The sequence below is a fragment of the Monodon monoceros genome, unplaced genomic scaffold (genome assembly GCF_005190385.1).
Source record: "Monodon monoceros isolate NGI ecotype Baffin Bay Population unplaced genomic scaffold, NGI_Narwhal_1 Super_Scaffold_18, whole genome shotgun sequence".
Taxonomy (NCBI): Eukaryota; Metazoa; Chordata; class Mammalia; order Artiodactyla; family Monodontidae; genus Monodon; species Monodon monoceros.
In genome coordinates, this window is record NW_021703774.1 from 133470480 (window position 1) to 133588274 (window position 117795).

The 117795-nt window shown below is 39.8% G+C and overlaps 1 protein-coding gene across 1 annotated transcript; it reads left to right on the forward strand.

Moving 5' to 3' along the window:
• Positions 1–24495: 24495 nt before the first annotated feature.
• FYB2 (FYN binding protein 2) lies at positions 24496–111233 on the forward strand. Its single transcript, XM_029231088.1, is given in 19 exon segments — positions 24496–25246; positions 29309–29470; positions 31269–31302; positions 52785–52885; positions 61034–61068; positions 63333–63364; positions 67350–67452; positions 70470–70629; positions 79986–80097; positions 80194–80234; positions 89122–89182; positions 90264–90362; positions 94743–94771; positions 96541–96601; positions 104867–104953; positions 106659–106740; positions 109761–109917; positions 110017–110050; positions 110593–111233. Coding segments are annotated over 19 exon segments (2154 nt in total). The 3' UTR covers positions 110606–111233.
• Positions 111234–117795: the final 6562 nt, after the last annotated feature.

Genomic DNA, 117795 nt, shown 5'->3' on the forward strand with positions numbered 1-117795 from the left:
TTCATGGAGTAGGAAGCATTTGAGCTGTGTCTAGACAGATGAGTAGAATTTGGACAGCAGATGTCTGGCAAGGCCATTCCAGGTGGCAGGTGCATAGGCTGTGGTGGGATGCAGGAAAAGAAACCACACATTGGGAGAACCCCGAGAGTTGTACATGACTGTAACATAAAGAGGTGTAATGGTGGTTTGGGACCAGATCAAGGAAGCAAAGGAGTTGATACTTTAATTGCTAGATAATTATTAAACATTACTAATTTTTCAAAAAATGGAATGACATAACCAGAACTGTATTTTAGAGCCATTGGGTCACTGAAGAAATGTCTGAATGAGGCTAGATCACCTGTTAGAAAATGATTGAAAAAATCTTAGTGGAAGATGACCAGCTGAACAAGGGATAATTATAGTAACAGCTACCATTTACTATGCTTGGAGTTAAGATAATTGTTTTGCTTTATTCTTCTTCTTTAAGCCTTGAAAGAACCCTAGGAAATGAATAGGAACAAGTCCATGCTTTCTTACCCATAATTCCAAAATCCAATAAGCTCTAAAAACCACAAGCTTTTCATAAAAGGTAGGCTTTTTCAGAAGCCTACCTGAGCCAACATGAGCCATGTTATAGTCTTTATTTTTGCTACATTAGATGAACGTTAATATGTCTTACTACAGAAATAGTACCACATTTGATCACAGCATGCTGTCTTAGACCGCATATATAGAATTTGTAATCTGTAACCTTTCAAAAATTGAAAAATTTCTGAATTCCGAAGTACATCTGGCCCAAGGGTTTTGTAAAGGGATTATAGACGTAAATTAACATTGTTTTGTAAAGGCTGAAACTAAATCTTAGAGAACCCAAGTAATTTTCCAAGGAAAGAGGAGGAAATGGGGCCTGAGCTCCTATGAAGGGGGAGACATGGATGGAAGAGGCTTTACAGAGGTAGCGCTAACAGGATTTCACGTTGAATGCAAGGGAGGTGATTATGTATGTTGGTGTCAAAATACGATTGGGATTCTTGAATGAAAGTTCTAATGGCTCTGTAGTTAGAGATGGGTGGGCAGAAAGGCCCTCATGAAGAGAAGGGCGTAGGTACACGTAGATAAGAAAGTAGTAAAGTGATAGGATATTAAATCTTCCAAAAGGCTCTCTGCACCAAAACATCTTTTCTCTCTTATTGTCCATCAAAGGCAACTAAAATTTCTTATTACTTCTTTTTTAAAAAAATATTTCTTACTACTTAAAAAAAATCTTATTACTTCTTTTTTAATATAGTTGTGTAATTCCAGAAAGTTTCTCGTATATTTTTTTTTAAAAAATTTAATTTATTTATTTATCTTGGCTGCATTGGGTCTTTGCTGCTGCTCACGGGTTTTTCTCTAGTTGTGGTGAGCGGGGGCTACTCTTTGTTGAGGTGCCCGGGCTTCTCATCGCAGTGGCTTCTCTTGTGGAGCACGGGCTCTAGGTGCGCGGGCTTCAGTAGTTGCGGCACGCAGGCTCAGTAGTTGTGGTGAAGGGGCTTAGTTGCACCACAACATGTGGGATCTTCCCAGACCAGGGCTCGAACCCGTGTCCCCTGCATTGGCCAGCGCATTCTTAACCACTGCTCTACCAGGGAAGTTCTCTTATTACTTCTTTGAGTGAAAGCTTTGAAGGCCCTAAGTGAGAAGGGCTTCAGCGAAGAATAATGCCTTTCTCCTTCCACCTCACTCACTCTGTCTACTCGCCTGAAAATACAGTGGACCCGCATGCCTCCTGCCTTTGCCTATGCTGTTCCTTCAGCCTCGAATTCAGAGCCCCTGCCTCTCTCCAATGAAAACCCACTTATCCTTCAATCTTACCTCCTTTGGGAAAGACTCCTTGAATGCGCCAGGCCAAACTAATTTTTCACCTCACTGTATTTTCATGGATCCCATACACAGACTTTGTTAGGTAATTGTTTACCTAAGTGCCTTCACTAAACAGGGATCAAAAGTTTTGAATTGGTCTGTTTAGCTAGCCTAGCAGTCAACTGAAGTTACAGTGATGGAATGACAACGTCTTTGCCCTGGAAAAAGATCCCACAGGTCAGGAAACCATTATGATAAGCTGGAATGTGATAAGCCCTGAGACAGAAGTCAGCAGAGGGAGGCACTTGGCCTAGAACTGAGAGAGGACAGGAGGTTTGGGAAACAATGCCTTGAATGAGACTTGAGTGTGTAGGGGTTACCTACTGTGTCTCTTTCCTGCTTACAATCTTTGGAGGCTTTCCAGTACCTACAGAATAAAATCCTAAATCCTTAACTCAGACTCCAAGTTTCTGTATGCTCCTACTCTAATAGAAAATTCCAGCTTTTTATATACTGCAAGGTAGGAGCTACCCTGGGTACACTACAGGTACAGATAAAGAGTAGGGAGAGAGTTTAAACAGGGATAGAATTATAGGCACATTTTACGCCTTCATCTAGGCATAAGTAATGTGAAGTGGGAGGGAGGCAAGAGAATTGATATACATGAGAGTGATTTCAGTGCCCATCCATGGGATCTAATCTGGGTATACGGGGAAATGAAGACAGCAGGGGAGACTAGACAGGGAAGAAGTATTGGGGCCTGAGGATTAATGTGACGGGGCCAAAAAATTGCTGGAGGTGAGGTACCAGAATAGGCAGGCTGAAATAGGAGGTGGTGATGCAGGAGTAAGATACTTGAAATTGATGTGTTGGAGATGGTCCAGTCATTGGTAAAGACAAAGTCTAAGGTGTATCCATGGAAACCAGTGGCTGAGGTCGGGGTGAAGACAAGGTCATCAGAAATGAAGCCAGGGTGTTGGAAGGATTATCTATATGGATTCTGAATTTACTTGTTGTTAGGGGTGTCGTAGGGAAGGGAGAGGAATGAGCCAGGTGCTAAAATCGTCATTAAAGAAGAGGATTGGCCAGGGATGTTGTAGATGACTTCCATAGGGTGCAGTGGGTTTAGTTTGGTATCCTGTTAGTAGCAGTTGGTATCTCTAAGGAAGAAGAAGTGATTTGGAAGCAACAGTGAAGAGCTAAGAGAACACTTTACCCACCTCCTGGCCCAGGAGTAGAGGAACGTGGCCGAAAAAAAGCCACACTTGGGAGAGCATCAGGGGAAGCTATGTCTTCAGGGGAGACAGCAGTTTGAGTTACAGTAAAGAGGCAGAGGGCGTGTTCATAAACGAGACTGAAGATCTGAGGAATTTTCCTGACCACTGACTGTGATTTCCAGATTGCTCAGTGGAAGGGTTGGGGACGTGAGGGAAGGGTGAGAAATGGGATTCAACTGCAGATGTTGTAAAGGTCTGTGGGAGGTAAAGCCCTGTGCTGATGGGCTAGCTTGGCTTTCCAACAATGACCAGGGTAAACAGGGATATAAGGCATGATGGCCTGTTGTTTTAGGGGACGCTGAGTCATTGGCTAACTATTGCCCACTACAGCTTTCATGGTGACGCAGGGGATATTGTCGTGAGGGAGACACGGTAGTCTTATTAGGACCACGTGGGACTCTGTGGGCTGCTTTTAAAGGCAGCGGTGGGCAGTGTCATGGCTGGGGCAGGAGGGGTTTTACAAGTAGCATGGGGAGCTCTAGATGCCTCCTATTTAGCATGCAGCATATGTGGTTGCAACAACAGGAGGGGCAGTCTTACCAAGAGCGCTGGCCTGGGGCTGGACACTTACCAGGCTTTGTACCCATTTGACTGAAACCTTACAATAACTCCATGTCGCGGGCATTATTAGCCCCATTTTTTACATGCAGAGAATTTAGTAGCTTACTCAGGATCGCGCATCTGGCAGAGCTGGGCTTCTTGCCCATATCTAACGTGAAGGATGAAAAGTACTGAATTGACTTGATGGGTAATGGAGAGATGGTATGTGCAGTTATTGGTTCTTGCACGTTTATGATGAAAGCTTTTAACCTTTCTATCCTAGGTCTGTTCAGAGGGCAGGTGGGAGGATTTTAAACAGCACTTCTATGCTCTGTTGTTCCTACCCCTTCCTTGGGGGCTTTGGAATCAATCATTGGTACCAAGAACACAGACCACTTTTCCCTTGTTACAGCTCTTGTAGTATTGAGGATTGAATCAAAGCCCTTTTATTCATAAAGGCTGACACAGGTGCTAATATTAATCAACTTTTATTTCTTTACATCTTAGATAGGATTTGACAGCTCTTTTCTTGGGCTTGTAATTTCTTGACTTCTACTGCCTTCCCCAAGCCTTGGATTTTGAGTCTGCATTCTCCTTAAGGGTCTTGCATTTGCTTACCAGAAGAGTGTTCAACATTATAAACTATTGCCATTTGATGTTGGTCATTGTTTCTCCCTGTGGAAGGCACTATTCAGTGATTTGCAGAAATTCAGGAATGAGTTCACTTTTCTTTTTAAATCAGCATCAAAACAGTGTCTTCTCCTTTGGGAACTTATTTTATGTATATTTTGATGGCGACTTTCACTTCCCGAGTCACTGCGAATCCACTGAGCACCTGTAGTCCTCGTTCACTGTGCTGGGATATATGTCATTGTAGATATAAACTCAGGGAGCTGTGACGCAGGAGCGGGTTTCCAAGCAGCCTGCCACAGCAGGGCAAACTCCAGAGAAGGTGGAGCAGCTCCCTGTACCATATTTTATAAACCAGAAGTCAGGACATGTGATTTGACACAGAATTTATTCTCATTTGCAGGTCTATTTTGAAAGGTTATAACAACACTAACTTGTATTTTGTTATCTGGTTCTGCATTTTTTTATCACCTTTTAAATTACATTAAACCACTGCCTTCAAAATACAAGATACCTGGTCATGGTGTAATATAGTTAAGTGGTTTTATTTTTTAAATTTTATTGAAATATAGTTGATTTACAATGTTGTGTTAATTTCTCCTGTACAGCAAAGTGACTCAGATATATATATATATGTGTGTGTGTGTGTGTGTGTGTGTATATACATATATATTTTTTTTTCTTTTTCATATTCTTTTCCATTATGGTTGTCACAGGATATTGAATATAGTTCCCTGTGCTATATATACAGTAGGACTTTATTGTTTATCCATACTACATATAATAGTTTGCCTCTGCTAATCCCAATTCCCATTCCTTCCCTCCCCTACCCACCCTTCCCCTTGGCAACCACAAGTCTGCTCTCTATATCTGTGAGTCTGTTTTGTTTCATAGATATGTTGATTTGTATTGTATTTTAGATTCCACATATAAGTGATATCATATGGTATTTGTCTTTCTGACTTATTTCTCTTAGTATGATAATCTCTAAGTCCATCCATGTTGCTGCAAATGGCATTATTTCGTTATTTTTTATGGCTAATATTCCATTGTATAAATATACCACATCTTTTTTATCCATTCATCTGTTGATGGACATAGGTTGTTTCCATGTCTTGGCTATTGTGAATAGTGCTGCTATCAAAATAGGGGTGCATATATCTTTTGGAATTATAGTTTTGTCTTGGTATAGCCCCAGCAGTGGGATTGCTGGATCATATGTCAACTCGATTTTTAGTTTTTTGAGGAACCTCCGTATTGTTTTCCATAGTGGCTGTACCAGTTTACATTCCCACCAAAAGTGTATGAGGGTTCCCTTTTCTTCACACCCTCTCCAGTATTTGTTATTTGTAGACTTTTTAATGATGGCCATTGTGACTGGTGTGAGGTGATTACCTCATTGTAGTTTTGATTTGAATTTTTCTGATAATTAGTGATGTTGAGCATCTTTTCATGTGCCTATGGGCCATCTGTATGTCTTCTCTGGAGAAATGTCTATTTAAGTCTTCTGCCTATTTGTTGATTAGGTTGCTTTTTTGTTGTTTAGTTAAGTGTTTAAACAATGCCTGGCCCACAGTGATGTCATGTAAGGCATGTGTATGTCAAATAGGCATGTAATTCCTGTCTTGGTTATTATTATTATCATCGTCATGATCATTCCTTAGATTCCTGAAAAAGAAATACTGAATGAGAGACGTCTGTTTGATGGAGTCTTTTCCCCCTAATTTGACTATACATATTCATGTAGGTATAATAATACCACATTTAGAGAATGGGAGTTCAGACTTGTAACCTTCTCACACTGGTCTCCCTATTCTTCTAGAATAGCAATGTCTTTGTTTTTCTTGGCTGATTGCTACCTCTTTGGTTAATTTCCATATCAAAGAGATAAATCCCTTCTGTTAAGAGGACACCACTGTCTCTTATCTTAGGTTGTTCCTACGGTATCTGGAATTGTTTTGGTCTTTGCTTCCCTGATGGGGTATCTGAGTCTTGTTCCATCCAGATCAGAAGCATGTAGATAACTTGTTTCTATGTGCATCCTAAGCTGTCCGTGGGAAAGAAAAGTTTTAAATTCTGTACAGCTACAGTGCATGCATTATATGAGCCAGCTAATTTTTCTAAATGTTCATTCGCTCATTAATTCATTCAACAAACATTTGGTACTCCCCAGGGCTCTAGTACTGGGGGTACCAAAATAAATGAGACACTATCCTTGTCTTGAAAGGATGTTGAAAGACTTGTAAATCAAGAATTCATTCATTCACCTCATTTTTACTGAGCACCTGCTATGGGCCAAATATGCTTTTGGGCACTGGTGCTATAGCGGTGAACACATACTGACAATGTACCTGACCTCAAGGAGTTTACATTCTGATGGAGGGATATAGATGGTATATTGGGCATTGATAGATGCTATGAAGAAGTGTAAACTAAGATGTACTGGTCAGTGGGTTTTGTTGTAGACAACCAAATGTGTAGTTGCCAGTTTGAGCAGAAAGGATTTTTATAGGTTATGTTAGGGACCTCCAGAAAGGCTGGGGATGAGCTTGTATGCTACAACTAACGGAAATGTCCAATGTGGGACCATTCCAGTGGGAACTCATTGATGCTACTGCCCAGTGCACAGCATGGGAACATCTGTCACAGCTGCTCCACAGGGGATCCCCTCTCCCCCTGAGTGGCTACACCCTCATGTGCTCATTTCCCACACCCCACAGACACCTGTGCTTGGTAGAATTCTAGCTGAAAGACTGCCTGGGAAATATAATTCTGAGCTTTCCATGATCTGTGTTAGGGGAAGGCTCACTGGGAAGAAAAATTAATTTAAAACCTTTGGTGGATGTTGAATCCCCTTCTAATTACTCCCCTCTCCTTCCTTTGCCATGCCAGCTTCCTAAAAGAAAAGTTACAGTCATTTTTTTACTCCCTCACCTCCCATTGACTCTGAAAGCCACTACAGCTTTGCTTCTGCCATGACATTCTTTTGTAGTGTCCATGAAATGGTTTCCATCTTGACAGATTCCACCAGACGCTTTTCCATCTTTATTTTACAGAACTTCTTTGCTGCACTTGCCACTGTGGGCACTCGTTCCTCATTAATACTGCCCACTCCTCTTTCTCTCCTAACTTCATACCTCTCTGCTTCTTCTTAGACTTTCTTCTTGGCCTCTGCTATTGTCCTATAACTCTGATCTCACCACACATTCCCTTCCATGATCCCATCCAGTCTCAAGGCCTCAACAACCACTTCTAATAATAACAGCAAGTGTTAAAATTTAATGAGCACTTATTATGCCTTCTAAATGCTTTATGTGTACTTATTAATTTAATCCTCATAACAGATGTGTTAGTTTCCTAGTGTGGCCTTAACTAATTACCACCAGTTTAGTAGTTTACAATAGCATTAAAAAGTTATTATCTTACAGATGCCTAAAATCAAGGTGTTTGCCAATGTCATTCCTTCTGGAGGCTCTAGAGAAGAATCCCTCTCCTTACCTTTTCTAGCTTCTGGAGGCTACCTGCCTTCCCTGGCTCATGGACCCTTCCTCCATTTTTTTTTTTTTTTTTTCTTGCGGTACGCGGGCCTCTCACTGCTGTGGCTTCTCCCGTTGCGAAGCACAGGCTCCGGACGCGCAGGCTCAGCGGCCATGGCTCACGGGCCCAGCCGCTCCACGGCATGTGGGATCTTCCCGGACCGGGGCACGAACCCGTGTCCCCTGCATCGGCTCAACCACTGCGCCACCAGGGAAGCCCCCTTCCTCCATTTTTAAGGCCAGCACGTAGCATCTTCAGCCCCTACCTCCCTCATGTCTACTTGCATTGACACATCTCTTTTTCTGACTCTCCTGCTTCCCTCTTATAAGGACCCTTGTGATTACATTAGGCCTCTCCGGATAATAGAGGATACGCTTCCCATCTGAAGATCCTTACCTTAATCACATCTGCAAAGTCCTTTCTCCCGTGCAAGGTAGCATAGTCACAGGTTTCAGGGACTAGGATGTGGACATCTGTGAGGTGGCATTATCTTACTTATGACATCCACCCTTTGAGGAATGCAATTATTATCTCAGATAAGGCAACAAATACAGAATAGTTAAGTAATTTGCTCTGAATCGTAAAGCTAATAAATAGCAGAGCTGGCATTTAAACTTAGTTGGACTTCAGAGTCCATGCTCTTAAGCTCCATGCTAACCAGTAAACTAATACTGTAATGCCAAATCTAAATTTCTAACCCTTATAGGATTCACATGTATAACTACCTGTTAGATGGCTTCCCTAAACATGCAACCCATCACATTCCAAACTGGGCTCAACATCTTTCTCCAATATCTATATCTCCAGTCCTTAGTGTAAGTTTCAGGTACTAACATTCATCTCTCACCCGATTTAGAAACCTGGGCATTGTCCTGGAGTCCTTCCTCCCCTTTCCTTCAGAACCAGTAAATCTCCAGGTCCAGTCCATACCACTGTCTGCACATTTCTCTTATCTGTCCCCTTCTTCCATTCCCGCCAACATTGCCCAAGTCCAGCCTCTCATCATTTTTACTTGATCAGTGTAGTGGCCTCTTAATTGGTTTCTGGTCTCTAATCAGCATGAAATAGAAATCGAACCATGCCATATCCCCATGTAAAACTCATCAGTATCTCTCCATCCACTCTGAAAATTAAGCTCAGCTACTTTAAGGAGACTTGATCTGTACTTCCTTCTCCAGCCTTACACACTGAACACTGGGGCTCCAATAAGATGGAATTCCTATTCTTCCTATATGTGATCTGTTATTTCACATGCCATGCCTCCTTTGTTGATGCCCTTCTCTCATCTGAGCTGCCTTTCCTGCTGTTCTTTGCTTGACTGCCTGTTTTATCCGAGGAGTTATCTCTAGGAAGCCTTCTTTGTACCCTCCCCCCCGTTGGCATCATGATCTCTTCTGATCTCTATGTTCTCAGAACAGGCTTTGTGCTGTGTACCTGATAACTTTCTGTTTTATGCCAGAATGATCAATTTGCGTCTGCCTCCCTCATTCCACAAGCTTAGAAAGGTCAGGGACTGTTTTTCCTCTTTTTATTTTTTTATTGAAGTACAATTGACATAAAACATTATATTAGTTTTAGGTATATAACATAATGATCTGATAATTGTATACATTGAAAAATGATCACTACAATAAGTCTGCAAACATCCATCACCATACGCGTAGTTACAATTGTTTTCTTGGGATGAGAACTTTTAAGATTTGCTCTCCTATAGCAACTTTCAAACATGCAACACAGTGTTATGAACTACAGTCACCATGCTGTACATTACATCCTCATGACTTACTTATTCTATAACTGGATGTTTCTACCTTTTGACCCTCTTTACCCATTTCTTCTACCTCCCACCCCCCACCTCTGGCAACCACCAGTCTGTTCCCTGTATCTATGAGCTTGATGGGGTTTTTGTTTTGTTTTTTTAGATTACAAATATAAGTGAAATCATACAGTATTTTTCTTTCTTTGTCTGCCTTATTTTACTTAGCATAATGCCCTTAAGGTCCCTCCATATTGTCAAAAATGACAAGATTTCCTTCTTTTATGGCTGAATAATATTCCATTGTGTGTGTGTGTGTGTATCATTTTCTTTTATCCATTCATCTGTCAATGGACATTTAAGTTGTCTCCATATATTGGCTATTGTAAATAATGCTGCAGTGAATACAGGGGTGCTTATGTGTTTTTGAGGTACTGTTTTCCTTTTCTTTAGAAAAATAACCAGAAGTGAAATTGCTGGAGATCATATGGTAGTTCTATTTTTAATTTTTTGAGGGATCTCCTTACTGTTTTCCACCACTTTAAGTGGCTGCACCAATTTACATTCCCACCAACAGTGCACAAGAGTTTCCTTTTCTCTACATCCACGCTACCACTTCTTACTTCTTGTCTTTCTCATAATAGCTGTTCTAACAGCTGTGAGGTAATATATCATTGTGGTTTTGATTTGCATTTCCCTGCTTATTAATGTATTATGTTGAGAAACTTTCATGTACCTGTTGACCATCTGTATGTCTTCTTTGGAAAAAGATCTATTCAGATCTTCTGCCCATTTTAAAATTGGATTCTTTGTTTTATTACTATTGAGTTGTATGAGTTTTTAAATATACTTTAACCCCTTATCAAATATATGATTTGCAAATTTTTCTCCCATTCAGTACATTGCCTTTTCATGTTGTTGTTGGTTTCCTTTGTTGTGCAGAAGCTTTTTAGTTTGATGTAGCCCCACTTGTTTATTTTTACTTTTGTTGCCTTGGCTTTTGGAGTCAGGTCCAAAAAGTCATCACCAAGACTGATGTCAAGGAGCCTACTACCTATGTTTTCTTATAGGAGTTTTATGGTTTCAGGTCTTATGTTCAAGTCTTTAATCCATTTTGAGTTAATTTTGGTGTATGGTGTAAGATAGTGGTCTGATTTCATTCTTTTGCATGTGGCTGTCCAGTCTTCTGAACACCATTTATTGAAGAGACTGTTATCCCCATTGTATATTCTTGGCTCCTTTGTTGTAAAATAATTGACCATGTATGTGTGGATTTATTTCTGTGCTCTCTGTTCTATTCTGTTCATCTATGTGTATGTTCTCATACCAATACCATACTGCTTTGATTAATATAGCTTTGTAATAAAGTCTAAAATCAGGACATATGATACTCCAGCTTTGTTATTTCTCAAGATTGCTTTTGCTATTTGAGATCTTTTGTGGTTCCATAAAATTTTCAGAGTTGTTTGTTGGAATTTTGGAATTTAGATAGGGATTGCATTGAATTCGTAGATTTCTGTGGGATATCTTTCCATTTATTTGTATCTTCTTCAATTACTTTCATTAATGTCTTTTTTTCTAACTTGATTCTTTTTTAAAAAAACTTTATTGGAGTATAGTTGATTTACAATGTTGTTACTTTCTGCTGTGAATCAGTTATACATATATATATATATATATATATATATATATATACGCTTCTTAAGATTCCTTTCCCATATAGGTCATTACAGAGTATTCAGTAGAGTTCCCTGTGCTATAGAGTAGGTCCTTATTAGTTATGTGTATTATATATAGTAGTGTGTATATGTCAATCCCAAACTCCCAATTTATCCCAGCCCTCCCCCCCTTTTCCCTGCTGGCAACTATAAGATTTTTTTCTACATCTGTGACTCTATTTCTGTTTTGTAAATAAGTTCATTTGTACCATTTTTTTTAGATTCAACATAGAAGTGTTATCATACGATATTTGTCCTTCTCTGTCTGACTTACTTCACTCAGTATGACAATCTCTAGGTCCATCCATGTTGCTGTAAATGGCATTATTTCATTCTTTTTGATGGCTGAGTAATATTCCATTGTATATATGTGCCACATCTTTTTTTTTTTAACATCTTTATTGGAGTGTAATTGTTTTACAGTGGTGTGTTAGTTTCTGCATTATAACAAAGTGAATCAGTTATACATACACATATGTTCCCATATCTCTTCCCTCTTTCATCTCCCTCCCTCCCGCCCTCCCTATCCCACCCCTCTAGGTGGTCACAAAGCACAGAGCTGATCTCCCTGTGCTATGCGGCTGCTTCCCACTAGCTATCTATTTTACGTTTGGTAATGTATATATGTCCATGCCACTCTCTCACTTTGTCACAGCTTACCCTTCCCCCTCCCCATATCCTCAAGTCCATTCTCTAGTAGGTCTGTGTCTTTACTCCCGTCTTGCCCCTAGATTCTTCGTAACCATTTTTTTTTTTAGATTCCATATATATGTGTTAGCATACAGTATTTGTTTTTCTCTTTCTGACTTACTTCACTCTGTATGACAGACTCACTCACTACAAATAACTCAATTTCTTTTCTTTTTATGGCTAATATTCCACTGTATATATTCCATTGTATATATGTGCCACATCTTCTTTTTCCATTCCTCTGTCAGTGGACATTTATGTTGCTTCCATGTCCTGGCTATTGTAAATAGTGCTGCAGTGAACATTGGGGCGCATGTATCTTTTCAAATTATGCTTTTCTCTAGGTATATGCCCAGGAGTGGGATTGCTGGATCATATGGTAGTTCTATTTTTAGTTTTTTAAGGAACCTCTATACTGTTCTTCATAGTGGCTGTACCAATTTACATTTCCACCAACAGTGTGGAAGGGTTCCCTTTTCTCCACACCCTCTCCAGCATTTATTGTTTGTAGATTTTTTGATGATGGCCATTCTGACCAGTGTGAGGTGATACCTCATTATAGTTTTGATTTGCATTTCTCTAATAATTGGAGGAATGATGTTGAGCATGTTTTCATGTGCTTTTTTGCCATCTGTATGTCTTCTTTGGAGAAATGTCTATTTAGATCTTCTACCCATTTTTTGATTGGGTTGTTTGTTTTTTATTGAGCTGTATGTATATTTTGGAGATTAATCCTTTGTCCATTGCTTTGTTTGCAAATATTTTCTCCCATTCTGTGGGTTGTCTTTTCATTTTGTTTATGCTTTCCTTTGCTGTGCAAAAGTTTTTAAGTTTAATTAGGTTCCATTTATTTATATTTTCTTAATTTAATTACTTTAGGAGGTGGATCAAAAAAGATCTTGCTTTGATTTATGTCAGAGAGAGTCCTGCCTATGTTTTCCTCTAAGAGTTTTATAGTATATGGCCTTACATTTAGGTCTTTAATCCATTTTGAGTTTATTTTTGTGTATGGTGTTAGGAAGTGTACTAATTTCATTAGTTTACATGTAGCTGTCCAGTTTTCCCAGCACCACTTATTGAACAGGATGTCTTTTCTCCATTGTATATTCTTGCCTCCTCTGTCATAGATTGGTTGACCATAGGTGTGTGGGTTTATCTCTGGACTTTCTGTTCCGTTGATCTATATTTCTGTATTTGTGCCAGTACCATACTCTTTTGATTACTGTAGCTTTGTAGTATAGTCTGATGTCAGGGAGCCTGATTCTTCCAGTTCCATTTTTATTTCTTGAGATTGCTTTGGCCATTTGGGGTCTTTTGTGCCTCCATGCAAATTTTAAGATTTTTTTTCTAGTTCTGTAAAAACTGCCATTGGTAATTTGATAGGGATTGCATTGAATCTGTAGATTGCTTTGGGTAGTATAGTCATTTTGAAAATATTGATTCTTCCAATTCAAGAACATGGTATATCTCTCCATCTGTTTGTGTCACCTTTGATTTCTTTCATCAGTGTCTTATAGTTTTCTGGGTACAGGTCTTTTGTCTCCTTAGGTAGGTTTATTCCTACGTATTTTATTCTTTTAATGTGACAGTAAATGGGATTGTTTCCTTAATTTCTCTTTCTGATAATTTGTTGTTAGTGCATATGAATGCAAGAGATTTCTGTGTATTAATTTTGTATCCTGCAACTTTACCAGATTCATTGATGAGCTCTAGTAGTTTTCTGGTAGCATTTCTAGTATTTTCTATGTATAGTATCATGTCATCTGCAAACAGTGACAGTTTTACTTCTTCTTCTCCAATTTAGATTCCTTTTATTTCTTTTTCTTCTCTGATTGTCATGGCTAGGACTTCCAAAACTATGTTGAATAAAAGTGGCAAGAGTGGACATCCTGATCTTGTTCCTGATCTTAGAGGAAATGCTTTCAGTTTTCACCATTGAGAATGATGTTTGCTGGGGGCTTCTCGTATATGGCCTTTATTATATTGAGATAGGTTCCCTCTATGCCCACTTTCTGGAGATTTTTTTTATCATAAATGGGTGTTGAATTTTTTCAAAAGCTTTTTCTGCATCTATTGAGATGATCATATGGTTTTTATTCTTCAATTTGTTAATATGGTGTATCATATTGATTTGCGTATATTGAAGAATCCTTGCATCCCTGGGATAAATCCCACTTGATCATGGTGTATGATCCTTTTAATGTGTTGTTGGATTCAGTTTGCTAGAAATTTGTTGAGGACTTCTGCATTTATGTTCATCAGTGATATTGACCTGTAATTTTCTTTCTTTCTTTTTTTTTTTTTTGGTGGTATCTTTGTCTGCTTTTGGTATCAGGGTGATGGTGGCCTCATAAAATGAGCTTGGGAGTGGTCTTTCCTCTGCAATTTTTTGGAAGAGTTTGAGAAGGATGGGTGTTAGCTCTTCTCTAAATTTTTGATAGAATTTACCTGTGAAGCCACCTGGTCCTACAATTTTGTTTGTTGGAAGTTTTTTAATCACAGTTTCAATTTCATTACTTGTGATTTGTCTGTTCATAGTTTCTATTTCTTCCTGGTTCAGTCTTGGAAGGTTGTACCTTTCTAAGAATTTGTCCATTTCTTCTAGGTTGTCCATTTTATTGGCATATAGTTGCTTGTAGTAGGCTCTTTTGATCCTTTGTGTTTCTGTGGTGTCAGTTGTAACTTCTCTTTTTTCATTTCTAATTTTATTGATTTGAGCCCTCTCCCTTTTTTCTTGATGAGTCCAGCTAATGGTTTATCAATTTTGTTTGTCTTGTCAAGGAACCAGCTTTTTGTTTTATTGATCTTTTCTACTGTTTTCTTCATCTCTATTTCATTTATTTCTGCTCTGATTTTTATAGTTTCTTTCCTTCTACTGACTTTGGATTTTGTTTGTTCTTCTTTCTCTAGTTGCTTTAGTTGTAAGTTTAGGTTGTTTGTTTGAGATTTTTCTTATTTGCTGAGGTAAGATTGTATTGCTCTAAACTTTCCTCTTCGAACTGCTTTTGCTGCATGCCATAGGGGTTGGGTCATTGTGTTTTCATTGTCATTTGTCTCTAGGTGTTTTTTTATTTCCTCTTTGATTTCCTTGGTGATCTATTGGTTGTTTAGCAATATATTGTTTGGTCTCCACATGTTTGTGCTTTTTACATGTTTTTTTTTTCTTTTAGTTGATTTCTAATCTCATAGTGTTGTGGTTGGAAAAGATGCTTGATATGATTTCAATTTTCTTAAATTTACCAAGGCTTGATTTGTGGCCCAGTATGTGATCTATCCTGGAGAATGTTCCATGTGCACTTGAGAAGAAAGTGTATTCTTCTGCTTTTGGATGGAATGTTCTACAAATATCAGTTATGTCCATCAGTATCTAATGTGTCATTTAAGGCCTGTGTTTCCTAATTGGCTTTCAGTTTGGATGATCTGTCCATTGGTGTAAAGTGGGGTGTTAAAGTCCCCCACTGTTGTTGCACTACTGTTGATTTCCCCGTTTATGGCTATTAGCATTTGGCTCATATATTGAGGTGCTCCCATGGTGGGTGCATATATGTTTACAATTGTTTTATCTTCTCCTTGGATTGATCCCTTATCATTATGTAGTGTCCTTCCTTGTCTCTTGTAACAGTCTTTATTTTAAAGTCTATTTTGTCTGATATGAGTATTGCAACTTTTGGTTTCTTTTGGTTTCCATTTGCATGGAATATCTTTTTTTCAATCCCCTCACTTTCAGTCTGTATGTGTCCCTAGATCTGAAGTGCGTCTCTTATAGACAGCATATATATGGATTTTGGTTTTGTATCCATTCAGCCAGTCTGTGTCTTCTAGTTGGAGCATTTAAACCGTTTATATTTAAGGTAATTATATTGCCATTTTCTTAACTGTTCTGGATTTGTTTTCGTAGGTCCTCTTTCTTCCCTTCCTCTTTCATTCTCTTCTCTTGTGATCTGATGACTGTCTTTGGTATTGTGTTTGGGTTGCTTTTTCTTTTTTGTGTTTGTATCTATTGTAGTTTTTTGGTTTGCTGTTCCCATGAAGTTTTGATATAGCAGTCTATGTATGTAAAAGGTTGTTTTAAGTTGCTGCTCTCTTTCCCGCCTAAAGAAGTTCCTTTAGCATTTCTTGTAAGGCTGGTTTGGTGGTGCTGAATTCTCTTAGCTTTTGCTTGTCTGTAAAGCTTTTGATTTCTCCATCGAATCTGAATGAAAGCCTTGCTGGGTAGACTATTCTTGGTTGTAGGTTTTTCCCTTTCATCACTTTAAAGATATTGTGCCATTCCGCTCTGGCCTGCAGAGTTTCTGCTAAAAAAGCAGCTGCTAACCTTATGGGGATTCCTTTGTATGTTATTAGTTGCTTTTTCCTTGTTGCTTTTAATATTTTTTCTTTGTCTTTAATTTTCGTCAATTTGATTAATATGTGTCTTGCCGAGTTCCTCCTTGGGTTCATGCTATATGGGACTCTCTGCTCTTCCTGGACTTGAGTGTTTCCTTTCTCATATTAGGGAAGTTATCAGCTATAATATCTTCATATATTTTCTCAGGCCCTTTCTCTTTCTCTTCTCCTTCTGGGATCCCTATAATATAAATGTTGGTGCATTTAATGTTGTCCCAGGTGTCTCTGAGACTGTCCTCATTTCTTTTCTCTCTTTTTTCTTTATTCTGTTCTGTGGCAGTGATTTCCACCACTCTGTCTTCCAGCTCACTTATTTGTTCTTCTGCTTCCATTATTCTGCTGTTGATTCCTTCTAGTGTATTTTTCATTTCAGTTATTTTATTATTCATCTCTGTTTGTTTGTTCTTTAAATCTTCTAGCTTCTTGTTAAACATTTCTTGTATCTTCTTGATCCGTGCCTCCATTCTCTTCCTGAGTTTTTGGATCATCTTTACTATCACTACTCTGAATTCTTTTTTAGGTAGATTGCCTATCTCCTCTTCATTTAGTTGTTCTGGTCAGTTTTTATCATGTTCCTTTGTTTGCGGCATATTTCTTTTTCATCTCATTTTGTCTAACTTTCTGTGTTTGTGGTCTCAATTCCACAGGCTACAGGATTGTAGTTCCCCTTTCTTTTGGTTTCTGCCCCGTCGTGGATGAGGTTGGTCTAGGAGCTTGTGCAGGCTTCCTGGTGGGAGGGACTGGTGCCTGCCCTCTGATGGGTAGAGCTGGGTCTTGTCCCTCTGGTGGGCAGGGCTGTGTCAAGGAGCATGTTTTGAGGTAACTGTGAGCTCATTATGACTTAGGCAGCCTGTCTGCTGATGGGTGGGGCTGTGTTCCTACCTTTCTGGTTGTTTGGCCTGAGGAGTTCCAGCTTTGGAGACTGTAGGATCTTGGGTGGGGCCAGGTCTTGGTTCCCAATTGGGGACCTCTGGGAGAGCTCACACTGAACAATATTCTCTGGGGCCTCTGCCACCAGTATCCTTGCCCACACAGTGAACTAGAGCCAAGCCCTGCCTCCCCAGGAGACCCTCCCAGACCCCTAGTTAGATCTAACCCCAGTTCCTATGTAAGTATCGCTTTGTGCTGGGTCTCAGCACATGTGAGGTCTTGTGTGCACCCTCCAAGAGTGGAGTCTCTGTTTCTCCCAGCCCTCTGGAGCTCTTACATTAAGGCCCCACTGGCCTTCAAAGCCAAATGCACTGGGGGTTCTTCCTCCTGATGCCTGACCCTCAGACTGTCTTGGACGGCTATTTTTATGTGAGAACGTCCCTGTGTAGTCTGTGTGTGTTTAATATTTTTTGGTGCAAGCGCTGTTTTTAGTATGGATGACTGCCCCCTCTTTCCTCAGTGTATGCTGGCTATTAACCCCTTGATAGGCAGTGTGACTGATGTTGTGGTGAACTGAGCCTGCACTGGATATTCAGCAGGGCCTCCCCTCTGCTCTGTGGTTGTTACTGCACTGTCAGAGGCAGGGTCTGCTCCCTGGTTGCTGGAGTAGAGGCCCCCAGATCTGTTTCTGGGCTGTGTTTCTGATCTGCAGTGTGAGGTAGGTGGGATTGGAGCACTCCCACTGGGAGAGAAGCCACTGAGTTTTCCTTCTCTGGAACTGTTCACCTGTGAGTGTACTCTTTTGTGTCACTTTTCACCCATTGTGCTGGCTCACAAATTACACTATTGTTGGAAGTGCTCTCAGCCCCACCTTAACTGTGGGTATGCCAGCAATTGGCCCTAGTGTCTCTCAGGAGTTGTTTTCACCAGGCCACCAACATGGATCCACCAAAGTCAGGTCCCAAGACTGTAGTAATCATGTACCTGGATCTCCTGTGGGAGCTATGCAGACAGCTCAGATTCTGGCGTGGTCCAATCCCTGCATGTACGTGCCTACTAAAGCTAGACCAATCTCAGCTGCGGGATCACTCATCCATTCAGATGTTCCGCAGGTGCTGGGTTTACAAAGCCAGCAGCGGGAGTGTAAATCCACGGTTCCTGCAGCCGTGAGGAGAGAATTCAGCTCTTCTTTCTTAGCTGCATGGCCCCTGGGGCTCAGCTGTGGTTTCAGCCCCACCTCTGCGTGTGTTCCTCCCAACGGTGTCTGCTCCCCAGGCTGCCCAAGATCACATGCACCTGCCCAGGCAGGCAGGGATGGAGACAGAGACAGGCGGGGCACGCGAGCCCACTGGGGGCTGGCAGAGCTGGAGGAGGCATTGGTGGGAGAGTGAGCAAGACTGCTCAGGCGGGAGACCCTCCTAGTGCCCATGGAGGCAGGGGCTGGCACAAGGAAAAGGGCAGCCCAGCTCCTTGTGTGCCACTCAACAATGGCGCCCGGCTACTATGGTGGCCCAGGCTTCTTCCAAAAACGTTCCTGGTTGTGGAGCTTCTTACACCTGCCCCTTAGGCTGTCTCTTTGCAGCCAACAGCTGTCCTCTCCCTGGGTCTGCTCTCCAAACCCCATGTTGCAGCACCCAGCCCCACTCCGTGCCAGCAGACATGACTCAGGCTGGGCCATGCAGGGCTGCAGCATGGACCATCCATGTAGGTCTTACTCAGTCCTACCTGCCACAGACTGGTTACTGTGCTCTCCTCCAAGCTTCTGAAGCTCCCTCTCTGTCCCAGCTGATCTCCCCACCTGTTAGGGGGCTTCTCTGAGTGCAGAAACCTCTCCTCTCCTGCAGCTGCCCCTGCAGGGGTGCAGGTTCCATCCCGTTTCCTCTTTTCTCTTTTTTTCTTTCTTTTGTCCTACCTGGTTTGGAAAGGATTCTTCTTGTCCTTTTAGCATCCAAGGTCCTCTGCTAGTGTTCAGCAGGTGCTCTGTGAGAATTGTTCCATTTTTAAATGTATTCTTGATGTACTTGTGGGGAGAGGCAAACTCCACGTCTTCCTATTCCTCCGTCTTGACTCCTCATCTCATTAATGTCTTATAGTTTCAGTGTACAAGTCTTTCACCTCCTTGGTTAAATTTATTTCTAGGTATTTTATTCTTTTTGATGCAATTGGGGATGGTTTCTTAATTTCCCTTTCTGATAGTTCCTTATTAGTGCATAGAAATGTGACAGAATTTTGTGTATTGATTTTGTATCCTGCAACTTTACTGAATTTGTTTATTAGTTCTGTTGACAAAAATTTAATTACTATCAAGCTAAGAAGAAAGAAGGGAATTTTATTTGAGCCAAGCTGCAGATTATAACCCAGAAAGCAGATTCTCAGAAGACTCTGAAAACTGTTCCACCTTTTAGAAGTCAAAGGCTTAGTAATATACATATTTGAGATAAAGGATCATACATCAAAATGACATACTGATATTTTACAGAAAGGTCACCAAGGATACATAGTCCAGGTAAGCACGTACAAAGTAAGTAGCAAGTCACCATGACCCCTTACAGAGCTGGCTAAGAACACTGTTCTTTTAAGAAGTTACACTGCTTGCGTCAGAAGAAAGAAAAAATGATCTTTATGGTTGAGCAGACACTCCCATCTTTGAGGAGCTTTGGTTAATGTGTAATGCAGATGCACACTGCATATTAGGGAGGGAGAAGGCCCAAACAAACACACAGAGAGAATTTTATGTTTGATTTTTTTCTTATTCTGCCTTAAAATATAAATTTTATTTCATCAGTTTTTTGTGAAGTCTTTAGGGTTTTGTATATATAGTATCATGTCATCTGCAAATAGTGATAGTTTTACTTCTTCCTTGCCAATTTGGATCCCTTTTATTTCTTTTTCTTGCCTAATTGCTCTGGCTAGGACTTCTAGTTCTATGTTGTGTAAAAGTGGTGAGAGTGAGCATCCTTATCTTATTCCTGATCTCAGAGGAAAAGCTTTTAGTTTTTCATCATTCAGCTTGATGTTAACTGTGGGCTTATCATATATGACCTTTATTATGTTGAGGCATGTAACCTCTATACCTACTTTGTTGAGAGTTTTTTTCTTATCATAAATAGATGATGAATTTTGTCAAATGCTTTTCCTGCATCTATTGAGATAATATGTTTTGTTGTCTTCCTTTTGTTAATGTGGTGTATCACATTGATGGATTTGCCGATGTTTGACCATCCTTGCACCTCTGGAATAAATCCCACTTTGATGACGGTGTATGATACTTTTAATGGACTGTTAAAATTGGTTTGCTAATATTTTGTTGAGGATTTTTGCATCTATGTTCATCAGTATTGACCTGCAATTTTCTTTTCTTGTGCCATCCTTGTATGGCTTTGATATCAGGGTTCAGGAAATGTCTTATTCATCTTTGTAACCCTATTGTCTAGCACATAATAGGGAACCAATGAATATTTTGAGGTGTGACAAGTTGAATTTTGAACAAGTAGGAATTTGCTAATTCAAGAAATTGGGTGAAAGGTGGGCATTCCAGGCAGAGAAAATGGCATATTCAAAGGTATAGAGACATGAAAGAGCAAAATAAGTTTGGGAAAATGTAAGTAATTCAGTGAAGTCAGAAGGGAGAAAGCATATCAGGGAGGGGGCCAATGTGATGTCAGAAAGTTAACAGAGTTGGGATTTGGGGGTCCTTAGGTAGTAAGCAAGAGTTTAAGCTATATTGGAAAGCTTTGAAGAAGCCAAATTGAAGGATTTTAAACTGGGATGTACGTGATCAGATTCATGTTTTCAGTCAGATTTGTCTAACAGCTGGGTAAATGGTAGATTAGAGGGGCCTAGAGTGGAGGCAGGGGGACCAGAAAGAAGTCATTTTAAGCAAAAAGTAAGGAAGACTCAAAGGCAGTGGCAATGGCATGAAGAAGGGGCAGGCTCATGGGCTTTTAAGAATTAAGGTAAGCAGGATGTGATGACTGACTAGTTGTGGGCCCAGAAAAGTGGGGCATGCTTTTAACCAGAATGTCCCCTTGGCCACCTCCCAACCCATCCTCATTCAACTTGCTTCATACCCTCAACACTGACCTCCCACCAATGGATGATGTATGATAGATGACAGTATGTGTAACTTTTATTTCCCATAGCAAGAAAAATAAAATCCAAATGTTAGTGATAGAAGGGGCCTTGGAGATCACCCAGGCAATTCCTTGAGTAGATAAATGATTGAACTCAGAAGGGAATGACTTTCCTACGGTACCTCTGAAAATCAGTGATAGGCACCCGGTCACTCTTTATCGAATCATCTATTTAATTCCCCACATAGAACTTATCTCTAATATTTTCAGGTGTATTTGCTTATTTTTTGTCTCTCCCTGACATTAGAATGTGATATATAAAAGCAGAGCCCTTGACTGTTTAAAACAGTGTTTTGCCCATATAGTAAATACTTAATGAGCGTTTGCTGAAAGAGGGATGAGCTAGGTATAATCAGGTTTAGTTCCTCCTGAACCAGCGATCTTTACCCAGGACCTTGGTTTGAAGGTTATCAATCCTTAATTCTGTTTCCTGCTGGGGTTTTTCCTAATCATTCCTATGGAGACTAAAATCTATCACAGTAACATTGTAGTTCACGTGGCTTCATACAGTGAAGAGCTAAAAATTATCATTATTGTATTCCTTCAAAAATATTAACCACTGATTACCTTGCACCTATTAGGATGGTTACTATAAAAAAAAAACAACAAGAAAATAACAAGTATTGCAAAGATGTGGGAAAATTGGAACTCATGTGCCAATTAGGAATGTAAAATGGTGCAGCTACTGTGGAAAACAGTATGGTGATTCCTCAAAAAATTAAAAATAGCTTTACCATATGATCCAGCAACTACATTTCTGGGCATATAATCAAAAGAATTGAAAGCAGGGTTTCAAAGAGATATTTGGACACCTATGTTCATAGCAGCATTATTCACAGTAACTAAAAGGCAGAAGCAACCCAAATGTTCATTGATGAATGAATAGATAAACAAAATGTGTTATATACATGCAATAGAATATTATTTGACCTTATAAAGGAAGAAAATGTTGCAGTATGCTATAGCATGTGTGAACCTTAAGGACAATATGCTAAGTGAAATAAGTCAGTCACAACAAGACAAGTACCTATGATTCCATTTACATGAGGTACCTGGGGTAGTCAAGTTCGTAGATACAGAAAGTAGAATGATGGTTGCCAGGGTCTGGAGGGAGGGGGAATGGGTAGCTGTTGTTTAATGAATATAGTGCTTCAGTTTTGCAAGATGGAAGAGTCCTGGACATTCACAACAATGTGAGTGTACTTAACACTACTATACTGTACGCTTAAAAATGGCTATGGTGGCACATTTAAAGTTAGGTGTATTTTACCACAATTTAAAAAATATTAACCACTGAGGTATGTACATCTGTCATCTCATGTGACCCTTGCAATAACCCTGAACTGTTAGTAGCATCGTCCCATTTTACAGTGAGGAACATAAGGCTCAGAGAAGCAAAGTGAACTGTCCAAGACATGTGACTAGAAAATGGCAAAGCTGAGCCTCACACTTAGATCTCCAAGTTCCATGCCCAGTGCTGGCTTCTACCACATCAGGGGAAAGGAAGGTCAATGGAATCAACTTGACTGCTGGTTGAAATGTAAGAAATTAACCCTGGGCAATTTGTGAGGAAAGCTATAAATGTGTGTATGGTGTGTGTGTGTGTGTGTGTGTGTGTGTGTGTGTGTGTGTGTGTGTGTGTATGTGAGAGAGAGAGAGAGAGAGGAGGAAAGAGAGAAGAGCATGCACGCAAGCTCCCAGACACCTGCTTCATATTTCCTGTTCAACTTTTCTCCCTTCCTAAATCTTCAGAGGGCAGTGTGAGTCAACTAATCTACAGTGTGAGTCAACTGTAAGCACAGTGAGAAAACGTCACCCCACAGTCATTTCTTCAGCAGGCAAAATCAGAAGTCACTAGCATGGAGGTTGTCTGTATACATGAAATTAAGACCTTTAAGATGATCAAGAGAAGATGGTGGCTCTTACTTTGGAAATGGCTCTATTAGATGTCCTCCCGCGCTCTATCTCCTCCCCCTCCAACCTCCTCTGAAGATGGAAAATGACAAACGCACTTACAAAAGTAAATTAAATCTCGTGAGAGAAAGGGGGAAACTGGGAAGAGCACAGAGCAGGAGTCAAGCCTAATCCTACCTATGTAGTAGACCACCAACTCACTGTATAATCCCAGGCGTGTCCCTTCCTCTGCCCAAAGGGCTGCGCTTCTATTACTACCCCCATTTTCATATACTGAATTTGAGCTGAGTTTAGAAAGTGGAACACAGTCTCCCAAGGGGAGTCAAAAATACAAGAGCATCATCTCGTCTCTTATGAGTAGCTTTTATTTACTATGTGTCAGGCACTGTGATGGACACTTTACATATGGCACCCCTCATCCTTCTGCCACTTGCAAGTTATTTCTATGATGAGACTGCACTGATGATACCAAGTTTCCCAAAGTATTTTTCTAGATGATAAAAGAGCAGAGTCTGAATTTGAACACAGACCTGTCTAGTTCCAAAGATTGCTCTTTTTTCCACCCTATGGTGTTAAGTTCAACAGCCAAGTTATGAGGAGCTGTGGAAGCAATGTGGAGTCAGGGAGGAGTTAGCTCTATGTGTCAGCCACAGGGGGAATGTTGATGGAGAAGGTGGGCGTTACTGTTGGAAGAAAGCAGTTGACAAGTATACGGGGGATGCACTTGGGGGAAGCAAGAACACATGAGAGAAGTCAGGGTGGTGGGGAGTATAAAGTTACAGGAAAACTGTAAATTATCCTGTTTGGTTTAAGTGTGATTATGCTGACCTATGGCTGGAGATCATAATTCTGCCCTCTTTAAGATCAGAATTCCACAACTTTTGCCAATGTTCTTGAATGTCACGAGAGGGGTTTATTTGCATAGGCAGCAGAGAGCCACCAAAAGTTTATATCAAGGGATTTATCAGTAATTGTTGGTACTATCTCTTTTACAAGCGTTCTTTATATGTTGTGAAGAAATTAAACATACCCGAAGTGTTTCAGAGAGCACACAATTGTTTTCACTCTGCCTCACATAGACAATAGCATTACTGGCTGGTATGACTCAATAGATAAGTGATGGCATTACACCAGCACCTACAGCCTCTTAGCAGGCACAGTGAAGTCAGCTAATCATGCTGCTTTCTTCCTAGAGTAACAAGACATTACGGTTTTCTTTTATGCTCTAGGAAGTGTTAAGAAACTTCAAGGAAATTCGAGCCAAATTTCAAAAGCTTGATGCGCCATCTCTTCCAGGACCTGTTAAATTCCCAGAAGGTGTTTCTCAAAAGGGTGACACTGGAAGCAGACAGTCCCCAAAGACTTTGGCCAGTGGGAAACACCCCTCTTCCAACCACAATGAGCCCCTACCCAGTTGTGCCAGTGGTGACTCCCAGGCTCTTAAACCCCAGAAAGTGAAGTTGGCTCAGAAGAGCGAGACTCAGAAATGTTCTAATTCCCTGGAACCTCCTGGGAATTCTTCTGGTTCTTCAGTAAATTCACAGAAGGCTTCTCTGCTGTTAGATGTGAATCAGTCAAATGCTGAGATAACCAATAAGAAAAAAGTAATGGTGAACAACAGCTTCAGAAACAAGCTCTGGAACTGGGAGGTTTTATCTCAGAAAAGTAAGATGTCATCAGTCTTTATCCCTGCCAGTTGTGGAAGCAGGGCCTTTCATCTGGAAGAGCAGAAAAGCATGGGGCTTACTCCAGAGGAGCCCAGGAAAAAGATGGAAAGAAAAGGAGCCCAGACCCTTCCTTCCCAGAGGCGCTTGATGTCCCAAAGAAGATTGTGTGCCACCTCTGAAGATCCCACTGTTCGACTTTCTCAACATAGCAGGAGGAGCCCAGCAAACCCCAGTCCTGAGAAGAGCCCGGCAGGGAGCACCTGCCACCCTGTCTATGATGGTGAGCTCACCAGCCAGGCCCCAGGTGAGAAATCGAATCCCCACAGGCCTGGGGGGAAGGGGCACTGTGTTTCTAATTTAGAGCTTGCTGGCTTGGGATGGTCACATACGTGAGCTGGGCAATGTTTGCTTCAAACTCCAGCACAGGTATTCTAGGCCCATTTGCTAGGTTATAATTTCAGGTTTGGGTAAAGTGATTAATCTCCTGGAATTATACGGAGACACAGTTGGGGCAAACTTGGATTTGAATCTTAGCTCTACTTCTTACAAGATGCATGAAATTGGACAGTCTGCTTAACTTCATAAAGCCTGGTCTGCTCTCCTATCAATCGATCCATCACCAATCTTCCTTGTCTTGGTAAATAGCCTGGTTGCTCAGGCCAAAAATCTAGGAGTCATGCTCTATTCCTGTCTCCCCATCATTCTTTGCAACTAATCCATCAGCAAGCTCTTGGTTCTATCATCAAACTATGTTCTGAATCCCTCTACTTGCTTCCATTTCTGCCTTCTGCCCATGTCTACACCACCATGGACCATCTCTTGTCTGGACCTGCTTTCACACTCTTGCCCTCTTATATTGTACTCTCCTCCTCGCAGGCACAGTGATCCTCTAAAGCATAAATCCAATCATGTCACTCCCCAGCTCATTTCAACCACAGCCATATTACAGTGGCTCATATGATTTGCTCCTTGACTACCTCTCTTACCCTCTCCTCTCTCACCACATTGGCCTTCTTGCTATTCCTTAGATACACCAAACTATTTCTACCCCAGGACCTTTGCACCTGCAGATCCCTCTTCTGGAACATGTTTCCCCTAGGACTTTGATGTCTCACTCCCTCACTTCATCAACGTCTCAGCTCAATGTCACCTGCTGTGAGTGGACCTTGTAGATCGCTCTATCTAAAATAGCCACCCCACCGCCAGCATTCTTTATCTTCCTACATTGCTTTGGTTTCCACCGCCAGCATTCTTTATCTTCCTACATTGCTTTGGTTTTCTTCGTATCACTTATCCCTATCTGGTATATTATTATGTATTTGTTTGTTTATCTGAGTAAAATATAAGTTAAATGAGGATAAAAACTCTCTTCTTTACCACTGTATCCCCAGAACCTAGAAGAACAAGGCCAATTTCAGTGGCTCCTCAAGAGAGTATTTTCCGAATGATTGAATGCACGGATGGATGGATGGATGGATCTCCTGCTTATAATCTTAAATGGTTTCTCTTTGCACTCAGAATAGCATCTAAACTACTTACTGACTTCATAGCTCTGCTTCTTTTGGTCCCTGCTTATGTCTCTGACTTACCTCCTGCTCTCTTCCCTGGTTCACTAGCCCACAGATAGCACCCTGAATTTCTTGCTGTTCCTTAAACAGACTTTGTTATGACTCAGGACCTTTGCAATTGCTGTTCCCTCTTCCTAGACAACTCTTTTCTTTGATCTTTGTATAATTGCCTTTAGATCTAAGTTCAAATGACACTTTCCCAGATAAGCCCTCTCTAGCCAGAGATCTCCATCTAAAGACCACTACCTCACCACCAAGAGTTCACATTCTTTCATATCATCATTATTTCCTTTATAGCACTAATAGATTGCTATGATTTTCTTTTTTGGGTTGTTTTTATTGAAGTATAGTTGATTTACAATGTTGTATTAGTTTCAGGTGTACAGCAGAATGATTCAGTTATACATATATATGTGTTTCTATTCTTTTTTAGATTCTTTTCCCTTATAGCTTATTACAAAATATTGAGTAGAGTTCCCTGTGCTATACAGTAGGTCCTTGTTGGTTATCTATTTTGTGTATAGTGGTGTGTATATATGAATCCCAAACTCCTAGTTTGTCCCCCCCGCTTCCCACCGCCCGTCTGTGACTTTCTTATCTGTTTATTTGTTTACATGTTTATCGTCAGTCTCCTCCTATTAGAATGAAAATTCCTGAGGGCAGAACTCTATGTGTTCTTGCTCTTAACTCTAGCCGCAGCCCCTAAAACAATGCTTGGAATATAGTAAATAGTTATTGATGAAGGGATGGAAACGAAGAGAGGATGAGTGGGAGGAAGGAGAGATGGGAGGAAAGAGAGGGCTAGATAACCTACCTGATGGAGCTGTCGGGAGGATTAGGGGGAAGCTATGTAAACTGCTTGACGCAGTGCCTGGTAAAGATTAGGAGCTCAGCTAGTAAGTGATCATCCACTTTCACCGTCTTCTCCCTAAGTTGATAAAGACTAAAATCTCTGACATTGCGGCTTATAATTCAAGCCTTAGAAGGATGAAACTCTGGCCCTGACTACGTAACCCCTGCTGGTAGGGCTAGAAGGAAGCCCCGCTCCCGCCTGCAAAAGATAGCAGGGCTTTGAGGAGGTCGCACTGAGGTACTTGTGAAACACTAGCCAACTTCTCTAGTTTTTGCCATGTAGTCAACCACTGTATTATGTAAACCAAAAAAAAATCAAGGCACTTGAATGATATAAGATTTGGGGCTATTTTCAGTGTAAGAGGCAGATACAGTGTTTATATATAATGTTGAAATTTCTGTTGGTTGGCTTATCAGTGCAGAAAGACAAAATACGTGAACTTGGGACTGTCCTGGAAAATTCTAGGACACAAAATCCACAGGTGCCCAGGTACCACAAAGCCAGCCTTGAAGCCTGTTCTAGGCATTGAGCCCCGGCAATCATTGACGAATTGTTACTCCGCTTCATGGCTCCCGTGTTAGTTGCCCGTCATCAGTGCCTGAAGAATCCTTTCAGGGAATAATCATTGTCCATTTCCCCTGATGCAGGCCCTGTGCTTGGTGCTGGGGGGAGGTCACTGGGGCCTAGTCCCTGCCCTCGAGGAGCCTACATTCAGTGGGAAGATAGACCGGCTCTTTTAATATGCCACCACACTGATGGAGAAGTGGTAACAATGTGCTAGGGGATACAGAAAAAAGAGTGGTTGATTCTGAGTTTGTTTTCTGGTAGAAATCAAGAAAGACCTCCTAAAGGAGGTGTCATTGGAGCAGGGCCTTAAAGAATGAGTCAGAGTTCGCCAAGGGAGAAGTGAGGGAACAGCATTCCAGAACCAGGAGGAATGGCATGAACAAAATCTTGGATATATGAGAGCTATTTAAGGCTTCTAAAGTTAAATCTGGAATGCTGTTCCAGATATAGAGATATATATATATATATATGGCTCATTTTGCTGTACAAACACAACTTTGTAAATCAACTGTACTTCAATTTAAAAAGTAAATTAAAAAAAATAGACACTATAAAAAAAATCAAATCTGGAAAACGGAGAAGCCAGTGGTTGTGAGTGAAAGATGTTAGGACTTAAGGTTGGGGAAGGAGGGTGGTAAAGTGTGATAAGAAAAGAAATGTAGATTGAGGCTGTGTGGTGTTTAAATGCCAGAGTATGGAGTGAGTGGACGGCAGCTGAGGAAACTGGGCTTCATCCTCTGGGCAGCTGGATGGTGGCAAGATCGGGTTTGAACAGGGAACCCTATCTAAAAAAAAAAAAAAAAAAGTGACTATATGTGTATGTATAACTGATTCACTTTGCTGTACACTTGAAACTAACACAACATCGATTGTAAATCAACTATACTTCAAGAAAAATTATGTATTTATTTTCTTTATTTTGGGGGCTGTATCAGGTCTTCGTTGCGGCGTGAGGGCTTCTCCCTCGTTGTGGTGTGTGGGCTTCTGTCTAGTCGTGGTGCACAGGGTTTTTCTCTCTCTAGTTGTGGCGTGTGGGCTCTGTAGTTGGCGGCACGCTGGCTGTCTCGTTGGGGCGCGCAAGCTCAGTAGTTGTGACGCGTGGGCCTAGCTGCCACGCAGCGTGTGGGATCTTAGTTCCCCGACCAGGGATTGAACCTGCGTTCCCTGCATTGTAAGGCGGACTCTTCACCACTGGACCACCAGGGATGTCCCTTCAATAAAAATTTTAAAAACAAAAAACAAAAACAAAAAAAGATCAGGTTTGCATTTTGATCAGGACACTCTGTCTGCTGGGTGGAGAATAGATGGGAAGGGAGTGAGGCTGAGGCCAGCCATGAAATGGAAGTATTAACCTACATTTTGGACTGTTTATGCTCAGAGGACCAGCCAGATGTCAGTCATCCACAACTTCCCAACACCAAGCCACTGCCTTCCGTCAAGTCCCTGGGTCCTCCTCCCGCAAAGCCACCGAGGCCCCCGTTTGTGAACCTCCAGGCCTTCCAGAGGCAGGCAGCTGCTCTTCCCAAGACCCACAGGGAAGGTAAGGAAATGCGCAGGGCCTCGTGCACAGCCAGCCAACAGAAGTCATGGCTCCCGTGGCCAGATCCCCGTCACCTCCCCCTCTGCATTGACTCCCAGGGGACAGTGCCAGACTGCTTTTCTGTGGGGCTGGACATCCATCACTGCTTATTCTCACGTAGAGGCTGTGGCAGCTCGCCTGTGAAATGACAAATCTGTGGGAATTGGCCCCTTATCGCTCCTGGGCCAGCCTGCTTCCCCTGAGAGCACTGCATTTGATCACTGGGAATCTGTCCAAGAGGAAGAAAACAAAAAGTAGCTGAGGAGGGAGGCAGGGAGCCTTTGTTTTCCTACAAAGCCCATGTTGTCAACACAACCAAGTGCAGTAGGAGAGGGGGAGGAAGTGAAGAGAGGAAAGTCAGTGTGAACTTGACCTGGGATCATGCTGGGAGTCCCTTGGGCCTCTGTGATCTGCCTTCAGGAATGAATTGAAGGGCCCCTACCCCTGCCCCCATTTGTCCTTTCCGAGACCTGCAGCGTCCTTGGCAGCCATCCTTCTGTGCTCTTGTGTGTTTTCCTCTACTATGTAAAGGGAACCACCCTCTCACCCCTCTTTTCCCCCCACTGCAGCCTGATCCTGTTGACACTGGAAACACCTTCGCTTACATTTGCTCTAGTGAAACACAAGGTGAACATACACTTTGGGGTGATGCGTAGTGCTGTGCTAGCATTTGTCTTACTGTGGCCACGAGTGCCTGTGGATGGTACACTAAAAGAGCTAATTCTTCGTTCATTTATTCTTAGTTTGTTGTCTGTTCATTAGACTGCTTTGGGCAAACTTTGGGTGAAATTTCTTTAACTCAGTGATTCTCAAACTTCAGCATGCATCAGAGTTAGCTAGAGGACTTGTTAAAACACAGCTTACTGGGCCCAACCCCGGAGTTCTGATTCAGTTGGTCTTGGTTTGGGGCCTGAGAATTTACCTTTTGAACAAGTTCACGGCGAGATGCTGATGTTGCTGGTCCAGGGACCACACTCTGAGAACCACTGCTATAAGCCATCTGAAGTCTTATCCTAAAAGAAAATCCTATAGCGAGAAATCAAGCTCTGCTAAGTATACTTTGATAATATGGCCACCTCCATATCAAAGAAGGCTCAGTATGACTTTTATAAACATTAAATAATTCAGGCCTCAAACCGTCTCTCTGAAAGAGAAGAAGGTTGTCAGAGAACAGAGAACATAAGACTAAGATTTTGGGAATAAAATGGGCTTTGTCAATCCCAGCTCTCCCCTCGCTAGCTATGTAAGTCTGGGCACAGTACTCACTGAGCCTCATTGTCATTATCTATAAAATGGGGATGATAATAACACTCGATGATCGTGAGGAGAAATGAGATGAGGCCTGGGGAGACTTTGAACAGTGCTTGGCACACCAGTAATGCTCAATAAAGGCACTGTTATCATTAACTCAAACACACACTGAGCAGCTATACTCTCTTTGCCAGGCTCCATGATAGAAACAAGAGATTAAGAGGTAAACCCCACAGGGGCTTACCTGGAGGTAAGCCCCTCCAGGGCTCAATACAGGGGATTGCACTCATAAATAAACACCATAAAGTGTAGGTGAACACTGCATGCAGGACTGATGGTCCCTGGATGCCAGGGGGAGGGGCGGCTTGGGGCACAGGTAAGCTGCCCTTCTACATTTTGTCTCTGGGTGGGGGGAGGAGGTGGCGGGGTGTGGTCATTGCACAAACAATTCACTTAAACAGGCTGCCACTGAAACCCCTCTTTTTCACGCTGCCTCTTGCTCTTGCAGCAGCTGGGGAGGAAGGCGACCTGCCTCCAGAGAGGTGAGTACCTGTTTTTCAATTGTGTAGGAGCGTAGCCCATCAAGGAGGCTGCTTAGCCTGCCCAAAAGCAGGCAGTAAGCACACGCCAGGCGTCTGTATTTCTCAGAAGAGTTGCAGGAAGAGCAGATTTATAAGCACCAAACTGCAACTTTGGATTAAATGAGAGATTAAATAAACTGCATTTAAAAACCAGGCTGGCGTTAAGTTGCAAAGATGGTCATCTGAGGTCCTTTTACTTATGATACAGTTGGGTTCAGTAAATTGAAACATCAGCCTCTGTAGTAGTAAATCAGATTAGAGGCCACAGAGTGCTGTGGGCAGCCGGTGTGATGTTAGGAATCGGTAATGGGACAAAGGACCTTCTGGTTTTGGTGCACTCATTGTGAGACTTTGGCCATGAAGTGTCAGTGCATTAATCACTCAGCCATATACTATCTGTTGAGCCCTCTGCTGTGTCATGCATCAAGCTGGCTACTGTATACAGATGTTCTCACTTCCTCTTCTCAAGAATGCTGTGAAGTTGCTGCCCCTGTCCTCATTTTACAGCTAAAGATAGTTGGCCTCAGAGAGTTTGTCACTTGCAGAGGCATGATTCCAACCCAGGTGTGCCCAAACTGTTTTTTTAACTGAGATATAATTGATATATAACACTGTATAAGTTTGAGGTGCACAGTGTATTGGTTCAAGACACTTATATATTACAATATTGTTACTACGGTAGTATTAGCTAACACCTTTATCACCTTGCATAATTATTTCTTTTTTGTGCTGCAAGCAGTTAAAAATCTAGTCTCTCAACAGCTTTGAGTTTATAATATAGCATTATTTTTTTTACTATAATCCCTATGTTGTACATTGAATCTCCAGAACTTATTTATCTACAGGTTGCAAGTTTGTACTCTTAAACAACATCTCCAATTTCTCCATTCCCCAGCCCTTGGTAACCACCATTCTATTTTCTGCTTTTACAAGTTCTGTTTTTTTTTTAAGATTCCACATATAAGTGATATCATGTAGTATTTGTCTTTCTCTGTCTGACTTATCTTACTTAGCATAATGCCTTCAGGGCTCATCCATGTCTTTGCAGATGGCAAGATGGCCTTCTTTTTCAAGGTTGAATAATATTCCATATATAAATGTGTGCATATATATATATCTCTCACATTTATAATATTACATTCATATATCTATAACATTATCTATTGCATTTACACATTTATATATATAATACATAGATTATATATATATATATGTATATATCTCATATCTTCTCTACCTATTCATCTGTGGACACTTAGGTGTCCATCCATATCTTGGCTATTGTGACTAATGCCACAATGAACGTGGGAGCTCAGGTATTTCTTTGAGATCCTATTTTTGTTTCCTTCAGGTGTATACCAAGGTATAGGATTTCTGGATCATATGGCAGTTCAATTTTTAAGTTTTCAAGGAAGCACCATACTGTTTTCCATAGTGGCTGTACTAACCGGTATGCCCAAACTATTTTGACTATACAGACTCCTTCACAAAGATGCTCCTGTTCTCAAGAAGGTCAGTCTTAGAAGGAGAACTAAACATAAAAATAAATAATCATACTACTTATTCATTCATTAAATGTTTATAATAGTAGAATGTGTTGCATTTTGTAATAGAGAAAGGTATAAGTTTCAGAGGTTGCAAAAATGCAGAGGGATCATTTTTCCTTGGGAGGGTCAGGCAAGTCTTTATAGAAAACATATGAGTTGTCTATTGCTACAGTAATACTGCATAATACCAACAGAACATCAACAGTATACAAAGTGACTGTGGGTTCGGCTGATCTGGGCTGGGCTCAGCTGGTGTGGCTCACATGTTGAAGACTATCTAGACAGTTTTGCTGATACTGAGTCAGAGTGGAAGGGCATTGAAGCTTTACATGGCAGTGGGCAGGGATCCATGAAGGGGTGAAGAATAGGGGCATTAACTCAATCAACCTAACAGTAAAGAGGAAACATTTGAAATAAGTATTGAGGATAAACATCTGTTGGAAAACATGGGAAGGTACACTATAGGCAGAGGCAGGAAGTGTGGAGTAACAAGTCTTCTTTTGGAAACTAGAACTACTTGAGTTAGAGTATAGAAAGTATAGTAAGGAATGGAAAGAAATGGGAGGGAGACAGGAACCAAATCATGGAGGATCTTGTACACTAAGGACTTGATACGATGCTCTTGTTCAACAAGGAACAGACCGAATGATGCTAGAAAAGATTCATGTGCTCTAGGAACTCCTGGTTCAGTTGTCTGTTTGAAAGAGTTCAAGGATGGCATGAGGTAGGTCAGTGGAACCGCCTTCTATGTGCATTTATATGAAAGAGGGAAAAAAATTTAGAAGGCTTGGGAGATGATTTGCACTATTTACTCAATGAACATGGGCCTCAGTATCACAGTTTGAGGGGACAATGTAATTCTGCTGTGCTCTGAGTCAGTCTTAATTCCCTCTTGCCTCAGATACTGTGAGCACCTCAGTATGGTTATGAGTGTGATTTGGCACACTCGTAAGCTAGTGTTCAGCTAGATATGCATTTTCCCTACAGCTTGGCTCTAAACTAAGCTGACTCCTTCTCTGGCACTTTAATCATCCATTTCAACATGGGGGGCAAACTTGCTGTGATAGGCAAGTATTGGGAAACTGTAGTCAGCCTCTAACGTGACACCCTCTTCCTAAGGGATTTGCAAGGACAGTTTCGCTATTCTGTCCTTTCACACTGACTTTAGAACCCTAACCTCATCTAAAATGAGACTCACTATACTTCGGTTATGATATGGGCCATACTGCTATACGAGTGAAAGACAAGAGCTGAAGAGGCACCAGAATACTTAGGCGTGGCTTCGTAGAAGGAAAAACACCTTGAGATGTATCCTGTGTGCTAGGTCAGGATTAGGTAGGCTTACTTATTTGTTCCCTTTTGTGTGACTGTAAGATAGGTGAGGGCAGGGTTTTGTCCCCAGAAATAACCACATTCTTGACTGGTAGTTGGTAGGTGGATGGATGGATGGACAGATGGATGGACTAAAGGACAGAGCAATGGATGGTCAGTATAGAGCTAGAACATGATTGAAAGCAAGGTGGTAGTAATAAAAAAGAGGATATAAACAGACAAAAGAAGTATGCTGATGTGGAAAAGTAAGAGATGACATTAGATCCTGAAATACATTAAGTGCCATGCTAAGGATTTTGAATTTTATCTTGTCAATGATAAGAAATTAGTTTGAACAAGTAAATGCCATGATGCTAAGCAGCCTTAGGTACAACTTCTATGGAAATTGGCGCTTGTTTGGGAAGAACATCTTCCATGTTCATGGTATTAATTTTCAATAAAGATATTAGATTAGAAATAGAATATGTCAGATCTTATTACTGGAAGGAGACATGGCAATTATCTAATGCAGCCAGGCCATTACAGCATAATGTTAACAAAAATCTGGGCTTTTCATCTAAGCCTTACCATTTAACACCTATGTAGTACTGGACAAATGCCTTAACCTCTGTAAACCTCAGTTTCTACTTATGTAAAATGGGATATTGATAGATCCTAACTCATGCCATTGTGGTGTTGGTTAAATGAAGTAATGATTGTAAAGTGTTTAGCACATTACCTAGCATCTAGAGAGTGCTCAATACCGTTTACTTGGCTGTTATACAACCTCCCACCAAAGGCAAGAATTCATGCTCAGAACCTTAGTCTCTTCAAAAATCCTTTGATGGGGAGCTCATTGCCTGGAGAGTCCAGTGTTTTTCTTTGTTGGGCCAGATTTTATCCACTGAACATATATTTATTGAGCATCTACTATATGCCAAACCCTCTTATATACATTGAGAATACAGCAGTGTATAAAATATCTTACATGTACCCACACACACATTTGTTCGTTTGTTTATTCAAAAGTCCTTCAAGTTGGGCTGGAAAAAGAAATGACATCCTTACTCTAGATTCCCAACCATCCCTCCAAGATCTATTCATTGGTATAATAGATGTTGTCTTTACTTCTTCTTTACATGACAGTTTTTAAAACATCTAAGGACTACTTTCTTCTCTAATCTCAAACTCATTGTTTTCAACTATTATTCATAAAACGAGAGTCTTTGTGTTTTCACTGTATTTCTATGGATATATTTTGTAATCCTCTTGTTAGGAACTCAGTGCATTTAGAATAGCCATTTTTACTTCTGAGACTCTCTATATTGTGTATTAAATATAAACAGCATTGTGTAAAGGAGCAAGTACAGGTCTGGAGTCAGATTAGCATGGGTTCAACCACTCACTCTATTTTACACAAGTCATTCAACAGCTCAGAGTTTTGACATGCGCGTCTGTAAAGTGAACATAGTAATATTTACTTCATTGATGGTCACAAAGACTAAATGAGATAAATTATATAAAGCATGGAGTACACAGAAGATGATCAATGAGTCTTTGTTTCTTCAACTCTTGGCCTCTCCATTTCTTCTTATCTCTGGAATATTAATATTGCATTAATGAATTGACTCTGTGGAGTTTATCCTTTGTCATCACTCTTTCGTGCAAACCAAGCTGGTTGGCATGCCTCTTGAATAAGCAGCTCCTATTTGTGTTTGTGAGCAAACCAGGGTAGTCCCAGGGCAGCAAGCAGCCCTGGGTCTATGTCAGTACTTAGCAGAGTTGGCTAATATTTTATTCATTAGCTATCAATATGGGTTTTCTCCTATTAAGAAGAGTCAGAGGGTAGTCCTGAGTCAGGAAATCTCTGACTTAGACACTAAGGCAGGGAGAGGCTATTTATTTCAGGAGCAGAAAAGATTCAGACAGTACACTGTTTCTTGCGCGAGGGTCTGTGTGTGGATCTCAGGATTCCACCATATTCTCTTCTGGACTTTTAATTTTGTATTTTCATTTTGATGATCATCTTTAAAAGATAATATAAGCCTATTTTCAATCTTCTGGATGGCCTCCTTCAACCTAATACTTTGGGACATACTTTTGTGTTTGGTTTTTGATATTTCTTCCCCATGCAGAGTGGGAAACACAATCATCTTCTAGGGCTGAGCAGATTATGTGACTATGTCGAGGACCTGTATTAGACAACTGGGAAGAATAGAACCTGGGGAATAAATGCCTTTACTAAAGCATTCAAGTAAAATAATGATGATAACAGAGAAATGACATGGTGGCCAAATAAGATGAAGCTGTAGTCCTTATTTGAATAGTGGTAAGTGCTATAAAGAAAAAAAAAATTATACAAGTTTTAAAGGTTACACTCCACTTACAGTTGTTACAAAATATTGACTATATTCCCTTTTTTGTACAACACATTCTTGTAGCTTATCTTACACCCGATAGTTTGTACCTCCCACTTCCCCACCCATATGTTGCCCCCCCAAATGGTAACCACTAGTTTGTTTTCTATCTCTGTGAGTCTGCTTCTATAAAGAAAAAAATTTAAAGCATATTAGGATAATAACAGGGGGTTGGGAGTGAAATAAAGGAGGTGTAGGATGATCAAGAAAAGCCTACCTGAGGTAGTGACTTTTGGGCTGAGACCTGAATGATGAGGACCCAGTTATGGAAGGTCTAGAAGATGTTCCAGGAGAGGGAACAGCTGGGGCGAATTCTCAAGAACCGCCCTCTACACATTTCAAGAACCGGAACGGTAGGGAGCACAGCTAAAACACAGTGCTCTAGGGGAATGGCGGTGGTGGTTCTTGGGAGCCGTGGAACGAGTTTGGATTTTGCTCTAAATGCATTGGGAAGCCAGAGGAGAGTTTTTAAGCCAGGCAGTGACATGAGCTGACATTTATTTTGTAAAGATCAATCTGGATGCTGTCTAAATACTAAATTTAGTGGAGAAGCAGGTGGAAATAGGCAGACAGCCTAGGAAGCCATTGTGACAGTGAAACAATGACAATAACATTAAAAATAACAATCAACACTGATATGGTGTCTGTTCTAAGTATATAAATGATTCCATTTGTGACAATCTTTAAGAAGTAGATGAAGCTATTCTATATTTTGTAGATGAGAAAACTGAGTCACAGAGAGGTTAAATAACTTGACACAGACAAGGGGGTAGAAATGGAGATAAAGAAATGAATGGATTCAAGTTATGTTTTAAAGGAAAGCCAGCAATTGCTTGATCAGCTGTGGGGAGTGAGATGGGAGGGAAAGAGAGGAATCTAGAACCTGTAGGTGATGTGTTGTTTCCATCCCTGTTGATTTTTAACAATGTGCTTGGCACATCACCAGTGCTCAGCACAAGATGGAACTTTCCTAAAAGCTGTTGGGGATTGGCTTCTATTTAACAAAACAAGCATGTCTTTGTACTGTATGCATGTAACACTAGAACTTCTGAAGGCTACTTTTTAAATCGTTTGTAACTACAGGGCTGTTTCATGAATGGCTGCATTTTAGGTGGTTAATACTAGTATAGATCTGCTCCCAATGACCAACAGCAAAGTAGGCTCCTCATAATGATATCTGGAATGTGAAAGTTGGCCCCAAGATCCCAGTGTGTTAAACGGAGTCACTGTGGGGCAAAAATAAAGAGAAGGACTTTTTTTTTTTTTTAAGCCTGTGCCTTTATTAATTTTTAGATCCAGAACACTCAGGTGGCCTCAGCTCAAGCCACTTCAATAACTTCTTATTATCCCTTTTTAATTGGACTTTAGGGACATACCAAGGCCACTGTTCAGTCTGCCTTTCACAAGGGCAAGGGTGGTGGGAACAGTGGATTTATTTAGGCTCTCTCTCTTCTTTCATGTTTTTAAGTTTTCCTCCTTTTAAAAAAAATCACCTAAAGATTCTACTTATTCAGCACTTTTTATAGACAAAGCCTTGTGCCCTATGTTTATGTCCCACTTTCATTTTAAAACTCCCAACTGCTACCACCCCATGAAGTAAGTGGTTAGTGGACTCTCTAACCATAGAGTCAGGTTAAGGAATCCAGGAAGATGCAACTGGATCAGCAGTGCCGGGGTCTGACCTGGTCAGCCTGACTCCAGAGCACAGCCTCCCAGCCGCCTTACTGGATTCGCATGGGACTCTTACCTGTGACAAAAGGGGGCAAGGTTTAAGAGACTCCTGGCCTCCTTGTTTTCTGTTTGGTAATTGACAAATATTTACAGCATCTCATGTGTGGCATAGCTGTGGATTCACCCCTCACGCTGTCCTCATTGCCTATTGTCCAGTTCTTTCTAATTAAAAATGAGTTTGTGAATAAAATGGAAATAAAATTATATATAAAAGAAACAGACTTGTGGCCTTAAGATTTCACTTTCTCTTTGCAGAAAGATCTGTGTGAGGGAGGCTGGCTACAGTGGAAAGTGTTTAGAGTCAAGCGGTGCCTTCTCTCTTTGGTAGCATTCAGTTGATAAGGAAAAGGTCATGATTTAGGAAGAAATCAGACAATCACGGGTTGTAGACTTGGAGCCTTTTTTTGTACATAGGTATATTCAGAAAACTTGAGTGAAAACTAATCTTTGGGTTCTGGGCATTGCTCAGCCCTTTATGTATACCTGTTAGACTCATTTGAACCCCATAACCATTTTAAGAGGGCAAAACTAACATTCCCATCTTGTAGAGGAGAAACCATGGGCTCAGAGATATTTCATGACTTGACCTAAAGTATAAGATAATACAGAGCTTATCCAGGTTGTGAACTCAGAACTGTGTGTTTATAAATATTTTCAACCACAGTGTCCTGTGTCAAAAGTTTTTCAACTTGAGGGATTTTGGGACATTTCTGTTAGACTGTAAACTCAGTGAGGGAATGGATCATGTCTTTTTCACCTTTGTTTCCCCAGGAAGTAGACATGCAAGTAATAATTATGTACTAACTAAGTAGGTGATGGACCAATGGAGTGACAGATAAACAGACTGATGGGGAGAAGGATGGACAGATAGAATGAATTACCCTCTATGGACTTTGATATAACTAAACATTCCAAGAGTCTATCTGCATATTTTGCATTGATCGTACATGCAACATCATATCCTTCTAATTTAAACAAAGCCGAATGGTGAGGATGATCTGACCTCTTCATTTGCCCTTGTGTATCATGTAAGGGTTCCTGCCATATGAAGATGTGGATTTACATGAAATCCTCTCTTTTCTCTTCTCCTTTTTAGTCTAGCATCCAGCAAGTGACACTCCGCCAACAAGCTTGTCCTTATTATTTTAGCCCTCTCTCCTCTCTTCCCTCTCTTCTGCGGACCCATTACACTCTGAATTAACTATTGATATTTATTTAATCAAACTAATCATTGAGAACGTCACCTCCATTTTACATTTAGAATAAAATTTTAAAATCCCAAACTCTTTACAAGGGCCAAGAAGGTCCCGTCATTCTGGCTGCTCTATACTCCTCTCCTAACCTCCTCTTTCCTTTGTTCACTGTCTTCAGCCCACTGGCCTTTTGGCTTCTCTGCAGATACAACAAGCATGTTCTTCTCAGGCAGAAATATTTGCTTCTTCCTTTGTATAGAGTGGTTTTTTCCTAGATCTTCACCTGATGACTCCTTCTCATCATGCGGGATTTGTTCGATTGTTCATTCATTCAGTTAATCTTTTTTGCACCCTGAGTATGTGCCAGACATCAGTTAGATGCTGGTAATCCAACAGAAAACAAAAAAGTCTCTGCCCTCATGACACATACATTTTGGCTGGGAAGAAAAATAAATATGCAAATGATGGTATAACGTAGGGTAATGATAAATGCTGAAATGTCAGCCTCCCTGACTATAGCTCATGTTTCCTCTCCCAAGATACTATCTATTCCATATATAAGGCTGCTTTATTCTTCTGTTAGTATTTATTAATGCTTCCAATGATAATGTTTATTCTAGTTATTTATTTTCTGTGTTATTTGAGACCATGAGAGTCTTGAGTTCAAGGACCTTGTCTCTCATTTGCCTTTATACTCTAGAACAGTGCCTGGCACAGAGGAGCTCGATGAAAAAATTAATGATATGACATCGTCTACCTGTCCATCTAGTAGGAGTTCTCAGTATTTCTGTGAGCATCAGAGGAGGACCCAGATCACTGGAGCCTGTAGTGTTAGTCACTGGGGACCCAGCAGTGAGTGATGCAGTATAAGACCCCAGAGTAAAAGAGACAGAATTAAACTAATAAAAGTAATGAAATAAGTTAAAGATTTATGACAACTATTAAGAACGGTATAAACCGAAGAATTATGGTAGATGGAAACAGGTGGGGAAGAGGGCTCTTGGGAAAAGGTAGCAGGAGAAGGACTTTCTTGAAGGTGATGTCTGTCGACTGAAAAAAAAAATGCACAACCTAAAAGCTGAGGATTGTGTTTTATTTGGTGGAGTTGTTGAGGACTGAAGCCAGGGTGACAGCCTCTCAGATAGCTCTGACAGACTGTTCCAAAGAGGTAAGGGAAGAGCCAGGGTATAGAAGAGTTTTGCAAACATCAGGTAGTTGAACATCAAAATATTTCTACTAATTAAAGGAAAAACAAAAATCTCAAGTGAATGAATTTAGCACTTTTCTGTATGGGAAGGTGCAAGAGCCTGGGTTCATTGAAATCGTTCCTTTGATATGCACCTTAACTTACCTAAGCCCAGAATCCTGTTTTCTCCATCTTTAATCCCCTCAGGGTGCACAGTCAGGAAGTGGCGGGGGGGTGGGGGGTGGGGGTGGGGTGCAGTGTCCTGATGGCCGCAACATCCTTTTTTTACTGATACGGCAGGTGACTTTCTTCGTCCACACATCTAAGGTGAGACCATGTGGTTGAGAGGCAGCTGGCCATACAGGAGCATTCCAGGAAGCAGGGACAGTATTTGCAAAGTCCTTGAGGTAGGAGAGAGGATAGTGTCCTTGCAAAACAGAAAGGAGGCCAGTGTGCTTAGAGTGTAATGAGGGAGGGAGAGGGTGGCAGGACAGGGGTTTGGAGAGGTTACTAAGAATGAGATCGTAAAGGTGAAGCGTTTGATGGTTTTGTTGTTGTTGTTGTTTTCGTTACACGGGCCTCTCACCGTTGTGGCCTCTCCCGTTGCGGAGCACAGGCTCCGGACGCACAGGCTCAGCGGCCATGGCTCACGGGCCCAGCCGCTCCGCAGCATGTGGGATCCTCCCGGACCGGGGCACGAACCCGTGTCCCCTGCATCGGCAGGCGGACTCTCAACCACTGCGCCACCAGGGAAGCCCTGTTGTTGTTTTTAATTAAGAATCGCAAGCAGGATTGTGACAAGGTCTGTTATCTTTTAAAAAAAATTTTTTTAAACATCTTTATTGGAGTATAATTGCTTTACAATGGTGTGTTAGTTTATGTTTTATAAGAAAGTGAATCAGCCATACGTATACATACATCCCCATATCCCCTCCCTCTTGCGTCTCCCTCCCACCCTCCCTATCCCACCCCTCTAGGTGGTCACAAAGCACGCAGCTGATCTCCCTGTGCTATGTGGCTGCTTCCCACTAGCTATCTATTTTACATTTGGTAGTGTATATATGTTCATGCCACTCTCTCACTCCATCCCAGCTTACCCTTCCCCCTCCCCGTGTCCTCAAGTCCATTCTCTAGGTCTGTGTCTTTATTCCTGTCCTGCCCCTAGGTTCATCAGAACCATTTATTTTTTTTAGATTCCATATATATGTGTTAGCATATGGTATTTATTTTTCTCTTTCTGACTTACTTCACTCTGTATGACAGACTCTAGGTCCATCCACTACAGGTAACTCAATTTCGTTCCTTTTTATGGCTGTGTAATATTCCATTGTATATATTTGCCACATCTTCTTTATCCATTCATGTGTCGATGTAAGTTATCTTTTTAAAAGATCATCCTGGCTGCTGTGTGGAGAATAGACTGTAGAAGGACCAGAGAAAATAACACTTAGTGCTTTAAAGAACAAGTGGGAGTTTGTGAAAAGGACATTGGAGGTTAGGACATTACAAGCAGGGGAACCACACATACAAAAGCACAGAGGCAGGAAACCTCCTGGTGTGTCCAGGAATCACAGGTAATTTGACATAATTGGAATGTATAGTGGTAGCGTGTATACAAGGCAGTGTAGCATGTAATAACAGTTCAACAAATGCTGGCTGAATCATAGAATGGACTTAGATGGTTCTTAGCTTGCGACTCTATTATATTCAGTCTGTTTTTCGTTAGTTTCCGATCCTTGGGTGTAGTTCACCTCCCTGTCTAAATTATAAATTCTTTGAAAGCAGAGGGAGAATCAAATACTTCTTTCTTACCAACTACATAAGTGAAATTTGTTTAAATCAAATGACATAGCAATACTTGAAAACGAGAAGATCCAGGGATTGTGTTATAAGGGGTTAAGAGCATAGAATTTGGGGTCAGGTCAGATAGACTTGGGTTTATATTTTGAGCACCATAGTCTCTGTGTGATCTTAGGAGAGTTATTTAATATCTCTGGGCCTCCTATTTCTTCACATGGGAAAATGAAGAAATCAATAAATCCTACCTTTTAGGGTTGCTGTGAGGATTGAGATAAATATCTATAATTCTACAAAGTACCCAGCAATGTTGTAAACACTTGATAAATGGTAGCGATTTGTCGTGTGTTTCAAATAGCAGGGTTTGTCTGTAACAAGGTGTAGGGCTACAGGAAGCAGCTGGGAGTCAGGAGGCTGGTCTCCCAGGAAAGTCTGCCAGCGGCTCAGAGGGTGACCTTGCCTTCTCCTTCTTAAAACAAATGCTCTCAGATATGATGGCGCACTTCAAAGCAGACACCCTGAAATTTGAAATTCAGATATTTTAAAGCTTGAGCTTAACAATGAAAATGAGGGCTTGAGGTCATCTTTTGTTCATGCTGTGGAAGTTGCCGCTGGATTATTGAGAAATTGCTTTCATGGTTGCCTTAGTAGAAGTCAGGGTGCTTTTAAAGAGTCATTCCTAAGTTCAGCAGTGATTTCGTAGATTCTGCCTTAACCTCAAAATACAGGTTAAGTAATACTGTTCTATTATAGATGATAATGTCAGGCATAGGGAAGTATAGTAACTTCCCTCTCACATGTTCCCAATATAAGTGACTATTATATAGAGGAATTGATCTGTGAAACCATTGGATCAGCCTAATGATATTTTGAAAAATATCATCCCAAACTCACTTGTTAGCTCCTTTCACCATCAACCTGGGCTTCATCATTTTCATTGTAGTTTCTCCTTGGTTCTAGAGTGACGAGTAGTTTAGAGGAAAAGAGCATGGACTAGGAATTAGAAGGCCTGGTTTCTGGACCCACAATGGTGCTACCTTGGGCAAGTACTGAATATCTCCAAGCCTTAGTTTCCACATGTGTAAAATGCCTTATAGTGCTACCGAGAGGATTCAAGGAGAGAACATACATAACGTTAGCATGAATAGAGTTTGGTCAAAGGGGGAATGAGGGCGTGTGAGTTAATGAATGGAAATCTCAGATCTTCTGTACTTTCCCATCTTCAGCACATGTGATTGTTTCTCATCATGGCTTTGCTTCATAGTTTGTTTTGTCGTCTGGGGGCCTCTCTGCTGTGTGTGTGCCAATGACCTCCTCCTGTGATGACTTCCATTGCAGTGGAGCTGCTCATGCTCTGTTTGACTTCAGCTGGCACTTCCCTTTTTCCGAGACGGCCTCCAGCAGAGTGGTTAGGACCCCAGATTCTGGACTCAGATATCTGGCTTCTAATCTCTGCTCTGCCGTTTACTACTCTGTGACCATGGACTGTGCCTCGGTTTTCTCATCTGAACGTGGAAAGAATGACAGTATCTTCATAGGTGCAAATGAGAATCAAACAAATTGATACGTATACTTGAAACAGTGCCTGGCACTAGTAAGTGTGTAATAATTATTAGCTATCATTATTGTTGACACGCCCTCCTTTTGAATGAGTTTGACAAAGTAGCTTCAGAGTTAGTAATACTCCCGAAACTGGGATCACTTTAATAACATTTACTTGGTCATTGTATTAGTCAGGGTTCTCCAGAGAAATAGAACCAGTAGTAGCACATATATTTTATATACTTATATATTACATACTATATTGTATATATTACATATATAATATTTAATCATTAAGTATGAGGAATTAGGGACTTCTCTGGTGGTGCAGTGGTTAAGAATCTGCCTGCCAATGCAGGGGACACGGGTTCGAGCCCTGGTCCAGGAAGATCCCACATGCCACGGAGCAACTAAGCCCCGTGCGCCACAACTACTGAACCCGCGTGCCACAACTACTGAAGCCCACACGCCTAGAGCCTGTGCTCCGCAACAAGAGAAGCCACCACAATGAGAAGCCCGCGCACTGTGGCAAAGAGTAGCCCCCGCTCGCCGCAACTAGAGAAAGCCCATGTGCAGCAATGAAGACCCAATACAGCCAAGAAATAAATAAATAAGTTAAAAAAAAAAAAAAAAAAGAAGGATGAGGAAATGGCTTACACAGTTATTGAGGCTAAGAAGTCCCATGATCTGCCATCTGTAAGCAGGAAAGCCAGTGGTGTAATTCAAGTCCAACAGCCTGAGAACCAGGGGAGCCAATGGCGTAAATCCTAGTCCAAGGCAGGAGAAGATGAGTTGACATGTCCCAGCTCAATAAGTGAGGCAGGAAAAATTGAGCGAATTCTTTGCTTCTGCTTTTGTTCTATTCAGACCCTCAGTGGACTGCATGATGCCTGCTCACATTAGGGACTGAGCCCACTGATGCAAATGCTGACTTCCTCCAGAAACACCCTCCAGACACATCAGAAGTAATATTTATCAGGACACTCTGTGGCCACATAAAATTAACCATCCCAGTCATCATACTTTTATGGCCCTTTATAGAAAGAATTGGGTTATCCATTCATGAATCGGAAACAACGAAATACATACTTCCCAGGGCTGTATGACATTGGAGGCCTCGTATATGTTGTTTGTTGTTGCTGTTGGTTGTAGACGTCATAGTAGAATCCGTAAGGTTGTGAAACATGCAATAGTAGAATTAGGCCTGCATACAAACACATGTATACATGTGTATATGCATAAACATATATATGATTCATAAAATATAGGCATGATATACAAAGATGTGTATGCAGAGGTGTGTGTGTGTTCTGTAAAAATGGTAGAAGTGGGAGAACTGGTGGTAGAGGTGGTAGACGTTGAAGTCCAAGTGGTCGATGTGTGTAGAGGTGGAAGTGCTAGTAAACGTAGTAGTGCGAGTGGAAGTAGTGAAAAGAGGATTAAAGGAAGAAGTGACTCGGGTCCAATCACCAATCCAGGATCACAGCCAGGTAAAGCTGAGATTCAACCCCACACCTCTCTTTCCATAGCCTGTGTCTCCTTATAAGCATTCTGCTCAACGGCTTCGTCTTTAACAACTATCTTATATGTAGAAGACATAGGTTGGAATAGCTTATGAGAAAAAAAAAATCCTTTAAAATTTCTCGCGCATTTTTGTGAACCTGGCATGAATGCATTTTGAGATTGATTTTAGATAGAATGGATGCCATTTTTTAAAGTCTAATTATCAGTTATTTGATTCAAGAGTTAATTTTTTTGTGTGTGTGGTATGTGGGCCTCTCACTGTTGTGGCCTCTCCCGCTGCGGAGCACAGGCTCCCGTCGCGCAGGCTCAGCGGCCATGGCTCACGGGCCTAGTCACTCCGCGGCATGTGGGATCTTCCCGGACCGGGGCATGAACCCTTGTCCCCTGCATCGGCAGGCGGACTCTCAACCACTGCACCACCAGGGAAGCCCAAGAGTTAATTCTTTCATTCAAGAATTTCTTAAGTGAAAAGCCTATGGGGAGAGTAGTCTTACAAGAAGTATTTGTTGGAAACAGGAACTTTCCCAGTTTGGGACTTTGAGTAATTGAGAAATCGGATGGTCTCATCCTTCCTTGTCACCAGGAACCTGTGGAATATCACAGAGAACAGCTGCTGGCTAAGCTACAAGTGTTCTTCCTGTTTCCAGAACATGTGGGCCATTGACATAAGTGGAAGAAGCTGGATTTTTCAACTTAGGTCCGCACCCCTAATAAAACAAATGCAAAAGCCTCACTGGTTTTGCTGTTCAAGTCTCAATCGTTCTACTTTAATGCAAGCTCTTTAGATTTTCCAAAACTGTCGCGTTGAAACTTTTCGACTCACCCTCATGCAGTGTGGCACAGGAGAAGATGAGAAAGGAAACGTACCCATCAAGCATTTTCACATGTTAACTCAGTTATTCGCCCATCAAACTGCCAATGACCCTATGAAGAAATGAAGGCTCAGAGGAGCTAACTGTTCGAGGCCACACGACCAATGAGAGGTGGATGGGATGAATCTAGGTACAGTGCCCAACACGTGGTAAACCCTCAACAAACAGCACCTAATCCTGTCATGAACAATTTCTCTGTTTGACCAAATGAGCAGATGTTTGAATGAGCTGCGTGAGCTGCTTCCCTAGCATGTACAGTCTGATACAGAGGTTGACGAATTATTTTCTCCAAAGGAAGGCGGTAGCCCAGGGGTGGACATGGCAAGTGGAAACAACCACAAGGGGAGGTCACAAGTCTGTGTTTTAGCCAGAGAGACCCCTAGTTGTTCAAAAATCTATTTTGAAGATAGGTTTCCAAGCGTCCAAACACAATTAGAAAATACCTGCTTTTGTAAATCATCTGTAACATTTCCATTGCATTTATGGAGCTCTTGTTTCTCCAGGAACATGGATATTGTTGAAGATATCATTAAGAAACATTCGTGTTTTATTATGTAATATTTAAATTACTAGAGGTTTTCTATAAGAAAGTCAGAAAAGATAGAAACTGATGCTATGCCAGTAATAAAAGGAACTTTCCAAAATGCAAACCTCAACACTTCTTTTTTAAAATACTGTAATTTTTATAATATAATAAAATTACTAGCCCAATTTTGGTGAGATGCCTATATACAGAGGGCAAATATTTCATTCAATATCTATAATATACCTTTAAAGTAGATTTTATTATTACTGTTGTATAGAGTAGGAAACTGGGGATTTAAGGTATTTATTCAATACTTTAAAACTAGAAAATGGAAGAGATAGGACTCAAATTCATAAGTCTGACCCCAAGCTCCGAGTTTGTCCGTAATTCTGTGTTACCTCCCAATAACGTCTGAAGTCCTGGAGACGTGAATGTTTTAATAAATGTGGAAACAATGAAATTGAAGCATAGATGTATTTAAATTATAGAGTTATTTCTTCCCAGCAATCCAAGTTCATTATATTGACCCATGTTGTATTAAGTCAAGGTAGATCTCGGATCTGTTTTTGTTTTTTTTTTTTTTTGCGGTATGCGGGCCTCTCACTGTTGTGGCCTCTCCCATTGCGGAGCACAGGCTCCGGAGGCACATGCTCAGAGGCCATGGCTCACGGGCCTAGCCGCTCCACAGCATGTGGGATCCTCCCGGACCAGGGCACGAACCCATGTCCCCTGCATCGGCAGGCAGACTCTCAACCACTGCGCCACCAGGGAAGCCCCTCAGATCTGGTTTTAATGGACCAGGAAAAAGATAAAAGACATCCTCAGGTAACAAAAAGGGAAGTTTAAATACACGTACAATATCTTTTTTCCCTTTCAACATTAATCCTGGGACTGCGTCTCTACAAAGACAGTTGATCTGAAAGATGACTTTTTTTTTTACATTCTCTTGAAATTCTTTCAGATCATCTGAAGTCAGATATTTATTCATTTCTGACAAAAATAGTCCAAGAAATTGATTACACATCTTCTTTCAATATTTCCGCAAATTGTTTCTTATTAATAAAGTTAATTTACTGTAGACACATTGAGATTGTTAGGCCATTGGAGCATAAGGTATATGGCATAGTCTATAATTTAAGAACGTTTCTCTGGATTATTTCATGGCCGGGGAGGGGAACAAAATGATGAGGGGAGAAATTACTGGTGCATCAGAGTTCATATTTTTCCTCTTCAGCAAAATGAACTACTCATATACGTCTTTTAAAATATTACAGAGATTGTGAAAAAAAAAACCTGAAATATTCAAAGTGGTCAAACATAGATGGGAAAACAGTTGGTGGAATATGCTTATAAAATAAATAGGGGGAAAAAAGTAAAGCGAACTCCAACCTTTTCATTGTCTATAACAACTATAAGAATATGGGGAAAATCAGGAAGAATACCAAAATGCAAAGAGCTTACTAGTGTGAAGGTGGGAGAATTATGGGTGATTTTTTTTTTTCTCTCTCTCCTATCCACAGTTGGGGTGAAGAAGTGATTTTTCATTTGCTGTGGATACAGTTGAAGTCCCCTTTGTTTCATTCCCTAGTCCCATTTCTCATTCTTTCTTCCCAGTTGGAGGCAACTCCAACTGTGAATGTTGGAGTGAATCCATTTAGGGTATTTCTTATTCTTCAGCTACAAACTCAGATATCTGTTAAAGATACAGGATTTTATAGTTTTGTATAAACAGCATCTCATTTTATCCTTCTGAAACTTGAATTTTTTCAAAGCTGTTTTCATATTCTATGATGATGCATGTATGTCTAGTTTATTCATTATAATTGCATATTGTATATGTTTCATCATATGAATGTATCACAATTTGTGTATTTTCTTACTGAGGGACATTTAGATTGTTTTATATTTTCACCTTTTCCAATGATACTGCAATTCTCATGTATTTCCAGGTGAATATAAGCAAGTTTCACTAGGTTATTTACCTAAAGTAGAATTGCTAAACAATAGTAAATAAGGAACTTCAGTTGTACTAGATATTGAAAAATTGTCTCCCAAAATGGCTGTGTCAATTCATACTCTCAAACCCGTGTAAAGAGTTTCTGTTTCTCCATGTTCTTGCCAAATGTGATGTTATTTTCCAATTTGGGGATTCTTGCTGAATTGTTGGATATGAACCAAATTCTCATTGTCTTCACTCCATTTCCCTGTTGACTATAAGGTTGCATATTTACTTCTGTAAACTATTCCTTTTTTCTCTTCTGTGATGTCTATCATATCCTTTTGTCCAATTTTCTATGGATTTGTTTTTTTTCCTATTTCAGGAGTTCCCAACAGAGTTTACATATCAGCTGAAGTTTATTACACTTTGCCATTAAGTGTGCTATTTGTTAGTATTTAATCTAGTTAAGAGAGTTATCTATGTGAAATGCTTTTTTGCATCTATTAAAATAATTTGGGTTTTTCTCCTCTCTTACTGTTTCAATGTGATTAATTGCAATAATTTGCATCAGATAGATTTTCTGATGTTGAGCCATCATTGAAGTCTTGGAATAAATTTTAGTTATTCTTGAGTTAATTTTAATACTGACTAATTCATTTATTTAGTATTTAGTGAGTTTGGGCTAAAATTTCTTAAGTAAAATTGAGCTTTATTGTTTGGTCATTTTGTGGTTTTCATATCAAAATTACACTATCCTCTGAAAATGAGTAGGGTAGCTTTTCTGTTTTTCTATCCCCTGAAACTTTGCTAAAAGTTTCCCATAAAACTACTTAGCAGACGAAAAGGAGAGAGGTGACCCGAGTGTGGAGGTGGGTGTGTGTACTATTGATTCAAGCCCTTTGATGGTTTATTGGCCTATCTGTCTTTCTCGTTCTTCTTCAGTCACTGTGGTAATTTTATATTTCCCTATTAATTTGCCAAATTTCCCTAAATTTTCAAATTTATTGGCAGAGAGCTGATCTTAACATTTTCTTAGATTTCTGAAAATCTAAAACTAACTTTAGTTTTGTCCCCTTTCGTATCTGTGATTTACGTATGTGTGTGTGTATGCATGCACGTGTGTGTAACTTCTCTCATTTTCTTGATCAGTCATGCTAAAGTATGGTCTAATATTAATATACCTACTTAAGCTTTCTTTTGGATAGTTTGTTTTGCATCTCTTTCTCCATACATTGATATGGGAGCTTTGGTTTGCCTGGTGGTTTTGAGCTGCATTAGCAAAATTTTTACAACGTCCTGTCAGATACTCTCCATTTTTATTGGAGTAGACTAATCTATGTACATTTATTGTGATTCTTGATCGATTTGGACTTTTTCCCATTATATTTTATGTTTTAAATTTACTATGCAATTCCCTTACATGCATTTTTTTCCTTTTCTGCCTTCTTGTTTAATATTAAGCTTTCTCATTGAATATTTTCCTTCTACCAGTTGAGAAGTTAAATATTCTATTTCTGTTCCTTTTAGTAATTACAATTAAAGGCATCCATAATTAACCAGGTCTAATGATAATCAAAATCTCTATCCTGCTCCTAAATAATACCTGAGAATAACTCCCATAGCCCTCTTTCACAATCTTCCATATTATTATTTAGTATTTTAAGTCTATTTTATTCTTAAACTTCTACAAATTAGTTATTTTTTACAGTCAGTATTTATTTAGATTTACCAATAGCTTTATTAATTTCTTTGATCACCATTGTTTCTTATATGATATTTCATTACTAGTTCAGTTTCATTCGATGTTTTCAGCAAGGATCTGCGAGCAGTAAGTACACGTATCTGTACTCTGAAAATGTCTTTGTTTCTCTCTTGCCCTTGAATGATAGTATATCTGGAGAGGATTTTACATTGACAGCTATCTTAGCTCATTGCCTTAAGATATCCACAATCCCCAGCATCTGTTGTTGCTAATGAGAAGTCCATTGCCAGTCTGACTGCTATTCCTTTGTAGATAATGTCTTTTCTCTCACACAACTTTTACATTTTTTTTCTTTCACTTGTTCTGATTTATTAAAAACTGTATACCTGTGGATTTATTATTAAAGCTGCTTCAATAGATAGATTTATTTCCCTTTTCAATATTAATATCTTAGCTATTATCGTTTGAATATTGGCTCCCTTTCATCATCTTCTTTCTTTTTTGCTCTTAGAATCCCTTGTATATATAGATCAGACTTTCTCATTCTATCCTCCCTACTATGAGCTCTCTTTTAATACTTTCCATCTCTTAATCTCTCTGTGCTACATGCTAGGTGACTTCCTCAGGTCTAACTAATTCACCAGTTCTCTCTTCTGCTGTGTCTAGTCTACTTTTCAACTTCTACATTTTTATTTCAAAAACTATATTTAATGAAATATTGCTATTTGCAATAACATGGATGGACTTGGAGGGTATGATGCTAAGTGAAATAAGTTAGGCAGAGAAAGACAAATACTGTATGTAATCACTTAAATGTGGAATCTAAAAAATAAAACTAGTGAATATAACAAAAAAGAAGTAAATTCACAGATATAGAGAACAAAATAGTGGTCACCAGTGGAGAGAGAGAAGTGGAAAGGGGCAAGATAGGGGTAGGGGATTAAGAGATACAAACTACTGTGTATAAAATAAATAAGCTATGAGGATATATAGTACAACACAGGGAATATAGCCAATATTTTATCATAACTATAAATGGAATATAACCTTTAAAAATTGTGAATCACTGTGCTGTACACCTGAAACTTACATAATATTGTACATCAGTTATACCTCAATTTAAAAATTAATTTAAAAAAACTATATTTATGATTTCCATAACTCCTATCCTGCCCCCAAATCTATATTTTTTTCACACTCTATTGTTTTTCCTAATGGCTTTTATTCCTCATGTTATTTCTTTGAACACTTAAAACATGCTTATTTTAATGTCACTTTCATATCATTCTAATATTTAATTCTCCCATTTGTTACGTCTTCTGACTACCTATGGTGGTTCATCTCCTTGTGTGATTTGCACTTTTTCATTATACACTTGTTTTGAGTGGGAGTTGTTTCCTTTGGAAACCATAGGTGCCATGGGTGTGGGAGCATGTTTACAGAACGATTTCAGACTTCCTTTACAAGGCAGTTTGGGGGTGGATTTCAAGTAGCAGTTTTGGCTTTGTGTCTCAGAAATACACAGATTGTATGCATCTAGAACCCCTACTCGGTGCTGGGTTGTAGAGTTTCTGCCTTCTCGTGGGTGACTCTTTGAGCTCCAGTGGCCCTGGTCAGATAGCAAACTTCCCTGTTTGCTCCCCGGGAGAGTGCACAGTTATTTTTTAGAATTAATTTTAGAGATGGGATGGCATTTTGTGACCCTGGACCTTATTCTTTTAGCTCAGTTCCAGCTTCCCTTTCAGATGAGGCCTGTGGCTCACACTGAACTTAAATCCCCAGCCATCAAATCCCCAGCCACCCAATCAGTGAGATCTTTCTTTGATCCCAATTTCCCATGGAGTACCTTGGCTGCAATTCTCACTGATATCTTTAATTGTAAGTTTCCTCTTTATGTCTGGCACCTGGGGAATTTTACCTTATTGATTTCTAGGTTAGTTATGGGTTCTTGTTATAATTCTTTGCATCATTATACTTCATCCAGAATTCCTCTGTATTTAAAGTGGGGGTGGAATGCCTTCCATGTCTGTTTAGGTCACCATATGGACCAGACTTACTTATATTACTTCTCTAATGAGGAAAAAAATACCCAAAGTTTGAAAATATGTTTTAAAAATGTTTTGCTTTAAGTAACTTTTTTCCTCCACACTTCTCAGTGCTGAATTTGAAGAACCACATAATTCTGAGGCAACAATTTCCTGTCTGAGACACTCCAGCAACTCCATTAACCTGTGCACCACAAAAGAGATGGCTGATTGTAAGTCTGCTAAGCCAATTAATATTGTAACCCTGTATGGAATGAAAATGTGTCCAAAATGGTATTTTCCCCCCAGCTAGCTCTATGTTTAAAAATTCACAGCCATGTTGCTTTACTATCACATTTCCTTTTATTTTTTCCTTGTCTAGTCTCTTAAAAATATAAATAAACCCAGTTGGGCATCAAGGCTATCTCCCAGCCCTAGTGCTGCCTTCTCTCTATCCTCTTCTATTCTCTCCTTCACCAATCTGCTTAGATGCTTTGCCTTTTGTAGATACGTGGGAGGGAAGATCAAGATACGGCGATTCATTTTTCTTCCTTCTCCTCCCATGGAAACGTCATCTCTTTTCTCGTGGTGTCTGACTTGAAGTCCCCTGGTAACTCAGTGTGTGGAGAGGGAGATAAGAGACTGTGGGAATGAGGTCCTTTGGTTTAGCCTGAATAGAAGCAGAGGATTCGTTAAAAGGATCTGACCACTCGTTCAGAGTTAAGTCTTCCGACAAAGCTCAAAACTTTCAGTGAAAAAAGAGACCCCCTCAGCCAAGATGATGAAGAAGCAGGGACTCACAGCATTTCTACAGGTTTCTATGTCTTTGTTCTGCCTATAGGATCAGCCAATTTTCTACAAAAGGCATAAATATTAGTGCTGGAATAAACACTAGTATTTATGGAGCCTGTACTATGGGCCACAGTTCTGTGTCACGACCTCTGTGTACATCCCTTTTGATCTAGAGGTTGTATTAACCCACTTTTAGAGACAGAAAGCTGAAGATCAGAGAGATTGAGTTGCATAAGGTCACACAAGTAATACACGGTAGGGCTGTAATGTGCAACGGTTCAGACTGCCTCTAAGATCCATGCTCTTTCCACAATTTTATGCTGCTTCTCAGTCAAGAATGTTGACTTCCCTGAAAGGAGAGTTAGAGAGAGATCCTCTGCTACAACCTCTTTATTGTATAGACAAGAAGCCCAGGGCTCTGGGAGAGGAAGTCATTTGCCTGGGATCACACGCTTAGGAAGTTCACGGGTAACAGTTAGAACCCATTGAAATTTCCCTCCCCTCTCCTGGGAAATAAGGGGTTGAAGACCTCCTGGAAAAATTCTCTCCTAGACTGGGCAAACTCTAGGTTCTCCCATTTGGCTTGTAAAGTACTAGACATAAGAAGCAGGACTCCTTCTCCATCAACCCAGAAGGCAGTGCTGCTCCATACTTGGGGTGTCCAGGCCCTTGCCTTAAGGGCACGGCTTCTCAAATTATAATGTTTGCATGAATCACCTGGGGATCTTGTTAAAACATCAATTCTGGTTCAGTAGCTCTGGGTTGGGCCTGAGATTCTTCTTTTCTAACAAGTGCCCTAGTGATCCTGATGCTGCTGGTCCACAGACCACACTTTGAATAGAAGGGCTGTGGGCTCTGTTGGGACTACATTCCAAAGCTAAGAGCTCACAGGGCCAAGGGGGCTCTCCAGTCAGAGCCTGCACCTTCTCTCTGGATTACAGGAGACCCCCAGAATGCCCTCCCACAAGTGGCTTTCTAAGATCCTGCTTGGGCCTCTTCCCTAGGTCCTTCCTCCTCAGGACACATTGGGCTGCAGAGACATCTGTTCATGGAGGGCAGGAGAGGATGGGGTTGACATATGCAAGGCCCCTCATGTGTAGGGTGAAGCTGAGGATTGAAAAGAAGGAAGGAAGGAAGCTGGACCAGAGGCCTGCATTTGTTCTCTCCAGGCCACAGATGTCCAAGGTGGGCCTGTGGGGGACATCATTTGAGATACCCAAATAAGGAACCACTAACCCAGGCCTCTCTTCAGTCTTCAACTGAGGAATTCTTTGTGTCCCTCCATGCTGCTAAGGAAGCAAGCGTTTATGACTGAAAAGAGAAAGGGCTCAGAAAATAACCCACTGATGCAACTGAGAGGTAACCGAGCAGAGGGCAATAGGAAGGCGGTAGGGTGAGAGAAGGGTGAGGGTGGGGAGAGCTTCCCAGACCAGAATGGCATCTTGTGGGAGTTAGGAAGACGGCTGCCAGGGCTGAAGAAGCTGGGGAACTGCAGCCTGGGATCAAAAAGATTCTGTTATATCCCCCAGTCCTTTCTCTGTCCCTCTCTAAAGAGTCAAGATACAATTACCCTACAGGAGAAAAAGGGAAGGAAGTGGACCATTTGACCCCCACTTGTCCCTGTTCGTTTGACTGTTCCCATGTATTTCATCCTCTTTACACTTACTGGTTGAATGATATATGAACCTCAGTTTCTTCATCTACCAAATTGGTATAATGTCTCCTTTGTGTAATTGTTCTGTATGTTTGAGAAGGTAATACATTTAAAGTCAAGCGAACCCTGCTCTGAGATGATGGAGCAGATGTACTTTTCCCTGGTCCCCCTGCTAAGTACAACTAAAACCCCTGGATATTCTATATAAAAGTTTTATATATATATATAGTATATACATATATATACACTATATATACACACTATATATATATGTGTGTGTGTGTATATGTATATATATACATATATATATATGTATATATATATAGTATTTTTTATATTCAAACATAAGAAAACTAGAACACTCTGAAAAGGTAGAAAGAAGAAGGTAGACCAGCTAGGGACTTCTGGGCCCAACAAGGATAAGTGGTGAGATCCTTGGGTTTTCTTCTTGCTTCATATATCCCAGACTTGGAGCTGAAATAGCTGCCAACCCAGAAACACCAATGGGCACAGACAAAACAGCTCCAACAGAAGCCTGCTCTTTCTGACCAAAGGACCAGGAAAAGGGGAGCCTAGAAAGGCAGAAAGCCTCTAGACAACAACTGTTCTCCCCCAGCTGAATGTAACACAAAACAAAACAAAACTGGCCCCACCACCGCCAGCCAATGCTGAGTGGGGAGTCTGGACATCCACCCTCATCAAGCTACAATGATGCACCCCAGCCCCTCCACTGAGGTGTTTTCAGAGAAGGCCAAGTAGAGAGCTGGGACTTTCATCCCTGCCAGGGTAACAAAACTCCACTTACAGTGATAGCCAGTGAAGACCGTATGGGGAGCATGGACTCCAGCCCTCCACCCAGAAATAACAAGGCATCCCTTCCCCTCCCTGTTGGGTTGGTGTCAGAGCAGACCTCGTGGAGAGTCAGGACTTTCACAAACACCCAGTAGTAAAGGCAACCATCCTCTCCCTGTGGTATCAGCAAAGGCTGTGTTGGGAGCAATAACAAGACTTAGCAATCCTAAATGTATACACATGAAATTCCAGAGCTGCAAAATATGTGAAGCAAAAACTGAAAAAAGAAATAGACAAATAGACTATTATAGTTTGAGACTTTAATATTCCTCTCTCCACAATTGACAAAACACCTAGACAAATAATCAGTAAGAATACAGTAGAATTCAACAACACTATCAACTAGTAGGATCTAATTGACATCAATAGAACACACAAGAGCAGAATACACATACTTTTCAAGAGCCCATAAACATATTCCAAGTTAGACCATATTCTGGGCCATAAAACAAAGCTTAAAAAATTTAAAAGAATTGAAATTATGCAGAGTATGCTTTCAGACCACAATATAATCAAACTAGAAATCAAGAACTGAAAGGTAACAGAAAATTCTCCAAACACTCAGAAACAAAACAACACTTCTAAACGTGGATCAAAAAGTAAGTCTCAAGGGAAATCAAAACATACATTTGAACTAAATGAAAATGAAAATACAACATACCCAAAATTGTGGAACACAGCTAAAGCAATGCTGAGAGGGAAATTTTAGCCCTAAATTCTTATATGAAAAATAGGAAAAGCCTCAAATCTAAAATCCTACCTCAAGAACATAGTAAAAGAGGAGCAAAATAAATCCAAAGCAAGTATAAAGGAAGAAGCAATAAAGAAACTTAAATAAACTTGAAAACAGAAAAACAATAGAGAAAATCAATGAAATCAAAAGTGTGTTCTTTGGAAAGAGCAATACAATTAACAAACCTCTAGTAAGACTGACAAAGAAACAAAGAAGACACAAATTAACAATATTAAGAGCAAAACAGAGATATCATTACAAACCCTGCAGATGTCAAAAGGATAAGTGAATATTATGCACAACTGTATACATGTAAATTTTGACAACTTAGATAAATATTGAACAATTCCCCAAAAAACACAACTCACCCAATATAAATCATTTGAATAGCCCTGTAATTATTTAAAAAATTGAATGCATAATTTAAAAACATAAAAAAGTGATCTCCGTCTAGGTAATTTTGGTGGAGAATTCTACCAAATGTTTAAAGAAAAATTAATACCAATTCTACACAATCTCTTCTGAAAAATAGAAGTAGAAGCTAACATTAACCTGATACCAAACCCAGATATCAGTACAAAAGAAGAAAACTGCAGATCAATATCCTTCATGAGTATAGTCATAAAAATCCTTAACAAAATATTAGCAAATAGATTTCATCAAGATAGAAAAATAATTATATACCACGACTAAGTGTGGTTTATTCATTGTAAAGTTGGTTCAGTACTCAAAAATCAATCAATTAAATCTGCCATATTGACAAGCTAAAGAAGAAAAAAAATCACACAAACATATCAATCAATGCAGGAAAAGTGTTTGACAAATTCAACACCAATTCATGATAAAAAAAAACTCTCAGAAAAACAAGAATAGAGGGGAACTTCCTAAACTAGATAAGAACATTTACAAAAAGTCTGCATGATACTTAATGATACAACTCTGAATACTTTACCCCTAAGATTGGGAACCAGGCAAGGATGTCCACTTTCACCACTCCTATTCAATGTAGTGCTGGAAGTTCTAGTGAGTGCAATAAGGCAAGAAAAGGAAATAAAGGAATACAGATCAAAAAGAAAGAAACAGTCATTATTTGCAGATGACATGATTGTCTAAGTAGGGTATCTCAAGGAATTTACAAAAAAAAAAAAAGAAAACCTTCTAGAACTGATAAATGAGTTCAGCAAGGTCACAGTATACAAAATAAACATTAAAAAATCAATTGTGTTTCTATACACTACCAATGAACACTTGAACACTAAAAATGAAAAAAATGTAATACCATTTACAATCACTCAAAAAAGATAAATGCTTAGACTAAAATCTAACAAAACATGTATAAGAGTTAAATGTTAAAAACTACAAAATGCTGATGAAATCAAAGAAAATCTAAATAAATGGAGAAACATTTACACTACATTTATGGATTGGCAGACTGAATATAGTAAAAATATTAATTCTCCCCAAGTTGATATCCAGGTCTAATGCAATTTCTAGTAAAATCCCAGCAAGATTCTTTAATAGATATAGACAATATTATCCTAAAATGTGCATGGAAAGGCAAAGAAACTAGAATAGCTTAAAACAGTTTTGGAGAAGAAAAAGTGGGGGAGGTATCAGACTACCTAATTTTAAGAATTATAGCTTCTGTAACCAAAACTGTGTGGTATTGGCGGAGAGAAACACATAGAACCATAGAACAAAATTGAGAACCCAGAATTAAGACCTACACAAATATGCCCAACTGATTTTGTTTTTTTACAAAATTGTAAAGCAATTCAATGGAGGAAAGATAGCCTTTTATCAAATGGTGTTGGAGCAATTGGATATCCATAGGTAAAAAAATTAAATAAACCTCAATGTAAGTCTCACATCTTATAAAAAAAATTAGCTTAAAATGGGTTTCTTCCTTCCTCTGCCTGCAAATGGTGAGGAATCTAAATACTACCTTTCTGGGACAAAGAGAATGAGGGGGAAAGGAAGGGAAGGAGAAAGAGGCTTTGACATCACTTTTGGGTGAGTCTGTCCCTTAAACAATGCCCAGAAATCAGAAGGCCATCACCTCAGAGGTGCATGGCTCGGCATAGGTGCCTTTCTGAAGCTTCACCTTTTCGTACAGAACTTGGTGATGTGTAAGCAGGTTTTAGGCTTGTCTGGAAGCTCTGCAGAATTGTCCTCAGAGCTCATCTAGACCAGTGCCTTTCAGACTGTGCTTCCTAGGACCAAAGGCTGTCCTAAGGGGTCCTGGAGACCCTCGGGGATAACTTCCAGAGAAGTTCTGTTTATGCTCCTGTAATATTGCGTTTAAATGAATGATTCCATGGCTAGAAGAAAGTTTGAAAGCCATTTCCTATTGAGCGAAGCTGGGCAAGTTGCTTCCTTTCTCTGGTGTCTATTCCTCATTGGTAAATCAGAATCTTAGTAGTGATTTTTATAAAAATAGTTAGCTATTTTTTATTATTGTCTTTATAATATTAGTAATAATTGTCTCACCTCCTGGTATAAAACAGGTGAAGGGACTTTTCCAAAGTCACACAGGGAGTTAGTAAATGGAAAAAGAGCTGAGGCCTGGAGGACATGACCGTGATAGGATACTGCAGTTGGAGGTTTGCTGAGGACCATCTTCTGATATTTGTCCTTTTTCTCCCAGCTGGGACAAAGATATTCAGTGGAAAGAGTTATATAACTCCCTGTGGAAAGTAAGTGAGGGCTCTAACGCTTTGGGTTACATCCTCCTGTTATATTATAATTCCTAGTCCTTTCCTGACCCCCTGGGATGTGATATTTGTACTTTATATTCCTACGTTGGGAGCAGGTTTTGACGGCAATACTTACTATTGGGAGAACGTCCACTTTGCTAAAAAACAGTATCAAATTATGAATGCATTATTAATTGTGTGTGGATTATCTTTGTTTACTAGCCTTAGCAAGTATTGAACAAGTCCTCTCTGAGCCTTGGTTTTCCCATTTCTAGGACAGAATAGTATCTCCCTCCCCACCAGGTAGCAGGTAGAAGCAAAGAGATCATGATTTGTTAATTCTTTCAAAAACACAGAACAGTAAATAAGTAGGGGGAGGGAGAGAGAAGGAGATTATCATTTTTAAAATTGGAAAATAAATTTATGCTTGAAAAGGATGAGGCAGACTGCATTATAAACAGGTATTCTTAAATGTTTTTAAAGCACGTAATAGCAGAATAAAATGTGTTGATTCAGAAACTGGTGAGAATAAAGAGTGTACAGTTACCGAAGCTGAAGTACATGTTATTAATCCTCCACACAGAATTTTAGGTCCCTGTGTCAACAATTACATGCACATAGTCCCTAAAGAAAAACTGTGATTTCATTTACTTTATTAATGGATTTTATGTGTAGAATAATAATGGCTAAGAAATGCATGTTACTCTTTGGTCAGTTCTGTAAACTAAAGCTTTAGGACTCTAGCAGCAAGAAAGAAAAGGAACTAGGGAACTCCTGTTTATTATGCATGCATATTCATTAACAGTAGGGGGAAAACTTTTATAGATAAGTTATAAGCAAAGAAAAATTAAATTAGCAATTTTATCAAAAAACATGTCACTTTCTATACAACATCTGGTGTTCTGCTAGTTATACATGACCTACATCATTTCCTTTAATCTCCCCATGAACTCTGGGAGGCAGGTTCCAGTTGTCCCCATTTCACAGATGAGCAATCTGAGGTTCGAAGAAATGAAGTAATTTGTCTGCAGTTCCACAGGTAGGAAGTGGCAGGACTAGTCTGTGAACCCAAGTTCTTGCTACTACTTGTATTTGTTAATGGTTAAATTTGGCTTCGTCATTAAATAAAATCCACGAAACCTTTGAAAAAATCAAAAGGTATTCAAGCCTTAGTTGGTGGTCAGTCTCCTCTTTCCAAGCTGTACTAAGGAAACAAAACGCTCAGGGAGCCAAACATTTTTAGGCGTGCTGTGGAGTTTATCTTGTTGAAGTGGGATTTGGACTTTTGTTGGCCTTTTTCCTTTCCCTTTCCTTTCAAGTTTGCCTTCTGATTGCTACCACTAAATTGTAGTACTTTCTCTTCATCGTAGAGTATGAATCTGCTTAACAAAAAGGAAACTGAAAATTGTTTCAGATGTTTTTGAAACAAATTCACTGTACATTCCATCCTAGAAATCCCCCCAGACATGATACCGTGATCGATGACCTGAGAATTTCCCAAACCACGTGGACAAGTCTCCCATAGGCAGATTGTTCTGAAGGTTGAGAAAACTGAACTCTGCCACCTTCTATAATTGCTTTAATCCTGCATACTGTATAAGAAATGGGTACTATAAGGAACTGCCTTGAAATAATTTTTTCATGTTTATTTTAGCAACTTATGAAGTCAGAATTGAAGAACTCCAAAAGGTATTGTTTATTCTCTTCTTATCAGCTTCATAACTAAAGCAAGTGTGCAGAGTTGATTCTGAAGTAGTTTCTTTCATGAGGGAGGGATGGCCTTTGTTTTGGGTTTTCCCCTGATTTGGGGGGATTTTCCAGACTCTAGCTGCTAAGACTCTGAAGCCTGAGGCCCTATAAGATCAGAGACAGAAAATGTGTTAGGATGGGAGAAGGTGGTCCTAATCCGTTCCTGGCCCCTTATCTAGGGTGGCCAGCACCAACTGGCCTGTAATAACTGTCCCTTCAGAGAGAAGAGCTCCTGTGCTTTCACACAAATGACCAGACTCCTGAAGGCATATTTTCTGGGCTTCTGGTGGGCACAGTGCTAGCAACTTGATTTAGGGCCCAAGCAGAATCATGGGCTTTGATCCCTGCTCCTGTCTGTGTGACCCTGAACCTCCCTTTCCTCATGTGTAAAATAGTGGTCATAGAAGCATCTCCACCAGAAGTCATTGTAAGAATGAAAAGAGGTAAATTCAGATAAACAGTTTAATAGGAAGTGCTGGAATCTATCCCAGGCATTTTACCTCTCTGAGCTACAGCTGTCTTCTCTAAAACGGTGCGTTCGCCATGAGGGCAGGAAGCATATGCCTTGTAGTTACCTAATCTGCAGTAGTAGAGGCTCAATAAATGAGGGACCAATACTTGTTTCACTGAATTGCTGAGAGAACTAAGCCAGACAAAGTAGATGAGCACCTAGTACAGCACGTGGTACACAGTAGGCACTTACCTAATGTTTTAACTGGGACAGTTAAGGTACTACTCCTTGATCACTGGGTACATTTAGTTGAGGTCCTTCATCTTTCTGCTTCATGGTTCTAATGCTTACTGGAAAGGATTGTTCATTTGTGATACACTTTATAGATAGAAAACTATAAATGATTATTATTCCTATTAACGAAAGCAGAAACAGTTCATTAAGATGCTTCACTTAGCTGGCAGTATCAGCAAATAATAAACTTCTCTGCACAAGGGAACTTTCCAAATGACCAAATTTTATCTCATTCAAAATAAAAAGCATGAAAGTATTTTTTTTTAATCTTTCAGCCCTCAGATATGCATTACGTTCATCTCAGTGTTTTTGAGCTTGGTGGCTGGAATCTGATTTCTTTATGACTTGGAGTCCCCTGGAACATAAGGGGCTGAATGGGCACTGTTCATGCTTTTCTTATGAGATGCTCTTGGGCCCTCAGAGGTGTTCAGAGCCAGTTGTCCTCACACCAAACCTCCACGGTCTGTTTGCTGTAGTTGTTTTCTTATCTCTATCAATTATTATTTCCTTCTCCTGTCAGCCTCTTGTGTCCAGCAGTGAGTCTTTCATGTGGTCGAGCGCACACCAAGTCCCTGTTTGGGGACAGGCACTTGTGCCTGTGTGTGTGTGTCCCAGTCACCCTGTGAGCTGGTATCCCTGCTTGCATTTTACAGACGAGAACTCAAGGCTCAGAGAGGTTAAATAACCTATAAATAATATAGCAAAGATACAAAGCAAGGTCTGTCTGACTTGTCTTTCTACCAGTGCTGTCATCCAATCTGCTAGGATTATATGGAAAATGAGAGCCAGTCATCCCTGAATGAAAGCTGTGAGGCTCTCCTCAAAGGAGGGTATATGAGCTCTTGGGCCTGGACTTTGTGGCAGCATTTTGGATGCTTAGATATTTTCTGTTCTCTTCAGGTTCTTGGCTAGAATCCAGATAGGGAATGGCATCAGATATGTGACAACTGACTAAATGAGGAGCTATGTTATGGTCATTGGGACATAATTTTAATGGCACCAAGTCTAGATAACGTGAGAGCTGAATTATGATCAGGCGGTACGTGATCAGGAACGGGGAATTCCCAGCGTGGCTTGCACACTTGCCTGTACCAATTTTGCCCCCTGGAACATTGCTCAAATATCGCACATTCCTGTTTGCTCGTGAGATTTGAAAGTTCTTTGTTCTACAGGTGCATTCCTGGAAAGGTGTGCAGAGAACGGTTTATTTTTCTAAGTCAAATGACACGTTCCCGCTGGCACGCGCCGTAACTTCAGAAACGCCTGTTTTCTTTTCGATTGATCTTCAGTTACACTGGCAGTTCATGGAACGTTCTGTTGTCGGTGTCTACCTTTGCTCTGTACTGAGACCTCACTGGCCGGTCAGGTCTCTAATGATCTGTAACCAAACAATAGAGGCCTGGTTGGGGTTTGACTTGGGTAGGTTTCTGAAAATGACCGTTTTCCTCTTTACTTTCAGCCTTGGAAGAGTTTTCTCCATCAAGGACTTAGGTGAGTTTTATCATCCAAAGGAAAAGCATGCATCAGCTGCTGACACTCTGCACTGCACTGGTTTTCCTTAATGGGCCAGCTGTTTCCAGTGCCTGACCTGGTTCAACACCCCTAGCACCTTTCAAGGTGCCTGGTGCAGAAACGGTGCTCAGAGGTCCTGCCTGGCCTTTCAGGTTCATCTCGTTCCAGCACACTGCACTCACTCAGCAGAGGCTTGCTGAGTCCCCAACGTGCTGGCCATCTGCTAACCACTAGGGCTGGAGCAGTGACAGAGACCTAGCCACTACCCTCAGGGGTTCCCCGGTGGGAGAGACACAGTCAAACAGGCATATAGCAATCACATGGATCCCAAAGAATTTACAGTTTCCAAAATGCACCATGCTGCTTCAGGCCTCTTTGCCTTTGCTCATTTAATTCATTCACCCCAACTTAATGATCTGGCAGACTTCTACTAACCATCAAATGTCCCCTCCTGTAAGAAGCCTTCCTAATTCCCCTCCTCAGAGAGAAGTAGTCAGTCCCTTCCCTGCAGTACTGCTGTAAGGCACACACACGTTTGCACTAATGTCACGTATGTCGTTTGTTTGCTAAGATTCCAGTTCATCCTCACCCTCCCCTCCCCTTCTTGTCTGTGTGCTCCTTGTGGGCAGGGTCCATTTTTCTCATTCTTGGTCCAGATCAGGGCCTTGGCACATAACAGTGCTTTTACCTGACTCTTCAGAGTCCGCCTCTCTCTCTCTCTCTCTCTCTCCCTCTCTCTCTCTCTCCCTGGAGGTTTTTTTTTTTTAATTTTGTTTTAGCATTTTTATTGGAGTATAATTACTTTACAATGTTGTGTTAGTTTCTGCTGTATAACAAAGTGAATAAGTTATACATATACATATGTTTCCATATCCCCTCCCTCTTGTGTCTCCCTCCCACTCTCCCTATCCCACCCCTCTAGGTGGTCACAAAGCACCGAGCTGATCTCCCTGTGTGATGCAGCTGCTTCCCACTAGCTATCTGATTTACATTTGGTAGTGTATATATGTCCATGCTACTCTCTCACTTCGTCCCAGCCTCCCCTTCCCCCTCCCTGTGACCTCAAGTCCATTCTCTATGTCTGCATCTTTTTAATGCATTAAAATAAACATGGTCCATGAGCTCTGGAGGAGCAAGTATCAACATTTCCTGGCTGAGGCTAAAAACACACGAGCTGAATCATGGGGGAAAACCCTGCTTCATCTCTCTCCTTGGGTTCTTGCCTGACCCTAAATTCATGACCCCTGTGATTACCTTGTAGCACCTGGCATGGTGCTGGGCTCATAGGAGGCACGTGTCAGATGATTACCTATTTAGTTCAATATTTATTGAGCTTTTTCTCTGTTCAGACACTGCTAGACTCTGAGGTTCAAAAATGAATAGAATATATCTCTAATGCTTAGTGCAAGATGAGAGTGGAGACCAGAGTGGTTGGGATGAGGGGGTCCCTTGGAGGGAAGATGACCACGTAAGTAGGAAATTACAATATCATATAATCACTGCTAAGGCAGTTGTGAAAACACAGAGGTGAGGCACCAGGCATGCTTCCTTCAAGAGTGACAACTGAGCTGAATCGTGAAAACATGTAGGAACTGGCCAGGTGAAAATGGCAGAAGGCATGCCCCAGGCAAAGGACAAGTGGAAACAAAGACATAGTGTTGAACCGTGAGGCCAGTACAGGGATCCACAAAGAGCTGGATGATGCTTGAGCACAAAGTACGGTGTGGGAACGGCAGGAATGAGGCCGGGGTCATATGCAGAGCTGGATCCAGGAGGGCCTGGGCTCCCTAATTAAATTCAGAGCAACCCTGTCCAATAGAAATGTAATGCAAACCACATATGTCACTTAATTTTTTTCTAGTAGCCATCTTTAAAAAGCAAAAATAAAAAGTGAAATGAATTTTAATAATGTATTTTATTTATCCTGATAGATCCCAAACATTATCATTTCAACATGTAATCAACACAAAAGTTACTAATGAAATATTTTAGATCCTTTTTTTCATACCAAGTCTTCAGGATCCAGATATGTTTTATACTTACAGCTCAATTTTTTTTTAAATAAATTTATTTTTGGCTGCTTTGGGTCTTCGTTGCTGTGCACGGGCTTTCTGTAGCTGCGTTGATCGGGGGCTACTCTTTGTTGCAGTGCATGAGCTTCTCATTGCGGTGGCTTCTCTTGTTGCGGAGCACGGGATCTAGGTGCGCATGCTTCGGTAGTTGTGGTTTGTGGGCTCTAGAGCTCAGGCTCAGTAGTTGTGGCCCACAGGCTGAGTTGCTCCGCAGCATGTGGGATCTTCCCAGAGCAGGGCTCAAACCCGTGTCCCCTGCATTGGCAGGCAGATTCTTAACCACTGCGCTACCAGGGAAGTCCCGCTTACAGCTCAGTTTGGACCAGACACATTTCAAGTGTTCAATAGCCACATGTGGACAGTGGCCACTGTCTTGATGGCACAGATTTAGACCTTATCCTATAGGTCGGTGGAAACCACGAAAGAGTTTTAAAGCAGAAGTAATGTACTCCTCTCCCCTAGCATTCCTAGGAGTCACAATATTAAATGTAATTTGACAGTTTTATATATATATATATATATATATATATATCTCCATTCTGAAAAAATTTGATTTTTAGAAAAGTTCATCTTAGGCTTTTGGAAAGAGACAGAGTGGGGGCTGGAACCCAGCCCTGCCTACAAAGCCCCTGTTCTAATATATGTTCTAGAACTAGTGGCCTTAATGGTGGATAAGAGTCATCAGTCATTGGATGAATGGATGAGTGAAACTCCTTAAAACTCTTCCCGTTGTCTTTGGGAACAGCACTCTCTCCTGGTGTTTCTCCTTCCTTCACGACCACCTCTTCTGGTTTTCTTTTTTTTTTTTTTTTTTTTGCGGTACGCGGGCCTCTCACTGTTGTGGCCTCTCCCGTTGCGGAGCACAGGCTCCGGACGCTCAGGCTCAGCGGCCATGTCTCACGGGCCCAGCCGCTCCACGGCATGCGGGATCTTCCCGGACCGGGGCACGAACCCGTGTCCCCTGCATCGGCAGGCGGACTCTCAACCACTGCGCCACCAGGGAAGCCCTCTGGTTTTCTTTGCGGGCTCTTCTGTCTCTGCTTTCCATGTGAATGTGGTTGTAGGACTGTCTACTTCACTCTGATGCCAGAAACAGAAGGTCTCACGTGGAGGCTGATGCTCCTCAGTGTTCTGTCCCAGCTTCCAGCTTTTTCACTAAACTCTCCACCTCGACTCCCTCCTCTGCTCTTCCACTGTGGCTGGTGTCCATATTACTGGTGCATGGCAGTCATGCCTCTTATGAAGGAATACTGGCTGGGGATCACTTTGCTACCACAAGTTACACAGCATTAGTGCTGGGGATACAGATAAATAACAGAGCTCTGATTTTTAGTTAGTTGACAAGGGAAAGTGGAGGAACTGGAAACATATCCATAGACACTACAGTTTAATACAAGATAGAGGGACAGCGTGTTAGGGGAACAGATTAAAGGGTATGGCTGCTTGGGAGAATCAAGCAAAGCTTCTCAGAGGTAAGCTGATTTAGACAGATTGGAAAGGGTACTGTGTTTCTCAGCAGTGTAAAGTGTGGAAGGCATGACTGACAAGGGAAATAGCAAATACGAAGGGAGAGTTGCTCAAAATGGGGTGGAAGGATTGGGGAATTAGGAGAGTGTAGACTAGAATAAACGTGGATAGAAGGTGCAGACGGAGACGGGGTTGGAAAGAAAGGTGGGGGCTGATATTTTATCCATCAGGCAATGGAAGTTATTAAGAGATTTTAAGCAGGAATTCACTCTGGCATTGATTGGAGCAGGCAGAAACTCAGGGAAATGTTCTATGTTTGACTTGATTCTGGTCCCCTCATCTTTAAAAAAAAAAAGGGTTAGGGGCACGCTATCATCAAAATACTCTCGCCTTCACTTTTTCCCTGGTATCTCTTCACATTTCAGCCTGAAACATGAAGACGAAGATAAAAAAATGAAGGAAAAAGAACCATGCAAATTGGAACCACGAAAAACAGAAAAGGATCTATGTTCAGACTATGTTTCCAAGGTATCTGTGTTCTAGGGTTCCAGACCAAACAGTCCTCGTCAGCCATGTAATAGGATCAGTTCATGGGGTGACTTTTTAGAGGCTGAGCCATGTAACTCTCCAGAGAGACAGAGAGACAGTCCGAAGATGCAGTGGGTGTTGGGTGTTTTATCAAAGAAATCGACAGGACACTAACACTGAACTCTAGCCTTGGACTTATTAGCCAGGAAGCAGGCCTCATAAGCAGGGCTGAGATGGGTATGAATCCAGCAAGGTACCCAGAGGGCAAAATACAAAGAGACAGTCACTCAGGTGACCACCCTGCTCTTGCAGAACCTGGAGGGAGGGCTCCTTAAGTTCTGTGCTCTGAGGCCCTGCTGAGAACAGGAAGTTAGTCTCTGAGCTCAGGCATCTCATGTGTAAAGTGAGAATAAATAATCCACACCTGATTATACCATCCCCACGCCCATCCTGATTCTACCTCATTTGTGATGGGAAAATGAAATGAAATAATGTAGATGAAGGTGTTTTGTAAGCCACAAGCTACCATTAAAATGAAATATATTGTTGTTAATAAATTAATGGATTAATGAACATTGTTTGTTAATGGTAAGCACTGTATATGTGTGTATCCATATCCAATGGACACTATCCCCTTCAAAACCAGAGGCTTAAACAATAGATACCACTGGGGCTACTACCAGGGCTCAAAACATTCGAGATGCCTGTTTGAGATGTGCCTATCTCAACCTACCAAATTGTTCCAGTTCCACCCAGGGCTTGGGTAAATCAAGCACCTTGGTGGTGGTGTGGGCCTGAACTGGGGTGTAGGCCCAGAGGCTGGGCTGGACCAGGTTGGGTGTTTACAGAGGGTCACAAAACGGCATGATTCAAAGAAGTAAGTCATTAATAACAAAAGACAGGGACCAGAGCCAGTGCGGCAGCATGGTGTCTCAAGGTCAGAGGGCAGGAGCAAGGCCATAATGGGTGATGAGGCCAGAGATCAGGAAGGGGGTCATCAGGACCGTATGAGAAAGGCAGCAGAGGGACATGATTAAAGACACTGGCCGTGAGGGACTTCCCTGGTGGTCCAGTGGTTAAGACTTCACCTTCCAATGCAGGGGCTGCGGGTTCGATCCCTGGTTGGGGAGCTAAGATTCCACATGCCTCGCAGCCATAAAACCAAAACATAAAATATAACAGAAGCAATATTGTAACACATTCAATAAAGACTTTAAAAATGGTCCACATCCAAAAAAAAAAAAAAGAAAGAAAAAGGGATACTGACCATGAAAGGGCAAAAGCAGGGATGTGCCCTTTTTCAGTGCTGACCAAGTGCTGGCCAAGAACCAGAGATGGGGTCAGGTTACCACCAAAGGGACATAGTCCTACTTTCATGGAGTGGATTTGAGTTTGGGAAATTGTTAAGTTATTTGGAATGTGTTAGGTAAATGTGGTGGGTGGTCTAGCTGGGCAGTGCTCTTTGGGGTCAAATGTAGATGGTACATCAGTAGGAATACGATCCATTGTGATTCAAACTGACTCTGTAGGAACCATTCCCCAGGACAGCCCTCAGAGACTCCATGCACTGCTGCAGTAGGGGCTCTGCTGAAGGTCGGTGGTCACTATATTTGCGTGAAACACCATATTTGTGTCATTTGTGGAAGGATATCATTACTTTGCTGTCATTTTTCCCCATTTAAAAATTTCATTCTTGGCTGTGTGACTTAAAAGAATGCCCCTCCTCTTCTTTTCCTCTTCGTTTGCCCAGATCCCACCAAGAACTCAGGAAACTCCATGCCTTGTATCTATTCATGATTTTACCTTTTTGCAAATACTTTCAGATGATTGTCACAGTGAACCCTGTGTCCACTTGTAGTCGAAAGGACAGTAATCTCCTCTCCCATTGTCATCTCGTAATTATGAAATACTTGGATGGCCAGAACTGCCCCAATTCGCCTCTGCCTCCAGTGTCTCTTCCTGCCAATCTATCCAGATCTTTCTGAAATGCAAATCTGATCAGGTTTCTCCCCTGCCTAGCTCCCTAAGACTAGGAGATAAAGCCCACACTTTTTGCCTCGTGTGCAAGACCCTTCATAACTCAGCTCCATTCTAGCTGACATTTTCAGTCTCACCTCCAGTCTTCCGTCCTCTGTGCCCTTCACTGTTCCTTCATCAATAGCCTCTGTCCCACCCTTATGAGGACACTAACACTTCTGTCCCTTTGCCTGTGTTGATTTATCTACCAGGTATTCCTTATCGCTTCAACCAGTCTCTTACTTAAATTTTAAAATAGTTTCATAAAACCTGCTTCTGAAGTCTTCCCCACCCTGTCTCCTAGCCACAAGAACTGACCTGCCCCTCCTATTTCCACCTCAGTGAGCAATCCTGCTGTAAATGATATTCACCGCAATATACCTTAATTGTTTGCATGTATTGCTCCACGACCAGCGTGGAAGCCACTATGCCCATCGCATCTCTCTCTTTCTCCAGGGCTTAGCATGTTATTTCCTTCAGTAAGTGTGTGACAGATGCTGGAGGGAGGAAGTGTGGAAAGAAGCGGGGGAAAACAGAAGAATGGAGGGTGGGAAGATGAAATGTCAGGTAAAAGGAACACAGCATCCTTTGGTAGGCAAGAGCACAGGGCTTTGGGGTCCAGGCCTGCAGATGACTAGCTATGAGACCAGAAGTCAGTTATTTAACCTTTCTAAATTCTTTATCAAGAGGAATCATGATGTTTCCTCATGCAGAGTAAGTGAGATAAAATATATCAAGAGCCTATGCTGCGGTCAGAGCTCCATTATATCCTGACTGTGTCCTATGGGCCTGCCTCTGTGCCAGGCATTCACTGGCTGTTCAGAGGGCAACAAAAGACATTATATGTGCTCCTGTGAAACTTAGAGAGATAAGACTCTGTTAAATAAAGGACTAAACAGTGGCTACCTGGGAGGAATGAATGAATACAGAACAGCATGAGTAAGCAAAAACCAACAGATAAACCAAAGCCCCGCCAGACTGTCCCTGTTGCATGTGTTTAGGTGGGTACCTATGAAGACACACCTGGAAAAACCCAGATGGTGAAAGTCCACAGGGGTAGGAGGAGCACACTGGCCGGGAAGCAGGACGCTGAGATTGACGTCATCCAGACAGAGGCCTGCCCCAAGGACCCCAAGCTGGCCAGACACTCCGATGGCCACTGTGAGTTGTGTTTCTTTCTGGTTCTCTTCACCATTATCAAATTATTTTAAAGCTGTGTGTGACCAAAATTTTAATTTCTTTTATAAATATTTACTGAGCATCTATTATATACAAAGTCACTTGCCTGAGTGAGGCAGCTGTGCAAGAGTGAACAATCACTGGATTTAGAAGCAGAAGGCCTGCGTTCAAATCTAGGCTCTCATACTTATTAGCTATGTTACATAGTAACTCTATATTCCTTCATATTCCTCAGTTTCCTCATTTATAAAAAGGGATCATAAAAAAGGGGGATCATAATATAGATCAAACTGGGGTTTGGTGAGGACCAAATCTGACATATGTTACGTAATAGGTACTCAGCAAATGTTGCTGATTTCTTTTTATATGTACCGGCTCCTATTGTTCTTTGTAGACCCAAGACATTGACACACTGATGACATAGTATGATATTATTCTTTGACTTTATTCAAGTCGCATTTTACTTTCATGTGAGGCCAGACTCTTGATTGCAAGTAATCAAATCATAGTGTGTTAAGCAAAAGAGGAAAAGGAGGCTCACCTAGCAGAAGGTTTGGGCATGGCTGGACCCAGGGACACAAACAGTATCACAAGGACTCAGTATTACTTTTTCTACTCCTGGCTTTGCTCCCCTCCCTCTTGTCTCCATTTTCAAGCAGACTGTACCCTTGTGGAGGCAAGATGGCATCTAGCAGTGACAGGCTTACACACTATCTGTCCTCTTAGGAGCCCCAGAAGAAAGCTAGAAGTGGTTATCCTCTCAACAGTTTCAAGAAAAGGCCCAGATTTGAGTCTTGTTGGCTTGATTGTGTCACATGCCAACCCCTATCCAGTTATCATGAATGTGGGATAGGATGCTCTGATTGACCCCGCCAGTGTCATAAATTCACATCTGGAGCTGAAGGTAGAATTAGTTCTACCCAAACGGTATCATTTCAGATTGAAGGATTTCCCAAGGAAAATTAGAAAGCTGTTATCATGAAAAAACAGTAGACACTGGGTAGGCAAAACAGATGTCTACTCCAGCCCAATAAGCCATGGCAAACATTTCATAATGTGCTATAATCAGAGTGATGAGAATACATTGCAATCATAAGATGGACTCAGGCCCTATAAAGTCTGCCTCCAGGCTAGATGGCTGCATCCCTGCCACCCACCTCCTTCCCAATATACTCTTTATTCTAAGTTAACTGACTATGTCATATGCTTTAGTGCCCCTATAACTTCGCTTGACCTCTTTCCTCTGTCTGAGATGGTTTTATGCCCATTCTTTACCTGCTGATGTCCTAGTCATCTTTCAAGATCTATCTTAGAAGTCACTTCTTCTGAGGCCTTCCTTACCTCCATCCTCCTCTTTCCCACTCTCCAGAGACCATAATCGCTCACTCTTAACAGCAACCAAATGACCACTTTTCCATATTAGGTTTTAGAGTCAAGCATTTCTGGGACCCAGAATTACTATGCATTAATCCTACATCCTTGGGAAATTTACTTTTATGTACACATGGGGGTAGTACTATTTATTTCCCAGGGCTCTTTGTCAATGCGTATAAAGTACGTGGTTCATTGCTACATAACTGTCAGTTCTCTTTATTTCCTTTTTTTTAAAAAAAATTACAGTATGCCTTACATTATAATTCATGGTGTACATGTTTGTTTCCCACGGTACACAGTGAGCACCATGGGATCAGAGACCATTTGATATTTTTCTCTGTATCTCTGCAACCTGGCACAGTGGATATACCCAACAAAACTTTGTTAAAGGGAGGAATGAAAGAATAAATCAAACTTCAGTGAGAGAGTATGGTAGATTTGACAATCTGAATGATTCTCCTGACTAAAACAAGTAAAGAATAATTTTTTTTGGAAAATTCATAAAAGTATAACAGAACTGATTTAAAAGGAAGCATCCACATACCTGCAGTAACCAGGAACCCTGGGCAATGAGTGAGTGCCAAAGCTACTCTGGCCCTGAGGGTTTTCACTGAGCTCTGAATCCCTTGAGCTCCGGTTTTGACTGCATGGTGTACAGAGGACAGGAGCTATAACCCAGGGCTTGTCCAAAGTGAGTTTATAACAGGGACCTCAAAGAATTATGTCCACACAGAATGAATAGGACTGTGCCTATTCTTAACAGTACTATATGGTGTACTTATAAATTTATTATGAAAGTGGACCTCAAGTGTTCTTAACACAATAAAATTTAGAAAAAATAAAGAAATGGGACAAATAAAAATAGACATTTCTAATGAGATAAATGATACATGAAAAGCACAGAGGTAGTGTTGAATCTAAAACCACGCCTTAAGATGAGAAGTGGATAGACTAATTTGGAGTGTAGAAAAAAATGGAAGGAGGGAAAACAAGCTGAAGTGAATAAAAGAGTTAAAGGAGAGGCCTAAATAAGGGGCTGAAAACCATTTTCAAGCAATTAAGTACTGTCCATGAAGAGTCACTATAGATTTGGGAATTACACTATGTTGAGAACAGTCTGAAGAAGATTCTTCTAAGTAATCTGTACATACTGCTAAAGTACAAAGGGAGTTTGTGCTAAACCCATTTAATAGTTCTCTGCAATAGTTCCCCACTCTCTTGTGATGAGAAGCACAAAATGTTTAGTCAAGGAAAGTGGGTGTGAAAACAGAGAGGAAAGTTTTGAGGAAAAAAAATACAATTGAGTGTCTTTCTATACTCCTTCTATACAAATGGGCCTCTTTTGAAAAAAATAAAAATAATTACTTCCTTCCATTAAAAGAAAAGAAGAATTAATAAGACAAACCCCAGGGAGCAGAAGGAAATTTGCCCATTTTGCCCCTGGTGCTGGGTAAAGGGAAAAAAATCTGTTACCATAGCTGATCCTCATGCACACATTGGGAAAATTCACTGATCTATACTCTTATGATTTGTGCCCTTTCCTGTATGTTATACTGTAATTATAATTTTAACTTTACTAAGGTAACTGTCAAAAGATAGACACAGCATGTAAACTTTCCAAATAAATAAAAAAGAAAAACAGAATGAAGAAAAGAGAAGAAACCTCAGTCAATCAAGCACAAGGAAAATGAGGGAAAAATAGAACAAATAAAAAGTAGGTAATAAAATACTAGATATACATTTCAAAATATCAGCAAACCCTATAAACATGAAACTCTCTAATTAGAGGACATATGCATTCAAATCGTTCAATATTAAAAAATATTTGAGTAGCTTTTATGTCCCCAGCATTGTTCTAGGCGCTGGGGATATAGCAGTAAATAAACCAGACAAAAATTCCTGTCCTCATGGAGATTACATTCTGATCTGAGGAGACGGATGATAAAGTATACACAATAAAATATTCACTATGTGGAGCGGTAGTAAATACTATAGAAAAAAATAATAAAGCAAAGAAAGAGAATTAGGGGTCTTCCCTGGTGGTGCAGTGGTTAAGAATCCACCTGCCAATGCGGGAACACAGGTTCAAGCCCTGGTCCTGGAAGATCCCACATGCTGCAGAGAAACCAAGCCCATGCACCACAACCACTGAGCCTGCGCTCTAGAACCTGCGAGCCACAACTACTGAGCCTGAGTGCCGCAACTACTGAAGCCTAGAGCCCATGCTCTGCAACAAGAGAAACCACCACAGTGAGAAGCCCCCGCTCGCCACAACTAGAGAAAGCCTGCATGCAGCAACGAAGACCCAATGCAGCCAAAAACAAAATAAATACATTTTTAAAAAAAAAGAAAAAGAGAATTAGGGAGGCAGGTGGAGGAAGTGGAAGTTGCAATTTTAAAGTGCGCATAGATGACCTCAAAGATGTAAAGTAGGTGAGGAATAGAGCCATGGCTATCCAGAATGTTCTAGGGAGAGAGGAAAAGGAGTGCAAATATCCCAGGGCAGGAGTCTACTAGATGTGTTGGTAGAATAGCAAGGAGGCCAGTGTAGCTGGAGCAGGACTGAAGGAGACTGTAGGAGGAGATAAGGTCAGAGAGATAACAAGGGGCCAGATAATATAGGGGCTTCTGTAGACCATTGCAAGAACTTTGGCATTTATTATGATATATATATATATTTTTAATAACATTGAAAGGTTTTGAGCACAAGAATAGAATGATCTGACTTGTATTTTAAAGAATCATATCTCGGCTGCTGTCTTGAAAGAAGAATGTAGAGGAAGCTGGGACCTGTTAGGAGTTTGTTGCAGGAATTTAACTGAGAGACGATGGTAGCTTGGAGGAGGGTACTGCAGTCGAGTTGTTGAGATATGCTTGGATTCAGGATTTAGATCGAAAGTCAAGCTGACAGATGGCTGTGGATTGGAGGTGGGACATGAGAGAGAAAGGAGTCAAGGATGTCTTCAAGGTTTGGACCTGAGCAACTGAAAGGTTGGGGTTGCTACTCTTTGTTGATGTGGGGCAGACTTCAGGAAGAGCACATTCACAGAGAGAAAGCAAGAGTTTGGTTTGGAATGTAATGTGTTGAGACAACCAAATGGAAATGGTGTGAAGGTTGAATTCACGAGAGATGTCTAAGTTAGGGATGTAAATTGGGAGTTGTCTGTGTTTTTAAAATGAAGCCATAAACATTTTTCAATACATCTGCCTCAAAAAGGAAGGAGTAAGAAAGAAAAAAAGTGTCCTGAAGTAAGAATTAAGCAACTGTGTGTTCAGCATCTTTGCTCTGTGCTGGAGAAACATACCGATAACTCCGTAAGAAAAAGCAGGGCCTTTATGCCTCTGGGAGCTGACATTCATTGAGACGGTTTGGGGCCTATATGCTAACTGACTTCTTGTCAGAGGATAAAATCTTGTTGCTTGGTGCCTTTAATTAATAGACAAAAGTCAGGGCTTCCCTGGTGGTGCAGTGGTTGAGAGTCCACCTGCTGATGTAGGGGACGTCGGGTTTGTGCCCCGGTCCGGGAAGATCCCACATGCCGCGGAGTGGCTAGGCCCATGAGCCATGGCCGCTGAGCCTGTGCATCCAGAGCCTGTGCTCCATACCGGGAGAGGCCACAACAGTGAGAGGCCCGCGTACTGCAAAAAAAAAAATAGACAAAAGTCAGAGAGTCCCATACAGGATAAATCCAAGGAGAAACACGCCAAGACACATATTAATCAAACTATCAAAAATTAAATACAAAGAAAAAATATTAAAAGCAGTGAGGGAAAAACAACAAATAACATAACCTTAGGTTAACATAACATAAGGTTAACAGCTGATCTTTCAGCAGAAACTCTGAAAGCCAGAAGGGAGTGACAGGACATATTTAAGGTGATGAAAGGGAAAAACCTACAACCAAGATTACTCTACCCAGCAAGGATCTCATTCAGATTCAACGGAGAAACTGAAATCTTTACAGACAGGCAAAAGCTAAGAGAATTCAGCACTACCAAACCAGCTTTACAACAAATGTTAAAGGAACTTCTCTAGGCAGAAAACACAAGAAAAGGAAAAGACTTAACAATAACAAACCGAAAACAATTAAGAAAATGGTAATAGGAACATACGTGTTGATAATTACCTTAAATGTAAATGGATTAAATGCTCCAACCAAAAGACATAGACTGGCTGAATGGATACAAAAACAAGACCTGTATATATGCTGTATACAAGAGACGCACTTCAGGCCTAGGGACACATACAGACTGAAAGTGAGGGGATGGAAAAAGATATTCCATGCAAATGGAAATCAAAAGAAAGCTGGAGTAGCAATTTTCATAACAGACAAAATAGACTTTAAAATAAAGACAATTACAAGAGACAAAGAAGGACACTACATAATGATCAATTGTGAAGGGATCAATCCAAGAAGAAGATATAACAATTATAAATACTTATGTACCCAACATAGGAGCACCTCAATACATAAGGCAAATGCTAACAGCCATAAAAGGAGAAGTCAACAGAAACACAGTCATAGTAGGGGACTTGAACATCCCACTTTCACCAGTGGACAGATCATCCAAAGTGAAAACAAATAAGGAAGCACAAGCTTTAAATGATACATTAAACAACATGGACTTAATTGATATTTATAGGACATTCCATCCAAAAACAGCAGATTACAATTTCTTCTCAAGTGCTCTTGGAACATTCTCCAGGACAGATCATATCTTGGGTCACAAATCAAGCCTTGGTAAATTTAAGAAAATTGAAATCATATCAAATATCTTTTCCGACCACAACACTATGAGACTAGAAATCAATTACATGGAAAAATCTGTAAAAAATACAAACACGTGGAGGCTGAACAATAGACTACTAAATAACCAAGAGATCACTGAAGAAATCACAGAGGAAATCAAAAACTACCTAGAGACAAATGACAATGAAAACACGACAACCCAAAACCTATGGGATGCAGCAAAAGCAGTTTAAGAGGAAAGTTTATAGCAATACAATCCTACCTCAAGAAACAAGAAACATCTCAAACAAAAAACCTAACCTTACACCTAAAGCAATTAGAGAAAGAAGAACAAAAACCTCCAAAGTTAGTAGAAGGCAAGAAAGCATAAAGATCAGATCAGAAATAAATGAAAAAGAAATGAAGGAAACAATAGCAAAGATCAATAAAACTGAAAGCTGGTTCTTTGAGAAGATAAACAAAATTGATAAACCATTAGCCAGACTCATCAAGAAAAAAAGGAAGACTCAAATCAATAGAATTAGAAATGAAAAAGGAGAAGTAACAACTGACACTGCAGAAATACAAAGGATCATGAGAGATTACTACAGGAAACTATATGCCAATAAAATGGACAACCTGGAAGAAATGGACAAATTCTTAGAAAAGCACAACCTTCCGAGACTGAACCAGTAAGCAATAGAAAATATAAACAGACCAATCACAAGCACTTAAATTGAAACTGTGATCAAGACAGTATGGTACTGGCACAAAAACAGAAATATAGACCAATGGAACAGGATAGAAAGCCCAGAGATAAACCCACGCACCTATGGTAGTTGATTAGTTAATCTATGAATAAGGAAGCAAGGATATACAATGGAGAAAAACAATCTCTTCAATAAGTTGTGCTGGGAAAACTGGACAGCTACATGTAAAAGAATGAAATTAGAACACTCCCTAACACCATACACAAAAATAAACTCAAAATGGATTAAAGACCTAAATGTAAGGCCAGACACTATAAAACTCTTAGAGGAAAACATAGGCAGAACACTCTGACATAAATCACAGCAAGGTCCTTTTTGATCCACCTCCTAGAGAAATGGAAATAAAAACAAAAATAAACAAATAGGACCTAATGAAACTTTAAAACTTTTGCACAGCAAAGGAAACCATAAACGAGACAAAAAGACAACCCTCAGAATGGGAGAAAATATTTGCAAGTGAAGCAACTGACAAAGGATTAATCTGCAAAATATACAAGCAGCTCATGCAGCTCAATATCAAAAAAACAACCCCATACAAAAATGGGCAGAAGACCTAAATTGACATTTCTCCAAAGAAGATATACAGATTGCTAACAAACACATGAAAGGATGCTCAGCATCACTAATCGTTAGAGAAATGCAAATCAAAAGTACAATGAGGTATCACCTCACACCAGTCAGAATGGCCATCATCCAAAAATCTACAAACAGGGCTTCCCTGGTGGCGCAGTGGTTGAGAATCTGCCTGCCGATGCAGGGGACATGGGTTCGTGTCCTGGTCCGGGGAGATCCCACATGCTGCGGAGAGGCTGGGCCCGTGAGCCATGGCCGCTGAGCCTGTGTGTCCGGAGCCTGTGCTCCACAACGGGAGAGGCTACAACAGTGAGAGGCCCGTGTACCGCAAAAAAAAAAAAAAAAAAATCTACAAACAATAAATGCTGGAGAGGGTGTGGAGAAAAGGGAGCCCTCTTGCACTGTTGTTGGGAATGTAAATTGATACAAACACTATGGGAACAGTATGGAGGTTCCTCAGAAGTCTAAAATTAGAACTACCATACAACCTAGCAATATAACTACTGGGCATATACCCTGAGAAAACCATAATTCAAAAAGAGTCATGTATCACAATGTTCATTGCAGCTCTATTTACAATAGCCAGGACATGGAAGCAATCTAAGTGTTGATTGATAGATGAATGGATAAAGATGTGGCACATATGTACAGTGGAATATTACTCAGCCATAAAAAGAAACGAAATTGAGTTATTTGTAGTGAGGTGGATGGACCTAGAGACTGTCATACAGAGTGAAGTAAGTCAGAAAGATAAAAAACAAATACTGTATTCTAACACATATGCATGGAATCTAAAAAAAAAAAAAGGTTCTGAAGAACCTAGGGGCAGGACAGGAATAAAGACACAGACCTAGAGAATGGACTTGAGGACACGGGGAGGGGGAAGGGTAAGCTGGGATGGAGTGAGAGAGTGGCATGAACATATATACACTACCAAATGTAAAATAGATAGCTAGTGGGAAGCAGCCACATAGCACAGGGAGATCAGCTGCGTGCTTTGTGACCACCTAGAGGGGTGGGATAGGGAAGGAGGGAGGGAGACGCAAGAGGGAGGAGATATGGGGATATATGTATATGTATAGCTGATTCACTTTGTTATAAAGCAGACACTAACACACCATTGTAAAGCAATTATACTCCAATAAAGATGTAAAAAAAAAGATAAAAGTCAATGTGCTTATTGTTATTTCTCAGATATATTTCTTATTTCTGATTAATAGTTCATGTCTGCAAATGGTTCTGAATCACCCATACTGTAAATATTAACCTAGGCCAACTGATAAAAAGGTGACAGTTTTAGGGTTATGACAAGTTTACAGCTCTGTGAAATAAACCAGCTTCTGCATGTAACAGGCTAGCTACTTGTGCAAAGAATCCCTAGCCATTTTTTAACCTGGCACACTATCTGGCTGAATCCATTACTAATGCATAAAAATGTTGGCATGTGCTCAATCAACTTGTCTAAGAAATTTTACTTTAAGAAAAAATGCCACAAAGTGGATAAAGTCATCTAAATGTAGGGATTGAAGCCCCAGGGCTGCACCTTGGTAGACTTCAACATTTGAGGTCAGGGATTAGAGGAAGAAACATCCAAGAAGAGGGAGGAGTCACTGGTTTACTGGGTAATTAGCACCCTTCATAAATATGTATTAATCCTTGCCATCATCCAAGAGGGGTTACTATCATTATCCCAACTTGAGAGAATCATAACTGAGGCTTAGCCAGGTGAAGTGGTTTGCCAAAGGATCATACATGTCAAGGTTATAATCCAGTGTTACCTTATTTAATCTGCCTTTTCCTATTATTGTCTCCATTGCCAGTGACCTGTGTGAATGCATTTATGAGAGCAGTTGATGAGATGTTCTCAGGGTGTTCTCTGTTTTCCTTACAGGGGGGTATGTGAAGGCCTTGGAGATGACTAAAGAAACCCCAGGCCAAGGAGCCTTTAAGCCAAATTCCATTTCTGAGACGTATGATGATGTTGAGTACCCTGGGAGAGAGGGGTAAATACGTGCCAGCCCTTCCGTGAGATGAATGTGATGAGACTTTAAAAGTACAATACAACAGGTCAATGGTCTTTGTATCTTTTCTCCCCACAGAGCAAAGTCAGATTTCTCTAACTCATTTGTCTCAGATAATGGTAAGTTTGAGAAAACATTTGAAACTGTCAATAGGAATTGCTAAGAGTTTCTGTGGCAGATTACTAGTAAGGTATCTTTCATTTACATATTTTTATTAATGCCATTTGGGTGGGGTGATGATAAGCTAATAGAAGTGGTTCAAGGTATGTGTGAATAAATGCATTTAGAATCATGAAGGTGAAGATGCTGGTAATGGGTCTTTTGTGGCAAGAAAGCAACTTTGATGTGAAATTGCTTTCTTCCTGATCTCTTCACAATCCAAGTCTGAAGATAGGAATGTGTTTTACTTAAAACACTTGTATGGATTCTCAATACTTTTTCAAAATATTGAAGTATAGTTTACTTACACATTAGTTTCAGATGTACAACATAATGATTTTATATTTTTATAGATTATAGTCCACTTAAAGTTATTATAAAATATTGGTCATAGTCCCTGTGCTGTACATCATATCTTTGTATCTTATTTATTTTATAGCTAGTAGTCTTGTATCTCTTAATCCCCTTCCACATCTTGCCCATACCCTACCTTGCCCCTTCCTCCACCCTTCTTCCCACTGGTAACAATTGGTTCTCTATATCTGTGAGTCTGTTTTGTTATATTCATTTATATTTCTTTTTCTTTTTTAGATTCCACATGTAAGTGAAAACATACAGTTTTTGTCTTTCTATGTCTGGCTTATTTACTAAGCATAACACTCTCCAAGTTCATCCATGTTGTTGCAAATGGCAAAATTTCATTCTTTTTTATGGCTGAGTAGTATTCCTGTGTGTGTGTGTGTGTGTGTGTGTGTGTGTGTGTGTGTGTGTGTGTACACTACATCTTCTTTATCCATTCATCTGTTAATGGACACTGAGGTTGCTACCGTATCTTGGCCATTGTAAATAATGCTAATATGAACATTAGGGTGCATCTTTTCTGAATTAGTGTTTGCATTTTCTTCAGATAGACACCAGGAGTGGAATTGCTGGATCATATGGCAGTTCTATTTTTAATTATTTGAGGAACCTCCATACTGTTTCCCATAGTGGTTGCACCAATTTACATTCCCACCAACAGTGTAGGAGGGTTCCCTTTCCTCCAAATCCTCACCAACATCTTTTGTCATATTTTTATTTTTACCATCTTTATTGGAGTATAATTGCTTAACAATGGTGTGTTAGTTTGTGCTTTATAACAAAGTGAATCAGCTATACATATACATATATCCCCATATCTCCTCCCTCTTGCATCTCCCTCCCACCCTCCCTATCCCACCCCTCTAGGTGGACACAAAGCACTGAGCTGATCTCCCTGTGCCATGCAGCTGCTTCCCACTAGCTGTCTGTTTTACATTTGGTAGTGTATATAAGTCTATGCCACTATCTCACTTCGTCCCAGCTTACCCTTCCCACTCCCTGCGTCCTCAAGTCCATTCTCTATGTGTCTTTATTCCTGTCCTGCCCCTAAGTTCTTCAGAACCACTTTTTTTTTTTTTTAGATTCCATATATATGTATTAGCATATGGTATTTGTTTTTCTCTCACTTCACTCTGTATGGTACCCTCTAGGTCCATCCATCTCACTACAAATAACTCAATTTCATTTCTTTTTATGGCTGAGTAATATTCCATTGTATATATATGCCACATCTTCCTTATCCATGCATCTGTCAATGGACACTTAGGTTGCTTCCATGTCCTGGCTGTTGTAAATAGAGCTGCAATGAACATTGTAGTACATGACTCTTTTTGAATTATGGTTTTCTCAGGGTATATGCCCAGTAGTGGGATTGCTGGGTCGTATGGTAGTTCTACTTTTAGACTTCTGAGGAATCTCCATACTGTTCTCCATAGTGTTTGTATCAATTTACATTCCCACCAACAGTGCGGGAAGGTTCCCTTTTCTCCACACCCTCTCCAGCGTTTATTGTTTGTAGATTTTTTGATGATGGCTATTCTGACCAGTGTGAGTTGGTACCACACTGTAGTTTTTGTTTGTTTGTTTGTTTGTTTTGCGGTACGCGGGCCTCTCACTGTTGTGGCCTCTCCTGCTGCGGCGCACAGGCTCCAGACACGCAGGCTCAGCGGCCATGGCTCACGGGCCTAGCTGCTCTGCGGCATGTGGGATCTTCCCGGACGGAGCACGAACGCGTGTCCCCTGCATTGGCAGGCAGACTCTCAACCACTGCACCACCAGGGAAGCCCCGCACTGTAGTTTTGATTTGCATTTCTCTAATGATTAGTAATGTTGAGCATTTTTTCATGTGTTTGTTGCCAATCTGTAAATCTTCTTTGGAGAAATGTCTGTTTAGGTCTTCTACCCATTTTTGGATTGGGTTGTTTTTTTTTTGATATTGAGCTGCATGAGCTGCTTGTATATTTTGCAGATTAATCCTTTGTCAGTTGCTTCATTTGAAAATATTTTCTCCCATTCTGAGGGTTGTCTTTTTGTCTTGTTTATGGTTTCCTTTGCTGTGCAAAAGCTTTTAAATTTCATTAGGTCGTGTTTGTTTATTTTTGTTTTTGTTTCCATTTCTCTAGTAGGGGGGTCAAAAAGGATCTCACTGTGATTTATGTCATAGAGTGTTCTGCCTTTGTTTTCCTCTACGAGTTTTATAGTGTCTGGCCTTACATTTAGGTCTTTAATCCATTTTGAGTTTATTTTTGTGTATGATGTTAGGGAGTGTTGTAATTTCATTTTTTTTATATGTAGCTGTCCAGTTTTCCCAGCACCACTTATGGAAGAGGCTGTCTTTTCTCCATTGTATATTCTTGCCTCCTTTATTGAAAGTAAGGTGACTATATGTGCATGAGTTTATCTCTGGGCTTTCTATCCTGTTCCATTGATCTATATTTCTGTTTTTGTGCCAGTACCATACTGTCTTGATTACCATAGCTTTGTAGTTTAGTCTGAAGTCAGGGAGCCTGATTCCTCCAGCTCCATTTTTCTTTCTCAAGATTGCTTTGGCTATTTGGGGTCTTTTGTGTTTCCATACGAATAGTGAAATTTTTTGTTCTAGTTCTGTGGAAAATGCCAGTGGTAGTTTGATAGGGATTGCACTGAATCTGTAGTTTGCTTTGGGTAGTATAGTCATATTCACAATGTTGATTCTTCCAGTCCAAGGACATGGTATATCTCTCCCTCTGTATCATCTATAATTTCTTTCATCAGTGTCTTATAGTTTTCTGCATACAGGTCTTTTATCTCTTCAGGTAGGTTTATTCCTAGGTATTTTATTCTTTTTGTTGCAATGGTTAATGGTAGTGTTTCCTTAATTTCTCTTTCAGATTTTTCATCATTAGTGTATAGGAATGCAAGAGATTTCTGTGCATTAATTTTGTATCCTGCTACTTTAACAAATTCATTGATTAGCTCTAGTAGTTTTCTGGTAGCATCTTTAGGATTCTCTATGTATAGTATCATGTCATCTGCAAACAGTGACAGTTTTACTTCTTTTCCGATTTGGATTCATTTTATTTCTTTTTTGTCTCTGATTGCTGTGGCTAAAATTCCAAAACTATGTTGAATAATAGTGTTGAAAGTGGGCAACCTTGTCTTGTTCCTGATCTTAAAGGAAATGGTTTCAGGTTTTCACCATTGAGAATGATGTTTGCTGTGGGTTTGTCATATATGGCCTTTATTATGTTGAGGTAAGTTCCCTCTATGCCTACTTTCTGGAGGGTTTTTATCATAAGTGGGTGTTGAATTTTGTCAAAAGCTTTTTCTGCATCTATTGAGATGATCATATGGTTTTTCTCCTTCAATTTGTTAATATGGCTTATCACATTTATTTGCGTATTTGAAAAATCCTTTCATTCCTGGAATAAACTCCACTTGATCATGGTGTATGATCCTTTTAATGTGCTGTTGGATTCTGTTTGCTAGTATTTTTTTGAGGATTTTTGCATCTATATTCATCAGTGATATTGGCCTGTAGTTTTCTTTTTTTGTGGCATCTTTGTCTGATTTTGGTATTAGACTGATGGTGGCCTTGTAGAACGAGTTTGGGAGTGTTCCTCCCTCTGCTATATTTTGGAAGAGTTTGGGAAGGATAGATGTTAGCTCTTCTCTCAGTGTTTGTTAGAATTCGCCTGTGAAGCCATCAGGTCCTGGGCTTTTGTTTGTTGGAAGATTTTTAATCACAGTTTCAATTTCAGTGCTTGTGATTGGTCTGTTTATATTTTCTATTGCTTACTGGTTCAGTCTCGGAAGGTTGTGCTTTTCTAAGAATTTGTCCATTTCTTCCAGGTTGTCCATTTTATTGGCATATAGTTTCCTGTAGTAATCTCTCATGATCCTTTGTATTTCTGTGGTGTCAGTTGTTACTTCTCCTTTTTCGTTTCTAATTCTATTGATTTGAGTCTTCTCCCTTTTTTTCTTGATGAGTCTGGCTAATGGTTTATCAATTTTGTTTATCTTCTCAAGGAACCAGCTTTTAGTTTTACTGATCTTTACTATCGTTTCCTTCATTTCTTTTTCATTTATTTCTGATGTGATCATTACGATTTCTTCTGCTAACTTGGGTGTTTTTTTTCTTCTTTCTCTAATTGCTTTGGGTGTAAAGTTAGGTTGTTTATGTGAGATGTTTCTTGTTTCTTGAGGTAGGATTTTATTGCTATAAACTTCCCTCTTAGAACTGCTTTTGCTGCATCTCATAGGTTTTGGGTCATCATGTTTTCATTGTCATTTGTCTCTAGGTATTTTTTGATTTCCTCTTTGATTTCTTCAGTGATCTCTTGGTTGTTTAGTACCATATTGTTTAGCCTTCATGTGTTTGTATTTTTTACAGATTTTTTTCCTGTAATTGATATCTAGTCTAATAGCATTGTGGTCAGAAAAGATATTTGATACAATTTCAATTTTCTTAAATTCACCAAAGCTTGATTTGTGTCCCACGATATGTTCTATCCTGGAGAATGCTTCATGAGCACTTGAGAAGAAAGTGTCATCTGCTGTTTTTGGATGGAATGTCCAATAAATATCAATTAAGTTCGTCTTGTTCAGTGTATCATTTAAAGCTTGTGTTTCCTTATTTATTTTCATTTTGGATGATCTGTCCGTTGGTGAAAGCGGGGTGTTAAAATCCCGTATTATGATTGTGTTACTGTCGATTTCCCCTTTTATGGCTGTTAGCATTTGCCTTATGTACTGAGGTGCTCCTATGTTGGGTGCATAAATATTTATAATTGTTGTATCCTCTTATTGGATTGATCCCTTGATCATCGTGTAGTGTCCTTTTTTGTCTCTTGTAGTAGTCTATATTTTACTATTTTGTCTGATATGAGAATTGCTATTGCAGCTTTCTTTTGATTTCTGTTTGCATGGAATATCTTTTTCCATCCCCTCACTTTCAGTCTGTATGTGTCCCTAGCCCTGAAGTGGGTCTCTTGTAGATAGCATATATATGGGTCTTGTTTTTTATCCATTCAGCCAGTCTATGTATTTTGGTTGGAGCATTTAATCGATTTACATTTAAGGTAATTATCGATATGTATGTTCCTATTAACATTTTCTTAATTGTTTTGAGTTTGTTATTGTAAGTCTTTTCCTTCTCTTGTGTTTCCTGCCTAGAGAAGTTCCTTTAGCATTTGTTGTAGAGCTTGTTTGGTGGTGCTGAATTCTCTTAGCTTTTGCCTGTCTGTAAAGGTTTTAATTTCTCCACTGAATCTGAATGAGATCCTTGCTTGGTAGAGTAATCTTGGTTGTAGGTTTTTCCCTTTCATCACCTTAAATATGTCCTGCCACTCCCTTCTGGCTTGCAGAGTTTCTGCTGAAAGATCAGTTGTTAACCTTATGGGGATTCCCTTGTTTGTTAATTCTTGCTTCCCTTGCTGCTTTTAATATTTTTTCTTTGTATTTAATTTTTGATAATTTGATTAATATGTGTCTTGGCGTGTTTCTCCTTGGATTTATCCTGTGTAGAACTCTCTGTGCTTCCTGGGCTTGATTGACTATTTCCATTCTCATGTTAGGGAAATTTTCAACTAAAATCTCTTCAAATATTTTCTCAGCCCCTTTTTTTTTTGCCTCTTCTTCCTCAGGGACCCCTATAATTTGAATGTTGGTGTGTTTAATGTTGTCCCAGAGGTCTCTGAGATTGTCCTCAATTCTTTTATTTCTTTTTTCTTTATTCTGCTCTGTGGTAGTTATTTCCACTATTTTATCTTCCACATCATTTATCCATTCTTCTGCCTCAGTTATTCTGCTATTGATTCCTTCTAGAGAATTTTTTATTTCATTTATTGTGTTGTTCATTATTGTTTGTTTGCTCTTTAGTTCTCTAGGTCCTTGTTAAACGTTTCTTGTATTTTCTCCATTCTATTTCCAACATTTTGGATCATCTTTACTATCATTACTCTGAATTCTTTTTCTGGTAGACTGCCTATTTCCTCTTCATTTGTTTGGCCAAGTGGGTTTTTACCTTGCTCCTTCATCTGCTGTGTGTTTCTCTGTCTTCTCATTTTGCTTAACTTACTGTGTTTGGTGTCTCCTTTTCACAGGCTGCAGGTTCATTTTTGGTGTCTATTCATAGTGGGTAAGGTTGGTTCAGTGGGCTGTGTAAGCTTCCTGGGGGAGGGGAATGGTGCCTGTGTTGTGCTGGATGAGGCTGGATCTTGTCTTTCTGGTGGGCAGGACCATGTCCCGTGGTGTGTTTTGGGGTGTCTGTGAATTTGTTTTGATTTTAGACAGACTCTGTGCTAATGGGTCGAGTTGTATTCCTGTCTTGCTTGTTGTTTGGCATAGGGTGTCTGTAGATTGCTGGTCGTTGAGTGGAGCTGGGTCTTAGCATTGAGATGGAGATCTCTGGGAGAGCTTTCACCATTTGATATTACATGGGGCTGGGAAGTCTCTGGTGGATGAATGTCCTGAACTTGGCTCTCCCACCTCAGAGGCTCAGGCCTGACACCCAGCTAGAGCACCAAGACCCTGTCAGCCACACGGCCCGGTATGTGGGAAGTTTCTTGCCTTTTGGGAAGTCTGAGGTCTTCTGTCAACATTCAGTAGGTGTTCTGTAGGAGTAGTTCCACATGTGGATGTAGTTTTGGTGTATTTGTGGGGAGGAACGTGATCTACACGTTTTACTCCTCCACCAACTTGAAGGTGCCCCTTTTGTCCTCTTTTTGATGATAGCCATTCTGACTGATGTGAAGTGATATCTCATTGTGCTTTTGATTTGCACTTCCCTGATGATTAGTGTTGCTGAACATCTTTTCTTGTGCCTGTTTGCCATCTGCAGGTCTTTTTTGAAAAGATGTCTATTCAGGCCTTTGCTCATTTTTTAAATCAGGTTGCTTGTTTTTTTGATATTGAGTTGTATGAGCTTGTTATATGTTTTGGATATTAACCCCTTTTCAGACATATCATTTGCAAATATCTTCTCCCATTCAGTAGGTTGTCTTTTTGTTTTGTTAATTTTTTCCTTTGCTGTGCAAGAGCTTCTAAGTTTGATTAGGTCCCATTTGTTTATTTTTGCTTTTGCTTCCTTGCCTGAGGAGACAGATCCAAAAACAAATATTGCTAAAACTTATGTCAAAGCATGTTCTGCCTATGTTTTCTTCTAGGAGTTTTCCCAGCACCGCTTATAGAAGAGACTGTCTTTTCTCCATGTATATTCTTGCCTCCTTTGTTATAGATTAACCATAAGTGTGTGTGTTTGTTTCTGGGCTTTTTTTCTGTTCCATTGATTTATGTCTGTTTTTGTGCCAGTACCATACTGTTTTGACTACTATAACTTTGTAGTATATTCCCAATACTTTTAAGATTGACGTTAACATGGTATAGAGGACTTGAATGCCCCTACCTACCCCTCCATCCTCTTTTCATACATACTCAGTCTTCATCTTTGAGATCCAGTCATGCTGACCAGTTAGCTTCTCTGACTTTCTAGGCTCCCACTGCAGGGTGTTTGCATATTCTACTCCCTCTTCCTGGCATGTTCTTTCCTCCCCTGTGCCCCTTTGTCTAAGTGACTCTTAATCTTTCTTCTGATCTCAGCTCAATCCTTATTCCCCAGGGAATATTCTCTTAGGTATACAGTCTTATAGTACCATGACCCTCTTTTTCATAGCACTTGCCACAGTTGTAATTCTATATTTATGTGGTTCTTTGATTAATAATTCTCTTCCCTCCTAGATGATTTCCTTCTCTATGCTCACCATTTTCCCTAGCCCCTATCATAATGCCAGGCACGTGTTACATATTCAAAAAATATTTGTTGAATGAATGAAAAGTTAATGGAGGAGGGATAATCAAATGCTACTCTGGTTGTTTTTGTCCTTCTTAGAATATTAGAGTTTTAGATGGAGAAACAATCTTAGAGATCATTAAACATGGTACCCTCATTTTAAAAAAAGGAAACTGAGGCACAGAGAAGTTAAGTGACTGTCCTAAACTCATTGTGAATCAAGTTCTGAACTTGAAAATCCTCCATTGTCAGGGTAGATTCAAAGTATAACTGTGTATTTTAAGCTTATGTGTTGGACTAGGTGAAAGCCATGCTATGATGGGGGAAGATTTTTCAAGATGTGTCTGGTTGTCTCCATTATTTCCCCAGCATTCAGCACAATGTCTGCTGTTTAGTAGACTGATTGTTGTATGTAAAATATGCCAAGGGGGAGGGTTGAAGGCGGGAATCTGTTAATAAATTAACTTTCTTTGACTAAATCAGACAGACTTGAAAACAGGGTAGAAGCAAAAATTAAGTTTTGTTTGTACGTACTTTTATAGAGGTTACTTATTTTTTACCACGTGCTTGTAAAAACATGTGCATATGTTTCAATAAAATCTACTTCACAAACAAAAGATTAGAGTACCTAGCACGTGGTAGGTATCCAATAATTTTGTGTCAAATATGAATCTGAATTATTGCCATTATAATGAATAATTTTTTTTTAATTTCAAAAGAAAATAGTGAAGAAATGTATGAAGAGGTCTACAGAACAAAGAGCAACTACCCAAAGATAGAGTGAGTTTCTCTTTTTCTTGGCTTCATAGGTAAGGGTATTTCCTGTTAGTCTAGGAAAACCAAAGTTTAACAAATGACCTCCATCCCTACCCACCCCATCTTTAGGGAAGATATGCATAGAGAATGGAGATAAGCTATTGTAATACAACATTGTGATCAATAGGGTACTTGTAATTGTGTACAATCATATCTAATCATTTTGATCACACTGCTTCCTCTTTTGAGAAAATGTCCATCTCCCAGAGTAGAGGACTTTGATACTGTGTTAGGGAATAAGTGAGAAAAGAGAAGTAAATATCAATAAAATGCTTCAATTCTGTAGTTGCTTTTCCAGGAAGAAATCAATGGTTATGATTTACCTGTATCTTTGAAAGTTAATGAGGCTATCTCTGGGATTGGGGCTTAATTTATTATCTAATAATTCAGTGTTATCAAGGACAGTATTTGTTCAAATGGGCATTACTAATCAAATTTAGTTATTAGGCACACATTGTGGAAAGGAAAACAGCAGTAGTCAAAAGCAAGAAGTTTGAGGGTTGAAGGGAAAAGAGGGCATTTGTGCTGGGTGGGATGATGTGAGTGTATCATTCCCTCTCCCTATGCTCCCTGCCCCCCAATCAAGAGCATATTTGGAAAAATTTTAATCATCAACCAGGCAGTCATTGTACCATCATTGTTATATTATCATTCCATAAATTAAAGATTAGTGATGTGAATTTCAGAAGCTAGGAATTTCTATAATGTATTTCTAGTATAGTTTGTAAACTATGGGTCCCTGAGTCATCGTCTCTAAAAGGAAGACTTTGCTCCATAAAGTCTTTAAAATAGAAACCATTTGGAGTAGATGAAAGTTTATATTGAAATATAGTAATTCCATCCATAGCTGATATGTGCTACTTCCTATCAGTATCTAAAGAAAGAAGAAGAGCATAGAAGCTGACAAGGCATTTTCCTGCTCTTCCTTGAGTGGGGTGTGTTGAAGAAATGAGACTGAAGTCTCTGATCCTTTTTACTACAGCAGGTTTCCATCCCCAGTACTCTCTCAAACATCGTGTTATTTATATCCTCTGATTCCTCTTAGTTTAGGTGGGAAAGAAGCACTTAAAAGACTGCAGAGGTTCTTCAAGAAAGAAAAGGATAGATTTAAAATGAAGAAAACCAAGTCGAAAGAAAATATAAGGTAAAAGGTCCCTTTTTATTTCTCCTTCCCAGAGAGTATTAGCAGTGCTGGCCTGGTTAGTTACACAGCTGATGGTCTCTATCCTGTTCTTCTAGTGAAGCGGTACCAGAAACTAAAACCAAAGGCCCTGGTTATCACCTACCACCTCCTTGCCAATATTTGAGTGAACTACACCCACAGATGCTAATGAGAAAGTGACAATGTCCCTTTTGAAAAAATGGATGAGAAAAGGCTGTGAACAAGGGTAGAGGGAAAGTCTTAATCAAACAAAGTCCAGGAAAGAAACTTTCCTCATCATCCTTGGCATAGATTCCTGTTGTTGTTACTGAGCATTATGTTATTAATTACATCCTATTATGCTGTCTCAGCCCTACAAGTTCCAGTGGTTTTATTTGTCTACACTTCCAAATTCTAATTTGCCTCTCTTGAGAGAGGCAGTGTGTGGAAAGGGAAGATGAATTTCTCAAAGTCTTAGACCTGGAAGGGACCCTCCAAGATCACCCTAGCTAATTACCAGTGGGAATTGGGAAGGTTAGAAATTCATGAGTAGGAGAAACAAACAAGAGGTCTAGGTTCTGGATTCTAGTTTCAGCTTCTCTGTTTATTCAGTGTGCAACCATGGGCAAATCACTTCCATTTTGCATTCATAGGGATCAAGTTTCTTCTTGCGTATAATAGGAGGGAGGAGGGAGACTGGGTGGTCTCTGGAGGCACTTCTCTCATATATGTGTGTGTGTGTGTGTGTGTGTGTGTATATGAGAGACACACACACACACAAAAACATAGACATAGATCTGTATTTTATGAGGGCAGAGGATGGTAAAATAATTTGACCCAGGTTATTACATATATTGACACGGAATTATGTTATTCTACCTTGAAGTTCTTTTCAATTATAAAACCTCAGAGTAACATGACTTTAAGTCTAATTTTCTGTTGGATGTAGATCTACCAAGAGATTTATATAGAATATGGGGTTTACAAATTGTAGTCCTGACCATGGAAGAAGAGGGAGTCTAGCTCCAGTGGCCAATGAGACCTAAAGGCAGACCCCGACCTTAGCAGGTTAGATGTTTCTGACAAAAATTATTAGTGTGATACCTGCAGTCCCTTAAAAATTTGATCCAGGTGAGAATGCTGATGCGTGTTTTTTTTTAAATAATATTTATTTATTTATTTTGGCTGCACAGGGTTTTAGTTGCAGCACGCAGGATCTTAGTTGCGGTAGGCATGAGGGATCTAGTTCCCCCGACCAGGGGTTGAACCCGGGCCCACTGCATTGGGAGCGTGGAGTCTTACCCACTGGACCACCAGGGAAGTCCCAATGCTGACGTTTTTAAAATTCAAATGTTATTTCCTTTTTCTTAGAGCTATTCTTAGAACTGTAAGTGACTGCTTATGACTTTTAGAACAAATATCCAATTCCTTTTCATTGCAAGTCAATACTTTTATAGCAGCCCCTTCCTACTTGTCCAGCTCCATCTCTCGCTCAGATTTACTCTCATCACCAGCCCATTAACACATTCCCTCTTTGTATATGAGGGCCCTGGCGTTTCATGCCTCCTTGCTTTTGACCACGACATTCCGTTGGTCTGGAATGTACCTGCCCTCCTCCAACTTCCTTTGATTATCAAAGTTCTAGCCTTCCCTTAAAGTTTGGTCAAATATTATCCTTTCTGGGACACATTCCATGAACCTTTCTACCCAAACCTGTATTACCGGTTTCTCTTCTATGTTTCTGTAACATCCCGTGCACATCTTGTAACATCTATTAATACTATTGAGAAACCCTTTTTCTTAGAGTCAGAGAATCAGGGTAAGAAGAGAAATCCATATACCTAATCCAACCCACTACACAAGCTTCTCTGCAGATTTCCTAAGAAGCCAAATCTCTATGCCTGCACACCTCTATAAAGAGAAATTCACTATGTGCAGGGGGAAATCTGCCATTTGTAGGAAGGTCTAAAAAGCCTTTTTTTTCCCCTTAAATTTTGCCAAAATCTGCCTCTCTACCTTAATTTTTCAATTAATAGCATGAAGACATACCAAGATAACAACAGAACTTTGTTTCTTTGTTTACCTTTTGTTAAGCCTTTTGATTGAGGGCTCTTCTCTGGAACATCAACTCTTAGTTTGTTGCGTTTTCTTCAGAAGGAGGTTGCAACCATGAAAATGTGACCTTTAAAAAGAGTTGGGGGCTTCCTTGGTGGCGCAGTGGTTGAGAGTCCGCCTGCCGATGCAGGGGACATGGGTTCGTGCCCCGGTCCGGGAAGATCCCACATGCCGTGGGGCGGCTGGGCCCGTGAGCCATGGCCGCTGAGCCTGCGCATCCGGAGCCTGTGCTCCGCAACAGGAGAGGCCACAGCAGTGAGAGGCCCGCGTACCACACACACACAAAAAAACAATTGGGTCTCTCAATCTTCTCTCTCTCACACACACACACATACACACACGCACAAACACACGCACACACTGCCTGTTAGGATTGTCATTATTAAATGGCTTGATTTAGGCATAAATAAACCAAGAATTAAATGCCACGGGTCTTAGCTATGCTATGAGTTTTACACGGGAATTAAATGTTAAGCCTCTTCTCACTCCCTCTGTTCCAAATGTTCTGACTTCTTCTTTCAACAGGCCAAGCACTCCTCAGCCTGAGGGTCTCTTTGCTGTTTCCTCCCCTATGAATGCTCTTACCCCAGATATCTAGCTGGCCTATTCTCTCACTATCTTCAGGCCTCTGCTTCAAAATCACCTTATCAGTGAAGCCTTCCCTGAACGTCCTCTGAAAAATGGCAAACCAGCTCTCACCTCCAGTCCCCCTCCCCCCTTACCCTGCTCTATTTTTCTTAATTGCACTTATCTCCATAAATTTCCTTACATGACAGATCATAAATTTCCTTGTTTGTTTTCTGTCTGTCTCACTCTACTAGACTCCATGAGGGCAGGGATTTTGACTGTTTTGTCCACTGCAGTATCTCCAACATAAAGTACAGTGCCTGGAAGGAAAAAAAAAAAAAAAAAAAACAGTGCCTGGGATATAATAGGCACTCAATAAGTATCTGTTGAATGAATAAATGACCTAAAGGAAGGAAATATCATTATAGATTTTTTTTTTGTGGCCTTGGTTTCTGTGTTTAAATAGGAGCTACCAGCACCCTGACCTAATTAAAATGGAGGAAGGGAATGGGTGTTAAGAAAGGCTCCCTTAAGCAAGGGACCGCTTGCTTAAGCCAAGGCCCCAAGGATATGTGCTCACTAGATGTTGAGGGCAGGAAGTGCACTAAGGCTTCACATGTGTTCTCTCTAATCCTCACAATAACCCATGAGTTAGAAACTTGTTCCTCCGTTTTACAGATGAAAAACTAAGGCTTTGAAAAGTTAAGTGACTTGCCCAGGGTAAGTGGCTAAGTGGCGGAAGTGAGAGTCGTATCAGCTCTGACTCTAGTGACCATGTATTTCTCCTACTGCGCCCTGCACATCACAGTCCTGGTCTCATAGACACCAACGGAAGGGATCACTGAGTATCAGCCCTGTCCCAGGCACATTCACTTAGGAAAGCTCATCCCGTACAAAGGGAACTCTACAAGATAGGTGCTGGTATTCATTTTGGAAATGGAGAACTAAAGCTTCCATAAAGGTTAGTGCTGTTCCTTTGGTCAGCCCTTTATTATGTTCTAATCACAGAGTGTTATATTAACTTACTTTTGGTGCCCCTCACTAAACCGTGAGCTACTTCAGGACAGAAACTGTGTCTAATCATTTTGTATACCCAGCACATGGGCCTGGCCCGTGATGAGTGTCCCCAGCATACCTGTAGGACTGAAATTAAATTAATTGCTTAAAATACGTGGATTTTTTTCCTACCACATCATGCTTCCTTTCATGTAATCTTAACTGTGAGATTTGAGGAAAACCAGATGATCTACCTAGTCAATGTCCTCTCCTACTTAGCACATTTACCATCTTCCATTTCCACCTAGCCTGGAATTCTCCCCTCAAGTCACCTCTTTGGTTAAACATAAACATAGTCAGGGTCCAGCATCTCCAGATGGTTCTCTCTCACCATACTTAACCCCACATTGAATTGGCATCGTGGAAGGTAGAAGGCAGAAACAGAATCCTGTGGCAGGGCTAAGGGACAGCCTGAGATTGTCTCGTTAGGAAAGGGGGTGTGGGTGGTCACTGGGGATGAATAAGCTCATTTACAAGAGGGGAGGTGATCAGAACAAAGCTGCAGGAAAGGTTTGCTTCGTATCTTTCCCCCAAAGCATCTGTATCAAGAAACCTAGTCATCAATATGTTATTTGAGATGTATCAGCTAATATTTCTGAACATGGCTTTTTCCCTTAACCCTTTGTGTCTTTTGTCAATTAACAGTGCATTTTCCATTTCGCTGCCTGAATTAGGTAAGTGACATTCGCTTATTTGCTGGAACAAAATTATTCAGAACTGACATATTCACAGTCTGAGAAAGAGAAGTAGTAATCCTTCCTGCATTCCATGTTTAATGAAAAATTGATACATCAAAATCAAAGACATTTTACACAATAGTAGTACTTACATTGGGGAAGATGAGTAACATTTCTCAAGTGCCTCCTATACGCCAGGCCTCTTAAAATCTGAGAAATAGATGCATTATCCCTTTTTAGGAAGGCTCTAGGACTCACATCCATACTTTAGTGACCTAGGATTTGTACTCAAGTCTCTGAATACGAAGCTCGTGCATTTTACATTATACCACATAACCTTCTGAAGGATTTAACAGCCAGCTCACCGGAATTAAGACATAGTAATTTGAACATGACCACTTTGCAGTACACATACTAACTGAATCAAGGATGGGTCATTGGAATACTTTTTGCTTTGCTATAAAAACAACAGTGCACAAATTAATACAGTGCCTGACATCTAGTGTGCTCGCTCTCAATCACGTTCAGTAAGTTGAATCTATCGATGAGAGAGGGCCATGTGTTTTGTTGTTTGTCAGGTTTAGTTTATAGGCTCTAGCGATGGTGGCTACTTTGATTTTACTCTGACTTGACAATTCAAATGTATATTATATTCCACAAATATAAGTTTGCTGCACTAAATAACAAATAGTTACATAAACCTGGTATAATAACAGCTCTCCCAGGCTTCCCTGGTGGCGCAGTGCTTAAGAATCTGCCTGCCAATGCAGGGGATATGGGTTCAAGCCCTGGTCCGGGAAGTTCCCACGTGCTGCGGAGCAACTAAGCCCGTGAGCCACAACTACTGAGCTTGCGTGCCACAACTAACTGAAGCCCGTGCGCCTAGAACCCGTGCTCTGCAACGAGAAGGCTCCGCAATGAGAAATCTGCACACTGCAATGAAGAGTAGCCCCCCCCCCGCCGCAACTAGAGAAAGCCTGTGTGCAACAATGAAGTCCCAACGCAGCCAAAAATAAAAATAAATAAATAAAATAAAAAAATAACAGCTTTCCCAAAATATCCTTGGTCTATGTAAAAAAAAAAAAAAAAAGTCAGAATAGGCACACATTGTACCCCATCCAAATATATGAATAACTGAATTATGAATTGTGAATAATTATGCCAAAAGGTTTCTAACTAGTTCAAGTGGTGAGTCACTTGAATATTATGGAATTCTATGTAGAGCACCAAGGAATGTGAATAGCCTAAACTGAAAACGTCTAATTATGATTATGTACTAAGTCAGATTCAATTTTATGCAAGCTTATTATAAAGAAGCAGTTGTCAGTGTTTTGAAATAAAAATCAGGGAAGAAAAATCAACATTAATGTTCTATTGTTTTTTTTCCCCTAGGAATTAAGCCCTCTCACTGCTCTAGCATTATAACATCTTTGTCCAGTTCCAGAATGATGGGAACCTAGTCTAAACATGATCCTTTCAGCAACTCATATTTTCTGGAAATCCACATGAAATCAAATTGATATAAATATTTATGCATGTGTTTGAGATACTAGGACATCTCACTATTTTTTATTCCTCAGTTGAACTTTTTCCCAAATGGATACTTGTTTTGTTCTTTGATCCTTTCTATATCCTATGATCAGATTTTGATTAAAAAGGCATGGGGATGCACCTAGATAATTAAGTAATTGTGTATAATTTGGAAAGCTGGGGATTGTATAAACCATACCTAATAATAGACTATTTTGATCCTATCTTGACCCTAGAACTTAGGTCTCAGGAAGTTATTATCTATGATGATGTGGACATAAAAGAAAAAAAGTCAAAGTAAGTCAATTTACCGCATTGGTCATCCCTACTGATATTTAACCCATTTCCTGATGCTTTGTTAAATACGGTCAGAGGGCCATCCCTTCAGATCCTTGGTTACTGGGTGAAAAGTCAAGTTGTGATATATTGCCCCCACTAGGAAAGGAAAATAATGAGTAATGTAGATGACCTAACAGTGGTAGGTGATTCAAAACTCACTGGAGCTTTGTTTCTTTTTTTTTTTTTGCGGTATGTGGGCCTCTCACTGTTGCGCCCTCTCCTGTTGCAGAGCACAGGCTCCGGACGCGCAGGCTCAACGGCCATGGCTCACGGGCCCAGCCGCTCCGCGGCATGTGGGATCTTCCCGGACCGGGGCACGAACCTGCGTCCCCTGCATAGGCAGGCGGACTCTCAACCACTGCGCCACCAGGGAAGCCCCTGGAGCTTTGTTTCTTACCTTTGAATCTATAGACTTGAAACTCATTTCAACATAACAAATACTTATTTAAATGCCTCCTGTGGAGGATGGCAAGCACTACCTGACAGAAGCTCTGTTCTCAAGGTCTAAATTACTAAAATCTATCAAAAAAGAGAAACCATCCTGAAACTCAATACCCTTATCTCTAGCTACTTATTATCTGTCCTTTCCCTCTCAACTAAATGGTTGAAAATAAAGGTCTCCTCTGCTCATCTTGGACCCATCTTTCCAAGCTCACTGCAACTGGGGTTCTGTTCCACCCTGACAGTGGACTTGTTTTTGGTAAGGTCACTAATTTCTTTGTTAAATCCAGTGGATACATGTAAGTCCTTATTATACTTGGCTTCTCTGTAATGTCTTAAATTGTTGATCATGCCATCCTTCAAAGGAAAAAAATACTAACTTTCCCCCAGGTTTCTATGTTATTATTTCTTATTCCTCATCTTTGGCTGTTGCCCCTCCTGTTTGATTGGTTCGTTTTGGTTTTGTGTGCATGTATGTGTTCTAATTCATTTCTTTAAAAATGATGTGTTTCTCAGATTTCCTGTATCAGTTCTCTTCCCTTCTTCCTTTATATGTTCTTGAATGGTCTCATCTACATCTAGGGCTTTAATTACAATCACTATAGTAAAGATATCAAAATTTACAATTTTGAGGTCAGATTTCTCTCTTCCACTTTAATAAGCCTGCTAGATAACTCTGTTTGAAACTCAGAATTCCATAATAACTCATAATCTCAACTGTCCCCATCCAAATATGATCCCTTTCTTCTAATCTCTATGTTGGTGATTGTTTCAATAAACACACAGTTGCTCAAACCAAAACCCTAAGCATTCATTGTCCTTGACTCATCCTCCTCTGGTGCCCTGCACCCTCTTCTGTTTAAATAACTCTCAAAATGTTCCTGCTTCCCCATCCCCACTGCACAGCCACATGAAGGCACTCATTACTTCTCAGCTGGATTATTGCAATGACTTCCTGAATGGCCACCTCACCTCCACTTCAGTTTATTTTCCAAACTTTCTAAAGTACAAATAGGATCATGTCACAAAACCACCATTCACCAGCTTAAAAATGGTTAGTGGTTGTCCATTGCTCTCAAAATGAAATCCAAACTGCTTAAGAAGGCATAAAATTCATTATTGATCCAGCTCCTGGCAAACTCTGAGCCTCAGCTGTACTTCCCACTCACTCACCATTCCTATGTTCCATCCATACTGTACATTTGGGTGTTCCTTGAACTCTTCAAGCTTTCCAGCATTTATAAACCTTCACATTTGTTCCAACTTCTTCAATTCATTCAACAAATATTTACTGAGCATGTACTATATGCCAGACACTATGCTAAGTGTTGGTATAAAGCAGTGAGTGAAATAGATGTAATTCCTATTCCTTTCTGATTGGAGAGGCAGATAAATAGATTAATTTTAAAAATCTATAGGGCTTCCCTGGTGGTGCAGTGGTTGAGAGTCCGCCTGCCGATGCAGGGGACACGGGTTCGTGACCCGGTCCGGGAAGATCCCACATGCCGTGGGGCGGCTGGGCCCGTGAGCCATGGCCGCTGAGCCTGCGCGTCCGAAGCCTGTGCTCCGCAATGGAAGAGACCGCAACAGTGAGAGGCCCGCGTACCGAAAAAAAAAAAAAATCTATAATTAAACATAGGGATTTGATTGCTTTGGATATTTTGAAAGAGAGTGGACATATGGTGTGTGTGTTGGAAGGAGATTGATAGTCATTTTAAAGTAGATATCTGGGGAAGGCCTTTCCAAGGAGGTGAGAATTTAAGAACAAAAGAATTGTTCTGTCTGTAACACACTTTGCCATGCTTTTTGCTTGGTTGACTATTTTATCCTTCATTATTTAAAACTGAATTCATATTTTGCTTTCCCCAGGAAGTCCTCTCTGAGTTTATCTATTTGGGTTAGGTCCCCCTTTTTATCAGAACATTCTTTTCATAGTTGTATTGTCTTATTTCTTGCCTGTCTCCTCCTCTAGATGGGAACTCCCTGAGGTAGGGGCTGTGGCTTTCTGATCTCTATCATGTGGCCTCATACCAAAACATAGTTTGTTAAATCAGATAACAAAGAAGGACCTGCCTCCAAAAAATGTGCAAAATAATTTGGAAGCTCAGAATAGGTAGACATTTCCATTATTTAGGGGATCAGAAAAGTCTCTGTGCCAAGTTAAAGAAGCAAGGATAGGAAACATTTTGACAGTTGGAGATTGGGGTTGAGAGAGAGAGAGAGAGAGAGAGAAGTGGGGAAGGTTTGCTGGAGGGAGAGGGGTGGACAGCTGTGTAAATGGAAAACAAGTGTGTTTGGGAAGTTTCATTGGACCATAAGGCATGTGATCAAGAAAGTGGGTGTTACGAGCAGGAAATGCAATTTGGCAGGAGATGGAGAGGAGAGCCCTGGAATATAAAATTAGAGTTAAGAATGAATTCTTTCTTAAAAATAAATTATATATTTGTAAAAATGAAAATAAGAAACATGTAAGTTTAAAGCAAGATAAAACAAATTTCCCTCAACCCATAACTCAACTTCAGAACTAGAACATATCCAGTGCTTTGATTTCTCTACCTTGTGCACATCCCTTGGTCTATCTCATTGCCTTCCCCCAAGGTAAACACTCTCCTACATTTCCTGTCTTTCACTTCCTGTTCAAAACCAAAATACTGTTATCAAGCACAGGTGATAAAAATATATTGTTTTATTAGGGATTTTAACATTGTAAAAACGGTATATTGTATATAGAATTCTGCAACTTCTTTTTTACTCAAAATCCATCCTTTTTTAAGCCACTATTAATTTATTCATTTTTACTGTTCTACAATATTCTATTTTATGTACATACCACAATTTATCCATTTTCTTGTGAGTACTGGGGTAGTTCCATATTTTTTGCACTTTTGAACAATACTGCTACAAATATTCTTATATGTATCCTTAGAAGGGAAAATAATGCAAATTTTACAGGGAATGCAAATTCATAAGAAAATGCCAACTTGTTTTCCAAAGGAAAGTAGGCAGAAGATATGAACAGGTCTTCTATAGAAAGACATGAGGGGTGAATAAACATATTAAAAGAGGTTCAACATTGTTAGTAATGAAGGTAATGCAAATCAATACCACAATGAGATAGTATCTTATACCCAATAAATTGGCAAAAATTAAGAATTCTTTCTGTGTTGGTGAGAACGTGGATCAGTATTCCCTTTAAATACTGCTGAGAAGAGTGTAAATTGGTACAACCACTTTGGAAAACAAGTTGGCATTTTCTTATGAATTTGCATTCCCTGTAAAATTTGCATTTATTGTATTTTCCCTTCTAAGTATACACGTGATTTATGATTGTTGCTTTCTATATCTTTAAAGAAATCTTTATCCCAAGATCATATGATATTCTCCCATATTTTCTTCTAAAACTGTTTAACTTTTTGCCTTTTACACATAAGCCTTAGATCTACCTGGAACTGATTTTGGCGTTTTTAGTGAAGTAGAGATCCAGTTAAATTTTCCTCCATGTGGGTAAATGTTCTAGCATGATTAATTGCATAGCCCCTATTTTCCCCATTTCTACAATGCCATCTTTGTCATACTAAGTTTCCAAAAATCTGAAGATCTGTTTCCATGCTCTGTGTTCTGTCATTTTTTTTTAGACATCTTTATTGGAGTATAATTGCTTTACAATGTTGTGTTCGTTTCTGCTTTATAACAAAATGAATCAGCTATACGTATACATATATCCCCATATCCCCTCCCTCTTGCATCTCCCTCCCACCCTCCCTATCCCACCCCTCTAGGTGGTCACAAAGCACTGAGCTGATTTCCCTGTGCTATGCAGCTGCTTCCTGCTAGCTATCTATTTTACATTTGGTAGTGTGTATATGTCCGTGCCACTCTCTCACTTCATCCCAGCTCACCCTTCCCCCTCCCCGTGTGTCATTTCTATCTTAATTGAATTGTGATCTGGAAGAGTAGTTGATATAGTATTAGTACACTGAGGAAGTAGCTGATATCAGTACTTTGACATATTCTGTGACATGATTCATGCCTAGTATATGGTCAAGTTTTATAAATGTTCCATGTGTACTTTAGAAAAATATGACTTCTCTGTTTGATACAAGGATCAACTTATGTCCTCTAAATCAAATATTTGGCTTGGCCAAAAAGTTCGTTGAGGTTTTTCTACTGTTATGGAAAAACCCAAACGACTTTTTTGGCCAACACAATATGTGTTAATTCTCTTAATAAAATCGTTTATAGATTTATGGATTTTTAGATGCTTGATCCATTAATATATGAAAGAAGTGGGTTGAAATCTCACAGAAAGATGGTAGATTTGTCAGTTTCTTCCAAAAGTCTATCATTTTTTTCTTTATATATATTTTTTCTTTTTTCTGTATTTTATATATATATTTTTTTCTTTATATCTTTATATATATTCTAAGGCTCTTTTATTAGTTGCATACGAAATTTTAAATATCTTCTGGTGAATTAAATGTTTCTTTTTAGGTTGTAGCCATCTCCATTCCCCCTAATATCAACACTATTAATAACAAAAATAATACTTATGTAGGTCTTACTGTGAGTCAGTCACTGTTTTTAGATTTAACATGTATTAACTCATTCAATCTTCACAACAATTGTGAAGTAGATACTACCATTATACAAATTTTGTAGAAGAGAGGCTGAGACACAGAGGTGAAGTTATTTGCCCAAGCTCATAGCGCCAGTAAGTGGTAGAACCAGGATTCAAACCCCAGCAACTAGACTCCCAAACCATTCTCTTTACTACAACACCAAGCTAATTTCCTAGTGATGCTTTGTCTTAAAGTCTAATTTGCCCAGTCTTATACCTACCTGACCTTTCTTTTAGTATTTCCCTAGTATACATTTTTCATCCTTTTTCTGATTTCCATATTCTTGTTCAATATGTCTTATATAAATAGCATAGAGCTGAACTGCCTTTTAAAAATATCTAACATGACGATACGTCTTAACTCCTACCTTGCCCTAATGTAAAGTTTAATCTTCTGAAATATTGTGGTGCTGATAGCATTTTCCTCAGGACAGACTTGTCTTCTGTGCTTGCATACTGCTTGCTGCTCTGTCTGGTTTCAGTTTATTTGCTGGGGGCTATTAAAGTATAACGTACAGGACTTAATCTAAGTGTAAAGTGTGGCAATTTGTTAAAACAAACAAACAAAAAACCTTTATCCAGGATCTAGCAGTTTTGTACTGGGAGGACCCTATCAGAAAATTCTTTTGCCCTACTGCCAAATAAGGAAGTCCAGAACTGTGGGCAAGAGGACAATGTAATCAGAGCCACACTTCAGGAAGAGTAACTAGACCTAGACCCTCTGCAGAGTGCTTTGGAGGGAAGGTCGGAAGTAGAACATTTGTTAGAATATTGTTAAAGGTGCTCAGATGAAAGATGATCACAGTGTGTTTTGGGATGGTGAAAAAAGTGAAGAAGATATTTTAAGATTAAATGATATTTACCAAGTCACTTAACCCTATCAAAATCTGACCAATTTCTTTTTCATGTGATAGAGTAAATCTTCTGTAGTTTGACCTCAGAGAAATCAATTATTGAAGACATTTGTAGCAGATGGAACACTGATGGAAAATAGCAGAACTGGGGATAGGAAGGGAGATGGAAGATGATATCTGAGTTCTTGTCAGCTTGGCTAGTTTGCATGTCATGTGCTGGTACGTATTAGGTTGAAGAGATGCCTAAACAACTCTGGATTCAATTGTTGCTAGACAATCCGGACCTCTGATTTTCATTTCCTTTTGTTCATTAGAATTTCCCCTACAGAGTCAGCAAGGGAAGGAAGAAGAGGGGAATCTTGAAAAAGACACTAGAACAGCTTCTACAACCTGGTCCCAGTGGGCCCTATGGCATGTCATGTTACTTCTCTGAATCTTAGTTTCTTAACCTGTGATATGGCAAAAAAAACCCAATCCTCATCCTGCCAAATTAATTAAGCTCTCTAACTAGATCCCTATAAAAGCTAAAATAAGTTGACAAAGAATTGACTGTAATGGTCACATGGTTAGCATGGGTAAAAATTAGTATGACTTTTCTGAAAATAATACGTTGTTTTATAATCATTAAAGAAAATAAACTGTTAAGCAGGCATTTGCTTTGCCTGTTCCCTGCCCTCACAGCTATAGCTCCTGCCTAAGAAGTCCATGCACAAGTTCTCATTAAACACTTGCTCTGTGCCTAGCACTGTCCTGAGCTTGTGGTAGGTATATCTGGAATGTGTGTGTCTGGATCCCATCTTTTGGGAACCTAAAGTGAAGAGATAAAATGAGTGAACATCAGACAATTAGAAAAGAAGTAACTGCTGAGCTCCTTGTTATAGACTCCAAAGGCAACAGACATTGAGATAAGAGAGTGATCGGAGATCCCTAGACGAGTCCTGAAGTCTTCTTAAAAGCTTTCCCTAAGCTGCATCTTTCTTTTTTATTGAAGTACGGTTGATTTACAATATTGTGTTAGTTTCAGGTGTACAGCACACTGATCCAGTTATTTTTTCTGATTATATTCCATTATGTTATTATAATATTGGATATAATTTCTTGTGCTATACAGTAAATCCTTGCTGCTTATCTATTTTATGTATAGTAGTTTGTATCTGTTAAACCCATATTCCTAGGCCTTATCTTTAATGCTGGTCAGATGCTGAGTCCCTGATATTCTGTTGGACCTTGTGACCATAATCTGAAGGGAATTGTGACACAATGTCACTGAAAAAATTTTTAAATCCTCTGACATAATATTCTTGTGGTTATAATTTAGCCAGTGAAAAGCTGTGTTCTGATGTGCGGACACCATAGACATACAGATGGTTGACAGAGGAGGGGCCAGTTTTGCTCACATCAATGATGAGCATATTGGTTACTTTGTCATAGCAGCAAAGTAAAGTTTTAAAGCAGCAGGCGTGATGAAAGACCATAGACTTTGGAGTCAAACACACTTGGATTCAAAGCCACTGGGTTCAAAGCCACTATTTCTGTGACCATAATAAGTTACCTAGATCATCTCTTTCCCCCTTTGTAAAACTTTATGAAAGACTACTTTAAAGGACTGTTGTAATACTTCCTGTAAAAAAACACATTAGTTAACATATGTAAAATGCCTAGCATAAGACTTGACACATAGGGGCTCAAACCATATTAGTTCCTTCTATAATACCCTCTCTCCTCTCTGCATCCTTTTCTGCTAATGCTAAGTACTAGTTGGATTAGTCTTGTCCCACAGTGTAAGTCCATTTTATCATTCATGTTTTAGAGGTGAAGAAACTGAGGCTCAGAAAGGAGAGGAAGTGTGATTATAAGCAGGTTGATTTCTTGCTTCTGGCTTCAAATTTTTTTTAAATTTAAGTTTTATATTGGAGTATAGTTGATTTACAATGTTGTATTAGTTTCAGGTGTACAGCAAAGTGATTCAGTTATACATATACATACATCCATTCTTTTTCAGATTCTGGCTTCAAATTTGGATTGCCACAGATCAGGCGTTGGCAAGCTATGGCCTGGGGGCCAAACATGGCCGGCCACTTGTTACTGTAAATACAGTGGCAATAGCAGAGTTGAGTAGTTACCATAGAGATGGCATGGCTTGCAAAGCCTAAAATATTTACGCTCTGGCCTTGCCATAGATTATCAAAATATACTTCTAGATGACTTTTTAATTTTTTGGTAAAACACAGTTGCCCAGAAAGTACTGATTGTTCCGTAAGGGTTTTAGTTCAATCTTAATTTACTTGCTCAAAATATTTTTCTTCTCAGTGATGAAGATAAACTAAAGACTTGGAAGCCCAAGTTTTTGATATCAAAGGAAAAAAAAGGGAAAAATGGTGCTAAAGAATCAGAAAGGTAAGCACAAAAGTACACTTAAATTACAGCTTATCTGCTGCGATTTATACCTCTTACTAGCTGTGTGGCCTTGGGCAGGTCATTAAATTTGACTTTCAGGTTCCTCATCTACAGAATGTGAATATTAACACCTACATTATAGTACAACTGAGAGGATTAAAAGAGAAAAAGAATATGAAAATGTAAAGTGTCACACATATTTATCTTTATCATTCCTGCTTTTGGTGGACAGGGAGCAAGAGAAGAATTCTAGCCACTCCTTATCAAATGATGAAAAATTTCCAGTCTTCCTTTGGGCAGTAGGAACTTCTCCCCGTAAGACAGAACTTGAATAATATACCAATTAGGACTTAAATGATGCTTTGAGAAGAGAAACTAGGTATCATATAGTAAGACTGATCGCCCTAAAATACAATATAATTCTAGTTATCACTACATTAGTGTTAAATAAAAAAGAATGTTTTATTGATTCAAGATCTCACCTTTATTCATGTGATTCAAATTCCCAGTCGGCTTGGTGGGGTGGTGATGTTTTTTACTCTCTCTGATGGTCACTTAGTGCTCTAGTCTTCTCAGCTGCTGGGATATGGGGCAGGAGCTGAGGCACTTGGTTTAACAAGTGTCTTGGGGAAATCCTTGTCTAAACGGTCATTGAGCTGGGAACACTGCATGGTCTGTCTGCTCTGGGAAATCTGTCTAGAAAAGTCCTACACGGGCACCCCAAAAGAAATCAGACATCAGTCTATACCAAATTTAAACTCAGAGGATGGCATAGGATGGCCCTTCCCTTAAGTTTGTTTTAAGTTTAGACTGGATGTAATTTATTCTTCCCAAGTTGGAAAGATGTATTCCTTAGACAAGAAGAGCATCTTTCTACCTTAAACTTCACACTTCTACTTTTGTGTAGCATAACAAAACAGAATTCCAAGAGATGAAATAAGAGTGAAGTTGTTTACCTTCCCCACCCCAAAAAAAGCTTTCTAGTATTTTAATGTCTATACCTAAGTCTTTTTAGGAAACAATCTTCTCGTGCTTTTTTATTTCTTACAACAAACTGATATAATGGTTTACTTTCTTTCTCAACTGAGTAAATTTGAAAATGCAATATTGAGTCTATTATTCTTCCTGTAAATTGATGTATCAATTTTCTATGTGTTCTTTGTTCCTTTTTAAATGGTTTCTACCATAACTTACTCTACCAATAAGAATTACTTTCTATATTAGTGCAACCCTTTTATTATCCCTTTATTAATCAAAGATGATGACCGGTTTTCAGAGAAGTCTGGGGAAGGGTATCCCTGGTATAAAGGCATAGAAATGACAGCCCACCCTCCAAGATGTTCCATGTAGACTGTGAATGTATATGGAAAAGGGCAGCTGGAAAGGTAGGTTGGGGCCAGATTATAAAATGCCCTGTGTACCACACTAAGGAATTTGACTTTATCTTATAGGCAGTAGAGACAGATTGAAAGGTTTTAAGCAAGAGAGTGACATGATCAATTAAATTTTAGAAAGATGACTCTGGAGGAAGGTATGCAGATAGATTTGAGGAAGGAGAGGCAACAGGAAGATGGTATAAAATTAAACACATAAAATTATATCTGAATTTATCCTGAAACAGAATGAGTTTATGGCTTTGGAAGCTTAGAGGTTTATTATAATACACTTCACTCTACCTGCATATTTCTGCCTGCTTATCTCCCAGGAATTTCTTCAAAACCAAGAAGCAAAACTTAGAAAAGAACAGAATGGAAAGAGAAGAAAAACGTTTTAGAGAAAGATTCGAGGTACGTTCTCCTCTGAAAGTAAAAATTAACAATAGGAGGAATTTCTCTTTTTAAAGATTCTATAAGTGTGTTGCACGTCTGCCTCACTGGGATTGACATGATCTTTGATTAAACATCTGATATGTTAATTTTTTCCTGATACATTTCTGTATTATCATGCCTTTGTACATGCTATTTCCTCTGCCTGGAAAAACTGCTAAGTCATTCTTTAAGGCTCTGTTCAAATGTCACCCACACTTCCCTAACTCAACCAGGCAAAGTTACTCCCTCAGCACATTTCATACATCTATTACACAGTATCCGTTATAACACTGATCAGGGATATTACTGTGTATGTGTGTGTGTCTGTGTGTGTGTGTGTGTGTGTGTGTATTCTGAACTAAAGTCTTGAGTCCCTTCTGAAGAACAGATTTTTGTCTTGTTCAAGTTTTCCCTCCAGCTCCCAACATAAAAATGGTCACACTAAATGATTAAAAACTTCTTTCACTTAAGAGTCCATAGAGCATTTTTCTATAATTGCAAGGTTCAAACACTCCTCCCTTTTGATTTCATATACTGTCACAGTGAGAATTTATTAATTTTAAGAAACATACATTGAACACCTTCCCTGTACCAGACATTGGATTGAGAGAAAGTATGCATCCTGCTCATGGAATCTGTCCAAATTACTACTTTGCCTAAAATCTTTCAAAAGTTCCCCATTGCCAAGTAGATAAAGATTAGGTTTTCTTAACATGAGATATAAAGCCGTTCATGTCATGACCTTTGCTTGTCTTTCTGGTTTTATTTTCTGCCATTCTTCGCCTTGCACTTTGCGCCTTGGCCACAAATTGTTCATAGTTCTGTTTCTTGAATGAACGTACACCTTTATCCTTGCCCTGCTATTTCCTTCCTCTAGGCATTTATCTGGTCTGTTCCAACTGTCTGGTGTACCCTTGCTACTTTTCTCCATCTGACTAGCTCCTGTTCGTTTATGATGACCTAGTCGAGGCATCTCGTCTAGGAACCCACACTTCCTGATTAAAGAAACTACATACCTATATACCTTAGCAAACCTCTAGCTTATCACAAAACATTAGCATTATTGCAATTACATGTTCATCAATTAAACTATGAGCTCCTGGAGGACAAGGGTATATTATCTATCCTTATATCCATACACAGAGCAGAACAGGAGTACCTAATGCTGTGTAAATATCCAAAAACGTTTTTGGACTGAACTAACATAGGAGCATACACAAACCCCTCATAATCATTAATAAATTCTGCTTGGACCAAAACTGATTAGGGTAACTATATCTAGGAATTGTGATATGAAATAATTTACTGCAAACTGTGATGTTATTTGATCAGCTGAAAAACAAGTGTGTAACAATTACTTGTTGAAAGGACCCTACGTTCCATCTAGTGCCCCCCACTGTAGCTGGGACACTCTGTGACACTCTCATATGGGACAGAAATCCCCATTCTCATAGGTACGTGAGTCTCTTCTTCCTAATCACCTGTGCTGAGTTTCCTTGATATATCTTTAGAAAAACTATACAGTTTCAATAATTTTTATTCAGCTCAAATCACAAAATATTGGGTGCCCCATTTGTACCAGGCATTGGGGTTTTCCATTTTCAACTTATGAGACAATATGTTAATCAGAATCATAATAGGGGTATATACAAAGTGCAGTTAAAACAGTGAATTATACATGAAAGTCTTCACAAACAGTACCTAAGAAAGAAGAGTATTTCAGGCAGAGGAAACAGTAGGAGCAATGGCATGGACATATGTAAGGTACACAGCACATTCAGGCTTATCACATAGTTTGATGTGGCTTCAATAAAGGGGACAGAAACGGGGGGACGGGGAATGATGGTAGGCAAAGGACTCCGAATGTCAAACTAAGAAATGTGGATCTTACCCTGAATGAAGAGTTTCTAGGACTTTATAAAAAAAGAAGGTGACCACCTGATCAGATTTACATTTTAAGAAATCACTGTGCATTCACAGTGAACAATGGCCTGGAAAGGGTAAGATCACTCTGTTAGGCAAAAGAAAAATCTTGTGGATTAGATCCCATTTGGTATAGGTTAATCATAATTTATCATCCAAATTCAGGACACTTCTGAGAGTGGAAGGAGGCACACTTAATCACAGTAAGTATTTATAAATAGAGACATTAACTATAAGTAGAGACTACCCCAAGCAAAGGAAGATGTTTGGCCACCCTAATTTGGTGAAGCGGACATCTGTAAATATAAGCTACATATTCTGGAACTATTATTTTCCAGTCAATGGAGTTCAGTACATTAGAAGGTGGTGTACCTGTTGATGTATGGGTTGGCTAGTTTACCACACAGAAAAAAACTCCCGAGGTCAGAAATCAAATTCCTCAGTTTTTTCCACAAATGCTCGTCTTTAACCACCAAGGGAGAGTGGGAATTGCCCCACACATCTTTAAAATGTATGTGCTACAGCTGTATGTATATAAGAATATATGAGCCCACCAGAGAGGAAGGGTAGAAAGAACAGCTAGAAATGCTGTGTGTAAGAAAGAATTATAAACTCTAAAGCACTACACAAAGAAAGAGGTTTTTCTCTTTCCCTCTTTTTTTTTTTCTTTTTTAACTTGTCCTTTCCCAGGTTCGGTGGTGACTTTATTACTGCAACAGTGAACGTACCATTCATGGTACTTAATTTATACCAATGTTAACACCTGCTCACCCACCAGAATTCATTCTAGTACAATTAGATAATGGGTGTGAAAACACTTTGAAAATATGATCGTAACAAACAAATGTAAGAAAGATTGTGATAATAATAAATGTACCATTATTTCCTTAAATAACTTTTCTTTCCCTGAATATCTTGCTATTATTTTCTGTCCCTTAGTCATTAGTTAACTAATTAATATCTAGCATCTTGAGTTTATTTTGAGGTTAGTGTAGTATGTCTTCCGTTAATTTTGTTACAATGAAAAAGAATGAAAACTATGCAAGCACATTCCGATTAGGAATTTCTCCTTTCAGTATGACAAAGAAATTACTGTCATGAATACAGCAGTGGCATGTTCCAATAATTCAAGAAATGGAATATTCGACTTGCCAATAACCCCTGGAGAAGAACTGGAAGTCATTGATATCACTGAAGAAAATCTAGTGATATGTCGCAATTCTAAAGGCAAATGTAAGTTACTGGCTTATAAGATTTCAATCACTGTTTTTTTAAAAAAATCTCAAAGCAATATAACTTTCAGATTAGTAATAGTGATTTTTATTTCTATAGATGGATATGTGCTAATTGAACATCTAGATTTCAAGTAAGTGGTTTGATTTTATACTTTAAATAATAAATTCTAAATACATAATACATTATGTCTGTAAGTCTCAAGGAAAGACTATTTCATATATTTAAATTCAGGAAAAGTTTTCCCATATGCAATGCCCTATTCTATAAGGATTACTTGGAAGAGACTATTTTTGTGTCTGCCGCTCCTGAGGTTATCAAACTTCTCTACGGAGCATATTTATAAACATTTTAAAGGAGCATAAAAAAATTAAACTGGGGGCTTCCCTGGTGGCGCAGTGGTTGAGAGTCTGCCTGCCGATGAAGGGGATGCGGGTTCATACCCCGGTCTGGGAGGATCCCACATGCCGCAGAGCGGCTGGGCCCGTGAGCCATGGCCGCTGGGCCTGCGCATCCGGAGCCTGTGCTTCGTGGCGGGAGAGGCCACAACAGTGAGAGGCCCGCGTACTGGAAAAAAAAAAAATTAAACTGGATAAAAAATTCCCCTGAAATCTCCTACTCACTCTTCCATTGACCTGTATTTCAAAATGTTTGTCTATTTTTCTTTTTTCTCAGGCATGAAGTTTAGTCACCTTAGGAAGATCAAGATCAAATGGTACAGTCTGCACAAGTGAGAACTCGTTCTAAGGTCTCAGTCCTGCCTCACATCAGTTTACGTGTCAGCATGAGATGGTGGAATCTGTGGAAACGTTCATCAGGAAATTTAGAGGAGAAAAACAAGCCCTCCACATTTAGATGTTGATTTTGCTCCTAAGCAGTTATCTTTCGATGTCTATTTCAGTATCTATTTATTTCACTGCTGGCTCAAGAGACTGTGACACAGTGTGTGTTGGCATTCCGGCACTTGTTTAATGAGCCATGTCCAAAGTTAGAAATCACACCTTACGGCACCTGGTCAGTTGTGCAGACGGTTAGTTTGCTTCTAATGCTTCTAATGTTAGTACACGAGTGTTTATGATTTCTAGACGATGTTGTGCGTTTAAACTGGGTGTAATTTAATTCTGAAAAGTAAATAGTATAACCAACATCTTTGAAATATTCCAATTTAAGGTATAATCTCAAAGCAGAAGGACATTTATATTACCAACTTTATCACAAAACTAAAATCAGACAAATGCTGCCCAAAATTGGTTTCTTTGGGAATAGTATGCTGAAAAGTAGTTTTTTTCCTAAATTCACCCAACATTTTGAGAATTGCCTAAATATATTTAATAAAATTTAAATAATATATATGCTGTATCAGTTTAAAATAACCATTTTACTTATTTTAAACAACAGAATATTATTTTGTTTATGCCCAAATAGCTATTAAAATAATTCATAGGTATTTTTACTAACAGAAAGTAAAGAAACATAAATAATCTGAGCCGTAAATAACATTCTATTTTTCAGATGATGTACACTGCCTGTTAGGGTGATTCTGCCCTTCAAGGGTATGATCCATGGCTTCATCCTTTATACTGTGAGACTATTTTTTAAGCTTCTATATTCTTTTATCTTCTTTTTCTTGTTCCAAATGGCACGTGCCAATAAAGGCCAAGCTTATTCTAGAAGACAGGGATCAAAAGTATTCATAAAGTTTAGAGAGGAAGATAGGTACAGAGATTATTACAAATAACAATTATAACACACAACATACAGGTGACACTGAAGCTTGGTCTTTAAACACATATATTTGCTAGACAAGACACAGAGATGGAAAAATCCATGCTCTGCCTGGTGACCAGGAAGAAATTCAAGGTAAAAGGACTATGGTGTATCTGATAGGAAATGGCAAGTGCTAGAATGGGTTAAGTCAGGGCTAGAATGTGACAGAGTTCACTTGGACTTTTTTTCCTTTAGAGAGTAGGAACCATTCAAAGGTCTTAAGCAGGAAGACAATGCCAGGTGTCTGGAGAAAAAAGGAAAAAAAAATCATGGCAATATGGGTGAAAGATTATGGATGACAGATTAGAACGAGAGGAGAATAGTTACTTTTGCAATATTTGAGGCGTTAAGACCACTAGACCTTAAGACAGCAGCAACAGAAATATATAGTTTCAGGAGCCCCATTAGAGGTAGAAGTGAGAGAGAAAAGGAATTAGGAAGTGACACTGAGATTTCTTTTCTGGGAGATGAGATTAAGGCTGGCACCAAAGAAAGACTTAGAATATATTTCTGCTTGGACCCCCCCCCCCCCGGATTGAATTTACTTCTCAGTGAGAGGCAGGGCAACCAGGCAACAGCAGCCCTCTCCCACACTGTGGGCACGGTAGAAGAGGAGGACATGGGACAGGTATGGCCCATGGGCAAAGCCAGAGGGAGTACCGGGCTATGTTGAGCAGACACCATTTCTGCAATAATCCTGTACAAAAGAGGATCAAAACCCACATAGCACACTTGCCACCGCACCAAAACGTGAAGTATCTTAAATCCTGAGGTGGCAGGGGGACTACATTTTACCTGACATAGGTTTGTCCCAGTCCATCTCATCACATGGCCTCTTATTCTAATTCCATGACTCAGCTCTGAGTCTCCATTTCCTCATCGGTAAAGTAGGGCTAATAACACTCACCTTGTCTACTTCTCAGGGTTGTTGTCAGGCTGTAATGTAATAATATAAATAAAAGTGTCCTAAAATCCTTAATACAAAATACTAAGTGTTGTTATTTTTAGTACCTGGCCTTTTCTGAAGTTGGAAGATGCTGAACACAAAAACAGGTTTTTGAAATTCAAAGGTTAAGACTTGAAAGAATGGCTAGGATGTAATAATTTTACATAGATATACTTAACAGTCTTTTGAAACTGAACACTTTTCTATGTTTTTTGAAGTATAAACCATTTGGGCTAACATAAACTAGTACCTAATTACTATTTATTGATAGGGAATACATTTTTAGGAAGAACATTCCAGCCACATCGAAGTAGTTGTTTCTGTTTCGCTATCAGCCACATTTCTTCCATTCTTTGAATCACGGCACTGACACTAAACTTCATACACTATTAATCGACAAGGTTCTTTAATGTAAACATTATAACTAAAGTTTCAGTAATGTCTCAAGCAAATGTCATCTGTCTCCTAGAAACCCTCATCTAGCAGAACATTTCAATGGAAAAACTGTCTATTTTACTGTTTAATTTTGCATAAAAAGAAATCATTAAAGATGAGAACACTCTGTTGGCTAAAAGCTTACAAAGGGACTTGACCCTAACAGAGGCTTCCACTGGGCCTCTCATTCATTTACAGGCCGGGCCACCAGCAACCTGTTAACATGCACCACCAAAGCTGTCCCTTCCTCCTTCTGAGTACCTCTGACACACACGGTCTTCCAAGTCGACATAGCTTTCTCTTGAGCAGGGCCTCTCCCGCACATGTTCAGAACTTTTAAAACATAGATTCTGAGGGGAAGAAGAGGAAGGGCAAAAAGTCAATATATAATGACAAATTCCTAAGAAGTGGTTGTTTCTGGGTAACAGAGTTTGGATGATTTTTTTCAGCTTCTTCAAACTTCCTGTACTCAGATTTCCTACGATAAGCATGTATTACCCATACAATTTAGGAAATAAAGGAAAAAAAAAAGTATTCACTAATAAAAACAAATCTGTTCTTCTAAGTTTGGATAAAGCAAATTGAAATCTTATATAGCTTGACTTTGATGTGTTTTTAATGAGAGCTAGCATATACTTTTCAAAAAGTTGCTTTTAGATAGATATATAAATATGGGAGGTGACCATCATAAGCACATAGGACCACATCTACATTGCTTGTTCTCTATTCTCAGCAGCCTTCAGTGTAAAATTTTGTTGTAAACCTGAGGTCTTCTATGGTGAGCAGAATTTTGGCCTCCGTGATCTCCGTGTCCTGGTTTTAATACCTGTAAATATGTTAATGTGACTTGGAAAAAAGGGACTTTTTATAGATGAAATTGTTTGCTACCCAGCTGGCCTTAAATAGGAAGGTTATCAAAGTGAGCCCTATTTAATAGCATGGGCCCTTACAATCAGAAGAGGAAGGCAGAAGAGTCAGCCAGTTAGAGATGTAGTGAAGAGGAGGCAGGCGACATTTGAAGCATAAGCCCCCTGTCACTGGCTTTGAAGGTGAAGGGAGCCATGGACCAGAGAATGATGCTGGTCTCTAGAAGCTCCAAGTGATCCCTAGCCAAAACCCAGAAAGGAAATGGGACTGCAATCCCACAGCAGCACAGAACTAAATTCACCACCAACTTGAATGAGCTTTGAAACAGACTCTGCCCCAGAACCATGCCCTACCAATGCTTTGGTTTTCAGCCTGTGTAACTTGGTGCAGAAACACCAGCTAAGCCCACCGAACTTCTGACTTACAGAACTGTAAGACAATAAATTTGTGTTGTTTAAGTCACCAAGTTTGCAGTAACTTCTTATGGCAGCAATAGGAAACTAATACAATGGCTGAAGTTAGAAACTACAGTGTACAACAAGGAAGACAAAAGTGGGCAAAGATGGTATGGAATCTCCAAGGAATCACAGGAAGCAAAGTTCTACAATGGCTTTGTCTGTAACTATTAATTGAGTTGCAGACTATTAGCTTAATGACTGAACAGAAACAAAACAGCTTTCAAATTAACCAGAGACTTTAATTTGATTTTTGTGAAAAAAGCTTGTAAGTAATCAGATAGGCTGCGTTTCTCTTTTGTGTTTGTTACCTATGAGTTTGTACAGTGCAAGTACTAACTAGGGAGAACCTATAACTATGAAATGCTGTGTAATTCAAGAAGACGTCTTTACCACACAGTTGCTGGAAGACATTCTTCCCACTGATCATTTAACACTCACAAAAAATACATAACAAACAAAACTGAACTTTGAATCTATGGTTATTAAAACACAAAAGCACTAAGAGTCTGGTCTTTTTTTTCCCTTCCTGAAATGAATTATAGAAAATGATCCCAATTTCAACAGTTAAAAAAATTATTTTAATAGATAGATATGCAATCAAGTGCTTCGGTGGGTAAATGCATCAGCCTATGGGAGTTTTTTTTTCCAAAGATGGGCTAAGAAAGAATGAATGCAAAGCGTTCTTGAAAAATTTCTGAACAATTAATATCCGATCTTACATTTTCTTATGATTGTCATGGACACAACCTAATGGCTGGCAACTTTCAGTTTTGTTTGTTGCACTCAAAAAGTCACTGCATGATATTTAAGCATACGTGATACAGAACACATTCTTCCTAAAACAACATTAAGATTACTATGCTTAGAGTTCACAGTTCTCTAACAATTTTACATTAAACACTCAAAACATCATACAACCATAGATATTTGTGAATAGTCTGGAGAGGAAGCTGTATTTTGCTACATTAAGGCATCTTCAGCCAACAGTTTAAGAAGTTCTGAATGCTGCAACAAAAGACAAATTTGATATTTGGATGTTCGATACTTTCAAGGAATTTTTAAAGTCCCTTAAAATAAGAATACCATAATTTGTGAAACTGTGGTCTTAAACATTTTTACCCCTATATTCTTACCACATAAGACTTACCTGAAATCAAGATACTCATCCTATCAGTATCAAAGATATCTATTAAAAAAAAGGAAGGGATTTACATTAAATATGATGATAAACCCTGTATTTTAAGCAAGGGCCTTCACTTTCTCACACACATCTGTGAGGTAGGTTATTATCCACATTTTGTAGATTAAAAAAACTAAATGAGGTTAAATGACTTGCTGCTGTCAAGCAGCCAAACTGAGAATCAGATTCAAAATTAGATTTTGTTCTTTGCTCCGCATTATTTCTTTCCTTTACAAACTTTTTAAAGGGTTGAAATATAAAGATTGCTATTCACTGCATTCATTTTAAAAACATGAAAAGGCAGCCCTACTTTTACCAAGGTGACTTAAAAAGTGAAGCAACATAAAACAAACAGAAAAACACATTTAGTGAACAATTTCTGACAATGAAAGTGAGGTCTGGCCAAAGGAACCTGAAAACAAACAGGCAAAAGCAAACAATGTGACTGTGGAGGACAGATTTAAGGAAAAATGAGAAGAATTAGGGAAAAAACACAGTTTAAACAAGTTTTTGACTAATTATTAGTCCTACAACTCAAGAGAAAAGGCACAATTAATTAAGGTGTTTTTGTTTTTTTAGTGGATCTGTTTTTTCCATCTTAGGAAAATGTTATCTGTATAGAAAAATGGACTTTCTTTGTAACAAAACTTAAAAAGGACTTTTAGCTGTGAAAAATGCATGCTTAAATTAGCAGCAAAAATTAAATATGCAGTTCTCCTTGGCTAGAATGTTCCTATTCCTTCCTTGAAATTTTTTTTTTCTTCAGTCTTTTTTTTTAATACATCTTTATTGGAGTACAATTGTTTCACAATACTGTGTTAGTTTCTGTCGCCCAACAAAGCGAATCAGCCATATGCACACACATGTCCCCACACCCCCTCCCTCTTGAGCCTCCCTCCCACCCTTCCTTGAAGTTTTAAATCGACACAAAGTAGCAAACCGCGAATTAAAAAATTCCCACTGTATGAACCTTGTCAACATTCTCTGTATGTTCAAAAGAGCTGTCATGCTAGGATATTCTATAAGCACTTCACTTTTTTCCTGGAAAGAGCATTCTGCTCTCGGATTTCCTTAATTGCACTTTTTCAAATGTAACTTAAATTTACTTACCCTGCTTGTCCAAATAACCATGAGCTACTTCCATAACATCTGAGCTGCTTGACATATAAACAAACGGTAGTTACCAGAAGTCACATATACAATCACGGCTGCAAACTGGCATTGCTATGCAGGCTGGCAGTAAACATTAACATTGGCTCATGAAATTAATACAGCCCCGCAGTCTAACTTCTAGACCCAGCCTGATTCTTATCAGGTTATGACTGAAAAAGTTTAATTAAAACTCAACATAGTCTAGACTGTGGGTCCTGTTCTTTATGTTATTACTGTTCAGTGGCATCAAATGCATTATAATTATATAGGGAAAGGCTGGTAAGGATGCCAGCAACTTGCTTAAATAAGATACACTTTTAAAAGCTCAAACATAAATTACATTTCAAATTTTTATAAGGTTTAAAAGACTCCATATCAAGCCAATAATAATTAGGTAGTTTGTGAATAGAAATATACTCTACGAAAATAGCATCTTATCATCTAATATGCATATAAAATGAAAAATTATCAATCTGTATATGAAATTTAGATAAGCCTAATTTAGATTAATAGTCAAAAACTATGATAATTTAAGATAGGAGTTGGGGCTAGTTTTACTTTCTAAAAAAATCTTTGCTACGAGAATCATATAAATAAAGTTAAAGGAAGAATCACGTCCTAAAAAGTTTCTTCAGTATTTTTTAAGCACCCCCAATAGCTTAGAAGTACTTAACAAAAATCAATATGCTAGTCATAAATGCTTACGATAATTACATCTAGTTAGTACGATCAACTGGTTCAAATAATTAAACTAAAAAATATTCAGTTAAGACTACTTCATGTCACTCTAAGACTTGAAAGCAATACATCTTTATTTTTATTACTCAACTATGCAGATATTTCAGTGATTCAGACTGTTTTCCCCTGGAGGAAGGGGGCATATAAAGAGCAGTGATCATCACTGAACACTTGTATGGCATTAAAGCCTCGTGAAGAGCTTTCTGGTCCTGCTTTCTCATCTGGAAAATCGTTAACTCACAAGGTTACTGTAACATATTAAATAAGTTAATAGACGATATGGAGGGTCTCTCGATCTAAAAATCACTATTAAAATGTATGGAACACTTCCATCA